We start from the raw sequence: 138,722 nt of genomic DNA, 5'->3' as shown, positions 1-138,722 counted from the left end.
CTGCGTTCTTTTCTCTCTGTGTTAATCAGATTGCATAATCTCCATCCGTCTCTCCAAAAGTTTGCCGATTCTTTCTGAGTTGAGGTGGGTAGGGTGGGAGAATGGGCCAGGGCTCAAATGCTACAGACTCTTGCTCTTCTGAGATTTAGTAGATGTTCTTGAATAAACATTTCTTTGTTTGCTATATGCCCTTATGGGCATTTTTCAGAGATTTTAAATGGTTGGTTTTTTCAAATAGATTTTGGTTGTTTCTCTGGGGAGAGGGGCCACAGAGTTCCTCTCACTACTATTCCAGAAGCCATCTCTGAACATATAATCAATGTGTATAATGTATAAAAAGAGTAATACATCAGGACGCCTGGGTGGCTCAGTCAGTTAAACATCCGCCTTTGGCTCAGGTCATGATCCCAGGGTCCTGGGATGGAGTCCTGCATTGGGATCCTTGCTCAGCAAAGAGTCTGCTTCTCCTTCTTCCTGCTGCTCCCCCTGCTTGTGCTCTCTCTGTCTCTGGCAAATCAATAAATAAAATCTTAAAAAAATACTTTTATTTTTTATTTATTTTTTTAAAGATTTTATTTATTTGTTTGACAGAGACACAGTGAGAGAGAGAACACAAGCGGGGGGGTGGTGGGAGAGGGAGAAGCAGGCTTCTGGTGGAGCAGGAAGCCCGGGGCAGGGCTTGATCCCAGGACCCCAGGATCATGACCTGAGCCAAAGGCAGACGCTTAACGACTGAGCCACCCAGGCACCCCTAAAAAATATTTTTAAATACTATTTACAATAGCATAAAATATGAAATATTTAAATAAAAACAATACAAAATGTTAAACATTGTACAGAACATTCTTGTAGGAAATTTTAAGAGTCTAAATAAGTGGAGAGGTATACCATGTCCATGGGTTGAAAGACTCACTATTGTCAAGATGTTAACTCCCCCTAAATCGTTCTATAGATTTCAACATAAACTTAGTCAAAATCCCAGCAGGCTTTTTGTGGAAATCAACGAGCTGATTCTAGAATTTATATGGAAATGCAAAGGACTTAGAATAGTCAAAATAACCTTTTTTTTTTTAAAGAACAGGGATGCCTGGGTGGCTCAGTCAGTTGGGTATCTGCCTTCAGCTCGGGTTATAATCCTGGGGTCCTGGGATTGAATCCTGCATTGGACTCCCTGCTCAGCAGGGAACCTGCTTCTCCCTCTGCCTGCCACTCCCCCGGCTTGTGCTCTCTCTCTGACAAATAGATAAAATCTTTTTTAAAAAATTAAAATTAAAAAATAAAAAAGAAGGGCGCCTGGGTGGCTCAGTGTGTTGAAGCCTCTGCCTTCAGCTCAGGTCATGATCTGAGGGTCCTGGGATCGAGCCCCGCATTGGGCTCTCTGCTCGGCGGGGAGCCTGCTTCCCCCACCTCTCTGCCTGCCTCTCTGCCTACTTGTGATCTCTGTCTGTCATATAAATAAATAAAATCTTAAAAAAAATAAAAATAAAATAAAAATAAAAAAGAACAAGGTTGGAGGACTTAAATCCCTGGTCTCAAGACTTAATTTAAAGCTATAGCAATTAAGACAGTGTAGTGTTGGTATAAAAATAGACAAGTAGCCTACTGGAACAGAACAAAGGGTACAGAAAAAGACCCATATATGCCTATGGTCCACTGATTTTTTAAAAGGTACAGAGGCATTTTTGTAGAGAAAGGGTAGTATTTTCAACAAATAGGTGCTGAAACCATTACAGTGTGCTGAATGGTACTCCTTTTCAGAAGATATGTCCACATCTTAATTTCTGGAACCTGTGGATATTAACTTACCTGGGGAAAAAAACAAATAAGTTAATATGCAGATGTAATTAAGTTAAGGGTCTTGAAATGAGAAGATTTTCCTGGATTGTATATGTGGGCCCTACATCTGACGACAAGTATTTTTATAAGAGGCACACTAAGGGAAGATGGTGTGAACTCGGAGGCACAGTTGGGAACAATGTGGCCACAAGCCAATGAATGCTGAGCAGCCACCAGTAGCTAGAAGACGTGACCAACGGATCTTCCTACGAGTTCCCAGAAGGAGCATGACTCTGACAACACCTTGATTGCAGACTTCCAGTCTCCAGAACTGTTACACAGTAAGTTTCTACTGCTTTAAGCCACAAAGTATGTGGTCATTTGTCTTGGCATCCTGAAGAGATGAATACAAACATCCATATGCAATTTTTTATTTTTATTTATTTTTAAGGGTTTTATTTATTTGACAGAGAGACATACAGCAAGAGAGGGAACAGAAGCAGGGGGAGTGGGAGAGGGAGAAGCAGGCTTCCCGCCTAGCAGGGAGTCCAATGTGGGGCTTGATCCCAGGACCCGGAGATGGTGACCTGAGCTGAAAGCAGATGCTTAACGATTGACCCACCCAGGCCCCTCTTCATATGCAATTTTTTATTTTTATTTTTATTTTTTTTAAAGATTTTATTTATTTATTTGTCAGAGAGAGCGAGCGAGCACAGGCAGACAGAGTGGCAGGCAGAGGCAGAGGGAGAAGCAGGCTCCCTGCTGAGCAAGGAGCCCAATGTGGGACTCAATCCCAGGACACTGGGATCATGACCTGAGCCGAAGGCAGCCACTTAACCCACTGAGCCACCCAGGTGTCCCTTCATATGCAATTTTTAAAAAAAGAGTTTTGGGGGGCGCCTGGGTGGCTCAGTGGGTTAAGCCTCTGCCTTCAGCTCCGGTCATGATCCCAGGGTCCTGGGATCGAGCCCCGCATCAGGCTCTCTGCTCAGCAGGGAGCCTGCTTCCCTCTCTCTCTCTGCCTGCCTCTCTGCCTACTTGTGATCTTTCTCTCTCTCTCTGTGTCAAATAAATAAATAAAATCTTTTAAAAAATAAATAAAAATAAAAAGAGTTTTGATCCACACCATGCACTATCTATGAAAATTAACTCAACATAGATCATAAAACTAGATGTAAAACCTAAAACTATAAAACTTCTAAAGAAAACATCAGGGGGAAAATGTTTGCAACCTTGGGTTAAGCAAAGGTTTTTAAGATATGACTCCAGGGGCGCCTGGGTGGCTCAGTGGGTTAAAGCCTCTGCCTTCTGCTCAGGTCATGATCTCAGGGTCCTGGGATCGAGCTCCGCATCGGACTCTCTGCTCAGTGGAGAGCCTGCTTCCTCCTCTCTCTCTCTCTCTCTCTCTCTCTGCCTGCCTCTCTGCCTACATGTGATCTCTGTCTGTCAAATAAATAAATAAAATCTTTTAAAAAAAAAAAGATATGACTCCAAAAACAAATCCACAAATCAAGTATCAATAAACTGAACTTCACCAAAATCTAGAACATCTGCTTCTTGAAAGGCAATGTCAAGAGAATGAAAAGACAAGTCACAGAATAAAAGAAAATATTTGAAAATCACAGATCTTATAAAAAACTTGTATCCAGAATATATAAAAACTCTCAAAATATGACAATATGAAAATAAACAACTCAGTTTAAAAACATGGGGGGAGAAGGCAAACAATGTGAACAAACATTTTACCAAAAAAAAAAAAAAATCCATTTATGAATGGCAAATATGAAAAGGACCTCAATATTATCAGTCATTAAGAAAATGTAAATTAAAACCACATGAGGCCACTACACACATATTAGAATAGGCTAAAAAATTTTTTTAACTTTTATTTAAAGATTTTTATTTTTTTAAAAGATTTTATTTATTTATTAGAGTGAGAGAGAGCACAAATGGGGGGGGTCGCAAGAGAAGGGCAGAGGGAGAAACAGGCTCCCCACTGAGCAGGGAGCCTGATGCAGGGTTCGATCCCAAGACCCTGAAATCATGACCTGAGCAGAAGGCAGATGCTCAACCAACTGAGCCACCCAGATGCCCCTAAAGATTTTTTATTTTTGTATTTAGAAAATCTCTACACCCAAAATGGGGCTTGAACCCACAACCTCGAAATCAAGAGTCACATGCTCCACCAACTGAGCCAGCCGGGCGCCCCTAGAAGGGCTGAAATTAACAAATGGCTATACCAGCAGTTGGTGAGAATGAGGGGCAACTGTCGTTCTTGTACAGACTGTTTTATAACAGCTCTGGAAACCAGTTTGGCAGTTTCTTTACAAGTTCACATACTTCTTCTCTATGACCCAGCAATTCCCCTCCCAGGTCTCTCTGCCCAAGAGAAATGAAAATTCATGTCCACATAGGCACTTGTATGCAAATACTCCGAGCAGCTTTATTCATGAGAGCCCCAGTCTGGAAACCCCCATCTGGATCATCAACAGGTGAATAGATAAAAAAGCTGTGAAACAGCTTTAGCAGTGAGAGGGAATGAACTATTGATGTACATTTCTTTTTTTTTTCTATAGTAGATATTTAATAATAGATTTTTTAAAATTAACATATAATGTATTATTTGCCTCAGGGGTACAGGTCTGTGAATCATCGGGCTTACACATTTCACAGCACTCACCATGGCACATACCCTCCCCCATGTCCATTACCATTGATGTACATTTCAGTGGAGGAGCTTTATAATAATTATGTAGAGTGAAAGACGCTGGAAAAAAAAAAACAGTAGATAATGCCAAATAATCTATAGTGACAGAAAGCAGATCAGTGGTTGCCTGGGGATCAGGGAAGGGTGGGGGAAGGAAGGGAATACAGAGAGCACTAGGTAGCTTTGGGGGTTCCTGGGAGACAAGTAGGCGGATGGTTAGGTTCATTATCTTGATTGTGAGGAAGGTTTTCCAGATTTAGACATATGTCACATCTGATCAAATTGTACACTTTAAGTGTGTACAGTTTATTGTAGTCAATTTTACCCTCATTAACACTGCTTAAAATAATGTCATATGATATATGACATAATATAATTTTTTAAATAAAGAGGCTTCTGTGCTGAGGGTTGGAGGCCTCCTCTTCTCTCTTCAAAGGGGCATCAGGAGGCAAAGTCAGGTCATCTGACCCAGAGCTTGTGCCCTTAACTGTCTCCTGCCTCTGGCTATTCACCAAGGATGGTCCTTTTGGGGGCCAAAACGGAAGCCAGATTCCCCAGAATAGCACAGCATCCAGAGCACATAAGCCCACATGAAGCTTTCATATGTCACTTTCATCTGTGATAATAATGATGGTGACAATCATGACTTTGCTTTTCTTGTCCCATGTTCCTTAGTCCCCATAAGCCCCTTGAAAATAGCTCCTAGTTCCTGGAACAGTATATTTCTACCTCAGGGCCTTTGCACAGGGTGTCTCCTCACCCAGTGGAACCAGTCTCTTTCCTCTCCACCAGTTAATTCTCCTCATCCTTCAGCTGTCAACTAACAAAGATTTTCTCTGACCTGCACCCGCACCCCCAAGCCCTGCCATCTAAACTAGGTCCTCGTTACTCGCTACACATACCTTGCCTTACTCCCTGCCATTCTTTCCTTATTGCCACGTAGAATTAGGCTTATCTGACTGGGGGTTCGCCTCTGGTCTGCTTTCTGGGCCGGTTGTGCCTGTTTCTGCATGTTTCTTTACAAGCTGAGCTTGGGCTCCGAGTGGGCGCTCAGCAAACGTGTGTGGGGTGAGTGAGGACATTCCCCACACAACACCCAGTAGGCCAGGGCCACAGAGCCCGCATTGACTCTCCCGGGGATTCAGTCCACCACGTTCCACCCAGCAGGCAAATTTCAGAGCTGACATTAATTCAGACCCCACATACATGATTCTTACTGAGTAAGACATCAAGACAATCTCGCCCTTTGTCAGAACTGTGGGAGTTGCTCGTACGCGCAGAGAGAAGCCAGTCTAAAATCAGTCGCTTTTTGAAACCATCAGCTCAAGAAATTAAGGATTCTGTCAGCGTGTCCTGAATTTCTGGGCGCAGCAATTAATTCCTCTGAGATTAAAGGATTGTTGTGTTGCTGATACATTATTATGCGGAGTGGGCTTGCTGTGAATTTTAAAACTTTAACCACAATCCTCATTAACTGGGACCTTTTATCTGTGTGCAACTTCTAGAAGAGGCCAGTGGCCAGAAAGTGAACTGACACAACCAAAAAAAAAAAAAAAGCAAAACCCACCATTCTGGGGGGGTGTCCCCATGCACATTCAGTGTGGGCAGCTGTCGTCCCTCCTCCCGATGGTAACATTTATTCATAACACTCCAGGCCCGGGCCGTACACCATCCCACTGAATCCTCGGCCACCCTATAGGGAGGCCAGGTTATTACAATCTCCAGTTTACAGATGAGGAGGCTACAGCTGATGAAGGCGGTGGGATGCCCCGCTCAGGCCTGTGAGGGGCCCAGGCCTGTTTGACCTCCAGGCCCCATGCTCGGCCCCATCTTCCACTGCATCCCCTTCTCCCTGGACGCTGAGATCACGATACAGAAGGATGACTCCAAGACCTTTTGAGTATACTTTCCTTCCAAGAAGCACCCCATCTCTCTTGTGTGCTGGGAGGAAGGCTCTGCTGAGCACTGGGACCTGGGAGGCTGGAGGGAGCAGTGGAAGCCTGGCCACGTGTGAGGCTGAGGGTGACCCAGGGGCCAGGAGCTCTATCCTATGTCTGGAAATTTGGGGCTTCTCTTCTCGGGCAGGGTCCAGCCTGCCTGCACTGATGGCAGAACTTGAACTCAGAGACATCCCTGGAGGGGAGATTTCTGGGACCTCAGTCAGATGCTGGCTGAGACACCCCAAATTAGACTGGGTCCCCCAGCATTCTAGCCACTCCCTCTTTTTAGTTCACACAAATTTATACACATAGCCTTCAAGCGCACACAGCCACGTCCTCACCACCCCCCATGCCAAGGCAGACTAGGAACCAGGGCCCCACCCCGACTTCCGCCCTGTGTGGCTTTCCAGAGCCCTAGGACCTCCCTTTAGAAACTCTAGAAACTCAAAAGGAAACAGGTAAGGAGCTCTGGCATCCCCAAGAATATGTCCCCTTCCAGCTCCCCAAATAAGACTTAAGGAGACTAGCGGCCCCGAGAGCAGACACCGTCCCAGGAAGCAAGCTTCTTCCAGAACAAGAGCACCCGCTTATCCCTCAGCCACGTAAGCAGAGGCACTGCCCAGCGTCCCCACACAGCACAAAGCACTGATATTTTTCTCATTAAAAAAGAAAAAAAAAAAAAAGGAAATTCTGACACACACTACAACATGGGTGAACCTTGAGGACATTCTAAGTGAAGTTAGTCACAAAAGGATTGTATGTTTACTGTAGGCTCTATGATCCCACTGATGCCTAGAATGGTCAAATCCACAGACAGGAGAATGACAGGTGCCAGGGGCTGGGGGGCGAGAGGGAATGGGGCGTTACCCTTTAATGGCGACACAGTTTCAATCTTGCAAAACGAAAAGCATTCTAGAGGCAGACGGCAGTGGCTGCACAATGGTAGAAGATTAGTAAATGCCACCGAACCACTCACAAATGGTTAAAATGGTAAATTTTATATTATGTATATTTACCCCATGTTGTTTTTAAAGAATAAAAAAAAAAATCTCAAATTTCCCCTCCTCAAGCATCTTCCTGTTGGCATTACCCATTGAATCCTGGCGGCAACATCTGGAGGTAAGTTCTACTATTGTCCTTATTTTACAGGCGAAAAAACCAAGACTGGGGAGGTGCCGTGAGTGACCTGAGGTCACCCAGCAAGTAAGTGGCAGCCCGGGTTAATGCCCAGAATCTGATTGCAAGGCCTGTTGTCTCCCAACCCGGGGCCCTGGCCACAAAGGGAGCCACCCCCTCCCTGACCACGTTCCACAGTTCTGCTCAGATTCCCCTGCCAGGGGACAGCAAACAGGATCCAGATGGCAGATCCCCCGCTGACCGGGATGGGGCCGAACTTGAAACCCCTCTGCCAGGGTTTCCAAATGCATCCCAGACTTCTGTCCTGGAAGCGTTTGGTGCCCTCCTGCTGGGGTGGCGGGGAGCAGAGAGGCAGCCAAGCCTGGCCACAGGCCTTGTCAGTGACTGTTGGGAGACAAGGGGCTGGCACAGGCCCCTAGGTATTTCCACAGGCCCTGGAATGCCCAGTTCTCCCCTGACAGTGAGACTCATCTTAGTCTCACCAGCATTTGTACCCTGGGGCGGCCATGACAAAGTACCACAGATTGGGTGCTTAAACAACATAATTCATTGTCTCACGAGTCTGGGGCAGGAAGACTGAAACTGAGGTGTCAGCAGAGTTGGTTTCTTCTGAGGGCTGTGAGGGAGAATCGGCTCCAGGCCCTCTCCTGGCTTCGGGTGGCCTCAGGCTTTCCCCAGCCCCAAGATGGCCTCCCTGTGTCTTCACATTATCTTCCCACCATGCACGCCTGTCTGTTTCCGAATTCCCCCTTTGATAAGGACATGGTCATTATCATGGTGGTTAGGGCCACTCTAGTGACCTCATCTTTTGTCTTCTGCAAAAATTATTTCGACATCAGGTCCCATCCATAGGTTCCACGGAATTGGACTACAATGTCTTTTAATGGAGACACGATTCAACGCATAACTCCCTCCCCTGACGCCATTACTCCACTCGGTGCCCAGGAGGCCAGAAGGGAAGGTTCTGAGGCTCAGGGAAAACTGGCAAAGCCAAATACCATTTCACATACTCTCTAAGGTTTCAGGACTTTAGGCGGACGCTAGGCCTACGTACTCCTGGGTCCCCAGCAGCCAGGCGGCCGTTCCCAGCTATCTCATTTTGCAGGTGAGTGACGCAGCTCTCAGTTGGAGGAACGAGGCTCAAATCATGGCCTCCCTGGAGTCAAAGGCCATCCCGGGAGGTTCAGGAGAGGAGGTATGTGAAAGGCGGTCATTTCAACGTCCTAAAAATATCTCTAAATTCTGGTGACTTCTCTCTACCCCCCATTGTGACCTCCTGTATCAGGGTCCAGAGGCTGCTGAAACAAATTACCTCAAAGTGGGTGACTTGAGACATCAGAAATGTACCCCCTCACAGTTCTGGAGGCCAGAAGTCTGAAGTCAAGATGTCGGCAGCGCCTCCCTCCCTCCCTAGGCTCTGGGTGGGGTCGGAGCTGGGCCGTTGGGGGCGGGGTGCCTCCTTGCCTCTTGCAGCTTCTGGTGGCTCAAGGCATTCACTACCCTCTGTCTTCTCAAGGTCTCCTCATCTCTGTCTCCCCTCTGGGTGTCTCTAATTAGGACATTTTTCATTGGATTTAGGATGAGCTGATCTCATAATCCTTAATTTAATTATATCTGCAAAAACACTCTGTCCCCAAAAGATCACATTCAGAGATTCTAGGATCTGGACATATCTTTTGGGGGGGGGTCACCCTTCAACCCCCGTGTGTAGCTCCGGACACCATCATCCAAGCCAGGCCCGTCTCCTGGCCTCCAGCCCTTGCAGCCAGAGGGGTCTTACAACCAAGGGTCTTACAAAAGCAGAGGCCAGGCCCATATCTCTCCCAGCTTAAGTCTCACAGCAGCTCCCAGGGCGAGCAGCCTGGACCCAGGGCTTGGCCCCGCTGACCTCTCAGGCCTCCGTCCTTCTGCTCCCCTCCCCCAACCCCATTCCCACCATAATGCCCTGCTCGTGGTCCCCATGGGACATCTGAACCATCTCTTGCCTTCAGGCCCCCTCCATGCTTCCACCACTGCCCCACAACCTGGGACTCTTCCCTGGGTTCCACCTGGTTGACTCCCTCATCACTTGGCTCATTCAGCCAAGTCTGATGCCCCTCCCTTGGCAACCTGGGCTGAGTCAGGGGCCTCCTCTGAGCTCCCACAGCCCCTGGGCTACAGCCGTCGTGAGCTACGGTGATGGTTTAGAGCATGGGCTCAGCCCTGCTCAGGGAGCTCGGCTGGAGAAGGCCCGCATCGCCCACACCCATCTCGCTCACTGCAGATGGTCGCCGTCCACCATCCAGCTGGTGTCCTGCTGTGTCCCAGGGGGGCATGAATGTCACCCTCGGCTGAACCTTTCCCTCCACCTCCCACCCCTGCTGGTCTTCCTTCCTCAGAGTCTTGAAGAAACACTTCTTTCTTGCCTTTAAAACGTTAAGTTCCATTTGAATGTGTGTACTTTATATAGAACAGCTTTATTGCAATATAATTTACATACACAATTCGGCTATTTAAAGTGTACAAGTCCAGAGTCTTTGGTATATTCAGAGTTGGGCCACCATCCCTGCAATCAAATTCAGAATATTTTCATTGTCCCCAAAAGAAATCTTATACATATTAGCAGTCACTCCTCATTTCCTTCCAACTGCTCCCCCTCCCCAGCCCTTGGCAACCACTCACCTGCTTTCTGTCTCTATAGATTTCCCTATTCTGGAGATTCCATGGCAATGGAATCCTACAATCTGTGGCCTTTTGTGACTGGTTTCTTTCACTTGGCGTCCTGTCTTTGTAGCATGTGTCGGGACCTCATTCTTTTTGATCGTCTGACTAATATTCCATTGCAGGGATAAACCACTGTTAACCCAGACACCAGTGATGGGCACTGGGTTGTTTCCACTTTTTGATTATGAAAAAGGCTGCATCCAAGCTTTTGTGTGGTTGCTGTGTTTTCACTTCTCCTGAGTATATACCTAGGAGTGGTGAATGTGGTTTTTTTTTTTCATTTTTTCTTTTTCAAGTAGGCTACACAACCAACGTAGGGCTTGAACTCACAACCTTGAGACCAAGAGTTGGTTGCTTTACCAACTGAGCCAGGCAGATGCCCCTGGTTGTGTTTTTTTGTTTGTTTGTTTTTTAAATTAAAAATAATTTTGTAAAGATTTTATTTATTTATTTATTTGACAGAGAAACAGAGAGAGAGAGCACAAGCAGGAGGATAGACAGGCAGAGGGGAGAGGGAGAAGCAGGCTCCTTGCCAAGCAGGGAGCCCAACATGGGGCTCGACCCCAGGACCCCGAGATCATGACCTGAGCCAAAGGCAGCCGCTTAACCCACTGAGCCACCCAGGCGTCCCTAAAAATAATCTCTATTTTAAATTGCAAACACAGGGGCGCCTGGGTGGCTCAGTGGGTTAAGCCTCTGCCTTCGGCTCAGGTCATGATCTCAGGGTCCTGGGATCGAGCCCCGCATCGGGCTCTCTGCTCAGCGGGGAGCCTGCTTCCTCCTCTCTCTCTGCCTGCCTCTCTGCCTACTTGTGATCTCTGTCAAGTAAATAAATAAAATCTTTAAAAAAAAAATAAAATAAATTGCAAACACAATACATTAGGGATCACCCAAATGACCAATTAGAAATGAGAAAATATAGACACAGCCTATAATTCCCACAAACAAAGATATTTGGTGTCCGGCCCTGCAGACACCGTCTTTGCTCCCATTCACTCACATGGTGCCTGAACAGGCCACCGTGTGTGTGGAAACCAACGACTCTGGCCCGTGCAAAAGACAGCCTCTGTCTGTCTCTGCCTGATCCTTCCTGTGACTCTCCGTAAAGAGCCATTCAGTACAGATGAGAAATGAAACCAGATTTGACTTCAAAGGACAAACAGCTAGGAGAATGGAGGATTTTCAGCTGTCTAAAGACAGCTTTTCAGGGGGCTAAAACCTCTCTTTGGAGAAAAAGAAAAAAGGCCCTAAAAACAAAGGAGGCCAAATCCCAACAAAAACCTGGAGAATCATTTTATCAAGGTGGATGGATTACAAGCGATTTATTTTCTTTTAAGAAATGTTAATGATACGAGATTGCCATTATAATGTTTTACCACTAAAAAAGATTCTAAGAGCCTTTGAGGGTTTACTGATGAAAAAGAATGATTTCATAAAACTCAGCAATTCTTAAGAAGGGTGCAGCCAAAAAGACTTTCTTGATCCTTTATAGTTTCTTCCAAGAACTGGCTCACAGAGACAGGAGCCGAGCTAGCAGACAGCCACAGACCTGTGGGAAGCTGTAAAGATCTCAGCTCCAAAACAGAGCTCCTTACGAGCATGGAGGAAAAAGCAAGTAAGAAGAGGCATTAAAACTTTCTCCCTTTAAAACTACCGTGGGGAAAAATTTGGAAATTCTTAGCCGTTCATGACGAGTAAGAAGGGCTGTACCTACATATTTGGGTTTTTTTTTTTAGAATACCTTGCTGTGTAAGTGTCCATTCCCAAACTGTATGTTCTTCACTATAAAAATGTTTATGAGCATCCCTTCTTAAACCCTGATGAGCAATTGTAATATTTACACCCAAGTGTTTGAAAAAGAGTCCCACTTGGGTGCCAGTGCCTCAATGGGTTAAGCATCTGATTCTTGATTTCGACTCGGGTCACGATCTCCCGGTTGTGGGATCGAACCCCACGTTAGGCTCATGCACAGGTGTGGAGCCTGCTTAAGATTCTCTCTCTTCCTCTCCCTCTGCCTCTCTAAGTATACAAATTTATATATGTATATCTAAACATACATGTATATATGTAAATATATATATGAATATAAATATATATATATATATATATATATATATAAAATAAAGAGTCCCACTTATTCTAAAAAGCACCATTAAATAGAAAAACATGCTTATTTATTCAATTACACAATGTAGAGGTGGCAGGATGCCTGGAAGAGAAGCTACTACCTTCCCCACCTTCACCAAGGACACACATTGCTAAGTGATGACAGCACTCTTTCCCACAAATCTGGAGAAAGTCTCCCTAGCCCGGTCCAGTCTTCTCAAAAGGCGGCTTCTAGGAGTGGATGGGTGTGGGTGTAAACTCAGGACGCCACCTACTGGCAACGCTTCTTAATTGCAGGCAGAGTACCCAGCCAGGGCGGGTTCTGAGCCAGCAAAGCCAGGCAAAATGACAGGACGAGAATTCTTCCGCCTACTCCTGCATCAATACGATAGCCCTCCTAGAGAAGAGCTTTGAATCTCAACACGAAGTTTCCTTGCTTTAGGAAAGCAAGAGATTGGCCAAGAGAAGCATTTCAAGCAACAATGAGTAGTAACAAAGAGACTTTAGGAAACCCTAGATTTTTCCCTGAGGTTCTCTTTTCCAAAGGCTGACCCTTCTGTCTGTCCTAGGCATCAGGTCCCCAGGCTGCCCAGATGTTTCATTCTGCAAATTATATGTGTCACATGCTTCAGATTCAACGTGGGTACTTCTTCCTGAGCAGGGGTGCCAGCCACCGGGCAAGGAGCCCGCTTAAAGGCTCCTCATAGCAATCCACCCGGAGAGGTTGCTGCTGCTATCCCCATCTTCCAAGCAAGAGCACTGAGGCTCGGGGAGGGGAAGCAACAGTGGCCAAGGTCACACGGTGAGGAAGACAGAGGCAGGACTGAAAACACCCTCCTGGTCAATGGGGGCTACAGACCTCACAACGTTAGCCCCATATTGGGCCCCTTCCTAATAACAGGCTGCCCTTCTTGCCGGAGGACTTGAAGGCAGGTAGCTGTGCCCCTGGGAATGTCCCACTGGGACAGGGCACAAGCAGCCCAGAGGGGCCAGCGGGCCCCTCTCAGGAGGGAGATGGCCACAGTGTAGGGTCCAGAGCTGATTTTGGACCTGGACAGCCCTGACCACATGCTGCGGGGGTCTATAGCCAGACATTGCATCCCACTCTGCTACTGCTAGCTGTGCAGCTGATAACCCTCCCTGGCCTCACTTGCTTGGGCAGAACACCCCCGCATGGGCAGCTGTGATAATTCGTGCGGGGTGCAGTCACACAGATAATAGCCTGGGGTTGACCCAGGAGGAAGCAGGTCAATGCTGACTCTATTTCCCCACCCCCACACTCCTCTCCATCACCCTGTCCTCTTTCCGACTCTCTGTTCTTTTCTCTCCCTGTCTCTGCCAGTGTGACTCTATGTTGATCTGCCCCGTCTCCATGCCAGGCTCAGGTTCCTCTATGGGGACATGCTGGCTCAGTCTCTCTCCACCTCTGACCCTCCTCTTCTCTGTTTCCCTCTTCTCTCCCCCTCTCTCCCTCTTCCTCCCTCCCTGGGATCAGGGGGACGACACAGCCAATTTCAGGGCCTGCAGACATGGGGGCAGCCCTGGCTGTCCGACAACCCAATTCCAGGGACGGGCTTTTCCCTCTGGCCCTTCCCACTTCTTTGTTACCTCCCTGAACAACCTCCATTCGGGTGTCACCTGAGCAACCGGAAGTCCTGGGCCAGGCCTGCTGAGAACAGGAGCTTGGGGTCCTCCCAGGGAGAGCAGGACGGGGCCACGTCCCCGCTCAGAGGTACAATTCCTGATGCAGCCTTGATGCTAGTAGACCTCTGCCTGCCCAGAGGTACAAATGTGCAGAGAAACCTCACACCAGCACCCAAGGGCCCTCCCAGGCTGCAGGCAATAGCCACCAGGGCTGGAATCTTAAGAGCCGCCATTTTACAAGGCCCGCATGCGCGCGCACACACACGTATTTCATTCTTCGGGCAGAGAAGGACTATGGCATGTGTACTTTGGGGTATTAATTTTTTTTTTTCAAACCATGTAAAGGGATTCACAATGAAAACGAACACCCTCAATCCCACAGTTCACTTCCCAAAGACAGATGGTTACCAGTTTCTCGTGAATCCTTCTTGAGAGGTGAGTGTGAAATCCAAGTGTTTATGGGTATATTCCTGTAATTTCCCCCCAAATGGCAGCAGCCTTTACACACAACTGTACTTACTTTTTTCACTTGACAACTGGTCTTGGAAAGTGTTCCCTAATCTACCTCATCTCTATATATGTATTTCACATATCACAAAATTCATCTTTTAACATGTTCAATTCAGTAGTTTCTAGTGTATTCAGAATTGTGGGGCCACTATTTCTATCTAATTCTAGAACATTTTCATCACCTAAAAAACCCCGCTGGCCAGGAGCAGCCCTTCCCCATCCCCTGTCCCTATCCCCTCTGCTTTCTGTCTCTACAGATTTGCCTATTCTGGGCATTACGTATGAATACAGTATGTGGTCTTTTGCCTTTGGCTTCTTTAACCCAGCCTAATGTGTTTTGTTTTGTTTTTTTTAAGATGTTATTTATTTATTTGACAGACAGAGATCACAAGTAGACAGAGAGGCAAGCAGAGAAGGCGGGGGAGCAGGCTCCCCGCTGAGCAGAGAGCCCCATGCGGGGCCTGATCCCAGGACCCTGGGATCATGACCTGAGCCGAAGGCAGAGGCTTTAACCCACTGAGCCACCCTGTGCCCCTAGCCTAATGTTTTCAAGGTTTATCCATTATCCCAGCTGTGGCACATGTCAGGACTCTGTTTCTTTAATGCCTGACTAATATTCTACCCTAAGAGTGTACCACAGTTTGTTTCTGTCCTCATTCTGTCTAGTGGCAACGCAGCATTCTCCTGGTGGAGGTACCATAACCAGTCTCCCGCAATGGAGGTTTAGATTGTTTTCAGTCTTTTAGTACTACAAATAGCACTGTGGTCAATTCCTTGGGTTCTTTGTAAATATATGTGTAAGAGGCCTTCTCAGTGTGGAACTGCTAGATCAAAGGAGTATACTTTTTACCTTTTCTTACATATTATCAACTGCTCCAAAGAAGGCGTTGTGAAGTGACATTTTTCCCACACCCTTGCCAACCCATCTTATCAAAAGTGATTTAAGTCTGCAGCATTAGTTTTGGAGGGTGCTACCTTATTGTAGTTTTCATTTGCACTGCTTTTCTTAAAGATTTATTTATTTATTTATTTGACAGATCACAAGTAGGCAGAAAGGCAGGCAGAGAGAGAGAGGAGGAAGCAGGCTCCCCGCCGAGCAGAGAGCCCGACGCGGGGCTCGATCCCAGGACCCCGGGATCATGACCCGAGCCGAAGGCAGAGGCTCTAACCCACTGAGCCACCCAGGTGCCCCTGCACTGCTTTTCTTTTGAGTGAAGGTGAATGCCTTTTCACTCCGAGTTGTCTGTTCATACCTTTTGCTCATTACTGGGTCATTGATGTTATTGATTTGTAAGAGCTCTTTATATGTGGAGGAAATTAACCTTTTTTTTCTGACTGATATGTTGCAAATTTTCCCACAGTTAATCACATTACTTTTTTCTATGAAGAAATTTTAAAGTACCTGAATGTATCTTTGATGGGGTCTGGGGTATGTATCTTTCCTAGAGCTCTTGGAAAAATTACAAAAAGGGCCCAGCATCTATGCCTATTTATGGATCTATCAAGGGAACCAGACAAATGAACAGATGGCTCCAGCACAGAATGCTGTGAGTGGGGAAGCCCAGTGGACACGTGACGAAGTCTTGACGGGTATAGGACATCTTCCTAGAGGCAAAGGATCTGATAGCTGAGCTGAGACTGAAGGGTGAGTGGGCATTAGCAGGTCAAGGGGACAGGATAGGAAAGTTGTGTGGCTGGCTGGAGAACACAGGGTGGTTGGGACACCTGAGACACATTTAGTGTCCCAGGGTCTGGGGCAGAGGGAGGATGAGCAGGCCAGACCATGTTCAGTTCTCAACCTGAGGGCAGCAGGGAGGCTAAAGGTTTCCCCACATGGTGAACTGGCTTCATTTGCCCTTGGGAAGATCCTGAAGTACTAGAAGGTTCAGAGAGGAGGTAAGGTCACCAAGGAAACTGAGGTCACATCCCACAAAGGGGGAAGGCTGGATGGGACAAAGCCAAGGGGTGAGCAGATGAACAAGGGATCCAGGCTTAGTGCCATAGGGCTGGACCACAGGACAGGGCAGGAAGAGCCTGCAGTCCAAGTGTCCAAGGAACATACACCCCCCATGTGGCCTTCATCCCCCAAAGACTCTGCAGGCCAAGCAGGATGCTAGGGAATCCATTTATCTTGAGCCCAAGGGCTCTGTTACACAGCTGATACCAGCCCAGGTCAACCAGGGCCAGGCATGGGGTAGGGGAGACTGGCTCCCACCCTTGGGGGCAGAGGGGCAGGGTGCTGAGGGAGGCCAGAGTCTGTGGGGTGCAGAGAAATGGATGAAGCTCCAGAATGGTGCTGGGCTGGCACACTGGTCCTGCCCCCCTCTGCCCAACTCCTGCGAACCTGGGGGCCTCTTCCCAAAGCACACTTTCCTCTGTGCCTTTCTGTCTCTTTTTCTGCCTCTCTGTCCATCTACTTGCTACATCTCCCTGGCTCACCTGTCTTCTTCTATCACTGACTGGCCGGCTCCCTCTCCCTCTCTCTGAGTACCTCTCTCTATCCCTCTGTCTCCCTCGGGCTCTTTCTCTCTCCCATCCCTCTCATTTTCCTCTTCCCCCTTTGCAGTACTTCTGCTGATGGAAACCATTCATGTCAGGGGTATCACATGCTCACGGCCCAGCAGGTGCCACCTAGGACTGGCAGGGTCCTGGGGCCTCTGCTCTGAGTGGCTCCTCTTGCCTGCCCTTGACACCTGCCACACGCATCTAACCACAGAGACTTATGGCCACCCCTCCACATGTATCCAGCGGTGGGGGGCTGGGGCCCTGACTTCACTGGGGCTGGCAGATAGATACCTTCCCACTCAGAAGTCCCTCTCACTTGACAGACCTTGTTCCTAGACCATTGGTCACCAAACATCTCCCTTATTAGTCTAGAAGTTCCACCACCAGTGATTTAGGACTTAAGTGAGGAAGAATCTCTGTTTACTGCCCTCCAACATATAAAAACATTCAACATATTAGTCATTGACACTCTAGTGTGAAAGAGCACACAGCTCCCCCCTCTACCCGCCCCTCCCTCCCCCAGCTAGGTGGATGCTGCCTAAGGAGACTTCATTAACCCATTGTTGTAGGAGGACAGGTGTGAAAAGAGAAACAGAGTAAGGGACTCCATAGGAGGCAGATGGGACAGAGGTGGGAGGCAGAAAGGTGAAAGGAGAGAGGATTTGGGGGGAGGGACCAGAGGATGGGAAATGGGACAAATGTTAAGCAGAAGGCCTCTCATTTGTCCATCCCTTCACCGTCAACAGAGCACAGTCACAGGAGAGTCCCCAAGTCTTATATCACCCCCACTTTCCAGATGGGAGGCCTGAGGCCCAGAGAGAAGGGACCAGTTCTAGATCACACAGAACATCCCGGTCTCCTGACTCCAGATCCAGTACCCAGTTCTGTCATGCCAGCTTGTGCCCCATCCCGCCACTTTGTTATCTTCCTCCCACTCCCAAAGGTGCAGGCCTCTCCTCCCGAAGATTCCTGAGGACGGCAGAAGGCCCTCTTGCAGCCCTAATTTATGACTTTCTGACACCTTCCTTCCTACCATTCCCTTCTAGCCTCAGACCCAGCTCTGTGAGGACGGAGTGAGCTGGGTGGGAACAGCAGCTCCATGGAGCATAAATAACTTGGCCAGGCAGCTGCAGGCTCTTGGGGGGTGGAGGGGGCGAGGGCAGCGCCCCCGACTCTGGCCCCATGGGATGTCCTAGGCTCTGGGACAGAGGGGCAACAGGGCCAGGCCTCCAGATCAAAGGCACAGAAAGCGGGCATTGTTCCCCAACCTGGAAACTCTTGGGGAAGGCCTAGCCCTCTGGGCCTGCCCTTTGTCTGGGCAGAAGCTTTGAAGGCCACTGACAAATTTCCCGGGCCCTTTCCCTTTCATGACACCCCAGGCAGTGCCGGGGCTGGAGGCCGGGGCCTCTCAGGGGCTGCTACACAGCTCTGTGGGCACCCCTTAGCCCCCAGCCCACTGGAGCTCCTTCCTCACCTCCAGAATTTGGACAAGGTGGGTACAGATCAGGTGGAGTTCCCGGTCTCAGCCCAGCTGGTATGCAAACGGAGCTGATAATCATGCCCACCCCCCACCCCTGAGCCAGGGAGGCTATCGTGTGAGACACCAGCAGAGGAAAGGGGCCCTCAGCACAGGCTCCAAGTGGGGGTTCACAGGGAAGGGAGCCTGCGGCCCAGGTTTATTTGCTATGAGAATAGCATTTCCTGTTTGGACCAGGCCGAGTGGACGTGTCGGTGAATCCACACCAGAAGGGCTGCGTTTCCCGGACCCCATGGCCTGCTGCTCCAAGAGGGGGTATGTGTGTGTGTCCCCGCGTCCCTGTGTGGTCCACACTTGTGTGCCCACGTGTTTTCTCTCACCTCACCAGCTCCCAGACAGGCATCAAATCTGAGCCAAGTCCTATTTTTCCCTAAAGCCCCGCTGTGGGACTCGACTGGCATGCGCGCATGACCCGGCACCCCTCGCTCCCTGGCCCTCCTCAGGTGAGCCGCACACCTGGGGATACGAAGGTGGCCTCCCTGGGGACCGAGAGGAGAGCAGGAGACAATGCAAGCAAAATGCTTAGCACAGCACCTGGCACGCAGTCAGCACTCAGTAACGGAAGCCCTGCTCTTACTGGCGGTCGGTCGTGACCGGGCCCTGAGGGAGGAGGCCCCGCCCACAGGGACAGCCAGCAGGCCCCTCTCCTCTGCCTCAGCAAACACTGAAACCTCAAATGACCTATCCCCAGGTCCCCGCAGCATTTCCTGCCCTCCCTGCGCAGGGAGGAAAGAGGACCAGAAAACAGGATGACATTTCCCAGGAAAGTGTGTGCTTAAAGCAGGGGCTTTCAGAAGGCCGTGCCCCCAGGACCTCACATGGAGACCCAGATCTTTCACACTTGCCCAAGAAGCTAACTCCTGAGCCAGAGGGATCTCAAAAATCTCCAACAGCTTGTTCTTTCAGGCCGGGAAGTGAGATTCAGAGAGGGGAGGTGACTTATCCCAGGTCACATGGCTCCCAGTGATTGCTCTGGAATTGGGGGGGGGGGTTGGCACTAGGCAGGAACCCCTAGACAGCACCACCAGGAGCTTATAGGAGACCCCAGGAGATCCCAGCCTCAGCCAGGACAGGACCAAATGTGGATAACACCTTTTCCTGAGAGGATCCCTTGTTCAAAGTTCCCTTTTTAGAGAGGGTTCTCTTGCGGGAGAAGTCCTGTGGTGGCCTGCAGCTCCCATGAGCTTGGTGGCAGTGACGGAGGACTGTGTATGCCAGTAATCACCGGACCAAATCTGTGGCAGTCTCCTCTTCCTGTGGCACCCAGCGGGGGTCCCAGCCATCTCACAAGCCCTCCCAGGCACTCTGTCGAACAGAAGCCAGTGCCCATCCCTTCTCCTTCCTTCAGAGCTGCCCTCCAAAGTGCCCTTTGGGGAGATGGTTTTTCATCCTTGGTGGGGCTGGGATCCTCTCAGGAGGTGGCCGCTTGGGAATGACCAGTCATCCAGGGGATGAAGTCACTGATCTCATGGCAAAACCAAGGGCTAACCGGGGAGGCACCAAGCTATGTTTTGGGAGGTCAGACAGCCAGCATAAAGTAGGTGTCCCAAAATTGCACACGGAAGGGAGGGAGGCAGCTCCCCAAGGGAGCAAAGTTGATGCTGTGATGATGTCTTTGGAGGAAGTGGGGCACACTTGGGGGGCCATGTGAAGCAGGGGACAGTGGATGCCCTGGCATGGCCATGACATCGAATGGCCCACCACATGAGGAAGGTGCAGCTGTCCTTACAAAGAGAAACTGAGGCTGGAGAGGGGCAGGACTTGCCCAAGCTAACTGGGGCAAAGAGCAGAGCAGGGTTTGAACCTAGTTCTCACTACCTGTGCCCTTGGGTAGGGGGGGCAGCTCCCTCTATATTGGCACCACCCTGCTTAGGCACAGAATCTGGTGCTGCCCAGCCCTGGTGAGTCCCAGGGAGGCCGTCCCAGGGAGGCAGGGGCTGGCACATCCTTCCTGCTGGAGTGTTTCTAGTAGAGATCCTGGGTCTGGGTCTGGACAAGCCACGGCAGGATCCTGAAGGGCAGGCCCCTGGTGTGCTGCCAAGCTGGGCAGGGGGTTCCCCAGCCTGGGACTGCCGGCTGCATGTCAGTCCAGGCAGAAGAGAAGATTAGAGACTGTCCTGAGATTTTGGAGAGGTCACCTCTAATGATAGCTGTGGTTCCTCCCCAGAAGCACACACACCTACCACAGACATCCATCGCACACGTGCACACAGGCATGACACACATACCAGAAACACCCATCAAACTAGCACATGCACACATCACACATGTACACACTCCATCACACACGCACACATCATGCACACACACACACTTGTATACACCTTTGAGGGATTCACACCTGTCTCCCCAGAAGCTCATCCATGTACCCCAGATAAAGAAACTCCATTCTAAGCCAGTCCTTATCTTGTTACAAATGGGGAACTGAGGCCCAGACTGACAAGCTACCTGCCCTCTTCCCTAATTGTCGTTAAGAGCTGACCCCGCTTTGGCACATCTGGCTGGCTCAGGTCATGATCTCAGGTTGATAAGATCAAATCCGGCTACGGGATCTGAGCTGGGTGTGGAGCCTGCTTAAGATTCTCTCTCTCTCTCCCTCTGCTCCCCCACCCTATCGCACCCCGGTCCAAAAAAAAGCTGACCTCTCTGAAGCCAGAATGTATGAGTTCAAACCCTGGCTCTTCCAACCACTGGCAGACTGAGCCTCTCTGTGCCTCAGTTTCTCCATTTGTAAAATGGCAGTAAGAGTGGAGACACAGCAGGGGCTTCTCCTGGCAGGGGCAGCCACAAGCGCCTGGGCCTCAGTTTACTTCTCTGTGTAATGGGAATGATTGTGCCCACCGCGCCTAGAGTGGTTTGAAGATTAAACGTAGACAGGATGTGAAGCGGAGGCGAGGTGCTCTGCACACAGTGGCGCTCACTGCTCAGGAAGCCTTTGTTGCATGCACGGCTAGGGGATGAGGGCCCTGGCATCATTAGTCCAGGCGTGGCGGCTCTGGGTCCGGGCTCAGCTCCCCCGCCTGAAGCACGTGAGAGGGCACCTCGGAACTGGTACCCTGGCCCCCAAACTGTCATGCGGCGAAGGGCGCCGGGCTCAGGTGGGCACCTGACGGGCCTCCGGGCGGGGGCGCCCGGCCCCCCGGGGCTCCTTCCGGGTTGGCAGCGGCCGTGCAGGGGGCGGGGGGCCGCGCCGCGGGGCCGGGCGAGGCCGGGAACGCGCGCCCCCGCCCCGCGCCCGCCTCCCGCCCGCCCTCCCGTCGCCGCGCTGGGAACCGGGCTCCGCGCGTCGGGGGAGGCTGGCGGCGCGGGCGGGCGGGGACGGCGGGCTGGGGGCGGCGACGGCGAGGGGCCGCGCGGAGAGGGCGCCGGGCGCAGCATGGGCGGCCCGCGGGCCTGGGCGCTGCTCTGCCTCGGGCTCCTGCTCCCGGGAGGCAGCGCCGCGTGGAGCGTCGGGGGAGCCCCGTTCTCCAGACGCAGGTAAGGGTCGCCTCCCACCACCTCTGTGCCCTGCCAGCCCCGGGGCCGGGACTCCACGCACCCCTCCCCACCCCCCGCAAACCTCTCTTCAACCTCCGTGCAAGCCAAGGATTGGGAAGGGGACCTGGTGCCAGCCGGATGGGAGTAGGGACCTGGGCCAGCCCCGCTATCTGGAGGAGGCTCCCGGCAGTGCGGGGGTCCCCGACTCCATGTGTCTGAGCCGGCATTCCCTTCCAGACTCCTCCACCGCCCCCACCACTTCACCTCCAGAGCCCCAGAAGTGGGGGAAGGGGAACAGCGAGGGAGAAGCCCGCCTCCTGGGACTTCCATCGCCCTAGCTCAAGGGCCCCCTTCCCTGCACGCAGGAAAAGCCCAGCACATCCCCCAGCTGACCCTTGGGGACCCCCCTCCCTTTTCCCTTCTCTCGGCTTTTTTTAGTACCCCGGCTATTTATTTCCCTTGGAGGAAGAAGACTGGAGTGGAATTTCACAGATCTGTGGGTCAGTGGCCACCCCAGGGACCTGGCATTTTAATCAGAGACTGGAGAGAGCATTCTGTATTCCTGCTGCTGTTTCTGGAGCTGGGAACATTCTCTCTGTTGGTGTTTGTGGAGCATCTCCCCAGGGAGGAGCCCCTTATTTGCAGCATGGTCATGAATCCTTCAAGGATTGAGTAAAGTAGGAAGCACTGTCCCCATTTAGCAGATGAGCAAACTGAGACCCCAGAGAATTAGCATAATTGTCTGGGTTCATGGGCCATAAATGGAAGTGTTGGGATTCGAATCTGTGTCTTTCCGGCCATGATAACAGCATTTGAACCTGTCCCCTGTCCTGGCTGCAGCCCCTACCCCTGCTGGGGTCCCTCTCGAAGGCCAGCCATTTGTTTGAGGCAGACAATGCGGAGTAGCCAGACCGCTTCAGGCCTTTTCATCCCATTCAAAGGCCTTCCTGGGGCCCCCACCCCCTAGGGCCTCAATTCTTTAATTCTTTTCAGAAATTCCCTTTCCCAGTGGTCAGGGGCCAGCATGCCCTTGCTGGGCTAGCAAGAGCAGGTGACATGGCTAGGGCTGGAGGGCAGAGGTGGCCTAGGCATCAGAGGCCAGAATAGCAGGCATCTCAGACAGGAGCAGGCAGGTGGCCCATATCACAGCCACTCCCACCTACTGCATGCTGACCACAGCTGACCTGGGCTGGGCATAATTACCTGCACCCACCACCTCCAGAATCTTCCCAGCTGCCATGGGAGGCATGCATTTTGATGATCTCCCTTTCACGGAAGAGGAAGCTGAGGCTCAGAAGGAGGATAGGACCTGCCCAGGGCATGAATGTGAACCCCCAGGATCCTAGGTGCTAAGATAACCAAGACCCTAAATTCGAATTCCCATTGTCGGGCTCAGGATGATGGTGGAGAGGGTTTAAGGTCCAGACTGCCCTCCAACCAGTCCAGGGCAGGGCTTCCCAGCCTGGGATTCTCACCCACCAGGGCTTCCTGGGTGGGAGCAAGATGGTGGCCCTGGGCAGGTAGCTGGTGGTCACTGGGAACTGTGACCGAACCCCATCTGTTCACAGAAGGCTCACAGTGGCCTAGCATCACCAAAGCCCTACGGGCAATGCCATTGTCCCCGTTTTACAGATCAGAATGGGACCCAGAGAGGGAAAGCGGCACCTCAATCCCGGCCAGCCAGTTTCCCAATCCCATGTCCTTGGCACCCTAGGAGAAGGTGTCAGCTGGTGGGTCTGGGAAAGGTTTGCAGCTTGAGGTTAGGAGTCCCGGCTCTGGTCCTCACTCAGTGTGTGACCCCAGACAGGTCACTTCATTGCCCCGGTTCTCCGTTTCCTCAGTGTTCCCCTTTCCTCCCCTTCTCCCCGGCCCACTGGCCTGTTTTGAGGGGGGATGGTCCACCACAAGAGGGATGAATAGTGGTTCCTGCTATCACGGACATGAGGTGGAAGAAGGGACCCGTAGCTGGAGGAATCCGTGGTCCTCAGCTGCCAGGACCTCCCCTTGTGGCCATGTCCCAGCATTGTTGGAGATAGCATGGGGACGTCACATGCCATCAGACCTCCCTCCACCCCCAGCCAAGCACCCCAGGCGCCCCTTGGCAGCCAAGGGATCAGAAGCAGAAAAGAGGCTTTGTGCCTGGGGAGGGGGAGGCCCTGGAAGGCATCCAAGGGGCTGCCCCAGCCCCAGGAATGTGGCAAGACTTTGAGACCCCCAGAACCAGGGTGCCTGGGGTCTGTGCAGAGCTGCCTTGGCTCACCCCTGCCCCTCTGTATGTCCCCCAGTCCCTGCTGGGGCTGCTTCCTGACACCCCCCCCAGGTCCCTTCCCTTCTGAATCCCTGTTTCCTTTAACGACCCCATCTCAGCACTGTGGTTCTCTAATAGAAGCCATCACCAGTGTCCCAGGCCATTTCCTCCTGCAGGGTGGACTTTCTTGGGGCAAGTCCTAGAATCAAGGAGAGGGGAGAATTCTCTTCCCCAGCCCCTCTGCCGGGAGCTCAAATCCCAGCTCTGTGCCCACATGGGTGACCTGGCCATGTGACTTCTCTTGGAGCCTCAGGTGCCCCCCCTATTAAATGCAGAGCCTGGCAATCTCTATCCCAAAGTCAAGGCAAGGACATTGGATGGAAGGTGCTGTGCTGAGGTCTCTCAGGGAAGCTGCTGGACCCCAGCTGTGGGCTGTGGGGTCTGAGCCCCAGTCCAAGAACAACAGCTCTTAGCGCCGGGCTATGTGGCTATGTGGTGTGTGTGAAATCTCTTCCGCCAGAGGAGATCCTGCTGTCCCCATCTGCAGATGGATAAAGTGAGTCACTGAGAGAGACAGGGCCTTGTCCAAGGTCACCGAGCTAGGAAGTAGCAGGGCCAGGACTAGAACTTTTCCTCCAGAGTGGGGTTCTGGCTCTAATCACCCCGCCCCCACTTCATACGTCTCCTTTCTTTCCTCTTCTTTTCATAACGGCCCTTGGCCCCTGGCCCGCTTGGCTGCCTCCTGCAATTAGCCGCTATCACTGTTCCGGATCACAGCCCTGGGCCCCGCAGAGACAAAGTCCCCTGGGCCCCCGTGGCAGGGACTGGAGGGCAGGTGGGAGGGGGGCCCTCGTGGGGGCAGCCGGTGCCAGGCTGAGCTGGTCTGGCCTGTTTTCTCTCCTCCAGCAGCCTCTGGGGGCCTGGGAGGTGCTGAGTGGGCACGAGTGGCAAGCCCAGAAGGGAAGTGCCACCTTCTCCCAGCCCCTGTCCTAGCTCTATCCCACAGACTCAGCACTGGGGGCTCCTGGGCACCTTCTCACTGACCACGTCCCGTCCCAGGAGAGAGGGTCCCCAGGGGCGGCAGGATTGTAGGCCGGCTTCCAAGTACTGCATCCATCTCCAGGAACCTCGGTCATGGCTCCCCTGCCCAGGCCTACTCTCTGCTCTTGATCATTCGGTCATTCAGCAAACGTCCCTAAGCACCCTCAGGCTGAGCCCTGTCGTGGCTTGGCCCCTGCCAGTGCCCTCTGTCAGCATCCACAGGGAAGGGAAGAGCTCAGGGCTGCTGAAAGGGACCCCTGGAGGTGCCCACCCCTCCTTACAGGACCAGTCAGTCTGGGCTCACAGGGCAATGAGGAGCCATGGCGGACTGTGGACTCAGAGCAGGCAGTGGCCACATTAAGTCTGTGCTTTAGAAGGACCTCCTTCCTGCTGTCCGGGTGGAAAATTTACAGGGGGTCCGGGCTAGGGATCTGCAGAACAACTTGGATTTATCCAGAGAACAGTGCGGGCTGGGGTCTTCAAGGTCGGGGAGGGGTGGGCTGTGGTTATTGGTGACTCCCCACACCCCAGGGAAGGGGCCAGGGGCTGACCTTGGACCCCACATATCCTGAGTCTCCCCCTCTGGCTAGTCAGCCACCAGCTCCATATCTCCCAAGCAGGAGATTCAAGCAAACTCAAGGTCATGAGAAATAAACCAGGGAGCCAGGCAGTGACCCACCTGGGGGCGATTTTAATTAAGAAAGAAGAAGAAAATTGTTTTCTCTAGCTCCCACCCCCGGGAAAAAGGGGCAGATCAGGCAACTGTGGGCAGTCCCAGGCGCACCTCCCCAAACGCAGTCCGGGGTGTGGGCATGGAGGGAGGGGTGTGCGCTCATGTGTGGGTGAGGGCACATGGCCCTGTGTCTGTAGATACCCCTCAGGAAGCCCCCTTCCAAAACTTGCACTCTGAGTTTTATGCATTTTTCTGGAGAGGAGCTGCAACCGACATCACTTTCTCAAAGGGTCTTATGCCCCCACCCCTCGCCAAGCAAACAAAACTCCGGGTTCAAAAAGCACAGCTCCAGGGACCAGGGGGATCTAAAGGATGGAGGGCCTTTTTGAAATGTATTTTACTTTTAAAATCCCCACCTGCTCATTAGGAGAAAAGTTGCCAGCCAGAGGTTAAGAGGGCGGACTCTAGGATCAGATGGACCTCAGCTCAGCCATGACCATGGCTTAGAGGCCATGGGGCACATCCCAGACCCCAGAGCCTCTGTCTTCCAATCTGTAAAGTGGTGCTCATAATTGGTGTGTGAAAGGCCCTGGCCCCAGCTCCTGGTGTGCAGCAAGCATGATAACCCAAGGCTGCTGTTAGTGCAGGGGTCTGAGCAGATGGAGAGCCCCTCCCTGCCCCCAGAGGGGGTCATTTGCCGCAAACCTGTGATTTTTCCTACCTTTGTGCACACATATCTATGAATGGGCGTATAGTCTTTGGGCTTCCTCATTTGAATAGAAACGCAATCGTTCTCCTCCTGATGCGTTTTTCACTTAAGCAGACACGGTGGTCTGTGTGTGGAGAACTTGGGCTCTAGCTCAGCATCTGGTTTTCCAGGTCTAGGGGTCCCGCGGCTGTTTAGGCGGTTCCTGGCTTTGCATCTTTCCCAACAGCACTGTAACAAGCACCTGTCACCTCTCACGTGGGGTGGCTGGCCACGGGCTGGATGGAGCTTCTGCCAGGTCACTGGTCTAAACAGAGCCATCCCTTTTCCCCCCTTTGCCTTTGGCTGGGCTGTTCCTGCATCCCGGACTGATTCCAGGGTGACCAGACAGGGAGGGGACTTCCCCAGGGTCCCACAGTGGGTTAGATGGCAGGTACCAGCCAAGGACATTGTCCTCTGGGTGGGCCAGGGGGGGGGGGTGGGACAGCAGCCAGGAGACTGATTTTGGTGGCAGCAGATGCCTCTGTGATGGCCGGAACATTCCAGGCGCTCAGCAGCCCTCAGCCTGCACAGGGTCATGGGCCCTGCATTTTTTTCTGGGGCTGGGAAAGGAGGCACTGTTTTAGGTGACCCTTTGCGGCCTGAGCCCGCCACTCCACCAGAGTTTTCCTTTGTGACCTCGAGCCTGGGGTCAGCAGGTTCCCAGGTTGGGGCCTTTACAGAACCACAGACCATGGCTTAGGAGATGGGGAGGAAACAGAAGCTGAGGTCTCTGGCTTGGAGTCAGGATCCAGGGTGGGCCATCCACATTCCTGGGTGCAAATCTGCCTCTACCATGCGCCAGGTCTGGGACAGGAACAGTTGTCTTCCCCTCCCCTCTGTAAAATGTGGGGAGGTGCCAGCCTGGCTCACCAAGAAGGTGAATGTAAATACCCTTAGCATACAGTAGGTGCTCAATATATGCGGTGCACTATGAAGCATACAGTAGTTGCTTGATATATGCAGCACAACTATGATTATTAATCGGCATTTGGAGAAGTCAGTCCTCCATGCTTGGGACATCTGGCTGTTCCACAGAGGGAACCCAAGGATGAGGCAGACAGCCTCTCTTCTGTCATGTCAGGGGAGGGAGAGGCAGACATGAATTGCCAGCTGCATTCAGCCTGATGGGGATACAGAGTGCTGCAGGATCTGAGCAGAGAACCATCATTCTGTTAGGGTAGGTGGAGATGGGCAAGGGCAAGGCAGGATCTGAGCAGAGAACCATCATTCTGTTAGGGTAGGTGGAGATGGGCAAGGGCAAGGGGAGCGGTGACAGCACAGTAGGGCTTTGAAGCTCGGAGGTAACAAGTGGGAAAGTAGAGGCAGGGTGCTCCAGGCAGTGGGCCCAGTGTGAGCAAAGGCCCGGAGGTGCAGGATCCCAGCAGGTATGAGCACTGGAGTACTGAGCATGAAGGCGAGTGAGAGAAGGATAAGGCCAGGTTTCCATTTTAGGGCACTCCTTCTTGGGAGCCACTGAGGGGCAGGACGGAGGGGCTGCTGCTGTTGTCCGGGTGGGCTGCAGGAGGTATTGGTGACCTGGATGGCCTGTGGGTAGAGAGAAGTGATATTGAGAAAGGAGAGGTTGGGCAAAGATACCTTGCTCCTGTCCTGTGCCCCACAGCTCATTCCCCAAGCCCTTCCGAGCGCCCCCAGCACAGCTGCCCCCTCCAGGGCTCTGGATTCTCCCACAGCCACAGTGCCCCTAAGACTCCCACTGGGGCCCAAAGGACTCTGAGAGCTCAGGGGTCTCTCCACCTAGAGACTCAGGGGCTCCTGGAGAGAACCTGGACCTCCTCACTCACCCCCCACCCTGGGTCCTGGGCAGGGGCTGTGCACAGCGCCCGAGCTTGCTCGCTGTGGGTCTGTTTCAGGAACTGGTGCTCCTACGTGGTGACCCGGACCATCTCGTGCCATGTGCAAAATGGCACCTACCTTCAGCGAGTGTTGCAGAATTGCCCCTGGCCCATGAGCTGCCCGGGGAGCAGGTGAGTAAGACCCCAGTGACTCAGAAGCCAGTGGCATTCCAGGTGGGGGCACAGCGTGAACAGAGGCCTGGTCACAGTCCAGCATCAGAAGTGCAGGGCAAGGCTGGGACCGCGACGGCGGGTGGAGCAAAGGGAACATCAGCCCTATGCCCAATCTCAGCACCTCCCCTTCTGCTCCTGGGGCACCTGGAGGGCTTCCTAGAGGAAGGAGTCCACCAGTTACCCACATGCATTTGCTGGGTGAGACTTCACTTCTGGGGACAGGCCAGCTTGCAGGGACTCCCTGTCCATTTAGGATCTGGATCCCACCCCCCGCAACCTGGGGAGTTAGGAGGGATTGGAGGGGTTGAATCCCAGAATATAGCCAGAGAGAGGCTCCAGAGGGGCCCAAAGGTGGCAGAGAACCCCGGACATTGTCCTCATGGACATCCAGGTGAGCAGGAAAGGCAGCAGAAGACTCTGTCTGAGTTTGGCCCCCTGGGTCCTTCTTTCAGCTATAGAACCGTGGTGAGACCCTCGTACAAGGTGATGTACAAGACGGTGACCGCGCGTGAGTGGAGATGCTGCCCCGGGCACTCGGGGGTAAACTGCGAGGAAGGTAGGACCCCCTGAGGGACAGGCCAGGTGCCTTCCCTCGGGTGCGCGGGCGGGAGCGGTCAACCCTTGCTGAGTTGGGGGACACTGCACACTCAGCAGCATATCCTCTGGGGCCCACTGTTGAGGCACAGCTCGGACACAGCTGGGGCCGGCTGCCCCCCAGGTGTGGACCCGCCTCCCTCCTGGGGGACTCTCAGGAGCTCTGGAGAAATTCCATACATGCCCCGGAGCTCACATCTTGAGTCACTCCATCCCAGGTCTTTCCTCCAAACTCAGGGGAAAACCCATATGGACATGTCCATTGGATACCCTCCCAGCTCTCGGAAGCGAAGCACCGCTGAGGTCCGGGCTGGCATGGTTGGGATGCTTGTATCCGTCCTACAGGCGAAAAAACCCGGGCTCCGGGAAGTGGTGGGTGTACATTTGTTAAGTGGCCGTCAAGGTCCAAGAGATGGGCATACCACGCACAGTGCATGTCCCAGGCACAGGAGGGGGGCTCTTTTACCCCGGGGCCCTCCTCTGCAGGCCATACGTGTGGCTCAGGGCTAAGCGCCCAGCACCCAAGTACAGCCCAGGCCTCCCCATGCTCTGGCCACATGCTTACCTGGAGAGCCCTCTCCAGGCCACCTGCCTCTCTGCTAAGCAGACCAGGTGGCTCCTGCCCTCAATGCCTACCTGAACTCAGAGGAAGACTTTGGTCACCAAGGGCTGTGTTCCCACAATGGCCCTCCAGAGGACAGACCAGCCTGGAACCAGCCCCAGAAGCAGTCCTGTAGGCACCTCAGTGAAAAGGGGCCATTTGGGGCCCCCAAAGCAGCCTCAGTCGCAAGACCTATTCTGATTCCATGAACGCGTGAGACATGGCCTCTGGCTCAGGAGAACGTGATGCTAACAGAAATCACCAATCTTGAAAGATATACAAGCTCCACCTCCCCGGGACCCTATGAGAGCCCTGGCTGAGTCCTGGCTCACAGACCAGAGGCCCAGAGAGGTGGAGTCCCATACCCAGAGTCCCCCAGGGTGTGGGGCAGAGCTCACCACAAAGTGGGGTGGGGAGGGGGCCTGGCAGGTTTCCTTGTGGGGCTGGGGGGTCCCCAGTTCTGGTGGGGTGGCTAGAGGAGCAGGGGAGCTGCCTGATGGCCAGTAGGAGTCCTGGACTGAGAGGAGACCACCAGGCCTATGTGGGAGGGCAGACATGATGGGGAACCAGGTACGGGACCCTCCCCTCCATGCTGCGAGAAAGCAAGGAGGAAGGGCCCAGGGGGCAGGAGGAGAGCCAGCCAGGAGGGCCTGCTGCCAAAGAGGCTACAGAGGAGCTTGGCGGGGGTGGGGGGGTGAATCCCCAGAGTGTGGGGGCCACCTGGGCCTAGCAGGCCTGCCCAGACAAAGGCCGCTCTGTCCCTGGCTTCCCTCTCAAGGGCAGACCTTCACAGGTCCGCGGGGCCATTGTGGAGCTGGTGAGGGTGGGGGACAGGTGGGGGCAGAGCCCGCGCCCTTGACTCCCACAGCTGGAGGCGGTTCGTCCAGAAGCCACGATCAGGGCTGAGGGCTCTGATGATGGCATGGTGGGTGTGCAAGACAGGCAGGGCTGGGCCACCCCTGACATCTACCATCTCCCTCACAGTGTCTCCAGGTCCCAGCCTGGGGCCGGGAGTATCCAGGGCTTCATGGGCCAGGCCAGATCTGCTACACCCCAGCTGTGTGGCCTTGGGCCGGGGACTCCCCATGCATTGTGCAAGTCATTGTGCAAGGGCTGGGGAATGGGGAGGCTGCAGAGCCGGTGGCCCTGGTGTCATGCCCACTCAGAGGAAGGGGCACCCTCTCTAAAGAGCACCACGCGGCCGTGCGCTCTTGCAGAGCCTAGGACTCCTGCACAATAAGCCTCAGTGTTCTCACCTGTGGAATGGGCATGATACTAGAGTCTGCCTCCCAGGGATGTCTTGAGGATGAAATACAACAGTAAAGACCTTGCTGGTGGCCTGACTGCCCGGGGTAGGCATAATGTGATGATGGATGGGACAGGAGGGGCCTCTCTCAAACCCATACAGTGAGAGCTGAGTAAAGGGATGCTCGGGCCTGGATATTCTGGAAAACTACTCTGCTAGCTGCCCTGGGAATGGGGGTGGGGAAGTGTGGGGACATTGCAGGCCCATCTCAGGCCCTGCCCTTCCTCTGACAGCTGGGCTGAGCTCCCCACCTGTTTCCTCTGCTGGTGACTGACCTTGTAGTCTGCCCAGCACTGGAACATGGACCTGGGGCCACAGAGCTATGTCACCAGAGCAGCCTGGGTGGCCTGAAGAAGGAGAGAGAGGACCCCTCATTCCAGAATCCAGACCTCGATCAGCTGTGCTTTGTTGTGTGACCTGGGGCAAGTCATTCCACCTCTCTGAATCTTGTCTCTATCTGGAAGTCACCTGGTATTGAAAAATGCCCACGTTTAATACGAGCACCAGAGACTCAGGCCTTGAACCTTTGGCGCCTGTGCTGGGGATTCTGTGATGGCTCTCTGGGACTATCCTGCTTCCGACCTCTGAGACCACGCTTCTCGTCAGCTGCTCAGCGGGCAGGCCTCTGTGTGCTTCCCCACCCCCATTCCCAGGGCCTTAGTCTCCAGAATCTTTGTTCCTTCACAGCTCTTAGCCCTGGCTTTCCCATCTGCGGAATGGGAATGTTCACTCTGATGATGAGCAGGGATGTTCTCTGATGTTCATGACAACCTGGGAGGAAAAGACTGGAATGGGCCCCATTTTGCAGATGGGGAAACCAAGGCTCAGAAAGGTGAATGGACTGACCTGGAGTCACTCAGCACGGGAAGAGCCAGGATCAGGACCTGCCTAGCCAAGCCTCTATTAGTGTCTCCAGGCCTTGGGAAGTGGGGACTAGATGGCGGGGAGGGAGCCAGGCTGAGGTCTCACCTAGCTGCCTGCTCCCACTAGAGCACAGCTGAGGAAGGGCCAAGGCCAGGATGTATTAAATCTGCTGGTCCTGACCCCCTGGTGGGCTCTGCTGAGGGCAGGGCTGCTGTGGCCTCCCTGTGATCCTGCCTCTGGGACGAGTCCCAGCAAACAGATCAGCCCCAATGTCCAGATGATGAAAGTGAGGCTCAGAGAGGGCATAGGTCTCAGCCAAGGTCATACTTGCTAGTAAGCTCCGTAGCTGGGATTCTCAGAGCAGAGCCAGGGCTCTGACTTGAGGTCTGCAGTATTCCAACCCCCTACCTGACCCTCCCACTATCAAATTGACGAGGGGAAGGAAAGCGTCCCCTGTCTGCCATGCCCAGCACCATGACTCATACTCACCGGCATCATGCTATCGTGTCTCGGTGCAGAAGGTCCAAATGTAGAAATTGAGGCTGGGACACGGAAACGCCGTGCTCAGGGTCACATCCAGATTCAAAGTCCATCCGTACGACCGGAGCCAGGAGTTTTCCTGTGCAGCAGCCCCAGCCAGGGACTCCAAGGGCAGGGCACCCAGACTGTTGGCGCAACCCTGAGACTGGCGGAAGCCCACCCAGACAGAAAGATAGAGGAGCTCCCTCCCCCTCCTCTCCCATGGGATCCCTTGGAGTCAGACAACCCTCTCTCGGCTCCTCAATGTCCCACTGTCCTTAGCACACATGTCCCTTCCCCATCCAGGGACCCCTGCAACTCTTGTCGTCTGTGGTGGGGAACCAGAGAAGGAAGAAGTTTGCCCGAGGTCACACAGCACAAAACCTTAAGAATAGATGGGAGGTTGTGGCCCATCCCTTTCCTGGGTCCCGGGCCTGTCCGCATCTCCAACCCTAACAAGATGCTAGTTACAAGGTCAGGTTTATGCTTCACTCTGAGGATTCGGGATCCTGGGGGCTCAGTGCTGCATGAACCTGCCCATGTCTGCCACCCCTCTGCTCCATTCACATCTGGAAGACCTGGCGGCCCCCATTCCTGACTCCCTGCCAGCCCATCCTCCACCCCCGGCTGGTGCTACCTTTTCCATCCTCCTGGGCGCGCCAGTGATGTGCTCCAGCCCTGCCCTCCCTCCATCTCAGCCCAGGCCCACACTGGCCCTCTCTCCCACCCTACAGCCCAGGTAGCAGCTGTCCCCTTTGCCTGTAACCTCCTTGGAGCCACCACCTGGCTACGATGTCCCCCATCCTGCTGCACTGCTCCTGGCTCTCCAGCACCTAATCTGCTAATGGGAACCTCATTTTCACTGAAGAGAGGGCCAGGCCAGACACAGACTGAGGCTTCCCAGAGACCGCTGGAGGGTACTCGGAGCTCCCGGCCCCTCCATCCCAACCCCAGCCTTGGTTCAGGCCAACAGCAGCAAATATTTATATTTGCAAAGTAAATTCCCAGGAGGACACCTGGCCTGGGGCTGGGGAGGCAGCCTCCCTGTGGCTGTGGTCACTGGACCCAGCAGACCCGTGGGTGGCTTGTGAATGAGGAAGGCCCTCTCCCAGCCCCTGCCCTGAGAGAAAAAGTCAGAGATGCTGCCCAGGGACACTCTTCAACTTCTCAAATCTGCATTCTCAGCTTAGCATGGGTTTGAATCCCCACAGCCCCACCTCACTGTGCAGACAGGCAGCCTCTCCACTCAGGGCCTCATGTTCTCATGAGGACCCAATGAGAAAGGGCTTCTTAGCTTAACCCTGGTTGTGGGCAGAGGGAAGGGGAGCTGCTTGTGGGGGCAGAGGGTTCAAAACTATCCCTGATGCCGCCCTTGTGCAGATCAAGACGGAGTGATGGAGCGATGAGAGCTTCAAGGGGAAGCTTTGGGAAGCTTCCTGGGGGAAGACTTTCTCGGGGAGGTGACATAGGATTGACTGCTTCGGGGAAGGGGGTAGGGAAGCAGTGTGTGTGTGTGTGTGTGTGTGTGTGTGTGTGTGTGCGCGCGCGCGCGCGTGCACACACACACAATACTGATAGAGACCTCCCTGGTGGTGGGAAGTAGCTCACAGTCAGGCTTCTAGAATGGAGCTGGAGTTTGTGATCCTAGACCCAGCCTGGAGCCCCTGAGAGGGTGACTATAGGGCTGAGGGGCAGCCCTTTAGGACAGACCACCAGGCTGGGGTGAGGGGAGCTTTTAGCCCACTAGGGTCTGCTTTAAGGGCCCTAGCCCAACACCAATGGGAAGTATGTGATATTTTTGGATAACAGGAGACCTCTCGCCAACCCTCAGCCTTTTCCCTACTGGGATTTGCTGTGCTCAAGGGCCATTTAACAACCTGGTTTTCCCTTAAAGTAGTTCTGTCCATTTATCAGAATTTGGAGGAGTTTGGGGGATCGTTTTTGTGAACCCTGAAACCAAAACCAACATATTCTGTGATTTTTTTTTTTGGACAGTTTTGTTATTTTTTTAGCCTTCCTTCCTTCCTTTTCTCTTTCCTTCCTTCCTTTTAAAATTTTAACTTGCCCTTGACTTTTAGCCAGTTACATCTATGTTGATGGTCAAACTGTATTTTCATTGGTTTTTCTAGTCTCCTCCGGGCTCCCAGAGAAATGCCTGAAAGCAAACTGGATGAAAAAGAATTTCCAACCACAAGTGCACAAATTAATGACTCAGGGAACCCCTCATGTGGTGTTAGAAGATTTATGCTCATTTTTAAGAGCGTGGTGTCTGCCGTCCACAGTATTTTGCTTTTTATTTTGTTTTGCATTCGTTTTTCAGCCAGCCTTCATGAACATGCCTTCAGTCATGCCTTCATGAACAGAAGGTTTACTGAGGCCTCTGAGGTCCTACTATGCACCGGGCACTTTTCCAGGCCTTGCACAGGGCCCCCCCTGGTGGGGCTCATGTTCTGGCAGGGGAGGGGGGCGCATGATGGGCAGCGGACTCGGGAACTGACATAGTTACAGGACGCGTTGGAGAAATGCCATGGAGAAACAGGGGAACAATAGCAAGGTAGCGGGGAGGGCGGGCTGGGCAGATGGTCTGCCCAGTTTCATCCCAGAAAAAGCCCAAACTTCCATGGGCTTGGAGAGACAGCAGCTTCTTTTGGCAGGCGTCTTGCAAAAGGAACTAAAATGGCCTTTTACATCTTCACCTGGGAGCAAAGAGGGTGAGGAGGGCTCAGGGAGCCCATTCCCCTCTGGAGCCTGCATTCCTGCCGGTGCCAGGCCTCCCTGCCTCGGTGCGGCCTGCTGACTCCAGGAGCCAGCTGGCCGAGGGAAAGGAGCTCAGGCCCTGGAGTTAGTCCAGCCGGGGTTCAAGTCCAGGCTCCAGCTTTCTTGCTTTCTCCCAGGAGAGAGATTCCCATTCACTCATCCATTTGTCTGAGCCCAGGCGACAGAGGAGCTCTGTGCCTCAGTTTCCCCATCTGTAAAGTGGAGATGGTACTAGCACCCATTTGGAGGATTGGGGGAGGATAATGAGTTAAGACATGGGACGTGTTTACTAGAATGTGCCAGGCCCGGGGTTAAGTGCTAACTGTTAAGTGTCAGCTGTTATTACCTACTCTAGGGTTGGGCTGGGATAGATACAGCACTTAGCACTGGCCTTGGCTCACAGTGGCATTCCACCCCCCTCAGCTGTCCCCAGTCCCTAACCCAGTCTTGGGGTGCCAACACACCTCTTCCTCTGTCCTGGGGGAGAGTCACTCCCTGCACTGGGGCAAGTCACAGGTCCCTAGGGAGGGCATGCTGGGGATGCAGGCCCAGTCTGAACGAAGGCCCTGTAGTGCAACGGGGTCTGGCAGCCTCCCTACTGAGGGCTAGCTAGAGGCACCCGTCTGGTTTGAGTTCCCGGCGCCTCACTCCCTGCACTAACCCACAGCCTGGCTCTAAGCCGCCAGGCCTGTGCCTTATTTGGGTCTTCTCTCCACCTCCCCACCCCTGGACAGACGGCACTTTGTGGCCTTAAAAGGCAGGCCTAGGGGGCGGGGGGGGGGCAGTTGCTACTGCTGGTTCCAGAGCCCCTCCAGCTGTGCCCTCTGCCTCTGGCTTGGCCAGCCCATCCCTCTGGCTGTGGAGAAAACCAGGCCCCCGAAGCCAGGCAGGCCAGGGCAGCTGGCTCTCCATAGGGGTGGTGGCAGGGGTAGGCTCCTGGAACACAGCCCCCCTTGCCCTCCCAGGCAGCCAGCCTCCCTCTGGTTTTCATTTAAAACCAGGGCTGGATCCACTTCTGTGACTTTTTACCAGTTGGGGCAAGGAGAGGGTGGATGGCGTTGTCCCTGCTGCCCACTGTGTGCCAGGCCCTGCGTGTGCCCAGTGGGCCTCTTGGCACACATCGCCTTCCTCGGGCCTCCCAGCAGCCTGGGAGATGTAGTGACCTGAGGACCCCATTTTATGGTTGGGAAATAGGCGGGTCCAAAGATAACAAGTCTTAAATGCAGCGAGTAGCAGGGCTGAGACTCGGCCTTGCACCTGTTAGCTCTAAGATCTTAACCCAGGCAGCTGGGGTTGGGGGCGGGGGAGGAAAGTGGGAGTGCCTCACTGTCACCCCCACCCATTGTGAGCCCCTCTCCCCAACACCATCAGGTTGGCTGTCTTGTTCCAGTTCAGCCCAGCTCACGCTGTGTGATCCCGGGAAACTGTCCCACTTCTCTGGGCCTCTGTCTCCCTCTGCACTAAGGGAAGTAGAGATCCCCGCTGGGGCAACAGCAGCAGACGGGCAGGGTGGGGTCCGAAACAAGGACGGTGCAGGGCGGCAGGTCCCTCACCCCCGTTGTCCCTTAGTTGCAGGCTCCTCTGGCTTCGTGGAGCCCAGGTGGTCGGGCAACACCATGCGACGGATGGCGCTTCGGCCCACAGCCTTCTCAGGTAGGTGCCAGGGCAGCTGCTTAGGGTCCCTCTGGCTTAAGGGAGGCCTGGTGGGGGCCCAGGCAATGTGGTGATGGTCCTAAGACCGGCTGGGTCTAGCAGTGGAGGGTCGGGGGGAGTGCCCACCCCTGTACACCCCAGGGCTCTAGAGGGAGTCTGACCTGGGCCCTGTACCCCAAGACCCATGACCCCCGGACTCTGGCAGACAGAGGCCCAAGCCCCCCGCTTCTGCTTTTTATTGAAATGATGCTTTTCTAATAAGCGTCTGCAATGAGTGAGGTACTGTGCCAGGTGCTTTCCATTGTCAGCTCATTTAAATCTTCCAGCCCCAGGAAGGCATCATTGTCCCCATGTTAAAGAGGAGGAAGCCGAGGGTCAGAGAGGAGACATGCTCTGCCCAGGACCCCACAGCCAGGAAGAGGCAGAGCTGGGACTTGACCCCAGATTTTGTACTCATTAGGGACTCCCCTATCCTTGCTCTGAGCTCAGTTTCCTCAGATGTGAACTGGGGTAACACTTGTCCCAACACCCAGGATCTTGGAGAGACGAGCCTGTAAACTAGTCTCTGTATGCGGCCGCTGGGAGGTTGCATAACGGGCCGGAAAGGCTATGGATCACTTAGGGGTATTGCTGAGGAGACCGGAGGACCTGGCCAGAGGTTGTGGAGGGAGGATCAGAGGGGTAGCACCCCTGAGGCCAGCACCATCCAGGCTGTGATGTGTCGGTCCCCAAAGCCAGCAAGCCCAGGCCAGCCCCACCCAGGGGGAAGCAGCAGGATTTCCTGTCCTGGCTTCCAGGGAAGGAGGCATCTTGGAAGCCGAGGCTGCAGGACGTGGGTCTCTGGTTCTGCTCTAGGGGCTCCAGAGCCGGAGGAAACCCTCAGGGCATGCCCCACCCTGACCAGGTTGTAGCTCCTTCCCTGCACTGCACATGGGTTGGGGTCATTAGGAGTCTGTCCCCTTTCCTCTATTCTGCGTCCCCCTGGGGGCTAAGGTGTGCTACGGGGAACCTGGGACACCTGGCCCAGCCTCGTCCCTCCCTGCAGGTTGCCTCAACTGCAGCAAAGTGTCAGAGCTGACGGAGCGGCTGAAGGCGCTGGAGGCCAAGGTGTGTGAGCAGCTGCCCCTCCCCTGGGCCCCCCAAACCTCGTCCCCACCCACCCCCCATGCCCCATCAGCTCATCATTCCCACAGGGCAGCTCTGAGCTGAGCTTCAACACCCTGGAGCAGGTGGCCTTCCCAGCAGGCGCCCGCCACCCTCTGGAACCAGCTGGCCTCCCTTACGTGCCCGTCCCCAGGAAGCCTGCTCAGAGTCCTATGCCTGGCCGGCTCCTTCCCCCACGAAGGTCCCCTGTGCTCCCCCATCCCCAGTGCAGACAGAGAATTGTACACATCGCCCAGAGCCCATGGCTACGTCCCCTCCTTGCCCTGTCACCTTTGCCTTTTACCCCCCCACACCCACACCACCATAAAACACTATCTTCCCAGTTTCTGAAGCAAAACGTCTGTTGAGCATCTCAAATGATTTCAAGATAAAAGGGTTTTAGCAATTAAAAAGTAAGACATTCCAGGGGCATCTGGGTGGCTCAGCGCGGTCAGTGGCCGACTCTTCATTTCAGTTCAGGTCACGATCTGAGGGTTGTGAGATGGGTTGTGAGTTGGTCTCCGCACCCCGTAGGGACTCTGCTTGAGATTCTCTCTCTCCCTCTGCCCCTCCCCTGCCTCCTGTGCACGCGTGCTCTCTCTAAAATAAATAAATCTTAAAAAAAAAAAAAAGTAAGACATTCTAAATTTAGAAACATGAAAAACTCAGAATGATAAAAAACCTACCAGGAAATCATCTGCAACAGTCACTTGTACCCCCAGAGAGAGCGACGGTCAACATTTAAGCATCTTCTCTTCCAGATTTTCTAAGTACACGCAGAGACGTACATACTTTGTCCGCGTATCCTTTCCTCTGTCACTCTGGGAATTTATCTTTTTTTTTTGTTTTTTTTGTTTTTTGTTTTTTGTTTTTGTTTTTGTTTTTTAAGATTTTATTTATTTATTTGACAGACAGAGATCACAAGTAGGCAGAAAGGCAGGCAGAGAGAGAGAGAGAGAGGAGGAAGCAGGCTCCCCGTGGAGTAGAGAGCCCGATGCGGGGCTCGATCCCAGGACCCCAGGATCATGACCTGAGCTGAAGGCAGAGGCTTTAACCCACTGAGCCAGCCAGGCGCCCCTCTGGGAATTTATCTTAAGGAGAGTCGATGTGAAGATGTTTACCAAAACGTTAATAATGGATAGAGAAATTTGAAATCCAGACGGCTGAAGGGATGGTTGCGGAGTTAGCATGCGTGGCTCTGCAGAAAAACAGCCATTCACAACATCTCCATTTTGTCCCATGAAAGGATGCCCCCGATGTGTGCCAGAACCCTCGCTATGAGGTTGGGGAGTTCTGGGAAGCCCACACTGCTCCCGGACTCCCGGCCAGTATGAGGGGCTCAGTCTCAGATCTGGGGCGTGGTTCTCCATTTTGGGTCTGCCCAAGAGTTTCAACTTTTCTCTGGACCCCCACCCCTGGTCAATGGGCATTCTGTCCCCCCTTTTTAAAGGTTTTATTTATTTATTTTTGAGAGAGAGAGAGAGAGAGAGAGTGTGTGTGTGTGTGTGTGTGTGTGTGTGTCTGTGTGCACGTGAGCGGGAGGAGGGGCAGAGGGGAAGGAGAGAGAATCCCAACCAGACTCTGGGCTGAGTGCAGAGCCCAAAGTGGGGCTCGATCTCACAACCCTGAGATCACCACCTGCACTGAAATCAAGAATCAGACGCGTAACTGACTGAACCACCTGGGTGCCCCTTCTGGCCCCTTTTTAATCCTCGGTCAATGGCTCAGGAGGCACCCTTGACCTTTCAGAGGCTCCCCCACACTGGGTCCTGGAGTGGTTTTGTATACACCCCGCGGCCTTTAGTTCATTTCCTACCCTCCCAAACTTCCTTCCAAATTTTGTAAAAATCCTTCAAGCTTGTGGTGCTTTAAGAGACCAAGAGAAGTTTCAAATTATCAATGCAGGTCAGCAGAGGAAAAACACACAATGACCCAGCAAACACACAGTGACCCAGAACTCCCCTGGGGTGGTGGAGACAGTGTGTAATGGCTTTCCTAAGGATGAATTGTGCAGTTTGAAAATCACAGTCACTTCTGGGCCCTGGGTCTCCAATCCAACCTGGGTTCTGCTGGCTGCGCAGGCCTCCTGTGACCAAGCCGGGGGCCCCCTCAGCTAGCCTGTCCCTCTTGAGACCCTGGACCTACCCTGTCTTCCTCTTTCTCCACAGGTGGCCGTGCTCACTGTCACTGAGCGGGCAGTGCTCCCAACCCCAGTTGCCCCTGGGGACCTCGTCCCACTCTGGGGCTCCCCAGCAGCCCAGGGCAGCCCTGGGGATGGAGGCCTCCGAGGTGAGTGTGTCATGGCGGGGGGTGCTCCCACATGGGAATGAATCAAGGGAGTGATTCCAGTCCCCACCCCAGCTTGACCCTCTTCTGGGCCTCGGTCTTCTCAGTTCTCCGGTGGGCCGGAGGGGATGGGGCCTGGCCGCCCCACCGCCCCTTCCCCACACGGTGGGAGCTGGGGGCAGGGACCCTGGATGACACTGACCCCTGCCTACCTCCTTGCCCCAGGGCTACCCGGAGCCAGAGAGAACATGAGGGCCCCACTGCTCCCTCGAGATGGTAGGTGCTGGCTGGGGTGCTGGGGCCAGGGTCAGGGCAAGAGGAAAGCCAGAGCTGCCAAGCTGATGAACTTTCTCCCCCAGATCGAGTTGGCACCCAGGGGCTTCCTGGGCCCACCGGTCCCAAGGGAGACACTGGCAGCCGAGGCCCAATGGGGATGAGAGGCCCACCAGGTGAGTGCCCACAGCACTGACCCTCCCCTCAGCTACCCAGCTCAGCCCTGTCAGTGAACCCTTTGTTGGCCAAAGGTAGCCTGGGCCCCTTCTACCCACTTGTGTCTCAACTCACCCACCTCCACTTGCGCCACGGCTCCCTGAAGCCCTCTCTTGCCTTCACTGGACCCATGCTTCCTAGGCACCTACCCTAGCAGGCTCTGAGCTGGGCACTGGGGTGGGCTCAGACCAGTTCATGCCTCCCGTAGCTCCCAGACCAGGGGGAGGGGGGCACCTAGGCAGAGGAGGAACAGCAGTGCCCCCCGCCATGGGACCAGTGTTCTTCTGGGGGACGTTGCAGGTACGGGAGGCCCAAGGAAGTAAGCGGAGACCCAGCCTGGATGGGGTAGGGGTGGGAAGGGCTTCCTGGTAGGAGTGACATCTTAGCTGAAGCCTAAAGGATGACTTGAAGGGGACACCAGGCAGAGCAAAGACTGGTAGAGCGAACAACTCATTCAAAAGCCTGGAAGGGAAAGGAGAGAACATCCTGGAAATCAACATTTCCTAAGAATCTACTAAGTACCAAGTGTACATTGTCCTAAAGCCCCTGAAGAGGGCTGTCCATCCCTCTGATAGATGGCCAAGGAGGTCAGAGCCAGGACAGTCCTGGGCCTGTGGCCTCTGAAGCCCTCTTATACTCTGCTCCCCCAGGCTGCCTTCTCCTGCCTCCTTGCAACCACCCTTGGGCTTCCCTGCCTCCTAGATACCCACCAACTCCCTGGTTCCATTGTAGGTCCTCAGGGCCCCCCAGGAAACCCTGGCCAGGCCGGAGCTATGGGCACCCCTGGAGAGAGGGGACCTCCAGGCCCACCAGGGCCTCCTGGGCCTCCTGGGCCCCCAGCCCCTGTCGGACCACCCCACACCTGGAACCCCCAGTATGGTAAGTCCTCTGGGGTCACGTCAGATAATGGTGGGGGTGGGGACAAGGCCGGCATAACCATTACCCCAATACCACTGCTATCTACCTTCTGTTTACCAGGCTTGCCTTTGGTCAGCTACGTGTTATCTAGTCTTCTGACAGATGCCATTGTCCTGCTCTGTTCTCAGATGAGGAAAACTGAGGGCAAGGGAGGGGTGATCACATAGCCAGGACATGGGGGAGGGGGGCCAGCTCAAACCCAGGCATCCTCTGGAGCCTGTGCTTGGAACCACCGGCATCAGGCCCTCCTGCCAAGCCTTGGAGCTGGCCAGGGTCCAGTCCTCAGAGTACCGAAAGCTCCAGGCCTGGCAGCAGGAAATGAGCTCTGCGCTTCCTGGTCCTGTGCTCAGAGCCCCTTCCGCCCAGGAGGGCCCTGATGTGTATCCTTCGCCTCGTCCCCAGCCTGACCTCCATGCGTGCTGCCAGTGGTCAGACCTTGGAGTGCCCCGTTCACCCCTACCTGTGCCTTTTCTTTGATGTATGGCTGGGCACCATTCATTTATTCCTCCATCCAGCCATTCATTCCATCTCACCACTCCTTCTTCTTCCCCAAGCCTCAGTTTCCTCATCTGTACAATGGAGAGAGCGACTATAGAGTTCTCCCAGAGCTCCATGACCCCCACACACAGAAGCCCAGCGCAAAGTAGGTTGTCAGTAAACAGTAGCTTTTATTAGTGTCCCCATCTGACATGTGGCAGTACGGGCTCAGCAAGCTGAATTATTGCTGGATGTCACAAGTTAGACTGTGGTAGGGTTAGTACCCAGGTCTCCCTGCCTCCTGGTCCTGTGTGACCAATACTCTCCACCCTCCCCATCCCTAGAGCAGCTGTCCAGGAGCCCCAGCCACACGGCAGGCTATCCCACAGGGCAGTCACAGTTGGCTTGGCAGAGGAGGCAGGTACAGACTGACGGTCATGCTGAAGCTCAGCCCTGCTCACTCACCATCTTTCCCTCCCCGCCAGGGGACCCCTTACTGTCCAACACCTTCACTGAGACTAGCAGCCACTGGCCCCAGGGACCATCTGGACTCCCAGGCCCCCCAGGGCCCATGGGTAAGTTGAGTCCAGGTCCAGGGTAAAGAGTGGGGCTGGAAAATGGCAGAGGGCCTAAGGCTGTGGCTCTCAGGAGGGAGTGAATGGTGGACTTCCTGGCATTGTACTCTGTTTCGATCCTGAGGACATCCTGTCTTATTCCAGGTCCCCCTGGACTTCCTGGTCCCATGGGCATCCCTGGGAGTCCTGGACACATGGTGAGTAAATCTCCGGTTGCTCCCACTAATCTGTTCCATCCATTCATCCACACACCCGCTTATGAGTCCACGTATCTGTCCATCCATCCAGGTATCCATCCATCATTCATTCATTCAAGCATTTATGGAGCACTTAATACGCAAACTACTTTCCATAAATCTTTTCATTCAGTCCACATAAGGAGAAGCAAGCATTGTCCACACATGGCGGCCAAGAAAGATAGAGGTTCTTGACCTAGGGCTGCTGCCAGCACATGGCAACTTCCAGGTCAGGGCACAAACTCTCTGACTCCAGGGCCAGAACTCTGAACCCTGAGCTGTACAAAGTCACTGCTGTGTACCAGGGAGTGTGGGAAAGAACCCAGATGCCAAGCCAAACTGAGGCGCCCTCCTCTACCCCTCTGCCCCTACAAATCCCTGCCTACCCCATCCTGCCTCAGCACAAGACTGAGGCCCTGTCTTATTGCTCAGGGACCCCCAGGCCCCATTGGACCCAAAGGAATCTCCGGCCACCCAGGAGAGAAGGGAGAGAGAGTGAGTACTGAGGCAGCCCCTGGTGGAGGATTCTGGGAAGTCCTGGGTCATACCCCCCAATAGCTGACTTCATACCTCTCCTCCCTCCCACACAGGGACTGCGTGGGGAGCCTGGCCCCCAAGGCTCCACGGGGCAGCGGGTGAGTGATGTTGCCCACCCTACAGCACCCCCTCCAGGATCCCACAGGTCCAGACCCCTGCTCTGGCTCCATGTGCCACAACCAGAGCTCCCGACCCTCCCTCCGTCCAGGACATGGTGCATCTCTCTCTTTCCTTGTCCCTTGTCTCTGGGTCCTGTTAGGATCAGGTCACATCCCTCTCCCTCACTTGGGCTCTTTGTCTCTGTATCTGTTTCTCTCTCTTTCCTCCTTGTCTCTGTCTCTCTGACCCTCTATTTTTCTCTCTTTCACTCCCATCTTTCCAACTATGATTGTAGATTTGTCTATTTCTCCCTTTAGTTTGGTCAGTTTTTGCTTAGTGTGTTTTGAAGCTTTGTTTTTAGGTGCATACATGTTCAGGATTCTAATGTCAACCTTATGAAATTAATATCTTTCTCTCTAGTGATACTCCTTGCTCTGCATTCTGCTTTGATACTAAATTAAACATACCAGCTTTCTTATACTCAGCATTTGCATTGGTATATCTTTTTCAGTCCTTTTCCTTTCAACCCTGTCTTTCTATTCAAAGTCTATCTCTGGTTAACAGCATATACTCGGGGCTTATTTTTTAAACAGTCTTGACTGTTGAGTACATTTACCTTTAATGATATGTAGAGTTATTGATACGGTTCCATTTAAGTCAACCATCCCACCATCTTGCGATTTGGCCTCTCTTGACCCCATCTTTTAATTTTTTTCCCTTTTTCCTGTCTTCTTTTAGACTGAATACTGTCTACAGCCCCATTTTATCTCTATGACTTTGTGTTATTTTTTCACAGTTGCTCTAAGAATAACGATAGGCATCCTTGACTTATCACAATTTGCTTGAATTAATATTATACCACTTCATGTATAAATAGGAATGTTTCAACTGTATAATTTGCCCCCTTCTCACCTTGCTCTATCACTGTCATTCATTTCACTTTTGCATTTGTTATAATCCCCACAATACATTGTTGTTACTGCTTTAAACAATTGACTTTGAAAGAAGTTAGGAAAATAGTCGTTCATTTCTACTGATACAGTTATCATTTCTAACGATTTCCTGTAGCTCCAGATTCCATCTGGTATTATTTGTCTTCAGCCTAAAGAACGTCCTTTAGCTCTGCCTGTATGGGTCTACTGACAACGAATCCTCCCACTTTTTTCTAAAACTGTCTTCTGAGGCTCCTGGGTGGCTCAGTGAGTTAAAGCCTCTGCCTTTGGCTCTGGTCGTGATCCCAGGGTCCTGGGATCAAGCCCCGCATCGGGCTCTCTGCTCAACGGGAGCCTGCCTCCTCCTCTCTCTCTGCCTGCCTCTCTGCCTACTTGTGATCACTATCTGTCAAATAAATAAAATCTTAAAAAAAAAAAGATATTTTCAGTTGAATATAAAATGAGAGTTTGGCAGTTTTCCTCCCTTTTAGCACTTTAAAGATATTGTTCCATGGTCTTCTGGCTGATGTAGGAAATGACAACTTCTCATGAGAAATTGGCTGTGGTTCTTGTTGCTCTCCTGTACGTACTACGTCTTTTTTCCTTTGGCTTTTAAGATTTTCTCTTTACTCTTGGTTTTCAACAGGTTGATCATGATGTAGTTGGGTATGATTTTGTGTTTACCCTTCTTTGGGTTTGCTAGGATTCCTAGATCAGCAAGGTTGCTGAGATTTTTGTTTTGGTTGGTTGTTTTTTTATCTAATTGATAAAATTATCTCTACAGCATTTTGGGGGGTTCACAGAAAAATTGAGCAGAAAGTACAGAGGATTCGCATATCCTCCCTGTCCTCACATACGCACAGCCTCTCCCACTATCAACATCTCATGTACAATGGCACATTTGGTACAATTGAATCCACAATGACACATTGTCACCCGAAGTCCATAGTTTACACAAGAGTTCCCTCTTGGTGTCGTACATTCTGTGGTATTGGTAGATGAATGTATCCACCATTGTCATGTCATACAGAGTGGTTCCGCAGACCTAAAAATCCTTGGTGTTCCTCCCAATCATCCCTCTCCCCTCACTAATATGCATTTAAGTTTCTTCCGTGTCTTTTCATGGTTCGATAACTCATTTCTTTTTGGCTGTAAATAATATTCCATCATATGTCCCACAATTCATCCATTCACCTACTCAAAGACACCTTGGTTGCTTCCAAGTTTGGGCAGTTCTGAAGAAACATCCACGTGCAGATTTTTGTATGGACATGTTTTCAGTTCATTTGGGTAAATGCCAGTGTGTGCAATTGCTGGATCTTAGAGTATATTTAGTTTCATAAGAATCGTTTCTGTAAGAAACACACTGTGTGTGTGTGTGTGTGTGTGTGTGTGTGTGTGTGTGTGTGTGTTCATATGTGGTAAGAACACTTAAGATTTACCCTCTTAACAAATTTCATTTACACAATACACTATCATCAACTACAGTCACCATACTCTATCTTAAATCTTCAGAACTTCGTCATGTTATAACTGAAAGTTGGTATTCCTTTATCAACCTTTCCCCATTCCTCATCCCCTGCCCCAGGCCCTGGCAATCTACTGTGTTTCTGTTTCTATCTGTCCAATCTTTCTCCCTTCCTTCCTTCCTTCCTTCCTTCCTTCCTTCCTTTCTTTCTTTCTTCTTTTTTTTTTTAAGATTCCACATAGAAGGGACGCCTGGGTGGCTCAGTTGGTTAGGCAGCTGCCTTCGGCTCGGGTCATGGTCCCAGCGTCCTGGGATCGAGTCCCACATCGGGCTCCTTGCTCATCAGGGAGCCTGCTTCTCCCTCTGCCTCTGCCTGCCATTCTGTCTGCCTGTGCTTGCTCTCTCTCCCTCTCTCTCTCTGACAAATAAATAAAATCTTTAAAAAAAAAAAAAAAGATTCCACATAGAAGTAATACCACACAGTATTTGTCTTTCTCTGTCTGGTTTATTTCACTTAGAATAATGCCCTCCAGGGTCATCCATGTTGTTGCAAATGGGAAAATTTCCTTCTTTTTTAAAGGATATATAATGTTCCATTATATATACACACATATATGGGGTACCTGGGTGGCTCAGTGGGTTAAAGCCTCTGCCTTCAGCTCAGGTCATAATCCCAGGGTCCTGGGATTGAGCCCTACATCAGGCTCTCTGCCCAATGGGGAGCCTGCCTCCCCCTCTCTCTCTGCCTGCCTCTCTGCCTACTTGTGATCCCTGTCTGTCAAATAAATAAATAAAATATTTAAAATACACACACACACACACACACATATATATATACATACATACATACATACATACTGTAATAAATCCCTCTTCGTCATGGTATATAATTCTTCTTATACACCTTAGATTCCATTTGCTAAATTTTGTTGAAGAATTTTGCATCTATGAGATGATATTGATCTTTCAATATCTCTTTTCCTTTCTTGTACTTTTGTCTAGTCTTGGTATTAGGGTAGCACTAGCCTCATAGAATGAGTTAGGGTGTGTTCTCCCGCTTCTATCCTCTGAAAGAAATTGTAAAGAATTGGTATAATTTCTTCATTTTTTTGTTTTACATGTGAGTGTCCAGTTGTTCCAGCATTATTTGTGAAAAAGATTATCTTTGCTTTATTGCATTGTCTTGCTTCTTTATCAAAGATCAGTTTAATTTGATTTCTATTTCTGGGCTCTCTGTTCTGTTCTGTTGACCTATTTTTCTCTTTTTTCTCTTTTAATTATCCTGGCTAGGAGATTGTCAGTTTTATTGATTTTTTTCTCAAAGAACTAGCTTTTGGTATTGTTGGTTTTCCTTATTGATTTCCTGTTTTCAATTTCATTGACTTCTGCTCTAATTTCTATTATTTCTTTTATTTTACTTACTTTGGATTTAATTTACTCTCCTTTTTTTCTACTTTTCTAAGGTCAAACTTAGATTATTGATTTTAGATCTTTCTTCTTTCCTAACATACGCATTCAGTGCAATAAATTTCCATCGACGCATTGCTTTTGATAATTTCCACAAATTTTGATAAGTTGCCATTTTATTTTTATGTCGTTCAAAATATTTAAAAATGTCTCCTGAGACTTCTTATTTGACCCATGTGTTACTTAGAAGTCTATTGTTTAATTTCCAAGTATTTGGGGGAGTTTCCAGTTACCTTTCTGTTATTAATTTCTAGTTTAATTCCATTATGGTCTAAGAACATGCATGGTATGATTTTTAGTTCTTTGAAATTCATTGAGATATATTTTATGGCCCAGAATGTTCCATGTAAGCTTGAGAAGAATGTGTAATCTGTTGTTGGATGAAATGGTCTATAGACATCAATTGTATCCAGTTGATTGATGGTGTTGCTGATTTCAACTATGTTCTTTCTCATTTTCTGCCTAACTGTATGTGTCCATTTCTGGCAGAGGATGTCAGAGTTTCCAACTGTAACAGCGGATTCCTGTATTTCTCCTTGCAGTTCTATCAGTTAGGGGCTTGTATATTTCGAGGCCCTGTTGTTAGACATATACACATTAAGGATTGTTGTGCCTTCATGGAGTACTGATCCTTCCATCATTTTGTATTGCCCCCCCTTTATCCATGATAATTTTACTTTCTCCGAAGTCTGCTCTGTCTGCTCTGGTTAGTGCTAGTATGGTATATCTTTTTCCATCCCTTGGCTTTATATGTGTCTTTTTTTTTTTTTAAGATTTTATTTATTTGACACAGAGAGAGAAAGAGAGATCACAAGCAGGCAGAGAGGCAGGCGGAGAGAGGGGGAAGCAGGCTCCCCGCCGAGCAGGGAGCCCAATGCGGGGCTCAATCCCAGGACCCTGAGACCATGACCTGAGCCAAAGGCAGAGGCTTAACCCACTGAGCCACCCAGGTGCCCTGTGTCTTTATATTTAAAGTGGGCTTCTTTTAGACAACATACAGTTGGGTCTTGGTTTTTTACCCACTCTGACAATCCTTGACTTTTAATTGGTGTATTTAAACCATTGACATTTAGGGGCACCTGGCTGGCTTATTCGGTGGAGCGTGCAACTCTTGATCTCAGGGTTGTGAGTTCGAGCCCCATGTTGGCTGTAGAGACTATTGAAAAATAAGTTTTTTTTTTTTAATTTAAAAATAAAGAAATTATTGAAATTTAAAGGGGTTATTAAATTAATATTTACCCTATTTTTTACTGTCTTCTATTTGTTGCCCTTAATCTTTGTTCCTATTTTTCTTCTACAGTTTTTCAGCCTTTTGCAGTTTTAATTCATTTGATATAATTCCACTTTCTCTCCTTTCTTAGCATTATCAATTGTACTTCCTTTTTCACTTTTTTTTTTTTTTAGATTTTATTTATTAAAAAGAGAGAGTGAGAGCATGAGAGGGGAGGATGTCAGAGGGAGAAGCGGACTCCCCATGGAGCTGGGGGGGCCAATGCAGGACTTGATCCCGGGACTCTGGGATCATGACCTGAGCCAAAGGCAGTGAGTGGCTTAACCAACTGAGCCACCCTGGTGCCCTCACTTTTTTTTTTTTTTTAAGATTTTTTTTTTATTTGAGAGAGAAAGTAGAGAGAGCATGAGCAGGGGAAGGGGCAGAGAAGCAGGCTCCCGGCTGAGCAAGGAGCCCGACATGGGACTTGATCCCAGGACTTTGGGATCATGACCTGAGCCAAAGGCAGACGCTTGACCGACTGACCCACCCAGGCATCTCCCTTTTTCAGTTTTTGTAGTGGTTTCCCCAAAGTCTGCAATATACATTTACAACTAACCCACCTCTACTTGCAAATACCTTATGATAAAATATTCTCCATTTTTCCCTCCTTTTCCTTATATCATTGCTGTCATTCATTTCACTCATATATAGTTACATGTAAGTATATCTATATATACACATACACACATATGCGTAAGCATACATAATTAAATACATAGTTGGTATTATCATTTTGAGCAAAGTATTTTCTGTCAGATCAGTTAAGAATACGAGAAACAAATGTTGCATTTTGCCTTCATTTATTACTTCTCTGATGCTCTTTCTTTCATTATGTAGATCCCGAGTTCTGACTTATGGCTTCCTTCTCTTTGAAGAATTCCTTTTAACATCTTTGCAAGGCAGATCTACTGGCAACAAATTCTGTCAGTTTTTGTTTTTCTGAGCAAGTCTTTCTTTCTCCTTCACTTTTGAAGGATGATTTTACAGGGTACACAATTCTAGGTCAATGGTTTTAGTCTCTCAACACTTTAAAAATATTTCACTCTGCTCTCTTCTTGTTGGAATGGTTTCTGAGGAGAAGTTGGATGGAAGTCTTATCTTTGCTCTTCTAAAGAAGTTGACTTTTCATCTGGCTTCTTTCAAGACACTTTTTTTTTTTTTTTTTTAAGTAATCTCTACATCCAACATGGGCTCAAACTCACAACCCTGAGATCAAGAGTCATATGCTCTACTGACTGAGCCAACAAGGCGCCCCTTTCAAGACGCTTTTTTATCTTTGATTTTCTGAAGTTTATTTTTTTTAAGATTTTATTTATTTATTTGACAGAGATCACAAGTAGGCAGAGAGGCAGGCAGAGAGAGATGGGTGGGGGAGCAGGCTCCCTGCTGAACAGAGAGTCCGATAAGGGGCTCGATCCCAGGACCCTAGGATCATGACCTGAGCCGAAGGCAGAGGCTTTAACCCACTGAGCCACCCAGGTACCCCTGATTTTCTGAAGTTTAAATATGATCTGCCCAGGGTGTAGTATTTTGGGGGACATTTATCCTGCTTGGCGTTCTCTGAACTTCCTGGGTCTGTGGCTTGGTGTCTGACAATTTGGGAAAATCCTGTCATTATTCCTTCGAATATTGCTTCTGGTCCTTTCTTTTTCTTCTCCTTCTGGTCTTCCCATTACATGTGTTGTACTTTTTGTACTTGTCCCATCATTTTTGGATATTCTGTTCTGCTTTTTCAGTCTTTTTTTCTCATTGCTTTCCAGTTTTGAAAGTTTCTAATTATCATATTCTCAAGTTCACAGATTCCTTCCTCTGCCACACCCAGTCAAATGAGCCCTTCAAAGGCATTCCTCATTTCTGTTTCGAATGTTTGATCTCCAGCATTTTTTTCAAATATACACGCAAAGAATTTTTAACCTGAAAAATCTAAATGATATCAAATCATATATTCATGTGCCCAATACCAAGCTTAAGAAATACAACCTTATCAGTGCCTTTGAAGTCCCCCATGTGCCCCTCCTGTCTCACTTTCTCCTTGAAAGGTATATCTAAGGGAATATGAAATCTTGGCAGGAAACTGAAGGACTTGTGACTACAGGTAACGTTTTCAGTATTTTTTCCTGCTCTAGGTAGAACGTCAGGAAGGGGACAGTCTGGGAGATAAATGGCTGATGTTCTGTTGAATTTGTATTTCTGGACCGTGGTTCCCGATACTAGAAAGCAGGGCCTCTGCTAGAACTGAAGTGTTTCTTCAGAAGCCTGGGAAGAATGGGATGACCCTTAGCTAATGGACTCTATGAAGAGCACCTCCAACAAAAATCTAGCAGTTTCTTTTTGATTCTTAGAATTTCCATCTCTCTGCTCAGATTATCCATTTGTCCTTGCATGTTATCAATTTCTTCCATTAAAGCCTTTAGCATATTAATCATAGTTGTATTTTTTAAAAGATTATTTATTTAGTTGAGAGAGAGAGAGAGAGGAAAGAGCACAAGCAGTGGGGAGGAGCAGAGGGAGAGGAAGAAGCAGACTCCCCACTGAGCAGGGAGCCTGATGTGGGGCTCAATTGTAGGACTATATCCCAGGACCCCAAGATCATGACCTGAGCCGAAGGCAGACGCTTAACTAACTGAGCCATCCAGGTGCCCCATAGAGTTGTTTTTTTAAATTCCTGGTCTGATCATTCCAACATCTCTGCTATGTCTGACTCTGGTCCTATTATTTGCTCAGTCTCTAAAACTGTGTCTTTTGCCTGCTAGTATGCCTTGTCATTTTTAAAAATTTTTAATTTACTTTCAATTTAATTAACATATAGAGGATTCGTTTCAGAGGTAGAAGACAATGATTCATCAGTTGCATACAACACCCCACGCTCATTCTGTCACGTGCCCTCCTTAATGCCCATCCCCCAGTTATCCCATTTCCCCCCTAACCATCTCCCCTCCAGCAACCCTCACGTGGTTTCCTATAGTTAAGAGTCTCTTGGGCGCCTGGGTGGCTCCGTCGGTTAAGCGACTGCCTTCAGCTCAGGTCATGATCCCGGAGTCCTGGCATCGAGTCCCGTATCCGGCTCCCAACTCCATGGGGAGTCTGCTTCTCCCTCTAACCTTCTCACTCATGCTCTCTCTCACTGTCTCTCTCTCAAATAAATTAAAAAAAAAAAAAAAGTCTCTTATGGTTTGGCCTCCTTCTCTGTTTATATTTTCTATTTCCCTCCCTTCTCCTATGTTCATCTGTTTTGTTTCTTAAATTCCACATACAAGTTCAAAATAGGTGGAAGACCTAAATGTGAGACAGGAATCCATCAGAATCTTAGAGGGGAACACAGGCAGCAACCTCTGTGACCTCAGCTGCAGCGACTTCTTGCCAGACACGTCTTCAAAGGCAAAGAAAACAAAAACAAAAATAAACTATTGAGACTTCATCAAGATAAAAAGATTTTGCACAGGGACACCTGGGTGGCTCAGTCAGTTAAGCATCTGCCTTCGGCTCAGGTCATGATCTCAGGGTCCTGGGATCAAGCCCTGAGTCAGGCTCCCTGCTCAGTAGAAAGTCTGCTTCTCCCTTTGCCCCTCCCTCCTCTCACCCCCGCACCTCCCACCACCACCCGCTTGAGCTCGCTTGTGCTCGCTCTCTCTCCCAAATAAATAAAAAATCTTGAAATGCCATTTTCAAAAAAAAAAAAAGTGTTAAAAAAAATTAAAAAAGCTTTTGCACAGTAAAGGAAACTATCAACAAAACCCAAAGGCAGCGTACAGAATACCTTGTTATTTTTTGTTGGAAGGTAAACATGATGTACTTGGTGAAAGGAACGGCAGTAGAGAGACTTTAGTGATGTAGTGGTTAGGTGTGCAGGGGGTGGAAGCATCCTGGAGTCCTGTTGTTAGGTCTCAGTCTTTCCCTAAGCCTATGCCCCTGGACTGTGAACTTCAGCAGCACTGCTTAGTTTTGTTTTGGTTTTGTTTTGTTTTGTTTTTTAGTGTTTTTTGTTTTGTTCCCACCCCCCAGCCCCTCACACCCCGTTAGGTGGGACAAGATGGTTAAATGGGAGCTGAGCTGGGCTATTTCTGTTCCCACACATGGAAGGCTAAAGCTAGCTATACTTGGGTATTTCCCTCCCCCAGGTCAATGAGGCTCTGATAAGACCCCAACAGTTGGGGCACCTGGGTGGCTCAGTGGGTTGGGCCTCTGCCTTCGGCTCAGGTTATGGTCCCGGGGTCCTGGGATCAAGCCCCACATCGGGCTCTCTGCTCAGCAGGGAGCCTGCTTCCCCCTCTCTCTCTGCCTGCTGCTCTGCCTACTTATGATCTCTGTCTGTCAAATAAATAAATAAAATCTTTAAAAAAAAAAAAAAGACCCCAACAGGTTAGGCTCCCGTAAAAAAAAGTTTCTCCTGAGAGCAGGCCCTGCTGAGAACGATAGAATGCTCTGGAGTGTTTCAAAATGGTTCCTTTCACCCTCCTCCTGCTGAAAGCGCCAGGAGATTTTTCTACAACAGGGCTCCTGTGTAAAACTCACACAGATGTGGGGATTCCCCCCAAAACCAGGTCCCCCTGGAATGTTGAACTCTCAGAGTTGGCCACACCGAGAGTTGGCCTCCAGCAACTTGTCAGTTGTGTTTACGTTTTTCTACCCGGCACTGGTTCCCAGGGAGGCTTCTGCTCAGTAAATCACAATCCGCCCCTTTCTCCAGTTTCGGGGGTGGGGGCAGTGGTTTGTCCTGGGACCTCACTGCTTTGATGGCTCTAAGAAGAGTTGTTGATTTTCCATTTGTTCAGCATTTTCCTTGTTATTAGGACAGAATGGCAACTTCTGAGCTCCTCATGCACCATGCCAGAAATAAAAAGTCTGGTTTGTTTCGTTTTTACATCAGATTTAGAGACGAAATTGGTTAATATTTCCTCAACTTATTTTTTCTGTTCCTATGCTACCTTCTCTCCTTCCGGGACTTCAGTTCTACCTAACACCCTCTCTTGAGTTACCGAGGCTCTGTTAATTTTTTTTTTAAGTATTTTTTATTCAAATAATCACTCATGACCCCCAAAATCCAGAGTCCTGTGCTCCTCCACCTGAGCCAGCCAGGTGCCCCAGGCTCCCATTACTTTTTCTTTTTTTAAAAAATATTTTATTTATTTATTTGGCAGAGAGAGAGAAAGAGAGATCACAAGTAGGCAGAGAGAGAGGGGGAAGCAGGCTCCCCGCCGAGCAGAGAGCCCGACGCGGGACTCAGTCCCAGGACCCTGAGATCATGACCTGAGCTGAAGGCAGAGGCTTAACCCGCTGAGCCACCCAGGCGCCCCCCATAATTTTTTCTTAAAATCATTTTTCCCCTTCGTGCTTCAGTTCGAGTTGTTGCATTGACCTATCTTCAAGTTAACCGCTTCTTTATTCTCTCCTGGCCAATTTTCTGCTAATCCCCGCTAACGAAGTCTTTATTTCAAGTACGATCCTTTTCATTGCAGGATTTCCATCTGATGCTCTTCTAAAATTTCCGCAGATCTGAAAAGCCCCATCTCATCACCCATTATGTCAATTCCACTACATCCGCTAACACATTTATCACAGATATTTTATTTATTTTTTTTAAGATTATTTATTTATTTATTTGACAGAGAGAGATCACAAGTAGGCAGAGAGGCAGGCAGAGAGAGAGGGGGAAGCAGGCTCCCTGCTGAGCAGAGAGCCCGATGCGGGGCTCGATCCCAGGACCCCGAGATCATGACCTGAGCCGAAGACAGAGGCTTTAACCCACTGAGCCACCCAGGCGCCCCTGCTCCTTTATTTCTTAAGTTCCATATATGAGTGAAATCACATGGATCACATGGTGTTTTTCTTTCTCTGACTCACTTAACATAATACTCTCTAGCTCCATCCATGTCATGGCAAATGGCAAGATTTCATTCTTTTTTTTTTGGCTGGGTAATATTTCATCTTATATATATATATATATATATGTATATATATATATATATATATGCTCTATCTTTTTTTTTTCAACTTTTTTTCTTTTCAGATATTCTATTTATTCATTTGAGAGAGAGAGCGCACAAGCAGGGGGAGAGGCAGAGGGAGAGGGAGAAGCAGAATCTCCGCCAAGCAGGGATCCTTATGTGGGACTCAATCTCAGGATCCTGGGACCATGACCTGAGCCAAAGGCAGATGCTTAACCGTCTGAGACACCCAGATGTCCCAATACTCTATCTTCTTTATCCATTCATCAGTTGAAAGACATTTGGGCTGTTTCCATAATGTGGCTATTTCGATGGTGCTGCTATAAATATTGGGGTGCATGTATCCCTTTGAATTAGAATTTTGTATCCTTTGGGTAAATAGTCAGTCCAATTGCTGGGTCATAGGGTAGCTCTATTTTTAACTTTTTGAGGAGCCTCCGTACTGTTTTCCGAGAGGCTGTACCAGTTTGCACTCCTACCAACAGTGCACTGAGGGTTCCCATTTCTCTTCATCCTCGCCAACACCTGTTCTTTTTTGTGTTGTTGATTTTAGCCATTCTGACAGGTGTGAGGTGATCTCATTGTGATTTTGATTTGGGGCATTTCCTTGATGACAAATATGACAGATATTTTCAACTTTGAGCCTACTAATTTCAACAACTGAGTTGGCTATGGATCTGCTTCTACGGACTTATTTTTCTCTTCATTGTGGGTCACATTTTCCTATTTCTTTACATACCTAGTAACTGTCCATACTGGACAATATAGATAATAAAGAGAATCTGGATTCTATTATCTTCCTCTGAAGAATGTTGATTTTTGGTCTAGAGCAAGGGTTGGACTCAGCTTTGTGACTTTAGGATGGGTAATTCATGGACTGTCCAAGGATTGGGGGGGGGGTATTTATGTAGATTTCACTCCCCTAAGTGGCTCCCTGCTTTCTAGGATTTCCTTTCAATTTCCTCCTCCTTTGGCAGTCTCAACTCCAACCTGTGATTCTTCAGCCCTGTAAGACTAAAGCTTCCTTTTTGAGCTATTTGCCAGGCTGAAGGGCGGGGTGTGCCCTCAGGAGAAAAACCACAAGTATGTAGTGTGTGTGTGTGTGTGTGTGTGTGTGTGTGTGTGTGTGTGTGTGTTTACCGAGGGCAGTTCAATTCTTTCAAAGGTCAAAGAGCCTCCAGTTTCTGGCTGTTCTTTTATTATGTTTCATTGCCTTTAAATCATTATGTTAGTCCAATACAAACCACAGTCTCTCCCAGTCTTTTAGTGTCTCCTTCCCTCTTTCTCCCTCTCCTTCCCTCCCCAGCCTCCCTTCCTCCTTCCCTCTCTCATTACCTCTACCTCGGTCTCTCCTTGCAGGGAGAACCTGGCCCCAAAGGAGACCCTGGGGAGAAGAGCCACTGGGTAAGCTCCAGCCGAGCCCAGACCTCCTACTGCCCCTCCCTGCCCTGGGTACTCAGGAGATCAATAGGGATAGGGGCACCTCCTCTAAATCCCCACTGCCACCCGGGCTCCCAGGAGGGAGTCTTGACAGATCTCCACTCTGGCCCGGTCCCCATTGTGTCCCTCTCAGCCAGGCAGAGCCAGCCTTATCAGCAGGCCCCACGCTCTCTGTCTCTGTCTTCGTCCCTGTCTCCGCCTTCTTTCTGTGGCCTTGCCAAGCCAGGGTGACCCTGCCCATTCCTCCTGGGTGGTTTGGGCTGACCCAGTCCAGACTGCACCCTCCGCCTCCATGGCCCCTTCCCAGCAAGGGCTTCGGCTTCGGCTCTGCCTGCAGAAGAAAGGGAAGCATGAATACCATGTCCACATGTAACAATGGGACAGGGGGCCTTGAGAAAGCTGTGAAGCGTCGGGAGGGAGGCATTGACACAGTGAGGTACACTGGGACCCTGTTGGAAAAGGGATAAAGGACCTAGATACCACCGTACACCTAGGAAATCCATGGATCATGGGAAGGGAGGCCCACAAACCATTATGATTACATTGTACATGGTAAATGAGGTCAGGAGACCTAGACTCCACTATTCTCAAAAGAGCTATAATTAATACAAGGTCCCAGACACCATCATATACATAGGAGAGCCATGGGGAGAGGGAGGAGAGGCCTAGAAACTATCATTGCATAGAAGAACCACTGAAAGTGAGATGAGGAGATCTAGAAACCACAATACACAATAGGAAACCCATGAAGATTGAGAAGGCAGGCCTAGAAACTCACAAACATAGGAGACATAGCATATATGAGAAAGGGGACAGAGAAACTACATGTGGGGTCCTAGAAACCTTTACAATCATTGGAGATAGTTGCAGTGAATGAGTTCCCAGGCCTAGAAATCTGCCCACCCAAGAGATGCATGGGGGGAGGTCCGAAAGTCCCACAGTGCAGGACTTGGAAACCATTGTGACCTAGACATTTGGAAAATGGGTGGGGTAGGGCAGCCCCCCCACAGGAGAGAAAGCTGGGAAGCTATTCAGAAGGCTGGTATCAGGCCTCCCTTTCCCCTGCCCCCTCCCTGGTGCAGTCTGGCTGGGGTGCCCTACTTACCAGCAAGTACTTGTAACTGAGGACATGGGATGCACCCAGAGCCTGCCTTGCCCTCTCTGCTCCTGATTGTGGGGTCAGTGATGGATACAGCCGTGGGAGCCCCTCACCCTGCACGAGCCCTTCCCTGTGTCTTCCATGACTTCGGGGGCCCTGCTACCTCTCTGGCAAGCCTCTCCCAGCCCCCCACACTCACTCTACTCCCCACAGCCCCCTTCAGCCCCTCGTGGTTCCAGAACCTCTTAAGCACACTGCTAGTATGGGCACAAGCTGGGCTGAGGTCAGGCAGACCCATGTGAGCCCAGCCCTGTCCCTCCCCTAGGTCCCTTCACTGGCCATTCCCAGCCTGGGAACTTGTTTCCCTACTCAGCCCAGGAGAGGTAGGAAAGATGACATGAGGTTGAGTTAGACTATGCAGCTCCATTCCTGCATGGGATTCCAAGAGGAGAACAGATGCCTGAACTGTCCCAACCCAGGCCTTGAACTCAGGCCCACCTTGTGGGACAGGCCGCCCAAGAGGTAGCAGGGCCCTTGCCCATCCTCCTGCCTCCCCGTTGCCCACCTGTACTTCTGCCCCTGCTTGCCACATGCCTGAGGGGGGCCTGCTGGGCTGGGGTCAGCATGAGGCTTTGGGGACTGGGGGACCAGCTCTGTTGGGGGTAGGTGGGCATGAGGTCCAATGTGGGGAAGGGCCCTAAGGGGGCTTCTCTCCACCTACCAACCCCCAGGAAGACCTGAACCACTGGCCCGACTGTGGCTCAGCAGTGACACCCAGTGGTCATGCATATGAACTGCAGGTTCTGCCCCCAGAGTGACTGAGATGAACCAGCCAATCTAGACCAAAGTTCGTATCCCTCATTTAGACAGGAAAAACTGAGGCCCAACTCCGCAGAGCAAATTGTTGGCAGAGCTGGAACTGAAGCCCAGGATGTTCAGATCCCAGGACCGGGGAAACCCGCCCCTCCTCGGTGGGTGCCAGGCATATAGACATGATTTGGACACAGTCCCCACTCTTAAGGTGGTCACAGTGGGAGGGGAGAACAGACCAGTAACCGGCGGCAACAGGACTGAGGGAGGTCAGCTGTGATGGGGAAGGATCTGGCATGGAGGAGGAGATGGGGGCTAAGGCCTGAAGGGTGTGTCAACCAAACAAAGGTATTCAGGCTGAGCAGAGAGAACATCATGTTCAAAGGCCTTAGGGCTGGCGTAATCCTGGGGTATTTGAGGAGCTGCTGATACTTGGCCTGGTACAGTGTGACAGTCAAGGGGTGAGACAGAAGTCAAACAGGCTTTCAGGACTTGGGCGGCCATATTGAGGAATTTGAACTTGGTTCTGTGGACAGTGGGGAGTTATTGAACTATTTAACAGCAGGGAAGGGACACAGTCACATTTTCATTTGCAAACAGTTCATCTGACTGCCTTGTGAAGGATGGATGGGAGAAGGGGGGCAACACGGGAGTAGCAGAAAGAGAGATGCCAGAATGGAGTCTGTTGTGGTCATTCTGGCAAGTGACTGTGGGGGCTGGAACCAGCAAGGGGGATGGTGAGGAGGGATGGCTGTCCATGGACTAAGCGATATGTGGTGCTGGTTTGACTGTGAGGGGGAGCAAGCAGTTCAGGCAACCTTTACAGTAGAGAGCCCAGAGAAGCGGTGCCACTGGCTTATGTCCAGGGAAAATGGGAGCTATATTAAAGCTGAGTGGAGGTGCCAGGTCGGGGGGGGGTGCCCAGCAGGCCCTGGACACTCAGACCAGGCCGGGAGGGGACTGCGACGTTATCAGTGCAAACAATAGGCCACCCATCTTGGAAGGGATCCAAATAACGGAACTTTGACGTTTTCCTTTAATTTTCTTTTTTTTTTTTTTAAGATTTTATTTGAGAGAGGGGGAGAGAGTACTAGCAGTAGGGAGGGGTAGGAGGAGAAGCAGACTCCCCGTTGAGCAGAGAGCCCAACACAGGGCTCAATCCCAGAACCCTGGGATAATGACCTGAGCCAAAGGCAGAACCTTAACCGACTGAGCCACCCAGGTGCCCCTTAGCTGTTTGTTTGTTTGTTTGTTCGTTTTAATTTAATCTAAGATTTAATCAACACTCATGCATTGCACTTGATTGTTACATCTCTAGTGCCTTGTAATGTAGAACAGTCCCTGTCCTTTTCTTCTTCCTCTTGACTTTGTCTTTTTGTGAGTGCCCTGCCATCTAGATTTGTCTGGTTGTTTCCTGGTGATGAGAGGCAGTTAAATGCTCTTGGCAGGAGCACTAGCGGACGCCCTCTTATTACACTTTCCTGGACGTTCATGGTGTCAGCTTGTCCCCACCATCCATGCCCGGAGTGGCTTAGTGTAATTTTTGAAGGTCATCCATTTTTAGATCCTGCTCCTGTAATACTTGAAGAGGGATTACTTTGGTGTGGCCCGTGGTGACCCTGTGACCCTTAGGCTGCAGTGGCCAGTTAGTGGCCTAAGGGCAGCCCTAAACTGGTGATGTGGACAGGACAGCTGGGTTGTAATGGACAGTCCCAGCAACGCCACAGGAGGCTCATGGACACGTTAGGCGGACTCTCGGTTGTTAGATGTTTTGGTGAACCCTGAAGGGTGGGTTTCTGCTATAGCATAGTCTGCCCCAATCCCTTCAATTAGTCTGTACTAAGTAAAGGACGCTGAGAGAGACTCCCAGATATGTCAGGACTGGAATAGTTCTATTTGCTGTCCTGGTGCTCTGTTGGAATTCAGATATCGACATTCCAGAAATAGCTTTAGTCTGGGCTAGGAAAGAGGAAGAGGTGAGGGAGTGTGGAAGTTCAGCCAGACCGTGGACCCCGTTCTGGGGAAGCAAAGGACAGGCCGACAAATTGGAAGTCAAGGTGAAGGCTGGTCGGAGTGCCAGCTGACACTGTTGCGGGAAGTGGGGGTGGGGGGCACTGCCACATCCCTGGGCCTGGGGACTGCAGACCCCGAGATACTGCTTAGAAGGGAGGGTGGGGCTGGGGGCCTGATCCCAAGACATGCCGAATATGGATTTGAAATAGGCAGAGCCCAGGTAGGGAGGAGGCCAAAGTGAGAAGGGCTGGGGAGTGGACACCTGGGCCTGAGCCTCAGCTTTTCCATTTTTGAGCCCAACTTCCCAAAAGTGATGCCACTCAAATGTTTTCTCATTTTACTTGTACGTATTCATTTTGATGTGAATGGAAAGGACATCCATGAGTAGCCTGTTCGCACTGATGGAATTCATTAGAGTGAGATTAATGTAGTATTAAGGCAAAAAGGGACTCCGTTGAAAGACTATTAAGTAAATGAGAATGCAGGTGGCCCAGGGATGGGGCAGGAACCATGCAGGTGTGAGGCAACAGAGATTCAGGGGTACCCAGTGACAGCCCCCAGGGCAGGCTCTGGGACAGCAGCGCAGCCCCTGTGGATCTGCAACCCCCGGCCGCCAGTGCAGGGGTGTGGGCAGAGAGCAGCCAGCTGGAACCCATCAGGACTTACCGGAGGGGGCTGCTTCCACCTGTCTTGCCCCGCCCCCACGCCCCCGTTCCCTCCTGGTCTTGTCCTGCCTGTCCGCGGGCCCTGGGGCTGTGGCCGGTGGTGTGGGCTGCAGGTGCATGTCCAGGGTGGGGCATGGGCCACCAACAAGCTTTGCAGGGCCCCCTCCCTTGCCCCCTTCACGGCTGCATCTGTCTCTTTCCTCCGCAGGGGGAGGGGTTGCACCAACTACGCGAGGCTTTGAAGATTTTAGCTGAGAGGGTTTTAATCTTGGAAACAATGATTGGGCTCTATGGTGAGTAGAGACAGACAGACGGACAGACAGCCCAGCCCCCACCCGCTAGCCTTCCCCAGGCCCTCTTGGGGTGGAGCTGCCTGGACCCAGCTGTGAGGCTGGAGAAGGTGCCTGCCCCAGGCTGGGGAGGACCTGAGAGAGCAAGACCACCCTTCCCTTAATGGCTGGTCCCTCCTCCACAGGTGAAAAGGGGGCCCCAGAGACCTGGCCCCCCACCTCTGTGGCCAGACCTGGGCCTCCGAGCATTGTGGGTAATGTGTTTTCCAGGCCTACAGGGAAAGCAGAGGTGATAGATTTTGAGTTTGGAAGAAATTAGGGGTAATGGAGCCAAACTCCAGACCAGCAGGGGATTGTGGGTAACCGGGCCAGACTGCAGCAGAGCAGGGGGTCATGGGTCACAAAGTAAGGCTTCATTCAGCTCTCCATAAATCGTGGGTAACAGAGCAAGCCAGTCTCCCAAGTCCACAGAACAACAGGTCACGGAGCTAGGCTCCAGAAGCACAGGGGACTGTGGGTGACGAAGCCAGGCTTCCCCACTAGTTCCAACCTCCCCTCCCCCAGAAGCCCCCAGAGGCTCTCACAGGGCAGTCTTCCTGGCCCCAAGTATCTCCCTTACAGCTGCAGGTCGCCTTCTGCTCCTCCTAACCCACCCTGCAGGTCCCTTTAGGGGTCGGAAAGAGCCAGACCCCCACCCCAGGCCCTTACCCACCAGTGTCGCCACTCATCTGCTCACTTGAGGAGCCAGTCAGAGGAGGAGCCCTGCCCCCACTCACAAGGGGAGACTGAGGTCTCAGTAGAGACTCACACCCAGGCTCCTGCCTTGAAGCCGGCTGGTGCCTGTCCCCTACACCGCCCCCCTTGGCTCCCCGGCCCAGCCCTCGGAGGCCGGACTCGCACCGTTGCTCTTCTTGATCTCCCATCAGGCTCCTAGCTTACAGAGCTTCCTGCAGCAGCAGGCTCAGCTGGAGCTCCTGGCCAGACGAGTCACCCTGCTGGAAGCCATCATCTGGCCAGGTAACGGCAGGGCGGGCAGGTAGGGGTGGCCCCTTCCAGGAAGGGCCCAGGGACACATAAGTCACCTCCTACTGGTGGCCCCAGACCAGCAGAACTCCTCTAGTCCTTCCAGCCAGCCAGCAGTCAGACAGTGCCTGACACCTTGCTGGCACAGGCTCCCAGATCAGACAGACCTGTTCCTATTCTCAGGGAGTGTAGGGTGCAGGGGCACAGGGGTCTCCCTGGAACTGTTAAACCCAGAGTGAGGAACATCACGGTGTGGAGCGAGTGCTGAGAGCACAGAAGAACCCCGGCCCCGGGCTGGGGTGTGTGGGGGAGGGCTTCCTGGAGGAGGTATCCTCTAAATGAATCTGAAGAGCAAGGATGATCATTGGTAAACAGGCAGAGGAACAGCGCAAGCCAAAGCCAAGAGGCTAGGCTGTTCTGTGAGGTTGCTAGGGAGTGACAGCTGAGGCTAGAGAATCTGGCAGGCCCCGGTTTGAGAAGGCTTTTGAAGGGAGGTAGAAGGCACAGAAGGAGGGAAGACGCCAAGTGCGCAGCACCCCTCCCCGTGCCTGGCTTTTCACAGTGGGGCTAAGGTTCTCCCCATTAAACCGGAGCCCGTGGATGGTCGTGGAGAGAGGCAGAGATTGTCCGCCCTCAGGGCTGAGCTCCGGTCCGCACCTACCCGCTAAGAGGCCCCCACGGCCGTCCTCCTCCCACCTCCAACTACCCCATCTCACAGCCCAATCGTAGTACATCAGCGCACAAAGGCCTGGGACATCATGTCCAACTTCGCATCTGTTTTACAGATGAGAAAACTGAGTCCCCAAGCAGAAAGGAGGGCAAGGATGACAGCCAAGCCGACTTCATTCAGCAAAACTGTAGGGCACACCTGCTGAGGAGTGCCAGGTCAGGGGGGACACTCTGGGCCCATCAAGTGAAGGGGAATCCTCAGGGTCTACAGAGATGAGGGCCATGGGCGACAGGAGCACCAGAGGATGTGAGTGAGCGGCCATTGCCTCCAGCTGTGGCAGGGGGAAGTCTTCCCAGCAGACGGGACCCTGGGACTGGGTCACGGAAGATCCTTAAGAGTGTGTGAGCGGAAGATAGAAAGGGCAGCCCCGACAGAGTCCTGTGTGGACAAAGCCCTGGAGGCTGGAAGGAGTATGGGGTCTGCTTCCCAAGCTCCTCACACCTTGCCACAGGGTGTTCTCTATCTTTTCCAAAACATCAGTGACCACCTCCCAGACCTCCTCCCCCTCTCACAGATCAGGGCCCAAGGACCAAATCCCAGGCTTTTTCAGGTGTCCCTCACCTCCTCTCAGGACTGGGAGAGGAGCCGGAAGGGACTGTAGCCTTGGACCCGTAGCCTGTCTTCTCTTTAGTCGCCTCTATCCAGCAGCCCAGGGAGGGAGCGGTGGTCACCTGAGGTGGTCACGCCCACTCACTGTGGCCACCAGCCTGGGAGAGTGACCCCACAAGCCAGCTTGAGTCTTGACCTGGAAGGGGAGGTGAGGGGAGAAGGGAGCAGAGAAGAAGGAACTTTCCCCATTGTCCATCATACACAGCAGGCGCTAACTAAAGATCCAGATTGGGCTCATGTTTAGGTTACAATCAATAATGAGGCAGTAGCAGCCGTCACACATCCGGCCCACTGGGCTGGGGGATTTAAATCCAGCCCTTTTAACAAGCTTGCTGGGTGGGTGATACCATTTCACAGATGAAGAAAACAGAAGTGCAGAGAGCTCACGTGATTTCCTCAAGAGTCGTAGCAATAGCAGTGGTGAGGCCATAGATCCACTGTAGATCTGTCCTTTAAAGCACTGGCCCAGGGAAACCTAGGGCCCTGAATAGCATAGGGTCAGAATAGCATCTCATGAATAGCACTCATGACCACAGTGACCCAGGCCTGGGTCAAAAACACACCTAGTGACCATTAATCATCCAGCATTTACTGTGAAAACCACCTTCCACTCCTGGTCACCTTACACACTTAAAGGGTATGACACGGTATTGTCCCCCACATTCCATACGAGGCTCAAAGATTCTCATGACTTGCCCAAGACCACATCATTGATACATGGTGGGACCAGGGTTTGGCCATAGCTGATTGTTGGAGCCTGAGCTCCATGCTACTCTCCTCCTATGCTCCCTGATTTAGGGGATGAAATACCTTTGACTATGACCACACACACCTGTTTGTCCCAGGGGGCCCAAATGTCAGCCTAGAGGTGTATGGGTGGCTGGGGCACCCAGGGTCAGAGTGCTAAACAGCTAGGATTATGAGGGCATGGCCTCTGGCAGTGCCCCAGTGGAAAGCTCGTGCTCACCAGAGTCCAAGTGTCTGTCCCTTTGAACAGGACTTTGGAGGCTCAGCCAAGTCCCCCATCCTGGGGCTCTGCTTGAGGGTTCATCTCCCCCCTGGAAATATGGCCCATCCTGATCTACCTGATCCACTTACTTAATGTAGAGAGGGACCAAAGTGTTAGTAGCAGAAGACTTGCTGGAGGAGGTAGGCCTTGCTTGGGTGTTGAAGGATGAGTAGGAACTTTCCGGATGGCAAGAATGCCTGTTTTTCAGTTTCACTCTTGCGGGACAGCTCATTTCCAGGTCGGGGCCTATTTCACCATAGCCAAATTAGAACTGATTTCCATAATTATTGGAGTTGGCCAGGACCTCAGAGTACACCTGGAACTATCCCTCCTGGTTTTAGAGATGAGAAAACTGAGACCCTGGCAGAGATTAGACTTACCCAAAGCTGTACAGTAGGTCCGTGCCAGAGCCTGGCCTTCCTAAACTCTTCCGCACCACAGGTGGCCTAACCCCCGGAGAGGTGGAAAGCAAGTCTATTTCCTGACCTTAGCTTACGCAGCTATGAAACGGGGATGATTCAGGGCACACCTCTATCCCAAAGTGTGGGAAGGAACTATACTTTTATGGAGCATTCACTCCGTGCTAAGCATTTCAGAAACACGACAGGTTGATTGATTCTCACTTGACAAAGAAAATCAGAGGCCCAGAGTGCTCTCATTGGGTGGGGAGCTGATAATTCCGGGAGAGGGGGAGGGGGAGGCACTAACCAGTTTGCAAGCATCCTTCTTTCTCACAGCTCCGCCTCCCAGACGCCAGGGCAGAGCGTGCCTGGCCGGAGTACCCAGCGCTCCAGCCCCCAGAGGGCTGAAGGGAGAGGGGCACCTCACACAGACCTCACTAACCCTGCCTCTCTTCTTTCCCTCCGGCAGAACCAGAGGGGTCGGGGGCAGGCCCTGCCAGCACAGGCACCCCCAGCCTCCTGCGGGGCAAGAGGGGAGGACTCGCAGCCAACTACCGGATCGTGGCCCCCAGGAGCCGCAACGAGAGAGGCTGAGGGCGGGGGCGGCCCTAGGGGCAGACCAGGCCAGGCTTCCCTTCCCAGCCTGGACTTGGCCAACTGCCTCCAGGGACCGCCCAGCCATATTTATTCACGTCCTCAGGGTCCCTTCTGCCACCTAGGCCTTCGGGATGGCCAAGTCTTGGTCCCAACTCCCTGGCTCCCTGTGCAAGCCTAATATGAAGCTGAGAAAGGACAGGGGCCTGAGAGAGAGGGGTAGCCCAGGCAAGAGGGGAGGCCTCACTCAGGGCCCTGGGCCTCTGTCCCCCTCCGGGAAGTAGGACAGGAAGAGGTGGCTGGTTCGAGGCTTCTGTCTTCTCATCAGCTGCCCAGGCATCTGGGCCTGGAGGGGCTGAAGGGAGCTGGGAACTAGAGTTCTCCTGGGCCCTTGGTACACACAGGGCTTGTCACCCCCTCCTCCCCAGCCAAACCTCGGGGAGCCCACCGCACCCCTCCTCTCCTTGATTTCTGGTGCTGGGTCCCCACCCTGAGCTCAGCTGGCAGGATGCTGGGGGATTCCTTGTATAGGCCCTGCCCCATGAGCCCCCAGCCCCTCCCATGTCCCAGGTGGGGGTTGGTTGAGGCATGGAGAGGGAGGGGGCCCCCTGGAGGTAGAGGGGTCCAGCCAATAAAGGCCCCCAGTCTGATGTCCCACTGGCCTGGTCTCAGTGTGTGCTTAGACGGGGAGCAGCTGGGCGGGGCCGGGAGCCCCTTCCCTCTTCTCGGCGGCCATTCCTGCCCACACGCAATGTGGGGGGCTGAGCAGGCAGGGGGACCAGTGCATCTCCACACCTCAAGGAGCTCTTCTCTTGTGATGGGTCCTTCCTTCACTGTTTGTTCATTCATTCATCCCCCCTGCTGCCAATACAGAAGAGTCCGACACAACGGCTGCATCCAGAGGTCCAGCTTGAAAAATGAACTGGTTTTTATTCTAAACAGTACCGGGGTGGGGAGCCGGAGGGGCCTCTTCCGAACCACACTGCAACCCTTGGCAGACAGGGCTGGGCTCAGGCTACCCACCAACGGGCCAAGCCTCTTGTCACCCATGGGCCTGCATGGGCTAGGGAGGACCAGGACCCTCAGGGTGAGCAGGCCCGCCCCTCCCTTGAGTCACCAGGGCCTCGGTGCCCACCTCCCCCCCAACCAGCAGCGACACGGCACCCTCCACTCGGCCTGTGGCTGCCAGGGCCACCACTGCCTGTTCTGTGGGGAAGCCCATGCGCTCCAGCTGCTGCAGCCTGTGGGATGGGGGTGGGGGTGGGGAGGGGGACAGGGAGGGGACGTCAGGGCCACCTCCTGCCCCTGCACCAGGGGACCCTCCACTCCCCCACCCCCCGCCTTACCGCAGAGAGGAGACAGACGACTTGGGCAGCCGGAGTGGGCTCTCGGGACGCGGCCCCTCGAGGAGTGAGGCCTCGATCCCCTCCTGCAGCAGCTGCTCATCCAGGGCTGCCCACAGTGGGGTCCCTGGGGGGAAGCTGGGCCCAGCCCAGGCCAGGCCCACCTCTGAGGAGCCCTCCCAGGCTGGTTGCACAGGCCCCAGGCCTGGCGGGAGCAGGGCTGAGCCTTCACTGAGGGCCCAGAGGCTAGGGGAGGCCATGTAAGGAGGTCCGGGGGTGGGAGGCCTGGAGGGGCAGAAGCAGAAGAGGGCCTGACTGCCAGCCCCTGCCACAGCTGCCACGAGGGGTGTCTTCAGCACTGTGCTCACCTCGCTCCGGCAGGATGGGTGAGCGGCAGCTCTGCTGGGATGCCTGGGGTAGGAAGGAGTTGGAGTGGCCAGCCCCCGGCCAGTGCCCTGCACAAGACGCCCTCCTGCAGTGCTTGCAGCCGCCGCTCTGACAGCTCCAGCCACCGGAAGGCCCCTGCTGCATCTGTCTGCCCAGGGCAGGGCGGCTGGTCAAGGAGAACCCAAGCCAGCTGGGGTAGGGGGTGCGGGGGAGCCCACACTGCATGCCGGGGCCCGGGCTGTGTGTGCCAGCCATTCCCCGGTCTCTCCTCACTGCAGCCTGGCAAGGGATGTCTCCTCAATGTCTCCTCACCCTAATCAGCACTTGGGGAAAAGCAGAGGCCCTCGGGAAAGGAACCTGCCAGAAGCTACTCAGCCAGTAAGAGGTGGAGCCAGGTGTGTGTCTCCCCCGTCCCCCGCCCCCATGCCTGCTCTGTTCCCAGAGCCCCATGAGACTGCTCAGGTCTGACTCAAGGCCCACCCTGGGGCCCAGTGACACTCCCCCGTAGCCCTCAGCCACAGCGGCATACTCCCTATGCCAGGATTCTGCCAGGCCGGGCAGCTGGTGTCCCCAGGCCTAAAAAAACCCCAGGGGGAGGTCGGCCTGTGCCCACTCTTCAAAGGCACCGTTTCCCCCAAGAGGCATCAAGCATCTTTGGAGCAAAAGTCTATATTTAATGCACCACCAGGCATAGGTGTTCCCCATTTCAGCGCTGACCCCCAGGCTCACTCCCACCCTGGCCTCACACTTCCTGCCCGGCCAGCTCTCTTTTTCACTTCTCTTCCCCTGAACCCCTCATCCCACACATCACATCATCACATCATAGTTCAGATGCCTCCCTCACTGGGGAGAGCCAGGTTGGGTGCCTGCTTGGGTCACCTCGGCCCTCCTGGCCCTCCTTTAAATGGTAGTTGGCAGTTAGCACCTCCCCCTGGCCATTGGCCCTAAGGCCACCCCATGCCCCCGCCCCAGAGCCTGGCTAGAGAAGCCGGGGATGCTCCCAGAATGTGTCCACGCACGCTGTCCGGCATCATTGGGCCCGACCCTCTTGCACCATTTCCCTCCCAGGCATCCTTGGGGGTGGGAGGGCCCAGCCACAGAACCCACATGTCCACATGGGCCCTGAGCCCCGGCAAAGGATACAGGCCAGGCCAGCAAGAAGGCCGCAGAAGAGCTGCAGGAAGGGCGGCTCGGAGCTGAGCAGTGGTGTCAAGGCCAGCAGGAGCCAGGGCAGGAGCCACGGTGGCAGGACCCCCTGGGGCTGGCGAGGGTGGTGACCCTGCCCTGCCAGCATGGCCAGGTGGACGGGCATGTAGCCGCAGCCGCCAGCTGCACTGGACACCCCAAGGCCCGCCAGCAGCACCCCCATGAGCCCAGCAGCCAGGGCGAGCAGGGCAGAGGCATGCAGGAACCGCAGAGTTCCCAGGTGGCACTCCTGCCACCAGCCCAGAGTGGGCAGGAGCAGCAGGCTCAGGAGCAGGCCAGGTAGGGCTGTGTGGCCCAATGCATGGGTCAGCAGCCGGTGTGCTGGGAGAGAGAAGGAGCTTACATGCGGGTCAGCGGCCCTAACCCCCAGTGCTGGCCCAGGGTGGTGATCACACCGCTGCAGGACACTGCTAAGCCAGCCTCCTCACCCCGGGAGCCACTGTCTGCCCACTGCCAGCACTTCAATCACCCATGAAGGGGAGCGAGGGCTTCCACATGCTGTGGCTGCTCCCCTGCTGTGTTAACCAGAGCAGGTCGGGCCCACCACTCAGTCTTCTCAAGAGCAACCCAACTATGGGCAACTCACTTAATGTCTGCTAGGAAACAACCACGCAGCTGGGGTCACTCCTTAAACTCCCAGGACCTCCTCAACATTCTCATACTAAGCTGAAAGCCTGAGTTCTTATTTTAAGGGAAAGCCACCAAGAAGGGAAGCTGTCTGAAAAGAATTCCTACTTACACGCTCCCACCCCTCACTGGCCCCTCTGCCTGGGTGCTCCACCCTCCCTTCCGGGCTCCAGATGAGCTGGGCACGCTCCTGTCCAAGGCCAAGCTTCCCCCCAGGCCCTGGATCCTATCCCTGCTTGACCAGTGCAGGACCCATGGTGCTCCTGCGAACTGGTCTCAGGCCCTAGAGCAAGTCTCCTGCCTCCTCAAAGGCCCAAGCGGCCAGCCCTCACCCTGCCAAGGGTCCAGCAGCAGCTCGGGGGCCAGGGCAAGGCTGGGCCCAGCCCCCACCAGCCACAGGCTGCCCAGCAGCAGCATCAGGACGGAGGAGGCTAGAGGCAGCGTCAGGGACGGTAGGCTGAGGGGACCTTGGGCACGCATAACGTGGCTGACGGTGTCAAGGGTGGTCTTGAGGCCGTGTGCTAGGAGTGAAGGAAAATAACACAGTTATTACTGCAATTTTTATCCAACTCCTTTCAACTACCCTCCTGATGGCCCCATTTTACAGTAGAAACAAGCTGGAGAGGCAGGCCCAGCAACTCCACCATAGAGGAGCTCAGATCCTAACCACGTGCTTAGCCATCCTGCCATCTTGCCATCCCGGCTACCTGTGCGTGTGAGGATGGGGAGAGGCCAAGCCAAAAAGGGCTCTGAAGAAAAGCCTGGGGTGGGAGGCGCAAGGCCAACGAAGATGAACTAGGGCTCCAGACTCCCAGAAGGAGGGGTACAACACCCCAGGGCAAACTCAGGGCCATCTCCAGCTTTCCTCTGCCTCTCTCTTCCCTTGGGCTGGAGACCAGGCACCTTCCTCTTTCCTCCTAGCCTTAGAGCTCTAGGTGGGCTCCGCTGCCCCTGATAGAGGAGGTGAGGCCAGCCAACAGGCAGGCATATTAGAAAGGGAGTGAGGCAGAAGGGCTGGAAGGGGGCAGGAATCCCACACTCTGAAGGCATACAAAGTGACACTGGACAGAGTCATCCCCTTCCTCTAGCTCTGAACACAACCCCTCTGGCCCTAGCCCCCCCCTTTCGCAGGAAGGCTCCAATATCCCCTCCACTTCTTCCTGCTGTGCCTCCCTGGACAAGTTTTCCACCCTCTGAGCCTCTCCTTCCTCATCTATAAAATGGGAATTAAGAAAATCCTCTCCCCATAGGATGAGAAAAAGGAATGGACTAAGGCAGGGCCCAGCCCACAGCTTCTGTTCAATAAACTGTAGCCATCCCACTAACTGTGGGAGGCAGAGGAGCCACCACATAGCCCTACCAGGGGACGCCTCAACATGGAAGCAGCTGCTCCAGGCTAGCTGGGTCAAGCTCTGGCCCACAGGGCACAGGACTTGCTGAAACCCCCTCAGCTGTGGCCAGGCCTGTGTCAAGACTCCTAGTTACCAGATTTCATGATGCAAGAGGCAGGCTCTCAGAGAGACAAGACTTCTCATCTGCTCCCTTGCCATGGGCAACCTCAGCATCAAAACCCACCTGTCAGTTTCCTGCTGGAAAAATGTAGAAAGCTCCTCTGCCTGCAATGTCCCTCCGTCCATCTCTCCAATAGGCAAGCTCCTACTCACCCCCTCTGAAGCCCAGTTCAAATGCCCCATCTCCTGCTTTGTGGATGTTATCCTATCTAGTAAGCACAGCCTGTCTTTCTTCCCAGGCAGGTAGTCTAGGCAGATGGCAGGTGGGAGCGCCCTCCTCTTACTCATCCTCAAATTCTGTTATGTGTTCACTGAAAGAGAGACTCTAGCTTGGCTCCAGGTATAAGGAACATTTTTGACTCCATACATTTGTGAAAGATTTGGGTAAGCCCTGCCCTTCCTTGGGCCTGGGCACCTGCCTGGGGAGGCTAGATTGTGTCCGGGAAGGCAGACAGGTGCCAGCCAAGCCCAAAGCCAAGACACCCACTGAAAGCCTCCTCTTGCACCCTCAAAACCGCCCGCCCATAGGCACTTTCCAAAGCTGAAGGACTTGCCCATGGACAAACAGAACTGGAACTGGAACCCTCTGGGCCTCAGTCTCTTCAACAATAAAATGGGGCTGTGCACCATCAGGCCCGCCTACCTTACTGGGAAGCTCAGAGGACAGAATGAGAAGACAAGGATGGGGTAGATTCTTCTGAGAGAGTGGGGATCCCACGGTACGGGTCGAACTCAGCTTTATGACTTTAGGAAAAGTATCCCAATTCCTTGGGCCTCAGTTTCTCCTTCTGTAAAAACAAGGGTATTGGATGGGGGATTAAGATTAAAGGGCCTTCTCAACCTTGACCGTTAATGGGGGGGGAGGGGCTCTCGGGATCCGGAGCTACGTTAGGGGCCTCCCATCTACCCCACCCGCCTCGGCCCCCCCCCCCTCCGGCCCCGGCCACGTGCCCCCCGCCCCCGGAATGCCATGTGGGGCCCCTGGCTGGGAGTCAGGACTCCAGCTTCCCGGCGAGGCCCGAAAGCCCAGACCCCATTCTGCCTGCACTCGGGCGCGTGACCCCGGCGGAGCCGGCGCGCCACCCCACCCATCCCCCCTTCCTCGCCGCCCGCCGCCCGCGGCCCGCCGCCCGCCGATTAGTCAGCAGTTGTTCTAGGCCCGGGTCCCTTCCCCCAGCCCTCCCGCCGGCCTCCGTGTCCCTTCAAGGCAGACTCTTCAGAGACGGTCCCTAGAGCCAGCGGACGAAACCATTCCGGAGAGCTTAGCTTTGTACGGAGAATCTCCCCGGCTTGAAATCAATACCCGCTCACTCGCCGCTCCAGACCCTTTGGTGCTATTTTGGCCCGCACGTCATGTCCAGCGCTCTTTAGAGAGCATTAGGACAAGAGCTGCGGGCGGGAAGGACAAGAAAGCTGTGGTTCATCCCTCCTTCCCTCACCCCCGTGGCCTGCCCCGGTGGTAGCGCCCGAGGTTGCGGGTTTCGCGCCTGCGCAGTGCGGCGCCTAGAGGGAAAGCGAGAGGGAGACGGACGTTGAGAGAACGAGAAGGAAGGAGAGAAAATGGCGTCCACGGGTGAGTGTGGTGGAATCGCTGTCGCGCCGGCGACAGCCGGGACACCCAAATCAGGGGCCGCTCGTCTCTAGGGGTGGCCGGGACGACTGAATGGAGCTGCCGAGAAGGGTGTGAGGTACCCGCCGCGGCCCGACGAGCTCGAGGGCCCGCGTTCTTCTCCCCTCCCCCCACCGGGAAGGCCGGTTCTGGAATCTTCCGGCGCCCCCGGCGCGCGAGGTGCATTCGGCGGCGGGGGCGCGCGGAGCCTGCCGTGGTCTCCATTGTGTGGCAGCCGTCTGGCCCCGCGCACCCGGGCACCCGCCACGTGGGCGGGGCCTGCGACCTCCCTGGCCTCGCGTGGGGGTTGGGGGAGGGCTCGGCAAGGCCTGGAGCCCGACACCCCTAAACCGGAGGTGGGGGGGGTCGATGGCTGCTGGAGAAGCCGCAGCAACGCCGCTTCTCCAACCCCCCCCCCCATTTCCAGGGATGCGGCTCAAGCCGGAGGGCTACTGTTTGGTGGGGAAACTGGGGAGAAAAGCAAATAAACAAAAAAGGCATCGCGGGTTTGTGAGCCGAGGGGTGCCGACCTATGAGCGGGCGCCCCGTAATGGGCCTGGTCGGCTGGGGCGTCCGGTGCAGCCGAGCTGCTCTCTCGGCGGGTTCCAGCCCAAAACCGAACTTCTGCCTGACTGGGTTTTGGGTGGAATGTGCTTCCCCAATCGGCGCCCCCTCCCCCGCCGATTTCTTCGTTATTACTCTTATTAATCCCACCTACTTTCTTCCTCAAAAAGCAATTAAGTGCTTCCCAGGGCCATTTTTCAGCAAACGCCGAGGGAGATCAGTTTTATAATAAGACCAGCCCGGATAGCGAGGCCCAAATACCTACCGCGAGAAAATTCTGGCCTCTTTGACCTAGGAGAAACAAAAGGCCCGAGTCGGCATTTGAATTACGCTTAAGCAATCGTCTCGCAAGTTTATTGTCCTAGGTTAAGCCGGCAGCCTTGTTTATTTCGTGGACTGATAGGAGAGACAGAAAGGAGACGCATGCTGTACTTTGAAAGAAGGCCCGGGATGGGAGCTCAAATGTGATAATTTAGGGTGGTCTCGTTTACGCGAGTTGTTTAACCTTGTAGCGTAGACATCACTTGTAGTTTGCAGCCTGTTTGTGCACTAACCTGCGGTTATTAGTAGGGTGGGGCTTTTTTTTTTTTTTTTTCTTCGCCTCTGGGGGTATTCTTAGGCAGCCTACCAGGACTTAGAAGCGTTGGGAGAAGTCGAGGGAAGACAGAAAAGCTCTGGGTCCTTCAGAGATTTGATTTGAAATGGGTCGAGAATCCAGCAACTTAAAGACAATTTAAGGCTCCCTGAGCTGTGTGATCAGTAAAACAGGCAGGTAAATGGCTGGCTGTTAGTGCTAGGGTTCAGAATGCCCCTGGAAGAGAGGACTCTGAAATACCACAATCCAAGACACATCCTGGTGGGAAGTGTTTTCTACAGAGCCTTTTGCACCTTCCTCTTCCGTGCAGTGTTTGAATTTTTGTAAGGGGGAATATTACTCTCCTTTCCTGTTGAAGCGTGGGGAGTCAGAATGTGTACAGTGAAATTTTTGCGTGGCTGGACATGCCAGTTTCTTGGTTTACTTCGCTCAAATTGTTTATTGGAAACCTCCATATAGTAGAATTACAGTTGTGTTTTACATAGACACACAGTACTATGTCGGCTGGAGGCTTATACTTACCTGTACTTTGGTTTCCTTTCCTTCAAAATGAAGGCATGAGGCTAGATCTTTTAAGAGCTTTTTGAGCCCTTAACCTCTTGACCTTACAGCAAAGCTTTTGGTTTCCACAAATTGCCCCATACTGATTTTAACTCCCTAGGTAGCTCAAAGCTCTAAATCTCTACTGTTTTTAAAGCATCTAAAAGCCACTATTTTAGGTCAAGATAGATGGTTTGTCTTCTCATGCATATTACGTATAGGAGAGTAGAGTATTTGTCCAGTCTAACAAAGAATTACAATGCAAACTCCCAAGTCACCACCAAGAAGAGAATGTTGCCAGCATTTTAGAGGCCCCCTGGATTACAGCCCTTGCTTCTCCATCTGTCCTGTATTTTTAGTGAAGTCTTCAGCTGCACAGTTAGGGGTTAAAAACAAAGCATGACTGCTAAAAAATCTGACCATTGTGTAACGAACATTTGTGACTCCATACATTTCTGAGTGGTAGGTAGATGACGTAAGTTTTCAGGAAACAAGTTTGCTCCCTCCTTTAGCCCACCATGGGATTAAATGGGTTGCTTTCTCACTGATCTGAGATCATTCGTTGTTCCATATCAGCTTTGCCAGTTTTCTGTTTTACATAACTCTTCTCGTGTAAAAGTCCTCTTGCAAAGTCGAACTTCCATGTCAGCAATTTAGAATCATTTCTCACATGAGACACCTCAGCAAAACGTAGGTTGAAATATTTTATTTTTGATGCATCATTTGTTTTGTAAATGCCACATGGAAGAAGTGATTTGCATTTATTTTTTATGTGCTGCATAGAAAGCATGAGTTGTGCTACTGAAAATGCCTTACGGTTTAACCTTAAACTGCCGTAAGATTGTCTTGAATCAGTGTGTTCATTACACAAAACCTTTAGGCAGTTGATTTGATGTTGATGAATCAGGGTTCTGAGTTAAGGATGTACAGAGGAAGTAAAGTAGTTAAGGTAAAGAGGTAGAAAGGTGATCCTACTTTGAAAGATGGATTCACGACAATGCTCTCAGGTCAGGTGGACTGTGAGGCAGGCTTTGGATAGTGTGGGGGTAGGAACTTCTCCATGAAGAGCTGAGGTGTCCATTGTTGCTTTCAAATGAGGGGCTACTTTCTGATTGGAAAAGAAAGGACCCTTTTCTTCAGTACTAATAGCAGTACTCTTTTCTAGCGTAGAATAAGATATGTATTTCTTGTGGAGAGCAAAGCATTGGGCAGAACTTTTAAAAATACTTGTTTAAAGGGGCGCCTGGGTGGCTCAGTGGGTTAAAGCCTCTGCCTTCGGCTCAGGTCATGATCCCAGGGTCCTGGGATCGAGCTCCACATAGGGCTCTCTGCTCAGCGGGAAGCCCGCTTCCTCCTCTCTCTCTGCCTGCCTCTCTGCCTACTTGTGATCTCTGTCAAATAAATAAATAAAATCCTTTTTTAAAAAAATACTTATTTAAAATATGTATTTAGTTCGGAAGTGCTGTGAAAACTTCTTAATCATTCTATTTTCTATTTGTTTTCACTACTTTTATAGACCCCTCAGTGGACCAGTTTTTTGTCCCTTTTTGTGTGTTTGTACATTTCATATGAAAAGAGAAAGGAAAGATTATGTAGAGAGAAGCGAAGTAAAGTTGTGGGCTTTTTTTTTTTCTTGAGTTGAAATCATTGTGAGTTTTTAAAAGTTGATGTTACCTAAAACCATATTACTCCCAGAAAGATTACATGCTTTCTTCTCTGCCAGTTATCAGGATTCTGTCTTAACTCTGCTGTGGTTTTTATCGTGTCTAGCTTTTGACTTACTGTAGAAATTTAGCCCTGATACAGTCAGGAAAGCCTTTGAAATACTGAATTGAGATGATGTCTTTTGCCCCTCCATGTCACAGCTCTGCTGTGGAATTATGGTTAGTGAGGGAGTGATAAAAAAACTAGGTTTGGGGGAGATGCAGCTGCTATTGTAACCAGTCTGATGTTAAACACTGTAATATTGTGGCATGCCTCGTTTTTATATGAAGGTAAAACTTCAGTTCATGTTGGTTCATTTTGTTTTCTGTTAGTCTCAGGATGATGATCATGTATTTGAAATGACAGCCTGCAGTTAAGAGGGGGGGGCGGTTGTGGTCATGGGAACCTTTAAAGTATCTGCCAGATCAGCTGATCTTGACCTCATTAGCTGGCACTGTATTTCAAACTTTCTGAGTTTAACTGGCTTAGATTCATATTTTGGTTTGGTGTTAAGGGAGAAGAGATACTCATTTGGATCTGTGTTGGCCTGTACTTCCTCTCTCTGAACAGTTTAAAGAATTTATCTTCCTCCACCTGAATTCCTCCTCCCCCTGTTTTTTCCTTCTCCTTGTCTCTGCTGACTTCACATTATTTTCTCTTCTCATTTTCTCTAGATTACAGTACATACAGCCAAGCTGCAGCCCAGCAGGGGTAAGTCAGTCTTTTGTAACAGTACTTTGGGTATGATTGATTATAATGTTTTTAGAGTACCAAGCCTCCTGGAGTTGTAGAGGACTTTTTAATGGAATCTGAATGCTCTGTATTCAGTTCTTGCATTTAATTTCTTTTACAGCTACAGTGCATACACCGCCCAACCCACTCAAGGATATGCACAGACCACCCAGGTAATCTTTAAGATATTTGGATGTGGTTATATCCCAAAACAAAGTATTTCTGTCATCCATTAAAACAACAGCTAGTACAGCTCTTTTTTAAAAAATCAGGTACTAGGAAAGTATGATGTGCTTATAATCATTAAAGTACTCGGGTGTTCTATACTTTCACAGTGGGAATGCCATTATAAATGACACCATACCCAAACTGGGAGTTGCTAGCTCTCCACACCTTTCTAGTTTCATTTCTCAAGTTAAGTGCCCTGCTCAGTAGTTAGTTGGTCCTTTACATATTATATTATGTTTAAATTAACTTAATTTAGTTTTATAGTAGTTCTGCAGAAGAAGTTGTTATTAGGACATTTTGCAAACGAAAAAATTGCAGCAGCACAAAGAGAGGTAATTTGCCAGTGGCCACATAGTAAATGACAGGGTCAGCTCTATATGGCTGCCTAGCTACAGAGCTTCTGAGCCCTTTCCAGTACATGAGTTTGTGTTTAAAAGCCTAGGCCAACAGATTCTAGAAATTAGCATCCTAGTGTTCTCAAGACCACTTCGAATTCTGAAATGGTCAATGACATAAAATGGATACTAATAACTGCCATTGAAATATTCTAGGACAGACAGGTGTGTGATGCCTCTGACAAGTCTTACATAACTGGTCATTCAAATCTAGAACGTGATCATGCTAATAGCTGGAAGAACACCTCATTCCGTGCCAGATTACTGATGTCCAAGTTCAAAAGACAGTTTTTGATATGTTAACCTTAAGGAGACTTGCAGTGTTCTGGTTCATTTTCTTCGAAGTGGTGTAAATTTTTAAATATTTAGGGCAAGCTGAAAACCTGGTTTTCAAACTAACAGATTTTAATCCCATTTTCCTTTTCTTTCTCTTGGTTCATTTTGTCTTCCTAACACTTGTCTCCGGTTGCTAAAAACGGTGCTACACTAAGTGCTGGCAATTACACACCTGTTCCGTTATTGCCCATCCCTTGAGAGTGTCTTGTTAATCTCCTGTATAGTTAACTGAGAGTTTGCCTCATTATCTCAGGAACTTTTTTGTAGTTAAGTTTATAAAAATACAAGTGGATTAGGTAAGGGAATGCAAGCATTCATGATACTGTGATCACTTGCCTGTTTTTTATGATGTTTACTAAAAAGCAGTAGTTCTGGCTTTGATTCTTCCAATTTAGAGACTTAGAAATAAGTTGATCTATTTTATTTATTTATTTATTTATTTATTTTTTACTAAAATACAAGGTTTATATATGAACTTGCATCCATTTTCTTTGAGCAGGCATATGGGCAACAAAGTTATGGAACCTATGGACAGCCCACTGATGTCAGCTATACCCAAGCTCAGACCACTGCTACCTATGGGCAGACCGCCTATGCAACTTCTTATGGACAGCCTCCTGCTGGTAAGGCCTGCCTTGGAGAGACTTTTAGATCATAGCCACTGGGGTGTTTGCTAAGAATCTTGTTATGTATGCCCTCAGGTGTATATTCTTTTCCATACTTGGCATCTGAGGATCCTTTATTCTTAGATGGAGCTATCCCCCCACCACCACCCCATTCCCTTATAGTCTTCTGGAGGATTTCTGAAAGAATGTGGGTGGGATAATTTTCTTTTAACTATTTCAGTCAGTGTATCAAATAATCTTAAAACAAAATGGAGAATATGTAAAAGATTGTGCTAATGGTAATACTGGGTAAGAATGAGCCTTCTTAAAGTGAGCTGCTTAAAATCAAACTGATTTTCACATCTGTTTGCTTCATCTGATAGTGTACCCTCTACTTTTTGTTTTGTGCTTTCCACAGTAGAAGGGACCAGTACAGGTTTGACTATCCTGCTCATTCTTGCATGGGAAATGCTTTCCATCTTGTCTAACCTTGTAATGTCGACCCTTTAGGTGTTTTCATCTGTTTAACCCTCAAACTTTCTAACATCACACACAACAAGGTGCTAATGGGAAATTGCTTCAGGTGCCATTCACAGATCCATGTTCTTTTCTTTTTGTGATTTTGGGAGAGGTTTTGCTTTATTTTACATTATTTTGTGTCAGGCCTTAATAATAGTTGTTCAGTTTCCCAAAGGTATTTCAGATGACTATTCCCCAGCTGATTCCCCCCATTTCCTGAAGGATAGATTGCATGAGTAGATTTATTTAGAAGAACAGACCGCCACCCTGCATGTAATGTTTGTCTCTTGGTTGGTTTCCAGTCCAGATACATTTTATTTTTTGTTTTAAATGTTAATGAATTATTTTAATTCATAGTGTGTGTTAAAGAACAGCATTCCGGGGAGCTAAAAGATAAACTATTCTGAGAATTAGAATAAATTGTATCTTAATACTAGGATTGAGTGGAGTATGTGAAAAACTTACAAGAATTTTTATGTTTAGTGCTGCTGTGTAACCTTTTAGAAACCCTACCTTCTTCCTATCCACCCATTCTTGTCTTTATTATTAGAAGGGAATATTGAATACAAAAGTCTTAAAAACGCAAAAACTCTTATTTTCAAACTATTTTCAATTTCCTAAGTTACACGTCAATTTATCTCAGAGTCTTTAGTAGGGGAAAAATCTGTATCTGTAATTTATGTTCTTGAGTGACAGTGTCCTGGATTTGATGGGCAGTATTTCTTAATCTGTGTAACTAATGCATATCTCAAATAGGATGGGAACTATTTACACTTCTGCTGGTGTTAGCTGCAACTGAAGGAAAAGCTGGAGCTAGAACTACACAGTTTGGATTTTTAGAACAGAATTTTGAAATTGTGAGACTGAACTTTACATGTTCAAACTATTTTAATTTTTTATAGATTATGATTGATACATAATAGGAGGTTTAGGTATACAACCTAATGATCCCATATTTGTTTATGTTGTGAAATGATTACCACAGAAAATCTAGTTAACATCCATTGGCATACACAGTTAACAAACTTTTTTTCTTGCAGTGAGAACATCCGAGGTCTATTCTCTTACCAACTTTAAAATACACGATACAGTTTATTAACTATAATCACCATGCTGTAGGTTACATACCTGAATATTATTTTGGAACCAGAAGTTTGTAGTTTCCGACCACCTTCCCTCATTTTTTTTTTAAGGTTTTATTTCTTTATTTTGACAGAGTATGCACAAGCAGGGGGAGTGGCAGGCAGAGGGAGAGGGAGAAGCAGGCTCCCTGCTGAGCAGAGAACTTGATGTGGGGCTGGATCCCAGACCCTGGGATCATGACCTGAGCCAAAGGCAGACACTTAACTGACTGAGCCACCAAGGCACCCCAGCTTTCCCTCATTTTTAAAAATAAGTATTATTTGAAGATAAGTAATACAGCTTAGATTAAGCTTTGGCGTTTCTAGATCATTTTATAGGAATATGATAAAGTCATTTATAGGAAACACAGGGTCTTCTAGGTTCTTTAGAGTCCCGTGTTCTCATTGTCATTAATTGAACAAGTCCCACTGTGAGCACACAAACGTAGGACATTCTGATACAGAAACCAGTGGCTTTGATGAGCAAGAGACTGCACTTAATAAGGACTGTTTTATGGATTTTCTAGTTTATGGAGAACCATACATACCTCCCTTAATGCTCCCATCAACCTTTGGAGTGTAGAGACCGGAATTAAACTGGATGGGCAAATTGAGGCTAAACCAAAGTAAGTTAGGACTCTCACAGTTAGTAAGTGGCTTCAAGTACACATTTTTCCTACTTCATGCAGTCTTTACACATAAAAGTCATTGGATAATTATTGAGCAGAATGTAGAAAAAGACCCTTTTCTCCTAATAGAATTTTTTAAATTAGGCTTTAAGAGAAAGTGGCCATATAAATTCTCATTTCATTAGTTAGAATAGAAACTTTAGTTTTTACTGTTCAAGTTAAAAATTTTGATTTGTGTAATGTTTACTACCTTTTTTCTTAAAGTCGTCAGCACAGAGTAGATGTGTTGTCTTTTGCCATTCGTCTTTTTTATTGTCATTAAGTCATTTTGCTCTGTTAATTTTTGCTCATTTGCCTGGCCATTTGTGTGGGTACTAGAGATTAATCAAAGATTATTAATTAACCTAGTGTCTGTTACCGTAATCTTTAGCACTCCAAGGCTCTAACAGTTACTGTATAGTTTTATAATATTGGTTATTTCCCTGATCAGTCTTTGTTGTTGTTGCTGTTGTTGTTTTTAATTGCCCTTGTGAATCTTATAGATGGTCTTGTCATCATGTAGGGGGAAAAAAATCTGTGTAGGAGTAATGGGGTAGGTGGAATTAGATTCCAGTTAAATTTAAATAAATGAGTGCTTTATATGGTTGACATTAGGACTCTGCAAAGCACTTCTATTTTTTTATTTTTTTTAAAGATTTTATTTATTTATTTGACAGAGATCACAAGTAGGCAGAGAGATGTCAGGGGAAGCAGGCTCCCTGTCGAGCAGAGAGCCTGATGCGGGGCTTGATCCTCGGACCCTGAGATCATGACCTGAGCCGAGGGCAGGGCAGAGGCTTAACCCATTGAGCCACCCAGGCGCCCCTGCAAAGCACTTTTAAATTAAATAAACAGATGGATGACTTGCCAACTCAAAAAACTTCATTGCTTGAGGTTCTCTGTTTTGTGCGTTACACTTTCTTACATGTTTCAGCCTAGCAATTTGAGAAGGAAATTACTGTCTTTGTGTATAATTAATTTCAGAATTTCCCTAAAATGTTTGGAATGGAGAAAAAAAGTATTACACTCTGTGCTACAGGAGGTGACACTTAATGTAAAAAGAGAAGTTGGTGTTTGTTGTTGACTAGTAAGTTGTATGTATAATGAGGACACTTAATTGTAACTAAAGTTTAAGGCCTAAATTTTAACTAAAATGAGCGTTCTTAATTCAAGATTTGCTCTAAGTACTGAAACTCTTATACTTTAGTGAGATGTAGACTACTTTTTGGTGGATGTAAATGCTGAGAACTAGGCCCAACTTTTTTATTGCATGGCTAGTTTGTTGTGCTCACTGACCATTAGAAGGAGTCAGAAGAGCCCAGCACCAGAAAGGTTATGACACATCTCACAGGATGAGAACTCAGGTTAGGAGGTGCAGATGGGGGGGGGGGGGCTTTTGTCACAGTGCAAGCCCAAGTTCCAGATGAAAGGGTCTGCATCCCTGCCTGGTCTGGTAGAGGCAGGAAGGAACCTACCTTGGTTTGCCTCATACCTCTGAACGCAGCAGGTCTTTGGGATACCTGGTTAGGGGACCAGCATGGCTAGCTCTAGGGTCTACTTTCAATATTTCCAAACAGGAAAAAGACTTTTTTGCTTGCGATGGGTAAATAAGAAAGGAATGGAGGGTGGGTAATTTGATGACAAGCCTAGAATCTTAGATGGTTTCATCATGTGAAAAACATTTACATTTTAAAGGTTTATTTGGGGGGTATTAAGTTTAATTAAAATCATTTATCAGAAAGGTCAAATAAGATAAATCTGTCTTGGTTATTCTTTTTTTTTTTTTTTTAAGATTTTTTTTTTTTTTTAAGATTTTATTTATTTATTTGACAGAGAGAGATCACAAGTAGGCTAAGAGGCAGGCAGAGAGAGAGAGGTGGAAGCAGGCTCCCCACTGAGCAGAGAGCCCGATGCGGGGCTCGATCCCAGGACCCTGGGATCATGACCTGAGCCGAAGGCAGAGGCTTTAACCCACTGAGCCACCCAGGTGCCCCTGTCTTGGTTATTCTTAAACAAGTGTAATTTGTAGTGTCTTATTCAAGTGCATTTCAAAATTTACTGCTGGCAGCAAGCATCTTTTTAGTTGTTACCTGGAACAAAAGTAGTTCTTGAACATCTCCCATGGAAAATTAAACACATGTTCTCTGGGATTTCAGCTTCCTTTAATTAAACATGAACTGCCCATGTCGGAATGCTTGGGACTGAATGAAAAATAATTCCAAATTACAGGGTTTTTTTTGTTTTTGTTTTTGTTTTTTTTAAAGAGAGAGAGAGATCACAAGTAGGCCAAGAGGTAGGCAGAGGCAGAGGGAGAAGCAGGTTCCCTGCCGAGCAAGGAGCCCGATGTGGGAATCGATCCCAGGACGCTGGGATCATGACCTGAGCCGAAGGCAGCGGCTTAACCAACTGAGCCACCCAGGCGTCCCCAAATTACAGGTTTTAATGCTAGAACTATTAACTGGATCATCATTTTTAGCTATTTTAGCAATGTGTCATTGCTTTTTCCTTTCTGGGACAGTCTTTTAGGGTACTTAACTAGTTGTAATTGTTCAGAAGACCTGCTGGCAAGACCAGTATAGGATCCCCAAAAGCAGACTTTTCTCCTATTGAATCCAGAGGGGAAAGTGCAACAAGGTGCAACTTGTTTTCTGTACTGACACTTTCTGTAGTATACCCTGTTTCCTCCTTTCTGTTAGGTATGATTTTAGAGCTGAAGAGAGTGCTATGCTGAAAACTGGGTACTTTCAATTTAAGCTTTAAATATTGGTTGGTTGCTACTCATAGTGGAGGAGGAAGTATTTAAAGGGGCTAAATATTTTGATGGTTTAAAGTAGGTGGTTTACAAATTGTTTTGTTAACAATTGTTTAGGCAGCTCTCTGAGGAGCCAGAAATCTAATGTAGTTCTCTTTTGTTCTAGGTTATACTACTCCAACTGCCCCCCAGGCATACAGCCAGCCTGTCCAGGGGTACGGCACTGGTGCTTATGATACCACCACTGCTACGGTCACTACCACCCAGGCCTCCTATGCAGCTCAGTCTGCTTATGGCACTCAGCCTGCTTACCCAGCCTATGGGCAGCAGCCGGCAGCCACCGCACCTGCAAGGTAAGGCCACACTCCCCTAGTTCCTACACTAGGGCACAGCAGCCTGCTTCGGGAAAGAGCAATTATGCACAGTTAGAGATTCCAGGACTTCTTTCCTTTAATGGTCACTCTTAACATACCTTTAGAGGTTCACTGTGTGCTTATAGTCATCACAGTAATGCTTTAGGAAGCATCACAAACACATTGTTCTCCATTTAGTAGAGAAATGGTGCCATCCAGGGGCCAAGATGAGGAATGTCACTGGCCAGATGTCTAGTTTCTACACATCCAGTTTGAGAAGAGTGACCTTTTAGGGTAGGAGGAGACTACTATATTTACTTTACCAAAACCAGAAAAAAAAAATGGAGTGTGTGTTTTCCTTCACAACAGAACAACTGATAGAATTGTACTTTTGGTTTTATTGACTTTGCAAATGGATAACAGCTTTCTCTTTGGGAAAAACATGGCAGTTCACAGTACAGGGGAGGTGGGAAGTCATACACTTGTGTCTTGGTGGAAAGAATTGACATTTTTTTTTTCTGTATTATGTAGTGGCTTGGTCATCTAAATATCGTAGGCAAGTATATATTCTTAAGTGGGTACCTTGCTTTGGGGTGACTATTTGGGCAAACAGTTTCATACTCCATGACTAATGAGCAGGTAAATAGTATTGATTATTACTTAACAGAAGATTTCAGGTCTTTGCTTTAGGCAATGCACATAGGTGGCTTCTGCATACAGTCTTGAAGGAACATTGAATTCTGATTTGAAAGAAGACTTTTTAGGGAATAAACAAGAGATCAACTTGTAACCTAGACTTTTTGCCTACTGTAGAGGTAAGAACTTAGCTCTGGCAAACACTCATGAAATTACTTCTAAAGTGCACAGTGAGTAATCAGAGCTACTTAGTAGTTTATATCTACTAGAGATCCTGTGCAGTAGCTAGATTAAACTAACTGATTCCTGTAGGGTTCCCTTTCAGTTGACCTAGGCATTTCAGAATGTTACCAGCTGTTTGAAGTCCCATTTGATGATCCATTGCAACAGCATATCCAAGCCATAGCTGGAGTGGGGAGTTATATATCAATTGTTTTTGTTTTTTATTATTGGAGGGGGGTTCCTTTTTTTCCTTGATTTTCAATCCTTACCACTTTAAAACCGTCTCATGATCAGTATCAACTACTCCCTTTTCCACTGGAAAGAGGGGGCTTGTGACCCTTTTCAGCTCTGGAGCAACCAGTACTTCCACATCCTTATCTGGTTTGCCTGCTTCTTGGGGGTGTGCTTACTATAGCTGAAGCTCACTTTGCTACAGTCTTGTTGCAGACTGTTAGGGCTAAAAGGTAATAAAAAACCCTGGGGATTTTGTTTTGTTTTTTTCCTTTGGGACTGGGATTGGTTTTTATTATTTAATATTTCCCAATTCATCCAAGCATTGCTGGGAGCTGGGGCTTGAGGGGGTGATTCCCTCCCCTATTCTGGTATTTCCATATGGAGCCTTTCAGGCAAGGTTAGATTTATTTATGGCAGTCCAAGTTAGGACATGTATTTTCAGGTCTGTTCCTAAGAAATGAGAAACTTAAACTCAGAATAATCCAAATTTATAAATGCTGTGAACTTTATAACTTTAAAGTAACTTCATGTTACTTTAACATGACAGTTTGCGTTATTGTCAATTTCTTGTCTGTCTTCAGTAGTCCCTTTTGGGAAAAAAGCATTTTCTTCCCTAACAAATCACCTCTGCTCCCAGATCACTGAAATTGGCAATAGAAAATACTGTAACTGCCTTTGATAGCAGTGGAACGAGTGGAACACGTTGGTATCTCATCTGTGGGTGTGATTAATTCTCCCCCTTTCTTAGTGTTCTCTTCCAGCAAATACAGTTGGACCAAGACTGGGTTTGATGGAATTCAGTTGACAATTGTATTTACTTCCAAGCGCAGTCCTAACATTGCATGTTGCTCAGAGGTTATAGAGTTCTCACCCACTTTTATGGCTGAGGGGGAAAAAGTCTTACTTTTTTATTTCTCCTTCTAGACCGCAGGATGGTAACAAACCCGCTGAGACTAGTCAACCTCAATCTAGCACAGGGGGTTACAACCAGCCCAGCCTAGGATATGGACAGAGTAACTACAGTTATCCCCAGGTACCTGGGAGCTACCCCATGCAGCCAGTCACGGCACCACCATCTTATCCTCCTACCAGGTCAGTATCTTTGTTCGCACAGCCAGCGAGCTAGTAGAGTAACAGTTTGACCAGCTTGCTGCTTCCTTGGGTGAAATATGTTATCTGACTCTCCCAGTGATGAGCCTGACCACAGATTGTTATATTAAAACCTCAGTCTTAGGTTGGCAGTCAGTAACTCCCTTCTCTAAACACAAAAACATTTTTACCACTCTACGTTCTTCCTTTTAATTTCGCTCTTTTAGTTAATTCAGATGGATGAGAAACAAGTATATGAAAGCAGGTAAACCCAGCCGTAGAAGCCACCTCCAGTGCAGTTAGGATGGATAAAGTGGAAGACATGAAAAGAAAGAAACTTCATTTTAATCATTTTATGTTTAACCTCACTTGAGGTCCATTCACACACAACTCCTTTTTTAATATTTTATTTCTTCGACAGAGAGCACAAGCAGGGGGAGAGGGAGAGGGCAGGCTTCTTGCTGAGCAGGGAGCCCAGTGTAGAGCTCCATCCCAGGATCCTGGGATCATGACCTGAGCCAAAGGCAGATGCTTAACCCACTGAGCCACCCAGGCGCCCCCAAGCACAAGTCTTTTAATGATTGGGCCAGGACCTTTCATCTACAGATTTATTCTGTACTCTCTGTCCTAAGTTAGCCACCCTAACAGCTACAGAATCTCATTTGGGTTTCTTGTAAAGTAGGGGAAGAACTTCAAGTTTTCTCACTTACATTTAATTAGAAGCAAGTTTTCAAATGAACTGTCTGAATTGTTTCCTAAAGTGTTAACTTAGTTTTGCTAGAGGTAGCACTTCCCTTTTTGCACTCAGTGTCATTGATTTACACATGAAAGTGCGGCAGGTGTGAACAGGTTTGGGAACAAAATACAGCTGACTCGGTAAGTATATAGCGTGGCGCATCCGTGGGCAGGGCTTACAGCTGTTCTTCCGCAGAGCCCACCTGTGCCTGTGCTGCTGAGGGTGGTTGATCTGGCCCATTGAATAAACACTACACTCAGTGAAAAGAAGCTTTTGAGTCCGTACAGCCATGTTGGGAGATAGGATAGCGGCTTAGTTAAGTCGTACTTTTAAATAAAGTGTCTTTATTTTCATTTCCGTAGTTCATCTAAAGTTTAATAGCAGTTCTTTCGAGCTTTATTTCTACGTAAGAAGGTACCCTTGGTTAGTTCCCTGCCATGTGGTTATCATGTCAAAAGATGAAGACCCACTTAATACTCTTGTCTAGTGCCTTGATTCTGAAATTTCCTTATCCATCTTTTCTTAAGATTTTGTAGATGATCAGGCATGTCTGAAAGTTTAAAACTATATACAATGTATAGCGAAACAATTTGAAACTTGGACAGATGTCAGGAGAAGATTGCCGTATTTGTGTGGTCACACACACATCAGGCAGCCTGTATCTTCAGAACAGTCACTGTCGTGACTGAAGAATTGTTGGGGGCAGACTTGGTCCTCCGTGGCTTTTCCACTGAGTGCACGTGCACACATTCTTCCCTGAAAGCAGGAAACACCATATTCCCAAGTTTGCCTTGAATTTACTTGAAAACCATGGTTTTAAGGAGGTGGGAGGTAAAAGAGGAGACTCTTAAGGGTTATATAATGATATAGATTGGTTTTTAATAGTTTTCCCTTGTTTTGCATTTAAAACTTCGTTCTGAATACCAAAATATTCACTTATTTTAAATTGAAACTGTTGATTTGTAGAAAGTGTGTTTTTAAGGGTTTCTATGTCACGTGCTATGAACATCTTTTGTATTTAGGGGGCTTGAAGAAATAATGACCCTCTCCTTCCTAAAAACCTTTTTTTCTTTCTTTCAGCTACTCCTCTACACAGCCGACTAGTTATGATCAGAGCAGTTACTCTCAGCAGAACACCTATGGGCAGCCGAGCAGCTATGGACAGCAGAGTAGCTATGGTCAACAAAGCAGCTATGGGCAGCAGCCGCCCACTAGTTATCCCCCCCAAACTGGATCCTACAGCCAGGCTCCAAGTCAATATAGCCAACAGAGCAGCAGCTACGGGCAGCAGAGTGAGTTGCTAAGAGAGAAAACCAAATAAGAATGATTATGTTTGGAGTTTCTGAACATGGGGAAATGGTCTTTACCGTTGTTTACTTTTGGACTCCAGGGCATCTTTAGGACATAACATCCTGGCTAACTGCTTGGATGTCCCATTAAAGACCTGAGTGCTTTTCTCCAATTTAATTGGTAGTAGGCCTTGCAAAGAAAGAAAGAGAGCTTGTAACTAACCAGAGAAAACATTTTAAGATGCCAGCCTTGCTCTCTGAGGAGGTGTTATATACAGTGAGTGAAGCTGGCATTCCTGTGGCCTGCCCACCCCAACTCATTAAAAGGACGTGAACAGATAGCTCTGAAGACTAGTGCAGTTTTTTTGTGTGGTTTTTTTCTTTCTTTTTTTTTTTTAAACTGCAGTTTTGATGGTCAAGTAAATGTTGTATTTTGGGTTTGGTTTTTTTACATCTATGAAGCAAAAAAGAGGGGGAGGGGTTCTTCTCATAGAACACTTAGTTTTACATGGAGAAGTAACCAAAAACTCAAAACTGTCTTCATAATTTAATTTTTACCTGGATAGTTGTTTTTTTTTTTAATGAAACTCCATCCATGGGCATGTTTCATTCCGGCTACGAGATGAGTAGTGCTTCTTGATGGAGCCCAAGCTTCAGCAACATACTAAAGCCCTAAGAAACCTGCCTCCTGTTTTTGTTTCTTGAGAGTAGTTTAAAGAAACAGCTTTTGGAGGCATCGTAGGATACAAAACCCTGTAAACTGTTGACTAGAGGGCTTTTTCTTATTTGGGTGGTTTTTTTTCCCAGGCTAACTATGTAAGGTTACCTCAGCTCTGATGAACCTGCAGTTTTGGTTAAAGTTAAAAGATCCTACATGATTAGAGGTGCTTTGTTAGGTTTAAAGAAGATGGTGCCTTGGTTAGTGCCTTGCAATTGAGCATTCTGTGATTCCAGGAGAAAGTACGACAGGCAGTGGTTCAAATGCTGGTCCATGGCTTACAGATGTGACTCTTTCCTCAGGTTCATTCCGACAGGACCACCCCAGTAGCATGGGTGTTTATGGGCAGGAGTCTGGAGGATTTTCCGGACCAGGAGAAAACCGGAGCATGAGTGGCCCTGATAACCGGGGCAGGGGAAGAGGGGGATTTGATCGTGGAGGCATGAGCAGAGGTGGGCGGGGAGGAGGACGCGGTGGAATGGGGTAAGAGCAAACCTTTTCTCCTTTTACCTAATTTTGTTTCATCCATAGGATTTTCAATGGAAAGAAGGGACTGAAAGACATAAGAAATTTATTTCTGCATTTCCATGGACAATCAGTTGAGCCCAGGCCATCTTCTAAAACATGGAAATGTCATCTTTGTGGCATAGATTAAGTGGCAGTTCGCTTTTTTCCCTGCCAGTCTACTTCGTTGGGTTGGGGAGAACAAAGAATGGTTTTGAAACAAGAGCTTTCAGTTCCCTTCATGGTTTCCAGAGGTCAAAAGCCTCTGTGGGTAATAGATTTGGGATGGAACACACACAACCCTTCTAACACCCCTAGGTTTTTAACTAATTACCTCTGAATGGTTGTCTTGAAATACCTGGTGTATATATACTGCAGTAAAGGAATGGAGCTGTTTTCCACAGTGTTTTTCCCCAACTTCTGTTTGTACTTGGATTGTTGAAAGTAATGATGAAGATCTTGGTCCCGTAACCCCTGAACTATGGCCTGAAGTGCAGCTGGTACACAGAAAAGTCTAATAGCTTTTTGCAGAGTAATGTATATAGTTACAGGATCACTCCCCATTGGAGATTTTGGAAAGTCTAAATCGGTTTGACCATTTTGATTGATGGCACAATCTGGTTTAGAAAACTTTGTTTAGATCAATAACATAACCCTGCTATCTGTGCCTGCCCCTCCCCTCCCTTGTCCTACCCCTTCTTCCCTTTCTGGTGTCTGTACTTGAATGAAGGTGAGGTATACTGTTGGTGGTTAACATAATCCAGAAGGTTTAGTTCTGTGTGTGTTCTGTCCCTATATAAACTAGTAAAAAAAAAAAAAAGTTACGCAGAATGTTACATATTAAGTATGAATTGGATTTGGTGCCACCATTGGTTCAAGAAAAAATTGGGTAGGGTTTCTTTTTATAGATGTGGACTTCAAAATTAGATAAAAAGTTAATCTTTAATTTTTGTGTTCTCATATCTGTATCCTATTGAAAGATAACTGATTGAAAATATGGTTCTGCATATTCTGCATAACTTAAAAGTCTGGTGAAATCTTTATTGGAAGAAACAGTTATTTGACAACATACAAAAATTGATGAACAATTTGGTATTAAGTAAAATCAGATTGATTTGGAGAATGTCATTCCATTATAAAGGTTTCACTTCTTTATGGATGTTTTGAAATAGACATAGACACTTGAAATTACTATCATCACGTCTCCTCCAATCACCTAGAATTCTTAGTATTTTCCAATTGCAAAACCAATTTCGAGTTCATTCATTTTAATACTCCAGAAGTGATAATTCTACTAATTTTGCTAGTAGAGGGATCCCCTCTTTCTGGACGAGAAGTCTCTCCTGGAGCCATAGAAAAAAGTCATGGCTTTCCCCACAGGTTTTTCAACTGACTGTGAAGCAGTCGGTTGGATCCCTTGGGGACAGGACGGGGCATTCTCCCCTCCCCTCTTTTTTTTTTTACTCTGGTGTGGTGATGGTTTTCAGTGTCTTCTGCAGGTAAGGCACTCAATGTTGTTAACATGCCCTTTTTCATTGCCTCAGTATTTTGATATTTTCATTGGCTGTTAAACGTGGAAACTTTTTAACATGCTTTGTCGCATTTATATGCTACAGGTTACAAAGTGAGAGCCTTGTATACACTTCAATACTTAAAAAGTACCCGTACTCAGTACTCAGCCGGCAGCATAATGAAAAGTGGGACTAGACACGGTGTCCATATGGAGAGGAAAAATATACATAGAATATTTTTAACAAAATGTATTCATTGTATAAATGGAATCCTTCTGTAACTTTGGTAACTGCATACTTGTTATTTGGTAATGAACCAGAGGAGGTATAATACTCTAGAATTGTGTAACATTAAAGTGTAAACTTTTGTGTTTAAAGAGAGAGAACATTTTATGGTGTGTACTTTTAAAAAGGAAACAAAGCTGCATGCAACAGCTTGAAATTGTATATTCAGGTATTAAAGGTGCAATACTGGTTAGAAAAAGCTCAGGGCCTCCCACTGAGGAGCTGCCTTTATTTAAATCTTAAAGGAAAAATAAGAAAGACCCATCATGTTCCCTTCCCCAATTTACAGTATGTAAGGCAGTCATTTTATACTGCTATCATCACTGTCCTCAACTGATGTGTCTATAAAGTTGCACCCCCAGTCTATTGAGCCTTGATATTTGTTGTAAATTCTCCTTTCACAGCTATTGTTAAATCCATTAGTTCCCTGAATTGTATGGCTTTATGCTGAAGATTGGCTGGATGCGTCCTCTGATGTGTGTTGTAGGCGTTTAATGTGGTTGTCTTCTGCTTTATTACACTCTGTGACTTGTTAGGAAGCCTCACTTGGCTCTCCCCTAAGAGAGGTTGAGGGTGCACCTTTATGAACATGGAAAGCAGTTGCCCCCGCTTGCTACTCCTCTCTGCAACCAAACTCTCCCTGTTTTTCAGCTGATGGGGTGGGTGTTTGGGATTGATTCTTTTCGCCCCTATTTGCCAAGTATTGCACTATTAATACCAGCCCCCGAAATGAAAGGAACAACCACACTGGTGTGTACAATCAGACAAGCAAGGTTGTATATAAAGGAAATTTGAGCAAGCTGCCCTGAAGAAAGGCATAGTGACGAGATGAGAGAGATGCATTGTTTGGAGATGTGTTTAGCCAGTGCCCTTCTTCCCCACGAGCCCCCCCAAGGCTCAGAGCGGTACTGGCTTTTAAAGGGAAAGGCCTTCATTTCTTCGTTTATCCCCCCAGCAGCGCTGGAGAGCGAGGTGGCTTCAATAAGCCTGGTGGTAAGTTTTTGAGTATTACCATGGATAGTGTTTAAAAAAAAAATACAGTCAGTTTTTAGAAAACTATAATTTTTTATTAGTTTCATAAGCGGTTTAAAAATGATCTATACAAAGAGACTAATGGGTACTGCCGGCATTGTCTTAGGGGTAATAAGGTTAACCTATGGTTACAAAACAAAGGGTAACTTGAAGTATTGAGCAACTGCTTCTGTAATGTGGGGGAGAATACGTTTTTTAAATTTGGTACGTTTGGAGGAAAATTTTTGACTTAATTTAACACTAATTCGGCACATAAGCTTTGAGAGTGTATTTGGTTAATGGTTTAAAAGCAAACCAGAAAAAAAAAAAAGCAAAACCCTAGCAAATATTTCACAAATGTTAAAGGGGCACTGCTCCATTTTAGCAGTGCGGGTCATTTTGAGTTTAATGAAGCCCCATCAAATGGTGGTATAGTAGATAGCTATGTGTGTTTGTAAGGTTTATAGCTTGCAAGACGTGCACTAATAATATTTTATATGATCTTTCCTGGTTGGCAGGACCCATGGATGAAGGACCAGATCTTGATCTAGGTAATTTTGAATTCCTGAATTTTGTATCAAGCTTTATAAATGAACGGCACAGAAGTAAGTTCCTGCTAGAGCTCAGCAGCCTGGGAGATCGGTGTGATATTCTTGAGCTGTCAAAGGCAGTTTAGGGCTCCTTTTATCATGAGCAGCTACTCACAATAGCCTTCGACAAAGGAGACCACAAGTTCCATGGCGTTCTTGTTAGTGTAGCTGGTAGTTCTCTTAGCTTTGTGGTAATTACCAGTGAGCAGTAGAGACTAGTGGGTTAATCAGTCTCTATAGATACAGGACAATAATTCCCTTCTGTCTTTTTTCTCTGTAAGGCCCACCTGTAGATCCAGATGAAGACTCTGACAACAGTGCAATTTATGTGCAAGGCTTAAATGACAATGTGACTTTAGATGATCTGGCTGACTTTTTTAAGCAGTGTGGAGTTGTTAAGGTAAGTAAAAGTGTAACTGTGAGCAGGAAGATCTTCCAAATCAGCAGGAGTTTTAAAGAGATGATGTTGAAAATTGCTGAATATCTGACTGCTTCTGAAGTTGCCTGACTTTTCTTTCTGGGTGTATTGTGGTTTGTTACTTAAAATACCAAAGGAAGAAAAAACAACAAAAAGAAAACCTTTTTTTGTAGAAAAATGCTAAACATGCGTGGGCATACTTAACAATTCCCTCCTTTGGGGGCGCCTGGGTAGCTCAGTCGATAAAGCGTCTGCCTTCAGTTCAGGTCATGATCCCAGGGTCCTGGGATCAAGTCCCGCATCAGGCTCTCTGCTCAGCATGGAGTCTCCTTCTTCCTCTCCCTTTTGCTCTTCTGCCTGCTTGTGCTCGCTCCTTGTTCTCTCTCAAATAAATACTTTTTAAAAAAACGAAAAATGAAGGTTGCTTTAAAAAAACAATTCCATCCTTTATCATTGTCAGCTAATTATAAGAATACTTACAGGGACACTTTTTTGTGAAGTACAGATTACAACAAACGGGTTTTGTTTTAAGATTTTATTTATATATTTGACAGAGATCATAAGTAGGCAGAGAGGCAGACAGAGGGGTGGCAGGGGAAGCAGGCTCCCTGCCGAGCAGAGAGCCCGATGCAGGGCTCGATCCCAGGACCCCGGGATCGTGACCTGAGCCGAAGGCAGAGGCTTTAACCCACTGAGCCCCCCAGGTACCCCCTTGGAGAATGTTTATTAAACACTACTATGAGGTAACGTTATTTTGGGGATATACTAGGAGCGAACAGGTATGAACTGTTGGAGTTCACGTACAGTGGGAAACGTGGGTTCTTATTAGGATAACTAAGAGAAACTGAGCTCTTGGGAAGGGGGATCAGGGGTCCTCAGGTCAGAAACTCAAAGTTTGGGGCACCTGGATGGCTCAGTGGGTTAAAGCCTCTGCCTTCGGCTCAGGTCACGATCCCGGGGTCCTGGGATCGAACCCCGCATCAGGCTCTCTGCTCAGTGGGGAGCCTGCTTCCCTTCCTCTCTCTCTCTGCCTGTGTGTGATCTCTGTCAAATAAAAATCTTTAAAAAAAAAAAAAAAAGTTTGGGAATTCTGTATTTTGTTTATAAGTACGTCATAAGTAACTCATATATTCTGTAATAGACATTTGGGTTATTCTAAGTTTGTGGTGTGTAGCCTGTGCTGCAGTGAACACTCTTGTATAGCGTCTCCTGGGGCACAGGGTAGTAGTGTCTCTAGTGTGTGTACAGTTGGTTCTTTTCTTCTTCTTCTTCTTCTTTTTCTTTTTACAGCAATAGAGGGAACACAAGTAGGGGGAGTGGAAGAGGGGGAAGCAGGCTTCCTGCAGAGCAGGGAGCCCAATGTGGGGCTCAGTCCTAAGCCCTAGGATCCTGTCCTGAGCCGAAGGCAGATACTTAACCAACTGAGCCACCCAGGCCCCACTGTACAGTTGGTTCATGTTATTTGGAGTAGTTCTGTCAAGTCACTACAAAGACTGAATTAATGGATGCAAGTATGTGCAGATACATACACATATCTCACATTATAACCCTAAATTTTAAAAACAACTCTCTCTCTATATATGTTTTCTCTTAGAAAGAGAAAATGAGGTTCTGAAGTGTCCAGTGATTTGCATGAGTTGACATACACATTCATCCACCCCCAGGGCCAGAACTTCTTGCACCACTGCCCTGTCCCCAGTCTCTATCCTCTGGTCATCTCTAGAGGGAGCTGGACTGGGAGGGGGGAGGGGAGGGAGTGTATGTCATTTGAACTCCGCTGGACCAGGTGCGTCAGACAACTTAAATGTTTGGCGCTCTATACATGTCCATGAGTATACAAGCATTGATTTTGAAGTTACAAATTTTAATGAGTTAGGCAGATTTGCAAATACTGAATCCACAAATAATGAGGGTCAACTGTACCCAGTATAGAATTGCTGGTTCTAAAGCTGTGTGCATGTTTGATTTCATAAGCTGATGGTATGGCTAAACAACTTAGTAGATGCCACTAGCATTCCTGAGACCACATTCACCACATCTTCACTGCTACTGGGAATCACCTGAAATTTTATCTTAATGCCATCTGCTGGAAGAAAATGGAAATGTGGTGGGGGTTTTTGTTCGTAAGATTTCATTTATTTGACCAAGAACATGAGCACAACCAGGGGGAGGGACAAAGGGAGAGGGACAAGCATACTCCTGCTGAGCATGTAGCCCGATGCAACACTCCATCCCTGGACCCTGAGATCGTGACCTGAGCTTAACTGACTGAGCCACCCACGTGCCTAGGAAATGTCGTTTTAATTTCCTTTTTCCCTAGTTCCTGATGATGTTTGGTATTTTTTGTTTTTTGTTGTTGTTGCTTTAACTTTTTAATTTAGATTCAGTTAGCCAACATCATTAGTTCTAGATGTAGCATTCAGTAATTTATAAGTTGCGTATAACACCCAGTGCTCAACACATCACGTGTCCTCCTTAATGCCCGTCACCTTACTAATAATGTTCTAGTTGCATGCTGCCTTCTGTGAAATGCCTGTTAGTCTTAGAATTGTTCTTCATTGAGTTGTCATTTGTTGTTTTACATAATAGTTCGTTAAAGTATTTATTTTAGGGGCACCCGGGTGGCTCAGTCAGTTAAGTGTCTGCCTTCAGCTTAGGTCATGATCCCAGGGTCCTGGGATCAAGCCCCACATCGGGCTCCCTGCTCAGCAGGAAGCCTGTTCCCCCCTCTCCCACTTCCCTTCGCTTGTGTTCCCTCTCTCGCTGTGTTTCTCTGTCAAATAATAAAATCTTTTTTAAAACTTTTTTAAGGTCTTATTTTATAAAGAACTTTTTTAAAATTTAATCTAATTTTCTTTTTGAGAGAGAGCAGGGGGTAGGGGCAGAGGAAGAAGGAGAGAATCCCAAGCAGGCTGCACACTCAGCACAGGGCCCAGTGCTGGCTTTGATCTCAGAACCCTGAGATCATGACCTGAGCCAAAATCAAGAGTCAGATGCTCAACCATCTGAGCCGCTCCTACATAGAGTTCCTTATAGTTCCTGAAGGCTGGTCCTTGGCTAATACTGCAAATGTATTCTTTTGAAGAATAGAAGAAGCTGTTAATATCATTGAACTTACCAGCCTTTTCCTTACTGGTTTGTGTCTTTCTGTTTGTAAGACCTTCTGTTCCAAGATTTATCGAAAGATCCATCCTTTCCTTGACGGTATATATCTGTCACATAAAGTTCCACCTGTACCTGGATCTATTACTTTTTTTCTTTTCTTTAAGATTTTATTTCTTTATCTGACAGAACAAGCAGGGGGAGCAGCAGAGGGAGAGAAAGAAGCAGGCTCCCTGCTGAGCAGGGAGGCCAATGCAGGGCTAGGTCTCAGGACTCTGGAATCATGGCCTGGGCTGAAGGCAGATACTCAACTGACTGAGCAATCCAGGCACAACTCCCCACCCTTTTTCTAAGATTTTATTTATTTATTTCGGAGGGAGGCCTGGATCTATTTCTGATGGTCTTTTGTACTTCAATTTGTATGGTCCGGCACTAATAGCGCAGCTATTTTTATGCTAAGTCTTGATACCTGTAGTAAAGCAGATTCTTCTGTTTTGTCCTTTTCCCTCAGGAATGCTTTGCTATTTACTCCTGGCTCTTCTATATGCATTTTAGAATTCCACTTACAAAGTTCTTTAAAAACCCCAACTGAGTATTTATTAAATCTATAAGGTAGTTTGAGAAGAATTGATATTTTTATAATACTGAGTAGTTTTTCCATGAATATCATATGCCCATTTACTTAGGTTTTTAGTAAAGACCATCTCCTTAAAGTTTTTGCAAGTCTTTATTAGTTTTGTTTTGGGGTGTTTTTGTTTGTTTTTAAGATTTTATCTGGGGTGCCTGGGTGGCTAAGTTGGTTAAGCAACTGCCTTGGGCTCAGGTCATGATCCTGGAGTCCCGGGATTTGAGTCCTTCATCGGGCTCCCTGATCAGCAAGGAGTCTGCTTCTCCCTCTGACCGCCCTCCCCTTTCTCTCTCTCTGAGTCTTAGAAAAAGATTTTATGAGTTGGGGGAGAGCAGGAGCTGGAGGGAGAGGCAAAGGGAGAGAGAGAAGCAGGCTAAGCAGGGAATGCTACATGGGCCTCGATACCAGGACCCTGAGATCATGACCCGAGTTAAAGGCAGACACCTGAGCCGTCCAGATGCCCCCGTCTATATTAGTTTTATTTTTTAGATTTTTTTCAGTTGTTAACTATGGTCTTATTCAAATGAGATTTTTGTGGTGGTTATAACTATATAGAAAGAGATTTGGTTTTGGTAGAGCAAGAGCCTATACTGTCAGTTTTGTAAAATAAAGGAGTTGTTTTTTTTTTAAGATTTTATTTATTTGACAGCGATCACAAGTAGGCAGGGAGTCAGGCAGAGAGAGAGGAAGGAGGAAGCAGGCTTCCTGATGAGCAGAGAGCCTGATGTGGGGCTTGATCCCAGGACCTTGGGATCATGACCTGAGCCAAAGACAGAGGCTTTAACCCACTGAGCCACCCAGGCAGCCCCACCATAAAGGAGATTTTAAAAATACATAGCCCCATCATTCATACTGCTATTTTGCCTATTTTTTTCAGTCTCTATATGTCCTTTATAAAAACGTAGGTGTTAATATGTGTCTCATAAACGTTAGCTTTCTTTAAAAAAAAAATTGCCTATATATCAATACTCTCAGGTGTCACTAGGTGTTATATAAACCAACATGTATAGATGAGGCTTTGATCATAGGCACTTATAATGCAGAAAACAGATGAAACCATATTCTTCTATACTATTTTGCTCCTGAATTCAAGCAAGTTACATCTGGTGTTCGGCTGCAAGGCTAATGAGTAGTGTGTTCTACCTCTGGAGGAAAAATTGGCTGTGCTAGACTTAAGAATGCTTCTAGCACACTCACAACCCTGTATCAGTACTTAGTGATTTAAGGGCGATTTTTACTTTATGCGAAACATGGATTGTGTGCTGACATCAAAGCCTGACTGCCTCTTAAGGGTGGCTGTTGTCACTGGGTGCCTTTTAGTGAGGGCACAAATGTCGGGTCAGGCCCAAGGACACCAGGAGATGACAACTAGGCAAGCAGTGGGAAGCACACTGTTCACTTACGCACTTTGGAACTTTAGGTCTGTTTTGGTTTTCATGAAACCTACACCTAAGAGGAAAAAATCACTTACACGTATATTTGTTGTGGCAATTTAGGAAATAATTCCACTACTTGGAGATAAACTAACATCCTACTTAAAGTGTGTCTGGAAAATTACTGCTTTCGACACTTTTGACAATTCAAGGAACTTCTCTGAATTTCTCCCAAAAAGCAGTGTGTTTCTGGTCACAGCCTAACTCTGCTATTCTATGCCTAGATGAACAAGAGAACCGGACAACCCATGATCCATATCTACTTGGACAAGGAAACAGGAAAGCCCAAAGGTGACGCTACAGTGTCCTATGAAGACCCACCAACTGCCAAGGCCGCTGTGGAGTGGTTTGATGGTAGGAGCCCTAGAGTCAACGGGGGGCGCTCACTGGCGTTCTTAACTCACTTAAGTTCTTAACTTCACATCCTGGGGCGCAAATGCTGCCCTTGTCAACCTGCAGGTGAAACAAGGGTCTTGCTGGCTGGTGTTTGTCATTCTGTTAGAATAGCATTCTCAGAGTGGTTTTGGAGATGGGCAGATACACATAGCCTAAAGGAGGAACCTGAGAGCCAGAGGAGCAGGAAGACCCTCTCTCTACTGGGGAAGCACTGGCTGGCTGTTGGGCAGCGGTGTGCCTGGCTCCCTTCTGCAGTGGGAGAGCCTTGTTGCTGGCTGTGGGTTAGGAGATCCCTTGTTTTGAGTCATGATTACAGATCCACCTTGAAAATTGTAAATGCTTCTCTAAGGACAAGTATCAGAAGGTACAAATGACCCCCAAAAAATCCAGTATACATTTGAGTTTAAATATATCCGTATTTGGCCTTGGCATTGATTCCGGAAATTCTGAGCAGACAAAACCAACTTGAAAATGTCATTGGACAGGGGCACCTGGGTGGCTTAGTGGATTGAGCTTCTGCCTTTGGCTCAGGTCGTGATCTCAGGGTCCTGGGATCGGGCCCCACATCGGGCTCTCTGCTCAGAGAGCCTGCTCCCCCCACCCAACCAATCTCTGCCTACTTGTGATTGCTCTCTCTCTGTGTGTCAAATAAATAAATAAAATTTAAAAAAATAAAGGCTTTAAAAAAAAAAAAAGAAAATGTCATTGGACAGGTCCTGGCTCTCATCTCTTGGCCGCTTTATACTCTTGTCCCTACTTCTCATCCTTTGTGGGGCAAGGGTGCCGGTGCACTCGGCCTTCCCCTGCCTTGCTTTCCCCCCTAGGGTACAAGAGTTTTGTTTTGTTTTGTTTTTGTTGGGGTTTTTTGTTTTTTTTTTTTTTAAGATTTTATTTATTTATTTGAGAGAGATCACAAGTAGACGGAGAGGCAGGCAGAGAGAGAGAGAGGAGGAAGCAGGCTTCTTGCTGAGCAGAGAGCCCGATGTGGGACTCGATCCCAGGACCCTGAGATCATGACCTGAGCCGAAGGCAGCGGCTTAACCCACTGAGCCACCCAGGCGCCCTGTTTGTTTGTTTTTTATTGGAGAGAGAGAGAAAAGGAGAGAGCATGAGAGGGGTAAGGGTCAGAGGGAGAAGGCAGATTCCCTGCTGAGCAGGGAGCCCGATGTGGGACTCAATCATGGACGCCAGGATCATGACCCGAGCCGAAGCCAGATGCTCAACCAACTGAGCCACCCAGGTGCCCCTAGGGTACAGGAGTTTTGACGTATCTTGAAAATGTTTTGTGGCCTTAGCAAAGATGGAGAAGGTTGTGGGCGGGGCACATGCTATATGGGGTTAGGGGTTGTTGAGGGTGACGGTGTGGTGGAGCTGGGGAACGAGGAGTGGCCCAGCCTTACCCAGTCCCTCGAGGGAAGAGTTACAGGTTGGGAGTAATTGGTGTTCTGTTCTCTGGTTCCAGGGAAAGATTTTCAAGGGAGCAAACTTAAGGTGTCTCTTGCTCGGAAGAAGCCTCCAATGAACAGCCTGCGGGGTGGCATGCCGCCCCGTGAGGGCAGAGGGATGCCGCCGCCCCTCCGTGCAGGTGTTTACCACACACCCTCCCCCGGCCGCTGCTCTGTTGCTCTGGTTTTTTTACACTTGTCTTCGAGAAACTTGATTTCCAGAGTGTAGACAAGCCCCTTAGAAATACTAAAAAGTCAATGTAGAATCAATACTGAACCGCTAAAGGCTGACAGTTAAAAGTGCAGGAATGAAAGGAAGAGAAGAACAGGGATTTCTTGCTTAAGGGGGGCTGGAATGCCTGGGAACCGCTCTGCCTTGCTGTCATCAGGTGCCATTTATTTATTCTGCTTGGGTCTCTCTGCATGAGAATGCCTGTCCCTCACAGGTTGTAGGAACTAGCTAAAGTGATGTGCACAGAAGGCTCGAAGCTGGGTCCTTGGGCCTGCAGAAAAGTCTGAGGCAAATGAAGGGACAGTGACAGCTGTGATCTCTGTGAATTCCCTTAAAAGCTGTCCCCGCAGCAAATCTGGTGCTATGCAGAAGTGACTGGCTCTTTCTTATTGCAGGTCCAGGGGGCCCAGGGGGTCCTGGGGGCCCCATGGGTCGCATGGGAGGCCGTGGAGGAGACAGAGGTGGCTTTCCCCCAAGAGGGCCCCGGGGTTCCCGAGGGAACCCATCCGGAGGAGGAAATGTCCAGCACCGAGCTGGAGACTGGCAGTGCCCCAATCCGTATGTACTTCTCTTGACAAATTGATACCCTGTGCTCGTGAAGTCACTCTGTGTCCCACCCATTCCCATTCTGGAGAGGAGGACGGTTGGATTCTCTGTCTCGAGTTGTTTGGGGACGACTCTCAACTGATTGCTCGGTCGTGGGGTGGGTGGGTGGCCTAATCAGTCCATCTTCAGAGCCTTCTGAAGGAAGTCACGGTTCTGCTGGACTCCTGAGGTCCCTGTGTACGTGGTTGTGCAAACATTTTCTGGATCATACACCAGTCTTTGGGGTTTGTTGCTGTCTGAGGCTGTGGCTCTAAAGCCTTTTCTGTGAGCAGATCCTCTCAGTGGTGTTTGACCAGGCTCCAGTGTTCGTGCTGGTGGATACAGTGTGTGCCTGCTCACGTTTGCTTTGCTTCACGGCTTTCGTTCGTTAGTGATTTCTGTTGTGATGCAATTTTATGCAGGGGTTGTGGAAACCAGAACTTTGCCTGGAGAACAGAATGCAACCAGTGTAAGGCCCCGAAGCCTGAAGGCTTCCTTCCACCACCCTTTCCACCTCCTGGTAAGTACAAGTTTTGGGAGCATCCCCTCAGCATCTTGGTTCCAAACCTCATGTGTTACCGTGATGGGCTCACAGCTAGGTTGGGGTCTCCAGAAGTGTAGTCCTGGCGCTGGAGCCCCTGAGGCTCCATCGTCCCTTCTGAAGTGCTCCAGACCCTCAGATGGAGTAAAGCATCTGGTCTCTGCTCTGGGAGAAGATGGCAGATCTGAGCAGCCTCTGAGGCACATCCATAGCAGCCCCCGTCCTCCCTGTCCTGCTACTGATCTGTCCTCCTCCTCCAGGCGGTGACCGTGGCAGAGGTGGCCCTGGTGGAATGCGGGGCGGAAGAGGCGGCCTCATGGACCGCGGTGGTCCCGGTGGGATGTTCAGAGGTGGCCGTGGTGGAGACAGAGGGGGCTTCCGTGGTGGCCGGGGCATGGACCGAGGCGGCTTTGGTGGAGGAAGACGGGGTGGCCCCGGCGGACCCCCTGGACCTTTGATGGAACAGATGGGAGGAAGAAGAGGCGGGCGTGGAGGACCTGGAAAAATGGATAAGTACGTGCTGGTGTGAACCAGCTGCGGACTCCAGGGCACGTGGAGGCGGGCAGGCCCTACCTGGCTGACCTGGAACAGGCTGGGCTCCGGTGGGAGGTGGGGGGAAGCACCCTCTCTAAACCCTTTTCACCCCTCACCCCTTTTGGACTTACAGAGGCGAGCACCGTCAGGAACGCAGAGACCGGCCCTACTAGACGCAGAGACCGGCCCTACTAGACGCAGAGACCCCGCAGAGCTGCATTGACTACCAGATTTATTTTTTAAACCAGAAAATGTTTTAAATTTATAATTCCATATTTATAATGTTGGCCACAACATTATGATTATTCCTTGTCTGTACTTTAGTATTTTTCACCATTTGTGAAGAAACATTAAAACAAGTTAAATGGTAGTGTGCCGAGTTTTTTTTTTCCTTCTTTTAAAGATGGTTGTTAACTAAGACTAAATAATGGGAACCCCTTGTGAGCATGCTCAGTATCATTGTGGAGAACCAAGAGGGCCTCTAACTGTAACAATGTTCATGGTTGTGATGTTTTTTTTTTTTTTTTTTTAAATAAAATTCCAAATGTTTATAAACAGTCATCCTTCTCAGCCTCTGTTGCGCAGTCGCTGCAAGTCGTGGAGTGGGCCCCGAGCTGTCATGTAACTGGTCCTTCCACTGTCCTGGGAGGGGAAACCCAAAATGGTCAGGATGGCACCATGTCGGGCGTGGTGCTGCTAGCAAGGAAACGGGGATGCGGTTTTGCCTTCACCCTGAACCCTAGCTCACCACGGGGACAGCCAGCCCAGGTCCAGCTCATTTGCCGGGAGGAGCTCCGTGTAATGCCCCACACCATGGGTAACTGTGGCTCCTAGACCGCTGTTGTGCTGTCGTGGGTGTTCCGAATCAGGCTCCACACGCTTCAGAACGAAGTCTGCTTCAGTGACCGCTAATGGGAACTGTTTTCACTTCCCACTCCATGATGTGACATTTTCTTGATGTTCCAGGGTCAGCATTTGTGAACGTGGTTGAATAGAGGCCACTGTTCAGCCATCCCTGGCTGCCTTGTGTGAGGTCAGAAGCCAGGGCTTTTCTCCATGAGCGTGTTTCTGAAATTATGGAGAAGATGAGAAGAGCCTCAGACCCTAAAACATATGGGCCTTTTTGATAAGTCTTGCCTTTCCCTAGACTTGTGTGAAGACTCTTTAGGTCCAGGCCAGTAGATTTAAAGGTGATTCGCAGCATCCAGAGTTTGAGACCCCAACATGCCTTCCTGGGAAAAGCTGTATGTAACCCAGTCTGCAAATAAATCAGTTGATGACCAAATGCTCAGCAAAGAAATGCAGGCCTTAACATACCCCATCAGCAAAGACCAGCTAGGGCAGGGCTGCACACAAAGTCCTGAATGGCAGCCGGGGACAGGGAAATCAGATGTTGGCAGCTAGGACTCCTGGCTCGGAAGTGGAGAGGCTCAAGCTGTGGGGTGAGTCCCGTGGAACCGCTGCCTCCTAAAGTCGCAGCCGCAGCCCTCAGTATAACTTGATACTAGTCCGTATTTCAAAAGTCCACATGTATGAAATTGTATCTTATTCTGGCTTTTTAAAGCTTAAAGAATGATAAAAAGTGAAACCAGCTAATGTCTGAAGATTCAAGGAGAGATGGTCACCTTTGCCAGGGGACGGCACAAGAAGAATTTGGAATAATGATTTCCTCTCCATCCCCTGGTCCATGAGAGCAAGGCCTTGGGAAGGCTCCGAGGAGCCCGTGTACTTCTCCCTGCTCACAGCCACCCTGCTTCCATAGGGTTTGCTCACTACTCGCCCCTATTCCTGAGGCAGACCGGGACAGGTCCTGGGCACTCTCCCAGCCCTCCTCGGCAAATGTGTGACATCTCTGTGGCTTCGGCTTTTATGTTGACAAGTCATTTCTCAAGAACGGCATTGCTCTCCCACCTTTGGGAAACCCTTCATCAGCTCCTCTAGATACCAAGCCATTTTTCAGTCTTTTGCTTCTACTGATAGTTCTCAAAGTCCCCAGTGACCGTGTTGCCAAATCAGTGGTCCCTCCTGGGCCCTCTGGTGGCTACTGCGCCCCCTCCCTGACCTCGAAAGGTAGGAAGGCCTCCTCTGACCCTCAGTGCCTGGCTGACCTCCTAGACACCAGCTCCTTTCGAGGGTCTGACGGGCTTGCAGAAGGGCTAGAGCCGGCGCCTTCCTCCAGCCCAGCTCAGCAAATGGGGGACGCCTGGAGCCTCACCATCGTCCTGGCCTCCTTGTTCTCTCATGTTGCCCCAGCCCCCGACCCAACCCAGCAGGCTCTCATCAAAACCCTGTACAGAAAAAACAGCAACAAAAAACCCTGTACAGTGTTAAGTCACCAGCACCTCCCAGCTCTCGTCTGCCGCCCCACGCAGGGCTGCCCGCCTCCCTTGGCCCCTCCAGCCCTTGCCTCACAGAGCCCAAATGACTTCTTGACACTTCAAGTCACTGCAATTCTTAGAACTCACCAAGGCCTTCTAGCACACTCGCCATGACCCACGAGGCCCCTGTGACCTCAGCTGCCCCGCTCAGCCTTGGTGGCTGGACTCTGGCCACACAGGCCAGTGCTGCTGCTCCAAGGGGGCCCAGGAGGCTCCCGCCTCAGCCTTGGCAGGCATCGGAGTGTTGGAGCCCAGGTGCACACCCTGAGGCCCAAATCCAACCACAACATCCCTGGGCTCTCGTGTGGTGCCAAGCACCACCTCACCGCACTGAGTTCCCGAGAAGTCTTTGAGGTAGGAGTCCACCCCTGTCTCCTGGATGAGGCGGTGGAACTGGCCAGTGGAGGCTGAGGCGGCCGGGCCTGTGCTCCCGGCATGCAGGTGTCCCGTGTCTGAGAAGCTGGGGGCTCTGGCAGCTCCGGGTAGGGATCAGCCACCACCCGGCCCACAGCCCATGCTAAGGGATGACAAGGCGGCCCTCTGTGGGAGCCGCGGCACAACCATCACACGTGGCCAGCATTACCTGCCCCCTGCCTGGACCTTGAGGCTGCCCCAGAGTGTCTCGCGGCCCTGCCTCGAGAGGGGCTTGTCACCAGCACTAAATAGTCCTGCGAGAGGCGTTTATGTCAGAAGGACTGATTTCTCTCAGCCAAAAGAAATGTCTGGACCGCACTGGCCTCAGAGGACTCAGGTAGCCTGAGTTCCAAGCCCTGTCTCAAAGGGTTGCACAAAGTTGGTTAGTGCCCCTGGAGCTGGAGGAGGAGGAAAAGCAGGGGTGTGGCCACCAGGAGCAGGACAGGGAGCAGGGAGAAGTCAGAGAAGTCCTGCTTACGTTCCACACCCTGCTCCAAACTCTCCAGGAGCTCTTGGTCGAGCACACTCAGAATAAACATTTCCATCCCAGCCTCATGGCCCCGTGAGGCTACACTCCACAGTCCCGGGCAAAAGGTTGAGGAGTCAGTGGGGAGATGGTCTATGCCCCGCACATACACAGACCGCAACGAGTGGGTCACCTGCCCCGTGGGAAGGAGCGTGGGGCTCCAAGGTTGTGGCAGCTGTGGGGCCAAGGACAGGACAGTGATCAAGGCAAGTGGCCGATGCAACTGGGAGCCAAGCACCCAGACACCAGGACCTCAAGGCGAGTGGCTGGCTCTGGAGCTGACCCTTCCCGTCCCACGCAGACGGAGCTGCCAGCCACAGGGCAAGCAATGAGCAGTGTATCAGGCAAGTTGGAAAGTGGGCCCTCTTGGGCTTTCCGGCCCTGATTTCTCTCCTGGAGGGCACAGGAGGGAGCTCAGGGAAGCTTAGGGTCCCACAGCCGGAGCAGGAGCAAGCAGCTGTCATGGTTGGACCCATATGGAAACACAGGAGCCTAAAGCCCCCCGTGGGTCACTCCCTCAACCAGGGCTCAGCTCACGAGCTCAATCTAACCTGGAGAGCTTGGAGGGGACCCAACCAGCACCTGAGCTGCCCGGCCCCAGGGCTGAATCCCACCAGGGAGGGCTTTACCTGAAGACTCCGTGGCCGTCATCTGACCTCCATTGCAACCAAGGCCAAGCACGCAGTTCCCTGGCACCCAGCAGCAGGGGCAAGAAATCTGGCCACGTGTCCACTGGCCATGGGCAAGACCATGAGCGCATTAGAGGCACGCCTTCTGTATACCAGGGTGGTCCCTGGGGTCTGTGGAAATGGGTTCAAAACAACTGTAGCCCAAACCTCCTGTCCCCCCAGCAGTTTTTGTGACTTTCCTTGGTCCTGCAAGGAACAGGACAGGTCACCACACAACAGAAGGGGTCAAAGCTGAGGCCCTCCACGGCCTGGGCCAGGAGTCTGGCTATGCCAGTCAGCCCTACACCTGCCACCTGTCCTATAATCAGAATGTTGGAGTCTGTGCTCTAGAGTGGGCATCTGTGATGGCAGGTCACAGCTGGGGGGATGGGAGATATGGAGCAGCAAGCCCCCACCCCCTTATCCCCACTTCCTCAGAGGAATAGTAGACGTTTGTCCTGAATGCTAACTAATGATACCATTTTCACAACACTATGATGTGACTACTACCGTTGTCCCATTTTACACATAGTACAACTGAGGCTCAGAGAGCTTAACCATCTCACCCAAAAACCAAGAGCAGGGCCTGGGTTCAATCTGACCTCTCTTATGCCTAGAGCCCTGTTGTTCAGCAAGGTAGACATAAGCAGGAATCAAATTCCTGCACAGCTGCTGACCACACTACATCCCTTGCCCTCTCTAGGCCTTAGTGTCCCCACATGGTAAAATGAGAACACATAAAATCATCACACCTCATAAGATTTTTTTGAGGGAAAAAAAAAAAAAGATTATTTTGAGGACTAAATTACTTAGTTTCCACACCTTGCCCTTTCCCCTGAAACCTGAGTTCCCTTGCCCCCATCTCCAGCAGCCCTCTCTCCCCAAGTATCAGCAGTCCCAGATCTGGGAGCCATTCTTGACTCTGTCCAATTCACCAGCATATCCCATCAGCTCTCCCCTCAGGTACAGCCAGAATCCACCACTCTCCACCATCCCTGCACAGCAACCACAGGGAACCTGTAAAGACCTAAGTCAGGTCACACCCCTGCCCTGCAATAAATCCCTCCATGACTCCCATGTCCCTCCAAAGAGGCATGGCCCACAAAGCCCTACTTGCTCTGCTCCCAATATCTCTGTTCTCATCCCATCCTCCATCCCAGCCTCACAGGACTCCTTATTCTTTCTTGAACACACCAACCACCTGCCCACCTCAGGGCCTTTACACTGGCTATCCCCTCTGTATGAAATACTCTGCTTCTAGCCATCTACATGGTTCCTTCCCTTAGCTCCTTTCCTGAACACTGATTTAAAACTGCAGCCTCATCCCACCCTACACTCCCAGGCCCTCAGCTGGTTCCATTGCTCTCTCTTCCCTGGTGCCTCATCCCTGTTTCAGTCCAAGGGCTGCCTTCCTACCACACTGTGAACCCTGAGAGCTGACTCTGTCTGCCTCCCACCTTTTGCTCTTAGTTCCCAGTGCCAGAAGAGACCCAGCACACAGTAGGTGCCACTTAACTGTCAGCCATTATTGTTACTAGTTACCCCCCTTCCTCACTCTTTGTGGGTAGGGGTGCTGAAGGAGAGGGTAGATCAGAACCTGTACCCCTTGGATATCTAGGACACTGGGCTGTTTGCCCACTGAGTCATGAGGACTCGGTGGGATGACGTTCGTGCAGCCTGGCACCACAAGGTCTAGCACACAGTAGGTACTCAACAAATGCCCCTGACACTTGAATGAGGATACTCCCATAATAGCCATGTTCAAACCCCAGACTCCACCAGCTGCTCTCTTGAGCTCCAGTTTGGGCAAAAGAAAGTGTCTCATAGAGGTGACTTGACTGGTTTAGGTCAAGGGCACAGAGCAAGCCTGGTGCACAGTAGGAGCTTTATGAAAGCTCTGAGACTTGGCTATGGATGGTGGTGCCTCCCCCCAGGCTGGCCCCGCCTGGCCAGCAGGGCTGCAGCCCAGCCAGGCCTAGCCTCCCCCCCAGGCAGCAGCAGGGGGCAGGATTTCCCGCAGGTCCCAGCCAGGGCCCTCCTCTGCAGTTTGAAAAGAAACCAGCAGCGATTAACCCTCCTGAGCCAAACCCACCCAGGCCACTTCATATCCTCCTTTCCTCTTAATTCTATGCCTGAACCCGGCAGCCACAGGTGGTTAGGGATGGGCCTCTCCCCAAAGCGCAGGGGCCAAGGTGTGAGATCCCCAGGCCTTAGCCCCCTGCCTACTCCTCTGAGCCTGTGTCCTTATCAGAGAAACGGGTTCCCCCAACCTCAAGGTTACAAATGAGTTTTCAGTAAGGAGTGGCACGACGGGTGGGCAGAACAGGCCATCTTCCCCCTCCACGAGGCCCGCCCTGCTGGTAGGAAGCTCACACCCGAGTCACACTGGCTTCATTTATCTGAACTAGGATGGTTCACTCCAGGCGGAGGTGACTTTGCAGCCCCGGTCCCTATCGCTTCCTGAGTTCGTCTTGGGAACAGGCCGTTCGGCCCTCCCGAGGAGGCAGCTATTCAGGGAAGGAGTGCAGTTAAAATCGCCCAAACCTCCCCACAGGAGACCAAGCAGTTTTGAAAGGTACAGTAGGGACTAGGCTGAGCTGGGACAGGACGTCCGGGCTGGTGGGGTCGCCTGGGGGCCCTGGTCCCGCCCCCACCCCAGTCAGGAGACTCCAGCTCCTCCCTCGGTCCGCCCTGCCAGCCCGGGAACAGCGCTGCCCCTTTAAGAGCGCGCGGCCCCGCCCGCCCCCTCGGGCCGGATCCGAATTCCAGGGAGGCGGGGCGGAGACGGCGGGCGGGCGGGTGCGGAGGCCTCAGCGGCGGGACCGGATCGCTGTGGCTCGGGCGGTGCCTCCCTGCGGCGGCCCGGCCCCGCTCGGCCCCGTCGGGGCGATGCTCCCCGAGGCCGCAGGATGAGCCAGGTGAGCGCGGGGACCCCCAGTACCCTCTGCCTGGCGCGCACTCACGGGGACCTGGCAGCTGCGGCCTCCGTTGCCCGGGGCTGTGTGACCTTGGGCGGCCCCGCACCCTCTCTGGGCCGAAGCCCGAAGGCCAGCGGGGCTGTCCGAGGCTCCTCCGAGTCCCGGCCGGCACGGACCCGGCCTGCGGCGTTAGGGAGGCTCGGAGGAGGAGGCGGGGCCTGACTCCGGCCCCCGGGCTGCCCGTGGCGCTTGGGAGCGTAAGCGCGGCTCAGATCGGCCTGGCTTTGCCACCCACTGCTCTGCGACCTTGAGCGAGCCCTTATCCTCTCTGCACCTCAGTTTCCTCATCTGTAAAATGGAGATAAAATCACTGACACTCAGCCCTGGGCAGGGGCATTGCGGTTACTGTTACTCCTGTTATGTCGTTGTTATAATGAGAGTCCTTAGGGAAGGAGAGCTGTGGGAGTACCCGGGACCTTCCCAGAGGTGGGGGGCCGGGTACCAGCCCTCAGCGATGGAGCTAATCATTCCTGCGGTTGGGACCTGAATTCCTGGACATGTCCTGCCTGTCCATTGTGGGCGCATGCCTGTGGGCTACATCTTTAGGGCTCTGCTTTTCACCTACCTTGTGGGGCAATAAGGATGCGTGGGGACCTGCGAGGGAGGGAGGATTCAGTCAAGTATCCTCTTACCCACCTCCCAGAGGGAAATAGCAAACATTTTCGATACTAAGTCATTCATACAAATTATCTTATTAGGTCCTGCAAGGAGGGTGCTATTACTGTACCCATTTCACAGACAAGGAAACCGAGGTACAGTGAAGTTTCTCACAGCCAGCTCACAAAACCAAGCGTCTGGCCTGAGATGACAGGCAAGTTACAGGTGGTCAGCGGCTTAGTCTGTACTGAGGGCTTCCTGGGTCCTCACAGCAGCCCTGTGTCCCTGCCCACCCACCGTGACTCGGCTGGCCCCGGGCATGGCGGACCCGGTGGCGGGCATCGCGGGCTCAGCAGCCAAGAGCGTGCGGCCATTCCGCTCGAGTGAGGCCTACGTGGAGGCCATGAAGGAGGACCTGGCCGAGTGGCTCAACGCCTTGTATGGCCTGGGTCTGCCCAGTGGTGGCGATGGCTTCCTGACGGGGCTGGCCACGGGCACCACCCTGTGCCAACATGCCAATGCTGTCACCGATGCTGCCCGCGCTTTGGCTGTTGCCCGCCCAGCCCGCGGGGTGGCCTTCCAGGCACACAGTGTGGTGCCCGGCTCTTTCATGGCCCGCGACAATGTGGCCACGTTCATCGGCTGGTGCCGAACAGAGCTGGGTGTGCCCGAAGTGCTCATGTTTGAGACGGAGGACCTGGTGCTTCGAAAGAATGAGAAGAGCGTGGTGCTGTGCCTGCTGGAGGTGGCACGGCGTGGGGCACGCCTTGGCCTGCTCGCCCCTCGCCTTGTGCAATTTGAACAGGAGATTGAGCAGGAGCTCCGTGCTGCCCCCCCCGGCCCCCCACGCCCGCACAGCCGAGGAGGACGCCCCCGAAATGGCCACCACAGCAGGGGCTCCCACCCGCGGGCCCCGCATGACACCCAGCGACCTGCGCAACCTCGACGAGCTGGTGAGTCTGCCCATGAGGGCGCACATCCCCACCGCGTGCCCAGGATGGGACAGCCTGCCCCATGGGGTAGTGCACAGGTTGAGCATCAACTAGATACCTGGCCCCAAGGAGCGGGCACAGCCGCTGGGAGGGAGAAGTGTTTGGTGAGGTCGCATGGCCCTGCTGGGCGGTGGATGAAATCTGAGCTGCACTGTGTGATCTCCCCACTTCAAGGGCTCCCCATCCACCAGAGAAGGGCCGTATACCCCTCATCTGGGCACTGTGTGATTTGACCCCTTCTGTATGTACTTCAGGACTAGACACTTGGAACCACATCACAGAGCTCGAGGTTGAGTGGGTGCCTGTGATGCTTGGCTCTGAGCGAGGTGCCCAGCACACAATAGGCTCACTGAGGGCCTAGGGAAGCTTCCCAGGGCTCTACAGCCCCCCTGCCAACCCCCCATGGCCCAGCGCACATCACTGGTGGGGAAGCCAGGCCCAGAGCTGCTGTTAGGAACATGGGAGCTGCCAGACTGTACCCCCAGCTCCCTCCTGCTCGTCTTAAGACGTAGGTATCCCTAACGCCCCCGCAGCCTGGCCAAGAGTGAGTGTCCTTCTTATCAGAAGGTTAGGACTATGCTGTGCCTTACCCCTGAGGGAGTTAGCCTGATGGCCTTGGGCAGAGGCTGCCAACCCCAATCCTATCTTGGGCCAGGGTCACCAGAGGCTCCACCTGCTCATTTCCTCTGGCCCCATTGTCGGCTGGGAGGTGGGCCGTCCAGATAGCCAGCCTGGCAGCTCCTGACCTGGGCTGGGGCGGGGGGGGGGGGGGGCATGCAAATGTGTGCTTGCTGGGCATGTGGCCTAGGTGTGCATGTTGGGGTGTGTGTCTGTGTCTTACATGTCTGTGGCACTGATGTGGCGTGGGTTCCCTGCACTCATGTCCCATAGTCCTCCTCCTCCAATGGACCCAGTCTTCCTGTGGGGCCTCAGCCTCTCTCTGTGAAGTAGGTGGAGGGGGAGTGAGGACGGCTCCCAGGACAGCCCCAGGCTCAGGGGCTGGAGGGAGGCACCTCACTGGAGTCCCAAGCCCTGGCCTGATCACAGGGCCACCATCCTTTCCTGGTCAGCTCCCTGACCTCCAACAGCCAAAGGGGAAGGGCAGCTGGTGAAAGGTCAAGTGTAGAGCCTGCACCCAAGTCTGGAGCCACACCATCCGTGCCCCCTTTCTCCGGAAGGACCTGCTTCCTCCTGACCCTGGGGCTGCTGGCATCAGGCCCCAGGAGGAGGGACTGAATCCCTGACCTCCCGCTTCTCCTCTCTGGCCTCAGGTGAGGGAGATCTTGGGCTACTGCACCTGTCCAGACCAGTTTCCCATGATCAAAGTCTCGGAGGGCAAGTACCGCGTGGGAGACTCCAGTCTCCTCATCTTCGTGCGGGTAAGAGCCCAGGGCTGCCCTGCAGGCAGCAGCCTAAGGTGGGCTGTCATGCCCCCCACCCCCACTGACAGGCCATGACCTGCCCACGCTGGGCTCCCACAGGTGCTGAGGAGCCACGTGATGGTGCGCGTGGGTGGCGGCTGGGACACTCTGGAGCACTATCTGGACAAGCATGACCCTTGCCGCTGCTCGTCCTCGGGTCAGTGCCTGTGGCGGGGCCATAGGGGGATGGGCAGGCCGGGCTCTGTCTGTGGCACTGCCCTTCACAGGCCACCTGTTGTCTCACCCCCGCAGCCCACCGCCCGCCCCAGCCCAGGGCTCGCACCTTCTCCCCACAGAGGGTGTCGCCCACCCCCAGCCCACGGGCTGGCAGCCCAGCGCCTGGGGGTGAGCGCCGGAGCTCCCGGCCAGAAGTGACGCCCATTAGCCTACGGGCCTCAAAGGAGGAAACGGAGACCACCCTCAGGTGAGAGGCAGGAGGACCTGAGGGTGAGGGGTCCGGGGGTTGGGGGTGTACTCCCTGGCCTGGATGACAAACGAGCCTGTGCTCCAGGGTGACTCACACCCTGGGAAAAGTTCCCGTGGGTGGGGGCAGGCCTGGCTTCCTATCTCCATGGCAACCCAAGCAACTGAACAACACAGCTGGGGCAGGCCCTGGAGGCTGGGCGGCGGCCAGTCCTACCCGCTTCCCTCTGGCCTGCCCAGGAAGCCGGAGGCCTGGGGAGGGGGAACTCGGAACCTGGCTTCTTCCGCTGCCTTGGGGTGGGGGGTGGCCCCGGCTGCCGGAAGCTGCTTGGAGTCCCTCACTTCTCTCTGGAAGTCCCCAAGAGGACCGAAGCCCTTGACAGCCCCACCCCCACCCACCACCACCACCACAGGTGTCTTCCCCACCCCCAACCACTTGGCTGCTTGTCCTTTCCTCTCTGGGCCGTTTCTGCATGCCAGTCCTGTCTCTGTATGCCCCATCTCTCGCTATCTCTTGTTCCGCTGCCCCCAGGGCCCGGGACCAGCTGCCCCCCCATCCCCGCTCCCGCCGCTACTCCGGGGACAGTGACTCCTCAGCGTCCTCAGCCCAGAGTGGCCCCCTTGGTGTCCGCAGTGAAGACTCAGGCACTGGCTCCCGGAAGGAGCGACCCAGCCGGCGGCTGACCATGGGCACCCCAGCCTCCCCGAGACGGCCTCCTGCCCCGCGCAGCCAGTCCAGAGACCGACTGGATCGGGGGCGGCCCCGTGGGGCCCCAGGAGGCCGGGGAGCCCCGCTGTCAGCCGCCAGCCCTGCCCGGCGGGCCCGGAGCCAGAGCCGGGAGGAGCAGACCATGCTGCTGGTGCGCAGGGACCGAGATGGGCAGCACTCGTGGGTGCCCCGGGGCAGGGTCAGTGGGGGCTCAGGCAGGAGCAGCCCCCAGACTCCCCGGGCTCGCAGCCCTGCAGCGTCCCGGCCTCTCCGGGTCTCCAGCCCCAGTCCAGAGTTGGGCGCCACACCGGCCAGTGTCTTCCGCACCCCCCTACAGCTGGACCCGAAGCAAGAGCAGCAACTGTTCCGGCGCTTGGAAGAGGAGTTCCTGGCCAATGCGCGAGCCCTTGAGGCCGCTGCTGGTGGGACCCCCGCTGGACCAGCCTCTGACCCAGCTCGGGCCCCAGACCCTCCAGCTCCTGACTCGGCCTACTGTTCCTCCAGCTCCTCCTCTTCATCCCTCAGTGTCCTGGGTGGCAAGTGTGGCCAACCCGGGGACTCTGGCCGGATGGCCAATGGGCTGCCCGGGCCCCGAGGCCCAGTCCTGTCCAGCTCTTCCGATGAAGGCAGCCCCTGCCCCGGTGTGGGGGGCCCACCAGATGCACCTGGGAGCCCCTTGGCTGGCCTGGAGCTCCCGAGGACCTGGGCACGGGGCCGGATGGACACACAGCCAGACCGAAAACCTTCACGCATCCCCACGCCTCGGGGCCCTCGCCGCCTGTCTGGATCTACAGAGCCTGGGGCCTGGCACGCCCTGCACTCTGTGAGCCCAAGGGCAGAGCCGGATTCCTGGATGTGATGAACCAGCCTAGCTGCCCCCCAGGCCCCCACTCCTTCTCATCCTATTCCTTCGTGGCCTTAACCCCTCTGCATCAGGGAGCCCCCCCTCCACCCCTGCCTCTCGGGTACCAGACCTCATGGGACCAGACCCCTTGGGACCACATGGCACAATGGGACCTCTGTTGTACATTCCGGTTGGGGGATGAGCGTTGCTATTTAATTACTAATATTATTGATTGCCTTAGAGGAGGTCAGTGAGGACCCGTCCTGCGGTCCTATGGCCCTGCAGAGCCTGACAGTAAAGTATTGTTCCAGCCACTTGTGTCTGCTTCTTGGGGTCGGCCTTGGGGCCATCACACCTTTTGGGTACCCTTCTTACATGTTGGGGTTCTGGTATTAGGTGCCAGGGAGCAATGACCTCTAAGCTTAAGACCATGCAACCCACCCAAGAAATGCAAGCTGCGCTTCCATCGTTTTACCCTTTATTACCTCCTGAGAGGTGTGATTTTAGAGTCTGTCCAGTGGAGCCGCAGGAGCAACCTGAGCGCTTCCAATCGGATCCACAGCCAAGTCCCTTCTACCCAATGGGACTGTAACCCAATGAGGTCCCAGAAAAGACTGCTGGAACCCAGTGTGGCTTGGGTGCCTGGCAGGGTCCAATGCAGCTCAAAGAAAGTCCTGTCGCCCCGAGACTGAGTGGGAGGTCTCCTCATCCAATCAGGGAGGAGACTTTGTCCTGTCCAATCCGAGAGAAGTTGGGCAATTTCGTCCAATCCGGGTACCCGGTTGTTCCGATCAAACCACCCTCACCCCCCCACCTTCGGCGTCGACGTCCAGTTCAATCACATGAGGCTGCAACGCGCTGGATGCAGCGCCCCCTGCAGGCGCAGGGCCGGGTGCGCAGGGCGTGCACGCACCAAAGCGCAACGCAGCAGCTCGCGGAAAAGACGCAGCACGTGCCAATTGTACTTGGCGGAGCACTCGAGGTAGCCGCAGCGCCAGCCCCTGCGCACCAGGGCGGCCAGCGCGCGCCGAGGCCCGAAGCGCAGCCGCTGCCGGTCCCGCTTGTTGCCTACCACGAGGATGGGAGCCTCGGGTGCGCCCGCCGGCCTGTGGGCCAGATGGGGACGGGAGCTGCTGTGCCGGATGCCCCACGCCAGAGACCCCTCCCTCCGCAGTGGGTATATATATTCCTGTGGCCAGAGACAGCCCCCCCCCCCCAAGGAAATACCAAACCCGAGTGGCCCAAAGACCGCATGGCTGGCAGACCCGAGACCCAGCCAGGACCGGGGAAGAACCCACCCATTCCCCTTGGGCAAAGGCCCAGGCGGTCTGGCAAAAGCACCCCTCCTCCACCCATACACACCTGTGGCGGCATCCCCACCTGGTCTCCGAGATGCGTTGCCGTAGCGCCTTCACGTAATCGAAACTGTCTGGGCTGCAGATATCATAGACGAGCACAAAGGCGTCCGTGTCCTGCAAGCTCCAGTCCTTGGAGTCTGGCCACTCCTGGGGCGGGAGGCCGGAGTTTGCCAGAGACCCCTTCTCACTCTCCAACAGCCAGACCTTCTGAAGGGTCTTGATGCTAAACCCACAGTTCATCCTCAGGCCTCGGCCGTCCCCACCATCTCTCTCCAAGCTCCCTAGGCCCTACTGTCCTCACGGTTGCCAGGATAAAAATTTCTAACCCGTGCCTGAAGCCAGTCAGCTGCTTAGCAGCCCTCCTTCACTCTCGGCCTCCTCTCTGCCCACCCCCTAGCTTCCTCCTTCCAGCTTTTCAAAGCTCATCTCGGAGCTGGCCTCTTAGGCCCTCCCTCCCTGTTTACCACAGCTGCCTCTAAGCCCCAGGCTCCGTGTTCCCCAGGCCCTCGGACACTATTGATGATGGACAGCTGTACACATTCAGGCCTGGGGGGGCTAAGCACATGCTGTCCTTTCCACCTGGCAGGCTTCTGACACTTCTTTTAACCAAAACTTCATTCATTCTTCCAGGGTCAGCCCAAACGTAAACCCCTCCAGGAAGCCCTGCTTAATTCTGTGTGCTCCTTCCTCTTTATCCCTCGGAGGCATCCAGCTCCAAGAATTCAAAATCTGCCCTGGGCTTCGCACAAATTGCTAAACTCTTTGCTCCAAGTCACAGGAATAAGGGAGCAGAGAATAACCACCCTAGAAAGTACACCTGTGTCTGGCCCCATCCTCCCCCCACTGAGAGTCTGCTTAATTCCCCAAGCATAAAATGCTCACCCGCAGGGAGGCACGACCATAGTCTGCCATGCACTGATCCAGAACCACCCTCGGAGGCAGGCAAATAATACAGGCACTTTAGGCGAATGAGAAAAACCCTATTTTCAAAATCGCCGGGCCTGGGGCCTGATCTTGGACAGCAGCAGGCCGTCAGGGAGAGACACACACACAAACCTCCCAGGACACGTTCATCCTTTAATCCATGAACACAGTTGTGCACCCCAGGGCTGTCCAGGCAGACACGCACGTGTGCACCAAGCACCCGCCACACATACACGCTGTCACACGCCCCCGCCCGCGCCGCCCGTCCCCCAGTCGCTACCTCTGGACCCCCGGGGTTCTGACCCGGAGGAGCGCCGTCGCCGTCGCGGATGCTCAGGTCGTAGACCGCGCCGTCGAGCAGCACCGCGGGCCGGTAGAGACGTGGCCCGTCCGTGGGCCGGTGGCGTTCCGGGTAATCACCGAACAGGAACTGGCGGATGATGGCCGTCTTGCCCACGCCCGGGGCACCCAGCACAGCCACCCGCAGGCTGCCCCCCATGGCCCGCGCGCCCAGCCGCGCCCAGCGCTGTAAACCCTCATGGGCCAGCGCTGCGCCGTGCGCCCCGCGTGCCCTGCCCGGTGCGCCCTGGCCCCGCGCTTCTCATCGCCCCCCACCCCTCCGCCCCCGGAGCACCCTGGGCCAGGAGAGGCCGGGCCAGAGGACGGAGCGGGTGGCCGGAGGGCAGACAGCCGAGCAGGCCGACGGAGGACGAACGAGCAGCTCCCGCAGGTGCCGAAGCTCGGGAGAGAACAGACCCCGCGCGCGGTGCAGACACCGCCTCCGCCCCGCAGCGCGAGCTGGAGGCGCCGCCGGCAGCGCGAGCACCGGGGTCGCACCTCCTGGCCGCGCGGGTTCCGCAGCGCGTCCCGCAGCGGGTCCGGGCGCGGGGACGGCGCTGCCTCTCGGTGCCTCAGTCCCGTTGTCCTTCGGTCGCTCCGGCGCCCTGAGTCGCCGCCCCAGCCAGGGGCGCGAGCGAGCGAGGAGCGAGCGGGCGAGCGGAGCTTCCCGGAGGCGGCGATGAGGTAACCGCCGGCCCGCCCCTCCCCAGCTCCCCACTACCCGCCCGGGATGCTCCTCCCGGGAAGGGTCGCAGGAAGGTGACTGGGGCGCAGGAAGCCGGAGGGAGGGATCCAGCCCCCTCGGTGTCCCGCGCTCCTCTCACCCGCTCCAAAATAGAAGTCCCTTCCCGCCCACGCCCGCGTCCGCTCTTCCAAACACCGCTCCCGCAAGCTGGCTCCAGACAAACCCAGCCGGCGGGAGTCGGGCCTCCCGGGTCGGATCTACAGCCCCAGCTGTGTGACCTTGGGCGAGTATCCGCACTGTGGGGCCTCTGGGCTCCGCATCCATCAAACGCAGACACCTTGCTTGAGACCCTACTACGTGCTGGGCCCTTCACTAAGCTGTTGCTTAGTGATTACTGAATCTACAGCCTTATCCTGGTTATCTCCCTTTGAGAGAGAAAAACAGGCCCGGGAGGCGACCCTCCAGGGTGGGGGGTGCCAGTGGGTGGCCCCTGACGGTCGCACAGCCTGTGGTCTCCTCTGAGGAGCTCTCCCACTTTTGTCCTGCACACAGAAGTAAATGTCCAGCATGAAACAATATATCAGATGGCCCACATCCAGGTGGGGCTGGACAGAGTGTGCTGAGCCCGCTACACACCAGGTCACAGTAGCTCAGCCCCAAATCCCCGTCCCAACAAGGCTGAAAGATCCAGAAACTGATAAGCACCACCTCTGTCACTGCTAAGGCCGTGTTTTCTCCACCTGTAGCCTGTAGCTTCCATAGAAGCTCAAATTCCCCCCTCTGTGGTACTGGTGAGAAGCTCCTTCTCCATTACAGCTGGGAGAGTCTGCTCCCCATCCTCTGCTTCTGCTCACCTCCTCCCTGCAGAGCGGGGCTCTCCCATTTCTCTGACCAGATGCGCCGGTACTGGGTGAAGTGTATGGACGCCTGTACGTTTCTGCACTGACCAGGCTTTTCACACTTGTGCGTCTCCTCAACAAGCATTCCTAATATTACTGCTCACCAGGACTGGAGAGGTGGGGAGAGGGAAAAATCTTACCTTAGGAGAGTAGGTTCTAGAACACATGGGATCCAGGAATTGTAGGAGCATAGTGTGGGAAGTGGAGGAGAGAGGGGAGCTTAGCCCTGAAGTGAGGAGAGGCAGAGAAGCAGGTGATGGCAACAGAAGGTGCTTCTCCAGAGCACTGGTTGTGTTCTCATCTTCCCACATTAGGTCAGGGAATTGGGTCTTCTTTCACTTTTCTCCTCAGCCATTAGGGAGCTCAGAGCCAGACTTGTGGCTAACCTCTGGAAGGTGTTCTGGGTCTTCAAGCCCAGTAAGTGGGGACTCCTGGCTTCATCTTCCTTTCCTGCCATGATCCTTACCCTTCACCCAACTTCCCCTGTCACTTTGTAACATTTCAGACTTCTGGGTTTTGTGAGCTGCCTCAGTTCCTTTGGGGAACAAGGCTGAAAATAAATAAACTAAGCTCCTGTTCCCTTTTGGCATTCAGGAGGGTTCGGGGCTGACATCAGGACAGTCTTCCTTCAGGCCCTGGGTAGGGCCCACATCTCTGACTGGAGCACCCTCTCTTCTTGCTCCTTGGGAGCAAGACCACCCTTGGGAGCTAGTTCTGCATGTCCTTCCTCTGGAAAACCTTCCTTGCCTCACTTTCAGACAGAGTGCCTTCGCGGGCAAGGCTTCTTCAGAACTAGCAAACAGGACTGTGTGTATGTGGACAGGGGCCATCTCTGGGTCCCGTTGTGCTTTCTTGGTGCCTGGTTTGGGAATGACAGAGGACTCTCCTCTGTCCTAAAGCTCCTACAAGGTCCAGCAGACCGCACAGGGATGACCCATTCCCTAGGAAACTTGAGCACCAGCACCCCTAGCAGCAGTCCCCGTTTAGGACGGACACGCCCTGCCCCATAGCCGCATGCTTAGGGAGGCCTGGGGAGAGGCAAAGGTTTGCCTGAGATTGCCCAGCAGGAAAGTGATGGCACAGGCACTGCAACCGTCAGGTCTGACTTTCTGAGAAGCCCAGGGACCAGAGGGCTTTCAGGAGGAGATCAGCCGGGGTGTGTGGCCCTGCGGGAAAGGACTTTAAGGAAGCCCCCTTTATCTGTGGGGACTGAGCGGAGCTAGGACCTGAGTGGGCCACCCCGGTGCCAAGCTTCCCAAAGACTAGCAAGCCAGAAAACTTGGGCTGGGATGTGAATTTCAGAGTTTCCCTCAGCGGTCCCCTCACTTCCTGCCCAAAGAGAGGCAGGGTGCTGTCTGCAGCTCCGCAGGCCCTAGGCTCCACAGAGAGCGCTCATCAAGCATCCACACATCTGTTCCTGTGGCCCGTAGGACCTGGTGCTGGCCCCCTCTCTCAGATGCTTGGCATATAGTGGGTCCTCGGTCATCCTTACAATGCTGCCCACTGAGTGTGGTGGTCAACCTCTCGCAGCCCTCAGGATGCAAGGAGGCCGCACAGAATAGAGTGGGGCTGTTTGAGGTCTCCTCCCCAGGGGGTGTGCCGTCTGTGCAAGTTACTTGAACTCTCTAAGCCTGTTTCCCTCTTTGTGATGGGATTACAGTGGTCTTGACTTCACACAGTTGTGGGAGATGAGATAAAATGGAGAGAAAAACAAGACAGTTTAGCAAGTGGGAGGGGACAAGATTTATACATATAAAACAATTTCATTTTTTATATGCAAATAGCTACTGGTTACAAAACAACGGAGGGCCATGTGTATCTACACGGGTAAGTATGCACAGAGATATTTCCTAGCTCCATCTGCTGAGGTGGCCTAGAAGTGCTACCCTAGGAACAACAAAGGCACCCAGCACTTACATCTTCGTTTCTAAGGCTGCTCGCCAGTGAAAGTAACCAGCTCCTTGGAGAAATGGCTGATGCTAGGGTCAGGGCAGGACAGATACAAGATGAGCCTGGGACATCTTGAAATGCCAGAAAGCAAGGAAGCCGCAAAATAACGAAAGGACGGGTAATATCAAAGGGACACAGAGTCTACCCAAAAGGGCTCCCAATGGCCAAACTGGAACAATTTATGCAATAAAATAATATACTTTTGGATTAAATCCAAATGGGAAAATAAATATCCATGAGTCCAGACTGATATATATGACTGAATTAATAAATAAATACGGGAGAAGAAAGCAGTTCTTACCAACAGAAGAATTTCAAATCATTATGTAGCTACTCCCTTCCCCCACAATCTTTCCTGAGTGTAGGCTGCACTTAGTGACTTGCTTCTGAAGAACAGACTAAGGGAAAGGGGAAGAGAGGAACTCCACGGTGGAGAAAGCTGGGAACACGACCTTGGCCAAGTGATCCAGGCTAAGGTGACAGTGAGAGGCCGATGCTGTGGGCCCCTGATTGGATGTAACAAAGAAGGGCCACTCTCTGGTCTTCTTCCTAAAAACCCACAACCCTGTCTAACCACGAGAAAAACAGACCAAAATTGAGGGATAGTCTACAACACACCCGCCAGTACTCCTTAAAATTGTCAAGGTCATGAAAAACAAAGTCTGAGAAACTGTCACAGATTAGAGGAGCCCGAGGAGACATGATAACCACATGGAATGTGGGATCTGGAAACAGAATGAGGACATGAGTGGGGAAACTAGTCAAATCTGAATAAAGTCTGGAGTTTAGTTTACAAATTTTCTATTACATAACTTATGTTACTTTATACATTTATATTATTCTTATGTTTATATATTAAATCTATATTACATAATAAATATATATATAGGAAAGAATGGAAAAGAGCCCATTTACAAAGAGGAACCAAAAAAAAAAAAAAACCTTAAAATATTACAGTCATGGGGCACCTGGCTGGCTTAGTCAGTGGAACGTGGGACTCGATCTTGGGGTTGTGGGTTCAGGGCCCACACTGGGTATAGAGATTACTTAAAAATAAAGATATTTGGGGCACCTGGGTGGGCCAGTGGGTTAAGCCTCTGCCTTCCGCTCAGGTCATGATCTCAGGGTCCTGGGATTGAGCCCCGCATCGGGCTCTCTGCTCAGCAGGGAGCCTGCTTCCCCTTCTCTTTCTGCCTGCCTCTCTGCCTACTTGTGATTTCTCTCTCTCAAATAAATAAATAAATAAATAAATAAATCTTAAATATTTTAAAAATATTACAGAGACATAAAGGAAAGCATGAACCAATGGAGAAGCATCTACTCCTATATTTTGATATAAAGGTAAATGTTATTATTGACGTCATGATAAGGATGTCAGTTCTCTGTAGGTTAATATAAACATTTGGTATGGTCCAAATAAAATTAATACAGTGTGTGTGTGTGTGTGTGTGTGTGTGTGCGCGCGTGCACGTGCAAAATGGTGGTTTATTAAAGCACTGGGACAGGACCCATGGGCAGAAAGAGCTGCTGCTAATTTTTTTTTTCACGTCAGATGGGTAATGTGCGAGGTCACAACACAGTTTAAGGGAAGCATATGTCACACAAGGGCGTAAACACCCAATCATCACGCCTATGAACTACAAAAGGATCTAGAGTGAATTTTTTTAAAAAAGATTTTATTTATCTTTTGAGAGAGAAACAGACGCCCCGCTGAGCCAGGAACCTAACGTGGGGCCTGGTTCCAGGATCCTGGGATCATGACCCAAGCCAAAGGCAGACACTTAACCACCTGAGCCACAAAGCACCCCTACGATAAATTTTTTTTTAAAGACAAAGTAGTTTCGGGGTGCCTATGTGGCTTAGTCAATTGAGCAGGGAACCTGCTTCTCCCTCTGCCTCTGCCCCTATCCCTGCTTGCTCTCTCTCTTTCTCTCTAAAATAAGTAAATAAAATCTTTAAAAAAAAAAGAAAATAGTTTTAAAGTTCAATTGGGACAAAGAGGGTGAATAAGCAGGTATTATAAATATGGAAATATAAAGGTATAATGTTTTTTTAAAAAACGCAGTGGCCAATGGATAGACAAAATTTTCTGCTGCAGAGCAGGCTCCAGAAAAGCACTCATATGCATATGGAAATGTAGTACATGTTACAAATGACATTTCAGCTCTGTGGGGAAAAGACGAATTACTCAGTGAATGGTGTGGAGACAACTGGGTAACCATCTGGGAAAAGAGAAAGTTGGATCCCTACCTTGTCCCTAACATAAAGCCCAGATGGAACAGGATTGAAATGCACAAATGAAGATCAGACAAGCACCAGCTCAGGCAAGTATAGAAGAGATTAAAGGAAGACAGCATACAAAAACACTTTCAACACAGTGAAGTAAAAGACAGTAACAAAATGGGGAAAAATAATGACAAATCAGTAAGAAAAGGACCAATAACTATACAAATGGGCAAAAAATATGAATATGAAGCAGCTCACAGAACAGGACATGCAGGAGCACCTGGGTGGCTCAGTTAAGCATCTGACTCTTGGTTTCAGCTCAGTTCATGATCTTAGGGCCGTGAGATCAACCCCTGCGTCAGGCTCTGCACTCAGCGCAGTCTGTTTGAGAGTCTCTCTCCCTTTCCCTCTGCCCCTCAACATGCTCATGTGCACTCTCTCTCTCTCAAATAAATTGGTAAATTAAAAAAACTTTTAAATGATTTTATTTATTTACTTGAGAGAGAACATGAGAGGGGGAAGTTGAGAGGGAGAAGCAGACTCCCTGCTGCTGAGCAGGGAGCCTGATGTGGGACTCCATCCTGGGACTCCAGGATCATGACCTGAGCCAAAGGCAGTTGCTTAACCAACTGGGCCACCCGGGTGCCCTAAATAAAATCCTTTTTTTTTTTTTTTAAATATTTTATTTATTTGACAGAGAGGGAGAGAGATCACAAGAAGGCAGAGAGGCAGGCAGAGAGAGGGTGAAGCAGGCTCCCCACTGAGCAGAGAGCCCGATGCAGGGCTTGATCCCAAGACCCTGAGATCACGACCTGAGCTGAAGGTAGAGGCCCAAACCATCAAGCCACCCAGGCACCCCTAAAATCCTTTAAAACCAGAGAATGGGACATGCAAGTGGCTTGCAAACACACGAACAATGGCACATTGAGAACACGGTAAGGTACCACTCTTCACCCTCAGTTTGACACACATCTATACACTGGGTTGTCTGTGATGGTATGGGGGACATAGGCATCTCATTCCTGGCTGGTGGGAATGTAAACTGGAGAATTTTTAGCAACAGCTCTCAAAATTATAAGCGCACTTACCTTTGACCCAGTAACTCGTGCCTGACGAATTTGTCCATGTATGAAAGTGAATATTCTTCGCAGTATCACTTGTACTAGCAACACCCTAGGCCAACTTAATGGGCATTGTGGGGCTTCTGGCTCAGGACAGCACCTCCATTCAATGGAAAAGCACACAGCCGTGATAAAAAGGCATGAGGACCCTCTCTGTAATGGGGTGATAATGGAAAAGTCTCCAAGATAGAACATGGCACAGATTGGGGTTATTCCATGCTACCCATTGTGTATAAAAGGGGAAAAAGCCATATTGGACATCTTTGAGTGCCTTTGGAATAACATTGGTTTCTTTGCGAAGAGGAATGAGGAGTAGGATTTTTCACTTCTTTTTTTTGCCTTTTGGATTTCGAGCCATGTGAATACATTGCCTTCTCAAAACAAGAAGTACAATTTAAAACAGAAAATGCTATACCCTCTGGCCTAGCAATTCTGGAGCTAGATCCCACAGCTGCATCGGCCCACGAGCAAGGCCGCATGTGGGCTGGTACTGACTGCACTGTTGCTTGGACTCACAGAAGACGGAAACTGCCTGAATGTCCGTCCATAGGCTCCGGCCAATGGCAGCCCGTTCACCCAAGAAATTCTGGGGTGGGTCTGTTAGTACTGATAGGTTAAGAAAAGCAAAGTGCTGGTAGTATCTGGAATGTACTGCCATTTGTTTGGCAAATATCTCTGTGGATTTGCTTCTAATCATGTACAGAATATTCCTGGGGGTGGGGGCGGGGAACAACCCAAATCTAGCAACAAAGTTTGCCTCCTGGGAGCAAAACTAAGAACCGAGGAAGGGTGGGAGGGATCTTTTGTGTGGCTTATCTTTTACCACTGGTCTGGAATCTGGCCCTCTCCATGGATTAAAAAAAAAAAAAGCAAACCACTAGCTGAAGAAAAGGAAAATGAGGTCACCCTGCAGGCCATAGCAGTGTCTGGCACACAGGGAACCCCTCAGGCCCCTGGCTGAGTTCCCCTACTGGCTGGGAAGGCTCAGAACCTCCAGCAGGATGCTAAGGCTCCCGAGAGGGGGCAGGCCTGAGCACATCAGGACCAGGCAGTGTGATGAAGAGGAGGGTGAAGAGGCGCATGATGGGTCCTTAGTAAGGTCGGTGGGGGGGCGGGGGGAGCCAAAGGGCACAGAGTTGGGACTGGCTGGCTATCCCCTAAAGCACTTCTCCTAAAGGCCTACATCCTAGTGGTGGCCCTGGGTGCTTGTTTTTCTGATGCAGTGATGTGGGAAGGCCCAGGCTTGGGGAACTGGGAGTGAGCATGCCCTCTGCCTCAGTTTCTCCCTGCAAATTTTTGTTTTGTTTTGTTTTAGATTTTATTTATTTGAGGGACACCTGGGTAGCTCAGTTGGTTAAGCATCTTCTTTTGGCTCAGGTCATGATCCCAGGGTCCTGGGATGGAGCCCTGCATTGGGCTCCTTGCTTATTAGCGAGCCTGCTTCTTCCTCTGCCTGCCACTCACCCTGCTTGTGCTTTCTCTCCCTGACAAATAAAATCTAAAAAAAAATTATTTATTTGAGAGAAAGAGCATGAGTGGGGGGAGGGGCAGAGGGAGAGGAAGAAGCAGGCTCCCTTTCGGGGAGTAGGAAGCATTACCTGGGGCTCGATCCCAGGACCTGGAGATCATGACCTGAGCCTAAGACAAACGCTTTAACCCACTGAGCCTCCCAGGTGCCCCTCTCCCTGCAAATGTTAAGACTCTACTGGGTCCCATCATGCCAGGTGCCATGTGAGTGGGAGAAAGGCACAATCATAGTCAGGTCCTGCCCAAAATGGCTTGAGGCCCGAGCACAGCTTTATACATGAGGGCAAACCCCAAGTGTTTGATGACGGTCCCAGGTGTTCCATTCCAGCAGGCCAGCCTTTCTCCTCACCCCCGGTACATGGTCCTTGGACTTGCTCACCCAACACCACTCTGCTGCGGACAGCTACCCTGCACTTCACATCTGCCCTCCATGGCAGAGGGGTGGGGAGCCATGACTGGCAGCGCACGCACGGGATCCTGGGTGGGAGCCAGGCCCTCAAGCGGCCAGGAGCAGCAGGCGACACTGCAGGCCAGGGCCAAAGTCTCCTCAAGGGCTCCCAGCCCTCTCTTCTAGCCCACAGCCGGGGGTACTCCAGCCGCATCGGTGTAGGGTCTTCTGAGCTCTGGACTTTCAGGTAAACTGAGAATTGGATTGTATGATCAAAGAAACTGGTCAGCTCTAGACTTTTCAGCCCCAGGGGTCAGATGGGGGGCAGTGGAAGGCCAGGAACTCCTGCTGATGTGCTCTTCTTTCAGCCTCCCAGCGCCGGGAAGGCAGCAGTGGGCCGGAAGTGGGCAGTGCAGGGAATGGTGGGCTGAAATGGGGCGAGGGCACCCAGGCTGCTCCTCCCTTAGAGGCAGACTGAAGGCCTCCAGGCCACCAGGCACTGAGAAGCACAAGCAGCTTTGCCACTGGGGCCCTGCCCTTGGTCTGGCTGCCCTCCCCTGGGATCTAGGCCAATCCCAGCACTGGGGTCACATGGGATGTCCTTGGTGGCAGCCGGGTGGGCACGGATCCGGCCACGGATGCAGGGTGGGGGAAGAGCCTGCCCAGACAGGCCTGGTGCCCCGCCTATCTGACCGCTCCCTCTCTCCTGCCACCACCAGAGCACCTCTCCATGGCTCCTGGGAGCCTTCACGATGGCAGGGAGAGGAGGAAAACCAAAACAGAAGACAGCCCTCCAGCCAACATCAAAAGGCAAGGCGGCTGGGTGGAGTAATGATCAAGGGCAGGAGCGGTGCCAGGGAGATCAGCAGGCCTCAGACGTCCATTTTTAAGGACAGGGTAGAGGGAAAGGCCCTGTCCTCAGAGTGCCAAGGGAGGGGCTAGGCACACAGTTCAAGCCCTTGATCCTGGACCCAGGACCCCACCCACAAGAGCCTCAGGACCTGACACACTGGCCAGGGACACACTTGATGTCATCATTTTTATTCATTTTCTCTTTTTGAAAATAAGAATAAACATACATTATATATATGTGTATGTATATTATGTATACTGTAGTATACATATCTATGTATATGTATGTGTATGTATATATACTATGAATATTACAGTTACTGCAGGGCTCAGAAAGCCATCCTCAACCACTGGGAGGCAATTTTCAATTCTGACAATTAGTGGAGGGGGAAAAAAGTGTCTGTGATTGCCAAAAGCAGAATCTTTCTTTATTATTAAACAGCAGTACAGGAAAACCTAATGCTCTGTCAGACACAACGGAAATCTGGGAGGCCAGGGGGAGGGCAGCAGACACTAAGGAGAAACCCCAAAGAAACCCCAGATGGGAAGCACCCTGCTCGCCCATGTGCCCCATCCCTCAGTCCTGTCTCTGCTCCAGAAACACAGGGGACGCCAAGGACTATACTGTAGGCAGTCACCATCCTCCAGGGCAAGAAAAGGAGTGAGGTGAGTTGATGTGTGCAACCGCTGGGGGGCAGGAGCCTGGGCCGGGGCTTTGGACGTTTCTGCCCAGTCTTGCCCGTGTGGGTCAGTGCTCAGGAGGCTGAGGCTCGATGGGGACAACCAGGGGGGCCCCACCTGGGTGGATGCAGAGAGGGAAGGTAGGGGTGTAGGCCCCCGGGAGCCCCAGACCCCTGACAGAGGAGCTCTCTGGGCACACCAAAGGACCCTCCACACACACCAGGACAGCCTGGCCTGAGAGCGGGTAACGGGGAGGCCCTCTAACACTGACCCAAGAGAGACTGAGGGGCAGGGGCTTCCCAGGCCAGGAGCCAGAAGAGGGAGCCACACACTCGCCCTTCAGGAACTGGTCAGGAAAAGGAAGAGAAAACCCTGGGTCTGCCTGATCAGCTTCTGTGGCCTCTCTGGCTCTGTTTCCTTTGGTCCCCTCCTCACCTGACCCTAACTGTCAGCAGCAACGGAAGAGGGGAGTCCCCGAGCACAGGGGTACACTGAGATTTCACTCCAGGAGGAATGCTAACCTGCCCTGAGGACCCAGGTGGGCCCGGCAGTCAGGACCAGGGAACTCCGTGGTGTCCAAGAGCCTTGCTCAGCGTCTCCAGGAAGGAGGTGCTGCCACTCCCAGGGGACTCCTTGTTGGGGCTGGCAGAAGGCCGGGGTGGGCACTGGATGGGGCCTCAGTTCTTGAGGATGGTCTCATAGGCCTGGTACACGTGTTGGGACACCTCTGGTGCTCGACATTTCAGGGACAGCTGCAGGGGGAGAGAGAGGTCAGGGGATGGAGAGAGCTCAGAACTCCCCAGGCTCCTCTCAGGGGCTGGGAGGGAACACAGGGAGGGAGAAGAGCAGGAGAGCCAGATGGAAGAGTGTGGTGTGCACACGTGGCCTGGTGGCAGCACGGCTGGGGCAGATGTGTAGTAAAGCGGAGGGAGCAGAGGGGGCGGCTGCGGCAGCCAGCTGGGTGCGGACCAAATATACGTGCAGCCCACACACCTGCTGTCAGCCCAGCCGCTGCGGCTCAAGCAGAGTGAATCATGAGCTGGTGGCTGGTGGGGAGGACCCAGCCCCTGCCCCACAGAGCTGCTGGGGCCCGTCACTGCCTGTGAAGGGCTGGGGGGTCTCCGATGAGGTGTGAGGGCTGCAAAGGAGGTCTCCATTTGGAGAGATAGTGGCAGTGGGGGGGGTGGTCGCTGGGGAGTCTTCCTGGGCTCCAGCACAGGCAGCTCTGCCACTGTGGGAGCTGGAGAGTAGGCAGAAGAGAAGCAAGTGCCACCAGCACTTCTGCCAAAGTTGCTGCCACTGAAGGGTGCGACGAGGAAGTGGGGAGCAAATGGAGCTCTGGAAGCCAGCAGTGGTGGCCCCGTGGGGCCCCGATCTTCTCTGCAGGGCTCTGTGCACGCTCTGCGTGCTGGGAAGCGGGGGTACCAGCTCCTCAGTCGGGTTCACCTGGTTGGGAAGCTTTGGGGTGCCCCGTGCCTGCATGCACGTCTGCCCGGCTTTGGGGAGCAGCAGGGTGAGGCGAGGCTAGGAGAGGCAGGGTGCACTGGAGCCAGGCCAGGAGACAGGCTGTGTGAGGTGTGGCTGAGGAGAATGGAGGGGAAAGAGGAAGAGAAAAGCAGTCTGCTAACCTCCAAGTCCTGCAACACGGGCGCCAGCAGGGAAGGTGGGCATGCAGCGACCAAACACAGGGAGATGGAAATTACCACCACCGAAGCTACTGCTGCAGCCCCCACCCAACCATAGTGCCAGCACCGCCAGCGGGGCCCGGGGAGCCACGTCTGCCAGGGCCATGCCTGCCAGAGACGGGGGCACAGGGTGAGAAGCAAAGCCTGGTGCTCTCTGGGGCCTGGAACAGCAGCATGGCCTTCAGGGCAACCACACACTCCGTGGAAGCCATGTCCTGACTGGGGTCTGACATGAAGCCCAAGACGGGCAAGTTGCTCACTATCAGTGCCCTCCCAGGTGGGCCCTTGGGCAGGGAAGAGTGGGAGGAGGGCCAGCACCTGGGCCCAGCAGTGCCATTTCCTAGTCACGTGGGCCTGAGGCCAACTGTGCCCCCTCAAGGGGCCCAACTGTATAGAATCTTCAAGACCAAATCACTGGTGACACAGTTTAGTGTCTTATCTAGTAATCTGATGGGACTGAGTTGGAAGCTAGGGTCAGAATTCTGAGGCTCATTCATGTCATGTTCAGAGGGACCCCAGCCTAGCTGGGCTAGAGCACACCTTCTCAGACTGACCCCTGGTCTGGGAAGGAGCGAGAGAAGGAGAGGCTGCCTGGAACATGGAGGTAGACACCCCAGGGATGGCAGGGCAGGAGCAGGGACCCTCACCGTGAAGCTGGGATTGCCCGGCTGGATGCGCAGCTCTGCCAGCACCCAGATGCCGTTGGTCAGCTTCAGGGACTGGTAGAGCATGTCCTGGCCCTCCACATTCCTCTTGGCGACCGTAAAGATGTTGCTGCTCTGTAGCCTGCTGCTCACAGCCTCTGAGAGTGAGAAGGGGGCCCCCAGTCAGTGGTGGGGGAGGGCTGGGGGTATAGGTAAGGGGCAGTATGGATGGGGTGGGAAGGCGGGGGAGGGCTGAGAAGTCCTACCCGCATTGAGGGGGCAGTCTCTGATCTGGAACTGGGCTTCATTTTCATTGGGAATGTCCTTCCACGTGGCCAGGAACATCTGCCGGTCTGGGGGTTGGGGACAAGGTAGAAGATGGAACCCTGATAAACCTGGGGCCCCACTCAATAACACCCAGCAGGGAATGGATTTTTTGGGGGCACGAACTTGAAGCTGAAGACAGGCACGAGCTCTGCCACAGCCCCCTCCTGCTTCCCTGAACAAACCTTTAGCTCTGTGACAGTGGTCACCAGTGCTGCTCCCAAAAGACCCTGGGCTTCCCCCTTCCGCTTGAGCCTTAAATCTCTCCTTCCCAGCACCCACACATGCACTCCCTCCTGCTCTGGCCCCAAGCAGCCTGCTCGTTAATCATAGCCTGTATCACAGGGCTTCTGTGGTGACCGAGAGAGATGACGTGGGCAAAGTCCTCTGCTCAGCTGTGAGCTGGCAGTGAGCCCTCCTGGCATGGGGATGAGTCTTCTTAGGGGTTCCAGTCAGGGCACAGGAGATGGACATCCAGTGTGACATGGTCTGGGCTCTACAACTCAGGAGTCCATGGGAGGCCTGTCTAGAGACCACAGGCAAAGCTGAGGGGCGGGCAGAGGAGAGCTCAGGAGACAACTCCTGCATAGCATGGCCCCCACTGAGGGAAACAGCTGGCCAGACAACACTCAGTGGTCCTTGATGGAGGCGTGACCCTTGCCTCAGGCTCTGCAGAGGGGCTGGCAACTCACAGACTCCATTGTGGGGCCAAGCCAATCATTATATTCCAGGGACTCTCGGGGCACCCTCAGGACTCACCCATCTTCCCATCCTCCACAAAGAGGATGTGCAGTGGATACAAAGTGCTGAAGTAGAAGACGTCAATGTTGTTCTTCACAGCCACCTAGGAACAAGGCCACTGATTCGTCCCATGTGCTTGATACGACCTCTGAGGCCCCAGGAAGGGCCTGCTCCCTGTGCCTCCACCTGACCAGGTCCCCTCACACACCTTCCCTGGTAACCATGCCCCTTCGTCCCCTCGGATCAGGTCTCCCTTGCCAGATCTTTGGCAAAGAGCACAACTCCACAGACACACCCCTTAGCCAACAAAGGCAAAGCCCCAGACCTCTCCACCAGGCTCCTCCCCTGTGGTAGGTGGGCAGGTAAGGAGTGGGGTGCTTAGCCCCGCCTGGAACACACCTGGAGGTTGTTCAGAGGCTCCATCTTCATGACCGAGCCCACCGTGTTGAGAGGCAGGGATATCTCCACAGTCTGGTTGGGGCTGAGTGGTGCGTGGACCTGGAGGGGGGCAGCAGGGGCCAGGCCGAAGCTGGGGAGAGAGAAGCCCCCGCAGGAATGGCAGGGGGAACAGGTGCTGACGTGGGATGGGCGGGCTCCTCAGGTTCCAGAGCTAGGGCAGTGGGTGGCAAGAAGCCTGTCCAGTAAGCTGGTTTCACCTCAGCTCTGGGCCCAGGAGAGTTCATGTTCATGACCCCCACTCTCAATGGCTGTGTGGACAGGAGGAATGAGCCCTGGGCCAGCTGCAGGCTTAAATCCCATCTGGGCTCCACTTTTTCTGGGCTACGTGTGGAGCAGGCCCAGATGAACATGGCCTTGCTCTGTCCTGCACTTGAGGAGTTCCACCTAACACCAGAGGCCTGAACTATAAGCTGCTTCTAACTGAAGACTCTGACTACCCAAGTTTCTGCTACCAATCCCCACCTTCCAAGAAGGATGTGACCATCCCAAGCAAGACACCAGGTTTTACTGTCAGGGCTAGAACTAGCCAGAGAGAGATTCAGGAAAGCTCTACTTCTTAGCAAAGCAACACATAGGTAAATGAGGTGGGGAGGATCCCCAGGAGTGTGAGACATGGGACCACGCAGTGACAGCTCACTGTGCCCAGGCCGGGCATTTGATATACCAACTCCTACTCTCATAAAAACAGCGAGAGATATACATTCTCTCATCTTCCAAGACATGGAAACTCAGGGAGGGCCAGGCCTGTGCTCAGACACTATGGGCTAAGTAGCACTCCTGAGATCCAGAGCTTAACCTGCCTGACCTTGCCTGCACTCCACCCACGACAATCAGACCTGCCTGGGATACTTTGGGAGACAATGGGGGGAACCCCAGGCCTCTGTGGTGGCCCACTCTTCAGGCTTTCCTGGAAGATCCCCCACAGCCTGCTATGTCATCCTGGGCAAGGCACTGGTCCTCTCTGAGCCCAAGTGTCATTATTTACTGAAAAGGGGACAATGGCATTGACCTCACTGGGCTATCAAGTAGCTCAAAGTAAGATAATACTTCTAAAGTCCTCACACAGGGCCTGCCACCCGGGGCACTGTCAGCACGCTGTGAGTCTGTTGTGAGCAATCGTTGAGACTTTCCCTTGGAATCTGGAGTGATTCTTTGAACTCTAGGGCCATCTGAGCTGAGAGAGGGCCTACGGGCTCTCCCTGAGGAAGCAGCCCCTTCAGTCAACTTCTTAGAGGCTTAGTTTGCTCATCACTAGAGCCGCTCAGGAAGAAGAATCATCAGGAGAGGCTGCTTGGGTCCCCAGGAGAGCCCTGGCCTAGCTGGCCTGGTCCATGAAGACCCCAATGGTGCCAGAGAGGAAACCTTCCCCAGGACCTCCAGTACAGGGGACCTCGTTGGGTGAGGGGCCCGGTGCAGCCACCACTCCCAGAGGTCCCGTCTGACGGTTTAAACCTGTGCCACAAGGTGCTGTCTGGGAGGCAGGTCCGCTCCCCATCAGCCTTCTTACAGCTGGGCCCTGCGGTGGCAGCGACTTAGGCCTGGAGAGGGGGCTCCATCCCGTCATGTGGAGTGTTTGCTGAAGGTGGGCTCCTGGTCTGGAGCTGGGGGTTTTCGTCAGCAAACACTCTTTGAGCAGTGGAAGAAGGCAAAAATAAGGGGAGACGACCCTCTGCCTGGTACTTTGGAGTCCATATAAAGAGGTCATGGGGAAGGGAAAAAAGTCATTGCTTTAGAGAGTTTCGGGCCGAGATGCACCCATGAGGCACCAGATCCCTCAGAGCTCTCGACCCCTGTCTGCAATCTCCAGCAAGGGCTCTTTTCACACTGGCCTTGGGAACGTACCTGTTGCGGTTGAACTGGATGGCAAAGTCGGTCATGACCTGTAAGGCCTTGTTGGTCAGCTGCAGGTCCATGGAGATGGAACCCACCTGGCGGGTGAAAGTACCTGAAATCTCCAACCCCTTGGCCTTCATGGCCGGGAGCCACACCTACAGGCAAGAGAGTAGACAGGAGGCTCAAGTTTGCCACTTCCCTAAAAGTTAACAGCCCACCTGAGGCTACCCACCCCCCCACCTGACTCTTCTCCTTTACGGTCTCTCCCTCTCCCTTAGGGGCCTTGCAGATTGACCACACCTGCCTTTACCACCAGGCAATGGCTGTGGGAATCCTGGAATGAGAGGAACAGTCCGGCAGGGATCCCAGGGCCACCACGACAGTGTGGCTGTGTATCAGAGCAGCGTGGGGTAGACTGGTGCTTGGTGTGCCCAAGGGCTGACCTGAGTCTTCAGAGGTCCAAGAAGGAACACTCAGTAAGGAGGCTGAGAGAGGCGAAGAGAAAAGTGGGCCCTGCCAGCCTCCTGAAGAGCCAAGCAGAGTGAAGAAGAGCCTAAGGGCATCCGGGGCCTCAGCCAGAGCTCGAGGCCTCCCTGGCTGTCACAGGCTGTCCCTCCTCACAGGAGGCAAGGCTGGCCTTTTAATTGTAGAAACTGGGCTGACCAAGGACAGTACCTAAGAGGACCTCTCTCCTGGCAGGCCCTCTGCTGTGTGGCTGTCATAGGAGAGTGAGCTCAAGAGCCGCCGCCTTTGGGAAGCCCGCACCTAGCTCCTTCCCTACCTCCACGCTACCAGGACATGTTAGCAGACAAATGTGACCCTGTGTGTCTGTCTCACCTGGACCCAGCCAGCTCTTTGAGGAAAGGGCTCTGCTTTTCTTTTTCACGTCCTTGGCTTACAGCTTGCTGGGCCATTGGCATTCAGGCAGCATTTGCAGGGCGAAACAGCTTGAATTAAAGCCCCAACCAGGAAGGACATCCGCAGGCATCATCCAGGGTGGTACAAATGCCTTTGAGGGCCCTATTCTCAGCGTCCCCACACCCCCTGCCCAGACCCGAGGTCAAAAGACCCAGGCCTCCTCAAGAGCTGCCCCAAGGTGTGCTGTGTGAACATCTCACTGTCTCTCAAGGTGCCACCACCAGGAACCTCAATGCCATCTGGATCCCCACCCTCAGCTGACCCCAAGCCCCACACCACGGTCCCTGCAGCCGGGACCCTGTCACCACTACCTCCTCCATCTGCAGCCAGGGCCTCTGCTCCCCTCAGCAGGCAGCATGTGCATCTGAACCACAGTCAGAGTCCACCAGGTAAGACAGCAGCCCCTGCGGTACCTCAATCCTTCCCCACTCTCTGCAGCACCTGAATCATCTTCTAAAGTGCAAATCTGGAGGCACCTGGCTGACTCTTGAGCTTGGGGTCATAAGTTTGAGCCCCACACGGGGGCAGAGAGATTACTTAAATAAATAGAACTTTAAAAAGATGCGAATCTGATCATGGCAAAAACCCCTCCAACGCTGCGGCACTTCCACTGCCCACGGCCTCCATGTCCCAGGGCCCCCCTCTGCCAGGGATCGACTGAACTTGCTCCTCTGCCTCTGTCCCCCGCAACCCCTCCAGTCTGGAAAGTGCTTTGGCAGGCCCACCCCCACCACACTCACTAACATAATCATCTTTTGTTTCCCCAGGACAAAGGTGTGAGGGCTTCAGCCTCAGCTGAGACAGGCAAGCAGAGAGCTCTGAGCCCTGCCCAGGCCCCTAGAGCAGCTTCCCGGGGCCCCAACCTCTAGCAGGCCACCTTTCACAGCTCTTGCAGAACTGCCTCTGTCACCTGGGACCGGCTGCTGCCTATGGGGACCGCATTTCTCTTGGTCACCGTGGCTTCATGGAATCTAGCACAGGTGCTATGACAGAACTAATCTAAATTAGTCTAAATTAGTTTAGACTAATTAGTTTAGACTTAGTTTAATTTAATCTAAATTAAACTAAACTAATTCTCAATATTTGCTGAAGGACCCAAGGAAACATCACCATCCACTCGTCCAAATACTTCAGACACTCCCACGTTCTTGCGCAGAGAAAGCCTCATTCCCTTGACTGGGAAGGTTACTGTAGAACATATTTACCCCCACAATTGTGGCAGGGAGAATGCCCATAGGACAAACCATTCTAGGCAGTCACATGGTTGTTAGGAAAACACAGATGACACACCTGCTGCTTCTGAAGGAAGAACACATCCAGACCCCAGAGACTCCTGTGTCTAAGATAATGGGAAAAGTCCTGTGTTGTAAGGACTCCTCTTCCAGGCAGCTTGCCCTAAATTCCTCTGACCGAGTGATTCCCTAACATCTCCTTTCCAGCACTCACTGTTGGTCCGCCCACCTGGGCCTCCACTAAGAAAAAGCAGTGATACCATCCATTAAAATGAACGCGCGCAGAGAGCCAGCTCCGGACTTTACATTTCAGGCAGCTCAGCAGTCCTGGCAAGGCCTGGCACCCACAGGATTGCAGGATTCTTTGCTGCTCTTCTGTCAGTTGATCCTGACTTATGCCTGTTACATTGGGCATTTTTTTTTTATAAAGATTTATTTATTTGACAAAGAGAGACAACTAGAGAGGGAACACAAGCAGGGGGAGCTGAAGAGGCTTCCTGCTGAGCAGGGAGCCCGACGTGGAGCTCCATCCCAGGACACTAAGATCATAACCTGAGCCAAAGACAGAAGCTCAACGACTGAGCCACTCAGGCGCCCCTACATTGGGCTTTTAACACGTATGTGCTGGCCTCATGCACTGAAGTAGCTACTCTGGACAGTAATTAGTTATTCTGACAGCCTAGGACACTAAGGCACATAGGACGTTCTCAAACACTGTGGGGCATGATCATATCAAGATCAGGAACGGGGACTTTGGTGCAAGCACCGTGCATTCAGTTTCAGACTATGGCTTAGCTGCTATGTGACCTTAGGCAAAAGCACTGAGATTTGTCGACTGTGAAACACGAAGTACAGTGCCATAAGGCTTCTGGCGGGATTCGGCGGGGTGGGGGCTGTGCCACGGGCCTGCATTAAACCTGCTCTCTACTGGGGGCTCTGGCCACCACCGCTGCGGGCACGGCTGCCACTCCTGGTGAGGTCAAAGCAGGCACTGGCTCACAGCTCCCCAGGCACAACCGAGAGCTCACCTCACCCCTAAAGCCCAGCTGGGTCCTGGTCTCGGGAGGGGACCTTGGAAGAGAGAGAGGGGCTCTGGCTGGAGCAAAGTGGCAGACACAGGGCCTGCCCTGAGCGTTGTGAGGGGGTCAGGTCAGGTCTGAACCCCCTGGCAGCTTCCTTGATGCTGAGGGTGTGGCCCACACCTCGCTGTCCTCAGAGCCAGGCCCACGTGTTCCTGCCTTGCAAACCCCGCACTCCTTCCTCTCTCTCGCCCCCAGCTCTGCAAACAGCACCTCCCTCATCCCACTGCTGGAGCCATCCTTCCCTCCCCGCCAGCCCCCACATCCTGCCAGTCCCACCTCCTGAGGAGCTCTCCAGGGCAGCCTTTTGCCTCTGCCTTCAAAGCTGCCCTTGTCTAGGCACCATGAGCACACAGCAGTTCCTGCCGGTCTCCTCACTGGGCGCCTTCTGTCCTAGCCCTGCCAACCTGCCTGCCACAGTGTAGCCAAAGCAATCTCCCTCCAGTGTAAACACATTTCATCCCTGCTTAAAACCTTCTAACGGCTCTACTGCACCAGGACTGAGAGAGACCCTCACGGCCTGGCAATGTGGACCTCGCCAGCTTCTTCCCTCCCTAATCGCTAGTCTAGGCGGGAGTCCTGGGGAGTACCAGGCCTTGGTAGCACGGTGGTCATCTATGGGGCATCTGCAGGTGGCACAAAGGCCGGTCAGGGATGCTGGACATACTGTTGGGAAGACAACTGTCCCCTCAATGAGCAACTGTCCTGCATCCCTGCAGTATGTTTTGCATGGTTTCAACATATCCTGAAATTGCTGGGAACCCAATTACAGTGAAAATCAAAGAAAGCCTGTTTTTTGTTTTACAGGGACTTTACTGGGAGTCAGTCACCATTTCAGAAACTAGGGATACCACTAATCACATGGTTCACAGCACCTGAGTTACAAACACTGTGGCCGTCGTGGTGACTCTACACAGCCACCAACACCTGACAGCTTCATCAGATCTTCCGGGGTGGGTGTACCCAAGCCTTTACGATATGGAAATATATCATTTTATTCTCTTTCCTTTCTGTCTCCTTTAAGAGGTCCTAGCATCTTGGGGCGCCTAGGTGGCTCAGGGGGTTGGGCCTCTGCCTTCGGCTCAGATCATGATCTTGGGGTGCCAGGATCGAGTCCTGAGTCGGGCTCTCTGCTCAGCAGGGAGCCTGCTTCCCTTCCTCTCTCTCTGCCTGCCTCTGCCTACTTGTGATCTCTCTCTGTCAAATAAATAAGATCTTAAAAAAAAAAAATAAGTGTTAGCGTCTTACTAATTTTGAAGTCACATGTATAAGCAGGCTATAGTCCAGACACCTTTGAGCACAGGAAATAAAGGACGCCTTAGACAACATCTGTCATCAGAAAGGGGCACTGGGTGGGAGACAGCTCTGAGAACTGCTGCTCCAACTAGATGGGACCTCTGCCAGTTCTCTGGGAGGTGCAGGCTCTCCCTCCGCTCCAGGCCTGACCACAGGCTGTGACAGCTACCTGGAGCCTTCTCTCCACTTTCACCTAATTCTGACTTGATTTACAGGCCTGAGCTCCAGTAGCCCTGCCCTGGGAGGTCTTCCCAGGCCCCCAGGGCCGGCCTAGCATCTCTTCCCTGTGCTCCCACAGACCCTGGCACCCATCCCTGTTGGCCTGAGCTGATTCCACAGAACGGGCCATTTAAAGAACATCAGTCAGTATCTAACTTCCCTCTGCTCCTGCCATGGAAGGAGGTACAGTACTTACTGCTTTGGGGGCCACATACGATCCCGACAGCGTGCCCACGCCACTGGTCAGGTCGAAGAGGTCACTCAGGCCACTGCCCATGGATGTTCCTAGGTTCGGTGGGACTGCTGCTGCTGGGGGTGCCACAAAATTGGGGCCCCCAATCTGGAAGGGAAGGGAAAGGGGTCAGAGGCAGGCATTAGAAATGGCGACCTTAAGGGCCCGGCATGAGTGGAACAACCTGGCACTTTAGAAAATGGGATGGGGCAGGAGGGGGGCTGCAGGGCTGTCACACCAGCTCTAAGTTGCAGAGACAAGACAGGGTGAGGGGGTGGAGAAGAAACAAACACTGTGCCCTCCATGACCTGCAAGCCTCCAGCTTTAGGGGTGAGTGACCTTGGGAAAGGGCTGGGACATGTGTAAACTAACCCGCAGCCCACCGATAAAAGGAGTACTCTGTGGTGAGGCTGTGCTAAGCTGACAGGACCACACCCTTTAGGTTGTCACAGAGGGCCTGGGGAAACTGAGAGAGCCGGTGATCCTCGGGACGACAAGGAAACTTTGTCTCAGGGTACTGAGATGGGACATTCGATAAAAGGCCACAGCTCAGCAGGGAGGACAGCTTTGACATCATCCACCCCTTGGGATGCTGGGCCAGCACTCAGGAAGAGCAGAGACAAAGGCTTGGTGGCGCAAGGGTTGAACCATACCCCTTCAGGCTCATCCCCCATCTCCAAGCAGAAGCAGGCAGGGTGAAGAGAACAGGCAGCCACATGCAGAGAGAAAAGCCAGGAAAGAAGACAGAGACAAGAGAGAGAGGGAAAGAGGGAATAGATTAGTCACTGCTGTTCCCGAGAGGAGTCTGGGGCGAGACTGTGCCAGGCTTAAGGGGGGCCCAGACTATCTTTATGAAGGGCACTACTTTCAGGGCTTCACTCCACCACCCACGTCTTGTGCCATGGCCCTTCCTACCCTTTCCTGTGTCATGCCTCGGGGACCTGAGCCAGACATGGCCAAGTGACAGGGGCTCTGCTACCCCTCCTCCTGGCTCTACCTGCTGCCTGAACAAGTCCTGGGGAGATAACCAGTCCAGTTTTACCACCCCCTTTCTACAGGGGAGGAGGGACTGTCCCTGACCCCCCCCTGAGCCTCTCAGGCCTCCTGGGCTGTTGCACCAAGCTGGTGGAGGGTGTGGGAGTAAGTGGACACTGCTGTGGCCCCTCTAGCCCTACAGGCTCCAGATCTAGTGGCCCGGCAAGGGACTAAGTCCCGTGTCTGCAACATATTGTGCACTCCTAGAGGGAAGGTCACTTGAACTCTTGAAGCCTCAGTTTTCTCCCCTCTAAGTAGGGAGTGACATAGTCACCTTCGCAGACAGGTGTACCCTGAGGCCTTCGGTTGGTGAATGGCACAGACCGGGCGCTCACTGACTACTCCTCTGAAGGTCATTATTAATGTTATCCACAGAGGGCCTCAGGACATACCAGGCTGTCGAGGCCTCCACCAAGAAGGTCTACGGCTCCCATTTGCACTGAGGAGGTGGCCAGGGGTGGGCCACCCACTGGGGGGCCGAGGTCCAAGTTGAGGAGGTCACCCAACAGGTCGCCCTGGGTGGGGATGACATCCGGCTGCTCACCAGAGGGTGCTCCGGCAGGGGCAGTCTCAGGGCTCTCGGTGCTCTC

General features: G+C 51.5%; 6 protein-coding genes across 22 annotated transcripts in view; 3 read left to right on the top strand and 3 right to left on the bottom strand.

The window, feature by feature from the left end:
* The first annotated feature begins 21,941 nt into the window (after positions 1–21,941).
* On the top strand, positions 21,942–66,252 carry LOC111160043 (EMI domain containing 1). 9 transcript variants are annotated; one of them, XM_022522831.1, is made up of 16 exons: positions 21,942–22,042; positions 28,624–28,737; positions 29,232–29,335; positions 36,990–37,073; positions 38,119–38,180; positions 40,385–40,505; positions 40,728–40,778; positions 40,862–40,951; positions 41,724–41,870; positions 42,872–42,961; positions 43,106–43,158; positions 43,630–43,692; positions 43,788–43,832; positions 56,278–56,322; positions 62,162–62,252; positions 65,477–65,659. In XM_022522831.1, the coding sequence occupies exons 1-16, from the start codon at positions 21,942–21,944 to the stop codon at positions 65,599–65,601; spliced, it is 1,386 nt and encodes a 461-aa protein (XP_022378539.1). In that variant the 3' UTR covers positions 65,602–65,659. The 9 variants fall into 9 exon arrangements, with proteins under 9 accessions (XP_022378539.1, XP_022378540.1, XP_022378538.1 ...); XM_022522832.1 differs by lacking the exon at positions 62,162–62,252 and adding an exon at positions 61,154–61,238; XM_022522830.1 differs by lacking the exon at positions 62,162–62,252 and having other exon boundaries at positions 65,477–66,252.
* A 241-nt stretch (positions 66,253–66,493) lies between these two features.
* LOC111160079 (rhomboid domain containing 3) lies at positions 66,494–71,529 on the bottom strand. Of its 2 annotated transcripts, XM_022522896.1 has the most exons (6): positions 71,319–71,529; positions 69,497–69,685; positions 68,475–68,858; positions 67,313–67,475; positions 66,948–67,229; positions 66,494–66,842 (listed from the first exon to the last, which is right to left on the bottom strand). In XM_022522896.1, the coding sequence occupies exons 2-6, from the start codon at positions 69,642–69,644 to the stop codon at positions 66,665–66,667; spliced, it is 1,155 nt and encodes a 384-aa protein (XP_022378604.1). In that variant the 5' UTR covers positions 69,645–69,685; positions 71,319–71,529; the 3' UTR covers positions 66,494–66,664. The 2 variants fall into 2 exon arrangements, with proteins under 2 accessions (XP_022378604.1, XP_022378603.1); XM_022522895.1 differs by having other exon boundaries at positions 66,948–67,479.
* A 644-nt stretch (positions 71,530–72,173) lies between these two features.
* LOC111160077 (EWS RNA binding protein 1) lies at positions 72,174–102,094 on the top strand. Of its 7 annotated transcripts, none has more exons than XM_022522887.1 (18): positions 72,176–72,248; positions 76,362–76,398; positions 76,541–76,592; positions 77,878–78,001; positions 78,402–78,419; positions 83,210–83,396; positions 85,413–85,580; positions 87,394–87,605; positions 88,623–88,803; positions 91,576–91,613; positions 92,150–92,182; positions 92,503–92,621; positions 98,027–98,156; positions 99,661–99,783; positions 100,271–100,433; positions 100,883–100,980; positions 101,262–101,514; positions 101,669–101,925. In XM_022522887.1, the coding sequence occupies exons 1-18, from the start codon at positions 72,236–72,238 to the stop codon at positions 101,706–101,708; spliced, it is 1,989 nt and encodes a 662-aa protein (XP_022378595.1). In that variant the 5' UTR covers positions 72,176–72,235; the 3' UTR covers positions 101,709–101,925. The 7 variants fall into 7 exon arrangements, with proteins under 7 accessions (XP_022378599.1, XP_022378595.1, XP_022378602.1 ...); XM_022522888.1 differs by having other exon boundaries at positions 72,209–72,248; positions 91,579–91,613; positions 101,669–102,094; XM_022522891.1 differs by lacking the exon at positions 78,402–78,419 and having other exon boundaries at positions 72,174–72,248; positions 91,579–91,613; positions 101,669–102,094.
* Positions 102,095–109,230: 7,136 nt separating this feature from the next.
* LOC111160052 (growth arrest specific 2 like 1) lies at positions 109,231–113,799 on the top strand. The gene is given in 6 exon segments (XM_022522853.1): positions 109,231–109,928; positions 109,930–110,049; positions 111,360–111,467; positions 111,570–111,666; positions 111,762–111,933; positions 112,465–113,799. Coding segments are annotated over 6 exon segments (2,046 nt in total). The 5' UTR covers positions 109,231–109,415; the 3' UTR covers positions 113,501–113,799.
* A 400-nt stretch (positions 113,800–114,199) lies between these two features.
* Positions 114,200–116,310, bottom strand: LOC111160083 (RAS like family 10 member A). Its single transcript, XM_022522903.1, has 3 exons — positions 116,048–116,310; positions 114,866–114,990; positions 114,200–114,591 (listed from the first exon to the last, which is right to left on the bottom strand). Exons 1-3 carry the CDS (start codon positions 116,264–116,266, stop codon positions 114,324–114,326), a joined length of 612 nt encoding a protein of 203 aa, XP_022378611.1. The 5' UTR covers positions 116,267–116,310; the 3' UTR covers positions 114,200–114,323.
* Positions 116,311–125,930: 9,620 nt separating this feature from the next.
* The window catches only part of LOC111160028 (adaptor related protein complex 1 beta 1 subunit), a 54,775-nt gene continuing 41,983 nt past the window's right edge, over positions 125,931–138,722 (bottom strand). Inside the window, exons 14-23 of one of the 2 annotated variants that reach the window (XM_022522794.1) lie at positions 138,525–138,722; positions 137,751–137,771; positions 137,062–137,205; positions 132,131–132,276; positions 130,229–130,358; positions 129,848–129,932; positions 129,031–129,117; positions 128,768–128,922; positions 128,064–128,072; positions 125,931–127,187 (exon numbers count right to left, since the gene is read on the bottom strand). The exon at positions 138,525–138,722 is cut by the window's right edge and continues 4 nt beyond it. In XM_022522794.1, the coding sequence (XP_022378502.1) occupies positions 127,113–127,187; positions 128,064–128,072; positions 128,768–128,922; positions 129,031–129,117; positions 129,848–129,932; positions 130,229–130,358; positions 132,131–132,276; positions 137,062–137,205; positions 137,751–137,771; positions 138,525–138,722 (1,050 nt within the window). In that variant the 3' untranslated portion in view covers positions 125,931–127,112. The remainder of the gene's footprint in view (positions 127,188–128,063; positions 128,073–128,767; positions 128,923–129,030; positions 129,118–129,847; positions 129,933–130,228; positions 130,359–132,130; positions 132,277–137,061; positions 137,206–137,750; positions 137,772–138,524) is intronic. The other variant, XM_022522793.1, reaches the window with a different exon arrangement.

This window comes from Enhydra lutris, unplaced genomic scaffold, assembly GCF_002288905.1.
Source record: "Enhydra lutris kenyoni isolate GAN:26980312 unplaced genomic scaffold, ASM228890v2 scaffoldscaffold73, whole genome shotgun sequence".
NCBI classification, from domain to species: Eukaryota; Metazoa; Chordata; class Mammalia; order Carnivora; family Mustelidae; genus Enhydra; species Enhydra lutris.
The sequence above is the reverse complement of the archived record's forward strand: the minus strand, read 5'-3'. Positions and strand labels throughout refer to the sequence as shown.

Bases quoted from the DNA above. Each gene is read 5' to 3' on its own strand.
- LOC111160043 (XM_022522830.1), top strand. From the start codon at position 21,942: ATGGGCGGCCCGCGGGCCTGGGCGCTGCTCTGCCTCGGGCTCCTGCTC. The intron at 37,074-38,118 runs GTAGGTGCCAGG...CCCTCCCTGCAG, and splicing joins TCGGCCCACAGCCTTCTCAG to GTTGCCTCAACTGCAGCAAA. The intron at 56,323-65,476 runs GTAAGCTCCAGC...TCCCTCCGGCAG, and splicing joins CTGGGGAGAAGAGCCACTGG to AACCAGAGGGGTCGGGGGCA.
- LOC111160079 (XM_022522895.1), bottom strand. From the start codon at position 69,644: ATGCGTGCCCAAGGTCCCCTCAGCCTACCGTCCCTGACGCTGCCTCTA. The intron at 68,859-69,496 runs GTGAGGGCTGGC...TCTCTCTCCCAG, and splicing joins GCTGCTGGACCCTTGGCAGG to CACACCGGCTGCTGACCCAT. The intron at 67,480-68,474 runs GTATCCTTTGCC...TGCCCTGGGCAG, and splicing joins CCTTCTTGCTGGCCTGGCCT to ACAGATGCAGCAGGGGCCTT.
- LOC111160077 (XM_022522887.1), top strand. The intron at 76,399-76,540 runs GTAAGTCAGTCT...TTTCTTTTACAG, and splicing joins CAAGCTGCAGCCCAGCAGGG to CTACAGTGCATACACCGCCC. The intron at 76,593-77,877 runs GTAATCTTTAAG...TTCTTTGAGCAG, and splicing joins GATATGCACAGACCACCCAG to GCATATGGGCAACAAAGTTA.
- LOC111160083 (XM_022522903.1), bottom strand. From the start codon at position 116,266: ATGGGGGGCAGCCTGCGGGTGGCTGTGCTGGGTGCCCCGGGCGTGGGC. The intron at 114,991-116,047 runs GTAGCGACTGGG...CTCCCGCCCCAG, and splicing joins AGAACCCCGGGGGTCCAGAG to GAGTGGCCAGACTCCAAGGA. The intron at 114,592-114,865 runs GTGGGGATGCCG...TCTGGCCCACAG, and splicing joins CAACGCATCTCGGAGACCAG to GCCGGCGGGCGCACCCGAGG.